This window comes from Salvelinus alpinus, chromosome 3, assembly GCF_045679555.1.
Source record: "Salvelinus alpinus chromosome 3, SLU_Salpinus.1, whole genome shotgun sequence".
In the NCBI taxonomy this organism is placed as follows: Eukaryota; Metazoa; Chordata; class Actinopteri; order Salmoniformes; family Salmonidae; genus Salvelinus; species Salvelinus alpinus.
This window is the reverse complement of record NC_092088.1, coordinates 32,840,279-32,967,761: the sequence shown is the minus strand read 5'-3', so window position 1 is coordinate 32,967,761 and position 127,483 is coordinate 32,840,279. Positions and strand designations below refer to the sequence as shown.

General features: G+C 43.5%; 1 protein-coding gene and 2 long non-coding RNA genes across 3 annotated transcripts; 2 read left to right on the top strand and 1 right to left on the bottom strand.

Moving 5' to 3' along the window:
- The first annotated feature begins 29,382 nt into the window (after positions 1 to 29,382).
- LOC139570575 (uncharacterized) lies at positions 29,383 to 32,665 on the top strand. The gene is made up of 4 exons (XR_011674110.1): positions 29,383 to 29,528; positions 29,910 to 30,593; positions 31,769 to 31,857; positions 32,560 to 32,665. It is a non-coding gene; the product is annotated as an uncharacterized lncRNA (long non-coding RNA).
- Positions 32,666 to 32,818: 153 nt separating this feature from the next.
- LOC139570574 (transient receptor potential cation channel subfamily M member 4-like) lies at positions 32,819 to 103,110 on the bottom strand. The gene is made up of 27 exons (XM_071392540.1): positions 102,889 to 103,110; positions 100,240 to 100,301; positions 99,826 to 100,003; positions 90,661 to 90,841; positions 85,442 to 85,611; positions 84,616 to 84,793; positions 82,231 to 82,295; positions 81,826 to 82,059; positions 81,438 to 81,540; positions 77,266 to 77,387; positions 75,212 to 75,508; positions 72,024 to 72,125; positions 71,532 to 71,790; positions 70,048 to 70,193; positions 69,661 to 69,773; positions 69,282 to 69,383; positions 66,875 to 66,921; positions 66,230 to 66,462; positions 62,834 to 62,949; positions 56,805 to 56,937; positions 50,588 to 50,762; positions 50,156 to 50,321; positions 49,743 to 49,924; positions 42,371 to 42,503; positions 39,662 to 39,734; positions 36,718 to 36,811; positions 32,819 to 35,947 (listed from the first exon to the last, which is right to left on the bottom strand). Exons 1-27 carry the CDS (start codon positions 102,943 to 102,945, stop codon positions 35,916 to 35,918), a joined length of 3,753 nt encoding a protein of 1,250 aa, XP_071248641.1. The 5' UTR covers positions 102,946 to 103,110; the 3' UTR covers positions 32,819 to 35,915.
- A 12,726-nt stretch (positions 103,111 to 115,836) lies between these two features.
- LOC139569720 (uncharacterized) lies at positions 115,837 to 125,808 on the top strand. Its single transcript, XR_011673937.1, has 3 exons — positions 115,837 to 115,996; positions 122,166 to 122,329; positions 125,568 to 125,808. It is a non-coding gene; the product is annotated as an uncharacterized lncRNA (long non-coding RNA).
- Positions 125,809 to 127,483: the final 1,675 nt, after the last annotated feature.

Sequence of the window (127,483 nt, the reverse complement as noted above, 5' to 3'; positions counted from 1 at the left end):
AACCCAACCTAAAACCCCAAACAGCAAGAAATGCAGGTGTAGAAGCACGGTGGCTAGGAAAAACAATACATTTCAATAGAAAACTTGTAAAAATAGACAAGATCCTGCAACCATGGAGAGGTAAATACCTGTCTATTTATGGAAAAATTGCCCTGATTAACTGCTTAGTCATATCTCAGTTTACTCACTTATGGCGCTGCCTACTCCTGATGATTCGAATCATATGAGCAAAAAATATTTCGCTTTATCTGGGACGCTAAACCAGACACAATAAAACGAGCCTATCTATATAATGAATATGAGTTGGATGGGTTGAGATTATTAAATATAAAAGCACTAAACCTCTCTCTAAAAGATTCACTCATTCAAAAGTTTTATTTGAACCCTAAATGGTTCTCAAGTAGATTAATAAGAAATGCTCATCCATTGTTTAAAAATTGCCTTTTTGCCTTTGTGCAGATTGCCATGTCTCATTTTCGATTAACTTCATCACCCTCCCGGATCCGGGATCCTCCTCATCAAAAAAGCTGACTAGCATAGCCTAGCCTAACGGGACAGGGATATCATATAATATAATTTTCATGAAATCACAAGTCCAATACAGCAAATGAAAGATAAACATATTGTGAATCGAGCCATCATTTCCGATTTTTAAAAGGTTTTACAGCGAAAACACAATATGTATTTCTATTAGCTAACCACAATAGCCAAACACACAACCACATATTTTCACCATGTTTCCACCGCATAGGTAGCTTTCACAAAACCGACAAAATAGAGATAAAATTAGTCACTAACCAAGAAACAACTTCATCAGATGACAGTCTTATAACATGTTATACAATACATTTATGTTTTGTTCGAAAATGTGCATATTTGAGGTATAAATCATAGTTTTACATTGCAGCCACCATCAAAAATAGCACCAAAGCAGCCAGAATAATTACAGAGAGCAACGTGAAATACCTAAATACTCATCATAAAACATTTATGAAAAATACATGGTGTACAGCAAATGAAAGATAAACATCTTGTGAATCCAGCCAATATTTCCGATTTTTTAAGTGTTTTACAGCGAAAACACAATATAGAATTATATTAGCTTACCACAATAGCCAAACACACAAACGCATTTATTCACCGCAAAGGTAGCTTTCGCAAAAACCAGCAAAAGATATAAAATTAATCACTAACCTTTGGACAACTTCATCAGATGATAGTCTTATAACATCATGTTATACAATACATTTATGTTTTGTTCGAAAATGTGCATATTTATAGCTACAAATCCTGGTTATACATTGTGAATACGTAGCAACGATTCACCAGAATCTCCGGAGATATTTTGGACACTCACCTAATCTGACCAAAGAACTCATCATAAACTTTACATAAAAATACTTGTTGTATGGCAAATGAAAGATACACTGGTTCTTAATGCAACCGCTGTGTTAGATTTTTAAAAATAACTTTACCACAACATACAGCTTGGGTTATTGTGAGACAGTGCTCACCAACACGGCGGAGAATAGACATCAACATATTACACAGAAATACGAAATAACATCATAAATGTTGTCTTACTTTTGCTGAGCTTCCATCAGAATGTTGTACAAGGAGTCCTATTTCCAGAATAAATCGTTGTTTGGTTTTAGAATGTCCATTTCTTCTGTCGAATTCGCGCCACAATGCTAGCCAAGGTTGCTAACATTCCCATCCTCTCTTGGCGCAAAGAACGGAAAACTCCAAAAGTCCCAATAAACGTTGAATAAACTGATAAAACTCGGTTGAAAAAACCTACTTTATGATGTTATTATCATATGTATCAAATAAAATCAGAGCCGGAGATATTCGCCGTGTATACCGAACGCTTTTCAGAAGACAATGTCGAGGTCCCTCGCACGCCGTCGAAGACAAAGAAAATACCGGACCTGTCACTCCAAAAGCTCTTGTTCGGCCTCAGATCAAGCTAGACACCCCATTCCACCTTCCACTGCCTGTTGACATCTAGTGGAAGGCGTATGAAGTGCATGCATATCGATAAATAAAAGCCAGTTGAATAGGCAGGCCCTGAAACAGAGCCTTGTTTTCAGATTTTTCACTTCCTGTATGGAAGTTTGCTGCCAAATGAGTTCTGTTTTACTCACAGATATAATTCAAACAGTTTTAGAAACTTGAGAGTGTTTTCTATCCAATAATAATAATAATATGCATATTGTATGATCTAGAACAGAGTACAAGGCCGTTTCATTTGTGCACGATTTTTCCAAAGTGAAAACAGCGCCCCCGTATTGACAAGAAGTGTTAATTGAAAATTATACTTTTTTTCAAAGTATCTGTCTTTTTCAAACAAGCATTGCAGAGCTGGCTACAGTTTCAATTTCATCCCCCTGAAAAGATATAACAAATATTACAACAAATATTATGGCTGAACTCAAATGTGCTGGTTGATAAAATACCTGTATTTATGGGAAAGATGTTTGAAAATTGTATTTTGTTCTTAAATTATATTGTTAATTGTAATGGTAGAGTTATGTCCTTCATGGAGTTATCAGAATTGTACAGGAAGGTCTGCTCAATCCAAGAGTACAACCAATTGATTACAGCATTGCCTCAAAAATGGAGGAGGCGGGTGGCAGCGGGAGGAGGTAGGGAACTGGTCTGTCTGCCCAATATAAAGGATCAAAACTGGCGTAGGAATAAAAATAGCATAAATCGGAAAGTATACCAGTTTCTTTTGAGGACCAGGATGTTGACAACTGTGCCATACAGATTGCAAAATAGTTGGGAAGAGATTTTTGATGTACCGATTCCATGGTACAGGGTGTATGAGTTGATATATAAAACAACGCAAAATTCAAGACTTCGTGCTTTTCAGCTAAAATTATTATATAGAATTCTTGCCACCAACAAAATGTTGAATATTTGGGGCATAAAATCATCGAAGCTCTGCAGATTTTGTTGTGAGGATACAGAATCAATAGACCATTTATTTTTTGGTATTGCCCTCGGGTAGCCTGTTTCTGGTCTCAGGTTCAGGAATGGCTGAAAATGCACAGCATTGATCTAAAATTGAACCTAGAAATAGTACTGTTATGAGATCTGGAGAGACCAGGTCAGTCAATTACTAATATACTAATACTCTTCGTAAAAGTATTTATCTTCAATACGCAATCTATAGATTCTATTCGATTAGATAGATTGAAATTGTACGTTAAACATCATAGCATTAGTTGAAAGATATGTGTTGCGTAGAAACACGAAGTGGGTGGCCAGCAGAGATAGATGGGATGGAACCTGAGGGTCGGTATGTGGAATTGGAGGCAAGTGGGAGTGGTGTTGCTGTGTGAGAGAGAGAATGATGGTCAAAAGATAAAGGGAAAAAAAGTCAAAATAAAACATAATAAAAGCACATTTGAATGACACTGAGGGGCAGTGTTTTTACAACTAATGCCGGTTTGCCTGAGGCTGATGCCGTGCAGGTGTTTGTACACATGCATATACACACACTCATTCAAATAAACACATACAAGAACACACACATACATGTAATAGTGGCAGACATGCACACAAACATATGAAGTAGGCATTGCTGTTATGACTTCAGTTGTCCTTGATGTCCTTTGTTGTCCTTCTGTCTTTTCCTTTTTTCTATTTAGTTAATTATCTTGGTTGTTGGTGCATTGGGGGGTTGTTGGGGGTGGGGAATGGAATTAATTCTATTTTTTATTTTATTTTCTTCTGGGGTGGCTGTGGGAGGGGTCTCAAATGGTTGAGGGACAGCTATTGGGGAACTGTGGGGGGATCTTGGAGGGTTCGGGATTCACAAGATTGTGAAAAAGGAAACGATGACATATATTTTTTATCACTATCATGCACACGCACCCTCACACATAAGGATGGCTCTGTTGCGGAAAAACTGATACATGTTTGATAGTGTCTTGATGCTGTATTGTTTGTCCTTTATGTTCTAATACTTTAATGTTACCCCTTCCTTGTGTTTTTTGTAATAAATAATTATAAAAAAAATATATAAATAAATACATTTTAAAAACTTTAAAAAAAGAGAAGGTGGCTTATAACACAGACTGTCACTGATAATGACTTTAATGAATCATCTGTTCGCTGACATTAGCCTGAATGTTCTCTTTATTTCTCCCTTTACTGTAGGACATGGGGGTCAGACTCTCTCCCAAGGACTAAGTCCTGCTCTTTTCTATCGGTAAGTTTATTTGCATTGTTTATTAGCATCTTTAAAGTTTTGTTTTAAAGTAAGGGACCGAGAACTTTCACATACAATAAGAGGGATTTAAATGTAACCTCTATTTAACTAGGCAAGTCAGTTAAGAACAAATTCTTATTTACAATGACAGCCTACCGGGGAACACTGCCTTGTTCAGTGGCAGAACATTAGATTTTTACCTTGTCAGCCAGGGGATTCGATCCAGCAACCTTTCGAAATACTGGCCTAACGCGCAAAACACTAGGCTACCTGCCGCCCCGATAGTAATTAGGATGATGAAAGTAATGATAGCTACAAGTTCGACTATGTCATTTCCTCAAACAGTCATACTTTAATATCGATTTAATTATTCCAATAATGAAGCTGATCAACAATCACATGTACGGTTGAAGTCGGACGTTTACATAGACTTAGGTTGGAGTTATTAAAACTCGTTTTTCAACCAATCCACAAATTTCTTGTTAACAAACTATAGTTTTGGCATCTACTTTGTGCATGACACAAGTAATTTTTCCAACAATTGTTTACAGACAGATTATTTCACTTATAATTCACTGTATCACAATTCCAGTGGGTCAGAAGTTTACATACACTAAGTTGACTGTGCCTTTATACAGCTTGGAAAATTCCACAAAATTATGTCATGGCTTTAGAAGCTTCTAATAGGCTAATTGATATCATTTCAGTCAATTAGAGGTGTACCTGAGGATGTATTTCAAGGCCTACCTTCAAACTCAGTGCCTCTTTGCTTGACATCATGGGACAATCAAAAGAAATCAGCCTAGACCTCAGAAAACAAATTGTAGACCTCCACAAGTCTGGTTCATCCTTGGGAGCACTTTCCGAACGCCTGAAGGTACCACGTTCATTTACACAAACAATAGTACGCAAGTATAAACACCATGGGAACACGCAGCCGTCATACCGCTCAGGAAGGAGACGTGTTCTGTCTCCTAGAGATGAACGTACTTTGGTGCGAAAAGTGCAAATCAATCCCAGAACAACAGCAAAGGACCTTGTGAAGATGTTGGAGGAAACAGGTACAAAAGTTTCTATATCCACAGTAAAATGAGTCCTATATCGACATAACCTGAAAGGCCGCTCAGCAAGGAAGAAGCCACTGCTCCAAAACCGCCATAAAAAGCCAGACTACGGTACATGGGGGAAAATATTGTACTTTTTGGAGAAATGATGAAACAAAAATAGAATTGTTTGGCCATAATAACCATCGTTATGTTTGGTGGAAAAGGGGGAGGCTTGCAAACCGAAGAACACCATCCCAACCGTGAAGCACGGGGGTGGCAGCATCATGTTGTGAGGGTGCTTTGCTGCAGGAGGGACTGCTGCACTTCACAAAATAGATGGCATCATGAGGGAGGAAAATTATGTGGATATATTGAAGCAACATCTCAAGACATCAGTCAGGAAGTTAAAGCTTAGTCGCAAATGGGTCTTCCAAATGGACAATGACCCCAAGCATACTTCCAAAGTTGTGGCAAAATGCCTTAAGGACAACAAAGTCAAGGTATTGGAGTGGCCATCACAAAGCCCTGACCTCAATACTATAGAAAATTTGTGGGCAGAACTGAAAAAGCGTGTGCGAACAAGGAGGCCTACAAACCTGACTCAGCTTCTCCAGCTTTGTCAGGAGGAATGGGCCAAAATTCACCCAACTTATTGTGGGAAGCTTGTGGAAGGCTAACCGTTTGACCCAAGTTAAACAATTTAAAGGCAATGCTACCAAATACTAATATAGTGTATGTATACTTCTGACCCACTGGGAATGTGATGAAATAAATAAAAGCTGAAATAAATCATTCTCTCTACTATTATTCTGACATTTCGCATTCTTAAAATAAAGTGGTGATCCTAACTTACCTAAAACAGGGAAATTTTACTAGGATTAAATGTCAGGAATTGTGAAATACTGAGTTTAAATATACTTGGCTTAGTTTTATGTAAACGTCCATCTTCAACTGTATGTGTCATAACACTGCATACATTTAAATAATGATTTCATTGAAATCACCAAACATTAGACATTTTTAAATGTTTTGAAGGCAAGCTAGCACAGTCAAGCTGTCATTTGGCATATATATTCATTGTACACTAACAAAAGGCCAGCAGCATACCACTCTGCATCTCACTGCTGACTTGCTTCTGAAGCTAAGCAGGGATGGTCCTGCTCAGTCCCTGGATTGGAGACCAGATGCTGCTGGAAGTGGTGTTGGAGGGCCAATAGGAAGCACCCTTTCCTTTGGGCTAAAAAAATATCCCAATGCCCCAGGGCAATGATAGGGGACATTGGCCTGTGTATGGTGCCGTCTTTCATATGGGACGTTTGTCAGGATTTGGCCAGGATTGTTCAGGTTTTGGTCACTAGATGCCCCCATTGTGCTTTTTTGACCCTTTTGTTTTTTCCCTTGTTCCAGTTATTATTTGCACCTGTGCCTCATTTCCCTTGAACGTATTTAAACCCTTAGTGTTCCTCAGTTCTTTGCTCTGTGTTTGTATGTTAGCACCCAGCCCCAGCCATGCTGTGAACATTTGTTTCTCTAGTTGGATTTTCTTGAGGTACTCTGGTTTTGTTCTTGTTTATTTTTGATTATTCTTTTGAGGTTTGTTTTTTCCCTGCTGTTCTTACCACTTTGTGGATTTTTCCTTGTGTCTTGGAGGATATACATTTTTTCTCTTGGAATTACTTTTGACGTTGTGGATTTATATTTTTTGCCTGAAGATCTTTTCCTTTTTACTTTATTAAACCACCGTCTCTAGTACTGCTGTGTCTGCCTCATCTTCTGAGTTCTGCCGACTATTAGTGGCTCAGTTTACTAAGTGACTGTTTCTCACACCGGAGACTCGAGTTCGTAACCGGGTCCTGACAACGTTCAACGGGTGTCCTGACTTTCTGTGGTCACTAAAGATCCCATGGCACTTATCGTAAGAGTAGGGGTGTTAATCCTGGTGTCGTGGCTAAATTGCCAACCTGGTCTTCATACCATCATGACCACTTAATCATCCCCAGTTTACATTTGGCTCATTTATCTCTTCCTCCTGTAACTATTCCCAAGGTTGTTGCTTTAAATGAGAATGTGTTCAGTCAACTTCCCTGGTAAATACATTTACATTTAAAGTTCTCTCAATACTACCATAGAGTAGAAATTCAACCATATTTGCCAACACCCATGGAAAATCCCAAGGTCACATCGGAAAGGACCGATGATTGTTAGGGGAACAAAAGCAGTCACTCAATGTCTCTCCTAGCAAAATGTTTACATTTTCTAACTAAGGTCTTACGTCTTTGACTTGCTGTCAGCTATTTCAACAAAAGTATATTATAATCTGCATGCATGTCAATACATACAGTACCTGCTGTTTATGTCAACACATATTCCTGTTTTACTAAAATTGACTAAAATCACTTTGAAGTGCAGCTAGCTCACTCCTGCATAGGCTAGCTGGCAAAGGGGCGTTAGATGGTAAACTTTGAGATAGCATGAGTTAGCCTTGTTCTTTCGTTGCTTGGGTTACCCTCCTGTAATAAAATAGTGCACTATGGGTAGAGCTCTGAAACAGATACAGTAGAAAAATGGGACAAACTAACCTTTACCTTTACAACTGTTACGTCCGTCGTTAAATGAAGACCAAGGTGCAGCGTAGTAGGCGTACATTTTCCTTTAATTTTAAATGTTCCACCAAAAAAACAATAAACAACTCAACGAACGTAAAGCTAGTAGTGCAAAGACATGCAACAAAAAAAGACAAGATCCCACAATAGAAAGTGGGAAAAAGGGCTGCCTAAGTATGATCCCCAATCAGAGACAACGATAGACAGCTGCCTCTGATTGGGAACCATACTCGGCCAAAAACAAAGAAATAGACAACATAGAATGCCCACCCCAAATCACACCCTGACCTAACCAAATAGAGAAATAAAATGGCTCTCTAAGGTCAGGGCGTAACAACAACACTAAAATAAATGTTTAATTTTGGAAAATTTCAATTGCTTAGGGGTTCTGTAAGTGACCTACATTGTTACTTTTGTGGATATTTCTTTATTAAGGGCAAGTTTTAGGCATAATGCACTTTGGCAGTTATCACTAAAGCTTGTTTGGGATAGGGGGCAGCATTTTCACCTTCGGATGAAAAGCGTGCCCAGAGTAAACTGCCTACAACTAAGTCCCAGTTGCTATTATATGCATATTATTAGTAGATTTGGATAGAAAACACTCTGAAGTTTTTAAAACTGTTTGAATGATGTCTGTGAGTATAACAGAACTCATATGGCAGGCGAAAACCTGAGAAAAATCCAACCAGGAAGTAGGAAATCTGAGGTTTGTAGTTTTCAAATCATTGCCTTTCCAAGATACAGTGTAAATGGGGTCATATTGCACTTCCTACGGCTTCCACTAGATGTCAATATTCTTTAGAACCTTGTTTCAGGCTTCTACTGTGAAGGGGGAGCGAATAAGAGCTGTTTGAGTCAGGGGTCTGGCAGAATGCCATGAGCTCAGTCATGCGCAAGGCCGTGAGAGCGAGCTCTGTTCCTTTTCCTTTCTAAAGACAAAGGAATTGTCCGGTTGGAACATTATTGAAGATTTATGTTAAAAACATCCTAAAGATTGATTCTATACATCGTTTGACATGTTTCTACGAACTGTAATATAACTTTTTTTACTTTTTGTCTGGACTAAGTGCCTGCGCCTCTTGAATTTGGATTTGTGAACTAAACGCGCAAACAAAAAGGAGGTATTTGGACATAAATTATGGACTTTATCGAACAAAACAAACATTTATTGTGGAACTGGGATTCCTGGGAGTGCATTCTGATGAAGATCATCAAAGGTAAGTGATTCATTTTATCTCTATTTCTGCTTTTTGTGACTCCTCTCTTTGGCTGGAAAATGGCTGTATGTTTTTAGTGACTAGGCTCTGACCTAACATAATGTGGTGTGCTTTCGCTGTAAAGCCTTTTTGAAATCGGACACGATGGGTAGATTAACGACATTACTAAAGCATTTAACTCTATCGATGTAAAACAATATTCGGGTCAGCACTACTTTATTTAGTCTTCTGGGGCAACAAATTATGACAGAAGAGAAGCTGAATGTATCTAACTAGTTGACAAACAAATGGCCTACCAAATGTCAGAAATTATTATTTGGCCAACCAAATATCAGAAATTATAAGCCGAAACATATCTAAATTAGGGTTGAAAGTAGCCTAAACCAGTAAGCTATATGGTCCAGTACAGATTATAATGGAATTATTATGGTGGATCTAACTGCATAGGTAGCCTACTTTTTGAAGTGATTTGTTTGACAATCCAATGAAAACATGATCACACAACACCCATGATATGCGAAACTGAGACTGCGTTTACGTGCACACCAATGTCTCATTAATATTCAGGATACTCAAGAATTCTATTTTTGAGTTGAAACATAAACAACATATCCTGTTTACAATAACCCTAATAAGCGCCTATCCCAGTTTTGAGAAAGCCGAAAAAGATCCCGGGATATGCTGATCTTAGATCTTACTATGGCATGTAAACTTCTTATCTCTTTTAATGTTGTTTTTTTCGCAGTCTGTGCAGGATAATTTTTGCATAGTATCACCTTTGAGTTTCAGCTGTGAACAGTAACAGCTGGAATAGGCTAACTGAAGTCTGGACACATGTAGCCTATTATAATATGAATTCCTGTAGAGTTAAGTGTATATTGTTATAAAATTATATAATTATAGACCTAGCTAATGCTCTAATGCACTCCCGTGTTGTGTAGCCAAGATGAACTGCAATATCAGAAACATGTTCGGATGTTTTCACACCTTTTTCTTTCATTAAAACTGGTCCCCTGGAGAAGCAGAAATTAAAGAGAAATTTACTGACGTCAACTAGATTGTTGATTATGCACTCATTTTATTGATGAATGACATTATTCTGGTGAGCAAGGCTTTATTTAGTATCAAGTAATGACAGAAGAGAGGCTGCATGTATCTAATTATAGACAAGTTGACTTACAAATAGCCTACCAAATATCCCCAAATTCTAAGTAGAAAATTTTGGGTGGCAGGTAGCCTAGCGGTTACATGGTAAATGACCTCCATACAAAAAACTCCTTGCTTGGTGAGTGGAAAAAAATTGCAATTTCTAGAGAAGACACATTTTTGGCCCAGTTATCCCTCTTGCTTCGCCTCTCTACTATTAATTATATTGATTACAAAATGCCAAAGATTAGGCTACCATATATCTCACATTTCTGGTTGACAACACAGGGAACCCAAACATGAGCATAAAACAGTAATATTAATTTTAAAAGTATGACCCTATTTTCACCGCAACTGTTTCCCTTATTCCTTGATGTTAGAGACAAACTAGGACCAACAATAGTAGCGTAGTGCTAAAAACTTGCCCATAATGGTATATAAATCCATCAATATAATATCAACCAAACTCTTTTGACCTTGGTGGGTTTCTTTATTTATTTATGCAGTATACTGCCATTGTACCATGGTAAGGCACAATTAATAAAGATGGTATCATATTATGATTTTTTTGTGTACCATTGGTCATAATTGTGCGTTACCATGATAGAATGTATAATGCAGGTTAAAACCATGGTATTTCTATGATCCACATCTATACCATGGTAAAAATGATGCAATACCATGGTTTTATTTAGGTGCATGGCAGTACCATCATACTTCAAAGCTAAAACCAGGTTATGACTAGAGCGAGTACAGCTATGACCAGAAGTGACTGTTCGTAGCAGGTTAGGAGAGCATTTTAGCTAATCCAAACCTTTTCCTAACCTTAATTTAAAGTCTCCTAATCTGCCAAGTTAATTATCCTAACATGCTGTGTAAATTCTCCTTACCTGATATGAAATGTCATAACTAATATTAGATAGAAAGAAGAGCCATCACATTGGGTGTCACGGTTCTCTAAAGTAGAACCCAGAAGCAGACCAGGACAAGGAGAGTAAGATGAAGGTGAGTATTTATTTACAAGTTTAAATGTAGTGATAGAAAAATCAAAGTAGCGGAGCGGGCAGCGGAGGTGAGTTGATGGAATTGAGTAAGCAGATCCAAGAAAGTAACTGAAGTCACCGACAACCAGGTAGGGATGGGATGAGTGTTCCAGGTGAATGACTGTAGACAGAAAAAACGGAGGTAAGTTCAAGGCAAGCAAGACGTACAAAACAACAAAACAAACTCTATCAAACTGGAGGCTGATACGCTGGCACAACATACTGTTCATGGCTAACGATCCGGCAGGGAATGGATGTCAGGTCAGCGCTTATGAAGTGGAGGGGTGATGATCAGGACCAGGTGTGCAGATAGCTGATGGGATACAGGTGCGGGTACTCAGAGATCCTCCAACTAGCTACGTCGCCCGGCAACCAGACAGGGTGCGTTCCAGGACACCGGAAAACACTCCAGGACAGAACACAGGCAAAAACAGACTCAGGAAGCGGGATTCGTGACAGTACCCCCCCTCCGACGAACGCCACCGGGCGTACTACCCGGAGCGCCAGGGTGAAGGCGGTAGAAGTCACGAAGCAGGTCAGCATCAAGGATCTGACGCCGAGGAATCCAACTCCTCTCCTCTGGACCATATCCTTCCCAATCCACAAGATACTGGAACCCTCGACCCCGCCGTCTGGAGTCCATGATGCGGCGCACCGTGTAGGCAGGACCACCTCCGATCATCCGAGGGGGAGGAGGACGAGGAGGAGGGGGCAACAGAGGACTGAGGAGAACTGGCTTGAGGCAGGAGACATGAAAGGTGGGGTGTACTCTAAGCGTTGCAGGCAACTTGAGTCGAACCACAACAGGATTAATGATTCTCTCTACCACAAACGGACCAATGAACTTCTGTGACAGTTTCTTCGACTCAGTCCGTAGAGGAAGATCCCGTGTAGCCAACCAAACCTTATCTCCGATGGTATAAGCGGGAGCAGGAATACGGCGACGATTCGCCTGGATCTGATACCGGTCCGAAACTCTAAGGAGGGCCTTCCTGGCCCGATGCCAGGTCCGGTGGCAACGACGAATGTGGGCCTGGACAGAGGGAACCGAGAGATCCCTCTCCTGAGAAGGAAACAAGGGAGGTTGGTAACCATACAGGCACTGGAAGGGAGACATCCCAGTTGCAGATGAAGGGAGAGTATTATGGGCATACTCGACCCAGGGTAACTGAGAGGACCAAGAGGTGGGATCAGAGGAGACAAGACAGCGCAGCGTGGACTCCATCTTCTGGTTGGCTCTCTCCGCCTGACCATTAGATTGGGGGTGAAAACCAGATGTGAGACTGACTGTAGCTCCAATGGCCAAACAGAAAGATCTCTAGACAGCAGAGGTAAACTGAGGACCACGGTCAGAAACAATGTCACTGGGCAATCCGTGGACCCTGAAAACCTCCCTAACAAGGATCTCGGACGTCTCAGTGGCAGATGGAAGCTTGGAGATGGGGACAAAGTGAGCGAACTTACTGAATCTGTCCACAATGGTCAGAATGACCGTGTTCCCAACAGAAGAGGGCAACCCCGTGACAAAGTCCAGGGCCAGATGCGACCAAGGTCGCCGGGGAATAGGTAGGGGGTGAAGAAGCCCAAAGCTGGGCCGATTGGTACTTTTATTCTGCGCACAAACAGGACAAGCGGCAACAAACCTCCGGCTATCTTCTCCCATGGCAGGCCACCAAAATCGTCTGCGCAGTAGCGCCATAGTCCGGGCAACGCCAGGGTGACAAGCTATCTTGCTGGCGTGGGACCACTGAAGGACATCAGAACGGACCGACTCAGGCACGAACAACCGACCGGGTGGACCGTTACCGGGGCCGGGCTGCGTCCGAAGGGCCGCCATCACATCCTCCTCAATCCTCCATGTAACGGCTCCCACGACAAGGTTCTGGGGAATAATCGTCTCAGTCTTGGCCCCACTCTCCTCCGTCTTGGAGAACATCCGGGACAAGGCGTCCGCCTTGCCGTTCTTCGACCCAGGTCGGAACGTCAGGGAAAAATTGAAGCGTCCAAAAAACAAAGCCCACCTGGCCTGACGGGAGTTGAGACGTTTAGCCGATTGCACGTAAGCCAGACTCTTGTGGTCAGTCCAGACCACAAACGGTTGCTCCGCTCCCTCCAACCAGTGACGCCACTCCTCCAAGGCAAGCTTCACAGCGAGAAGCTCCCGGTTACCCACATCGTAGTTTCTCTCAGCTGGTGAAAGATGACAAGAGTAGAAGGTGCAGGGATGGAGTTTACCGTCAGTGGAGCTACGCTGGGACAGGATGGCGCCCACCCCCACATCAGATGCGTCCACCTCAACAACAAACTGACAGGAAGTGTCAGGTTGAGAGAGAATCGGGGCGTTGGTGAATCGGCTCTTCAAGTTCAGAAATGCTCGGTCTGCCTCAGGAGTCCAACAGAAAATTCTGGTGCAAGACGTCAGAGCAGTTAAAGGGGCGGCCACCCGGCTGTAATCACGGATAAACCTCCGATAGAAGTTCGCAAATCCCAGGAATCTCTGGAGCTGCAATCTCGTACCGGGCCGGGCCCAATCCCGAACCGCCCAAACCTTCTCTTGGTCCATCTTGATCTCACCCCTGGAGATGATGTACCCGAGGAAGGATGTAGTGTGGGCGTGAAAATCACACTTCTCTGCCTTCACAAACAGACGGTTCTCCAATAACCGCTGCAGGACCTGCTTAACATGCTGGATGTGGCTGGAAAGCTCCTTGGAGAAAATCAGGATGTCATCCAGGTAAACGAACACAAACAGACCGATCATATCCCTCAGCACGTCATTCACCAAACTTTGGAACACTGCTGGAGCGTTGGAAAGTCCAAACGGCATCACCTGGTACTCGAAATGTCCCATAGGTGTATTGAACCCAGTCAACCACTCGTCCCCCTCTTTGATCCGAACCAGATGATACGCATTGCGTAGATCAAGCTTCGTAAACACAGTAGCACCCTGTAAAGAATCGAAAGCGGAGCTCATCAAGGGCAGGGGGTACTTGTTCTTGACCGTAATATCATTCAACCCCCGATAATCAATACACGGTCGAAGAGAGCCATCCTTCTTACTCACAAAAAAAAATCCAGCTCCCAGGGGTGATGACGAGGGACGAATGAGACCTGCAGCAAGAGACTCCTTTATGTAGGTCTCCAGGGCTTCCCGCTCAGGTCGAGAGATTCTGTATAATCGTCCCTTGGGAAAGGCAGCTCCAGGGAACAGATTAATCGTACAATCATAAGGTCGGTGGGGAGGAAGTGACTGAGCCTTCTGCTTACTGAACACCTCACCCAACTCGTGATATGTTTCAGGAACCAGGGACAAATCAGGAGGAGCAGACTCACTGACCCGACTGGGGACAGCATGAGAACAGGCAGTCCTGAGGCAGTTAGCATGGCACTCAATGCTCCAACTAGTTACCTTTCCAGTCACCCAATCGAACGAGGGTTGTGTTCTCTTAGCCAGGGGTATCCAAGAACCAGAGGAACATGGGGGGAAGGCAAAATGAAAAGAAATAACCTCTGAATGATTCCGACAACAACATCTTAACCGGTTCAGTCCTCATAGTGATCCGTGCCAGACTACTGCCGTTCAGAGTGGTTGCTTCAATGGCTTCCGGTAATTGCTCCTTGGAAAGCCCCAGCTGTTCCACTAAGTCGGCATCAATGAAGCTGTCATCGGCACCTGAATCGATGAAAGCGTTAATCGCTAAACTCTGATTCTTATTTATGAGGGTAGCAGGAAAACGAGGTCTGACAGGGCTCTTGAGAGGTTGAAACTGGCTCGCTAACAAACCTCCCAAACTTAACGAGACGAGCAGTTTAACGGGCGCTGAGGACAAACGGAGATGTAATGTCCCGAGCTACCACAGTAGAGGCAGCTGTTGGTCTCACGTCTACGTTGGCGCTCGTCCTTAGTTAACCCGTGCCGCCCCACTTGCATAGGTTCAGGATCTGGCGGCAGGACTCCTCCACTAATCCTGTGTGAGGAAACATGATTAACACCTTCTGGTCCACCTCCTGACCCGAATGGTAACCGAGTAGCTGATTGATTGGACCGGACCCACTGCTTCTCCCTCCTTCTCTCTCGAACTCTGTTATCCACCCTAATAGATAATGCGACCAAACTGTCCAGGTCACAAGGCTCCGGATAGGAGATCAGCTCATCCTTGAGTTGCTCCGACAACCCCTGGTAAAAAGCCGCTTGTAGTGCCTCCTCATTCCACCCTCTCTCCACAGCCAATGTCCGGAACTCAATCACAAAGTCTGCCACGTAACGAGCTCCTTGGCGAAGAGAGAAAAACCGCTTAGCTGCGTCCTTACCTCGGACTGGATGGTCAAAAAGCTTTCTCATCTCTGCCGTGAACTCCTGGTATGACGCCATGCAGGTGTCCTGTTGTTCCCAAACAGCTGAAGCCCATTCCAAAACTCTACCACGCAGCAGTTCAATAACAAAAGCTATCCTAGCCTTGTCTGTGGCGTAAGAGTGGGGCTGCAGATGAAACACTAAACCACACTGCATAAGAAATGAACGACATCTTCCCAAATCCCCTTCGTATTTATCAGGCGTCGGTACCTTGGGCTCACGGAAGGAAACCGCTCCAGAAGCGGCAGGTGAGAGGGGTGAAACAGGTGGTGGAGAATCCGCCGGCAAACTGAGCTGATCCTGGATACTCGCCAAGCTAGCAGAGAAGTTCTGGACTGAAATCGCTATCTCCTGTAGCGCCGTGCTGTGTTGTCCCAATATCTTCCCCTGATGGGTAATGGCATGTCGAACGGAGTCCAGGTCCGCTAGGTTCATTCCTGGCCGGATCGTTCTGTCACGGTTCTCTAAAGTAGAACCCAGAAGCAGACCAGGACAAGGAGAGTAAGACGAAGGTGAGTATTTATTTACAAGTTTAAATGTAGTGATAGAAAAATCAAAGTAGCGGAGCGGGCAGCGGAGGTGAGTTGATGAAATTGAGTAAGCAGATCCAAGAAAGTAACTGAAGTCACCGACGACCAGGTAGGGATGGGATGAGTGTTCCAGGTGAATGACTGTAGACAGAAAAAACTGAGGTAAGTTCAAGGCAAGCAAGACGTACAAAACAACAAAACAAACTCTATCAAACTGGAGGGGTGATGATCAGGACAGAGATGGCAGGAGAACATAGATATTCATTCAACAAGACTAGGTTGGATTTAGTCAAGGAGATAATTCAGACAGGAAGAATGGACAAGGAGAAGGGGATGAGGAAGAAGTGCCCTTGTATCAGACAATGTGATGGGGATGATGGTGTTGGAAGAAAAAGGAGGCACAGTTCCTGTTGGGAGTTTCCCTTGCCACCCCAACTCACTCCACAAAAAGGGACAGACTGGAAGACAAGACCCTAGATGGCTGCTCAAGTTGTTTCTACAGGCTCACCACAACCACAGCCTGCAGCTCCCCCACAGTCACACCTGTGAACCTGGTGCGTGAAGGGTATGTGCTTTTCACCACTCAACATTATGGTGACCCACAAACATGGACTGGAAGAGGACGTGGGCCCGCCAGAGCCCTTCGTGAATGGAACAACACTCAATGCTGGACCTGTGGGCAGTTGGGGCATGTGAGTTTGCAGTGGGGGAAATGGAAGAGGAAGAGGTTACAACAGGGGAAGAGGAAACTGTGTGTCTGCAAGAGGAAACTCAGCCACAGTACCACTCACCCAGAGCTGGAAATGTTCCCTGGGGCCACTTATGCCCTATGGACAAGGAGGACAAGTTAATGACAGAGGACAGCCATGGCCAATGGGAAATCAGAACACTAACAGTTATCATTTCCCTCAGAATCAACAATGAAGGTGCCCGAAACCCCTACTCCAGTATGAATTCAATAATGGAAGAGAAGAGCCAATGGATACTCTTAATGTTAAGGACATGAACTATCATTTATAATAGACACTAAAGCTCACTGTTCCTGTCTAGGCAAACCTGGACAAGTTGTTGGAGAGCTTCCCTGAGCAAATCATCAGTAACAATAACAGGGACATCGGGACAGCCTAGAAATGTGTACCGGACAAAGACTTTTTTGATGTACCTCTGCTTGACTTTGACATGGTGTTGTTCGTTGATGGATCTGCCTATATAGGTCAACGCACAGGGAAGACACATGTAAGATTAGCTGAAGTAGATGTGGAAGGTGATATTGAGGTTATACCAGACCATTTATCTGCGTAACAGACAGATTTATTAGCTGAACACAGCTTGTGAATTGGGGGAAGGGAAGGCCCTTACTTGCTAGTGGGGTTTAGAGAGCAAGAGGGTTTACTAATACCACAGGCACACCTATTAAAAACAGACCTTATGTTGAACAGTTGATTGAAGCTATTTGTAAACCTAACACATTGGCTATTGTTAAGGTTGAGGCACACGCGGGTTGGTGTGATAATGCTAGAATTAGTAACAGCATTGCTGATGAGGCGGCCAAATTGGCTGTTTCCAGTTGTCACACACATGCATTTTATTTTTTAGTTGGTGGTGTCATCTGAAACTACTGATCTTGAGAAACAGCAACAGGCTGATATTCTCAATCACCAGGTGTGGAGGGAGAGAGGGTGTTCTCTCTGTCCTAGGTCTGGCTTTTGGCTACATCTTTTGTCTGGCATGCCCTGTTTACCATCAACCATGATCTTTAATATTTGCCGATTGGCTCATGGATTGAGCCATTCGTCAAAGGGGGGATTTAGGAGGATGAGAAGATTTAGGAGAAGGAGAAGATTTAGGAGGAGGAGAAGATTTAGCAGGAGAAGATTTTGGCCCAATGGTTTTGCCAAAAGTTTAACCAACATGTTAAAAATAAATAAATATATGAATAAAAAATAAATAATAAACAGTTCATTTATTATTGCGCTGTCACGTAGCTAGGAGTGGTGGGTGCGGAGTCAGGCGCAGAGAGCAGAGGGTTCTTTGGGTTTGCCGTATTTATTCCGGTAAGAATAAGATCACGCCAACAACAACAGGCGAAAATAATGACCTCCCCAAAACAGGACACCAAACAGTCCAAAAACATAACCAAACACAATCATCCACAAACAGAACAGAAAACAAGCCCGCACAAAAGCAGGCGGGCCTAGAAGGCTTAAATAGCCCTGAACAAAACCCCAAATGAGAAACAGGTGAAACCAATACAGACATAACCAACAGAAAAGGAAAAGGGAATCGGCGGCAGCTAGTAGACGGGTGACAACGACCGCCGAGCGCCGCCCGAACAGGAAGAGGAGCCACCTTCGGTGGAAGTCGCTCGACATGTTTGTTATATAACATAGACAAGGGAATTCCACTGCAACCAGGAAAGTTCCCCACTCCAAAAGGACCTTTTGTCCACCTTGCTATGGATTTCATAGACATGGTAGAGCGAAAAGAAAGAAAGAAAGAGATACTGCCTGGTGATAATTGACAGGTTTACCAGGTGGGTGGAACCATCCCACTACCAACTGTGTTGCGTGAACAGTTGCAAAATTGCTAGTCAGGGAAATTATACTCAGGTTCGGAGTGCCTAAGTTTTGTCTACAGACAATGGGACCCATCTCATAGGAGATGTGGTTGCCCAAGTGGCCAAAATGATGGGTGTTGACCAGAAGTTTGTGTCCATCTATCACCCATGGAGTAACGGGATTACAGAGAGGGTTAATTAAATGATCAAAGGGGGGATTGCAAAAGCCTGTCATTAAAAAAAAATGAGCTGGGTGGAATGCTTGCCCCTTGTCCTCATGAAAATGCGCAGCAGCCTTAACAAAGGTATTGGGTGTTCACCTTATGAGATGTTAACAAGACGACCAATGAATACCCCAGGGGTGAGACCTATGACTGACCGACAGATAGACATAACTGAGACATAGTGTGACCATTTTGAGTACATGAAGGAACTAACTTCTGTTGTAAGTTTTCTCCACTTTCACACTAGGAAAGCAGCAGAACCGATCCCAGGTGAGGATCCAGATGCTCTAACCATCTGTATAGGAGACTGGGTGAAACTACGAGTCCATAAAAGAAAATGGAACCAACCAAGATGGAAACCATCCTGCTTGGAGGACACAGAGGAGGAAAGAGACTGAGACCCACCAATGAGGAGGGGCCAGAGGAGAAACGGGGAGACCATAGCCAGAGGGCCGAGACCAAAGGCCAGAAGAACCAACAGAGGGTTCAGCCACAGAACTTGAAAAGTCATCAGATGTTGAGGACACCATTATACACACACACTATGGTTGTGAAAGAAGAACATTTCAACCATGGAAACACACATGCAGGGTATTTATTGTTCTCCAAATCCTACCTGTTCCCTTCTCCAGAAACCCACCTCCACAGCCTTTCTGTGGGGAACCCAGGTAGTACCAATTGGAAAGAATGATTTTGGATGTTAATTAACAATACTAGTGTTCGACAAAGAAACAGCAATTGTACGATTCTGAGGACCATAGGACCTCCAAAAAGTACAATGGAGGGAGTATCTGACGCGTAGTAGATGATGTGTTGACAGGATTAAAACCCACGATAACTCCCCCTGTTTGTATCTGCAAACTCAGGGAATGTGGATGTAGGAAACACCACTAATTGCCTGTCTTACACAGGCCTAAAAACAGGTACCAGTAGTTTTGATGTACTGGATGGGCAACAATTGATAACTAGGGTAAATATGTCAAACATAGGCAAAGGCGTGGAGACACCTCCGGATCATCTCTGGATCTGTGAGGGTAATGGCTACATTTTCCTCCCCATGGGATGGAAAGGATGTTATCTGGGAAAAACTGAACTGACAGCAGCAACATTACCTGCTTCTGAGCTGCTGAACAGTTCTTTGCAAATTAGTATCAGATCGAATGGCAGAGCTAAAAGAGCAGTGACTCAAAATAATGAGGCTTATGGACATGTGCTGTCTCAGGTAGAGACAGCCCTGGTAATGTTTTCAGGTGCAGGAGTGGAACTAAAGGGTAAGGGGATTAACAATTTGAAATACTCCATGCAGGCCCTTACTAATTTGAAAGTACAGGGTTTTACTCAGTTGTCACTAAATGTGCAGAATTTGAAGGCAGTAGTGACCAGAGACGAAATGGCACATATTGCCTAAAGACAGAATAGACGATGAGGATTACTGTGTCATGTTGCTTCCTGACTCCCTTGACAACATGACAGCTATTATTAATGACCTGGCTAAATTAGGTTGTACTCTGGGAAAAGCTGACAAATTGGACACTGGTTTAAGGGTGTATTTTCCTAGGTGCCATGATTGTTACACTTCTGGTAGGGCTACTGTGCTTTGCTGTTGCTGTATAATAAAGTGCTTGGCTAAAAATACTGTTGAACATTTGGGGATGTCACAAGAAGGGAGCAAACTTACTTCATGTGGTAGAAGGAGGAATGGGAGTATAGACAGACTCACCCCACCCCCACCAGCATTCCAGGAACCTCAGGAGTTGTTTCTCCCTTTAGCAGGCCATCCCTGGGATCAAATGGATCGGGGGGATTGCCAAATCTGTTTGATTTCAGAGGAGAACATTATGATTGATGGTGTGAGACTCTGGGTGAGTCTCAAAGGGGGGAATGATGGGGTCAAATTGGGTTGCGTTTTGGATCGTGTTGCGTTTTGGGTTTACAACTAATTTGGACCTTGGCTGTGATGGAGTCAAATTGGGGTCACGATAGAGGCTGCACCAAATGTTTGATGTATTATAATAATTGATTATAATATGTTGTATTAATAGAAGGGGAGGGGCTATGGGACCCCTCCTCCTCTACATTTATAGGGTCCTAGACTACAGATTAACAATATATATATTCATTGTAAGGATTTAGAATTGTTCCACAGTCTTTAAGTCTGTGCCTCTTATAAAGAAATGGGGGGGGGGGGGGGGGGGGGGGTCTGTGAGAAAGCATTTAAAAGATAAACAAAGAGCCCTGTAGGGGAGTAGAAGAGATAAGAGGCTAGTCAGACATACCTCTATAAATCAACTTGGGGGAGTGGGCTTTTACTGCTGAGTCCTTAGAAAACCCTGGAACTATTGTATTTCTTGCAAGTTTGTATAGCTGTGTATGCATGGGCTTGGTCTGAGGAGTAGCAGGTAATGACATCACAGGGGTTTGACTACAAGCATGATAAAAGCTATAGTGCCACTAACAAAGATAACTACCCACAAACACCAAAGGAAAAAAGGCTGCCGAAGTATGATTCCCAATCAGAGACAGCAATAGACAGCTGGCCCTGATTGAGAACCATACCCGGCCAAAACATAGAAATACAAAACATAGAAATAAAGAAACTAGCATGCCCACCCTAGTCACACCCTGGCCTAACCAAAATAGAGAATAAAAGCCTCTCTATGGCCAGGGCGTGACAGTACCCCCCCCCCCCCCCAAAGGTGCGGACTCAGGCCGCAAAACCTGACTCTAAAGGGGAGGGTCCGGGTGGGCTTCCTTTACGGCGGCGGCTCTGGTGCGGGACGTAGACCCCCCCTCCGCCTCTGGCTCCCCCCACTTTGGTGGCGCCTCTGGTGTGGGGACCCTCGTTGCGGGCCCCGGACTGGGGACCCTCGCTGCGGGCCCTGGACTGGGGACCCTCGTTACGGGCCCTGGACTGGAGACCGTCACTGGGGGCTCCGGACTGGAGGCCGTCACTGGAGGCTCCGGACTGGAGACCGTCGCTGGAGGCCTGGTCCTTGGAGGAGGCACAGGATTCGCCAGGCTGGGGAGACCTCCTGGAGGCCTGGTCCTTGGAGGAGGCACAGGATGAACCAGGCTGGGGAGACCTACTGGAGTCCTGGTCCTTGGAGGAGGCACTGGATGGACCGGGCTGTGAGGGGGCACTGGAGATCTGGTGCTTGACATTTGCATTACGGGCCCCGGACTGGAGACTGTCGCTGGGGGTTCCGGAACTGGAGGCCGTCGCTGGAGGCTCCGGACTGGAGGCCGTCGCTGGAGGCTCCGGACTGGGGCCCGTCGCTGGAGGCCTGGTCCTTGGAGGAGGCACAGGATTCGCCAGGCTGGGGAGACCTCCTGGAGGCCTGTTCCTTGGAGGAGGCACAGGATGAACCAGGGTGGGGAGACCTACTGGAGGCCTGGTCCTTGGAGGAGGCACTGGATGGACCAGGCTGTGGGGGAGCACTGGAGATCTGGTGCTTAACATTTGCACCTCTCCTTTTGCCTGAATGCCCACTTTAGCCCGAATGGGTGGAGCGCAGGCATAGGACGGACTGAGCAATCACAGAGCCGACGCAGGATACACTGGGCCGAAATGGCGCACCGGAGACCAAGAGCGCTGAGCTGGCACAATCCGCCCTGGCTGGATGCCCACTCTAGTGTGGTACTTACGGAGAGCTGGCTCCGAGCTCACCGGGCTGTGCATGCGCACCGGAGACACCGTGCGCTTTACCGCATAACACGGTGCCTGCCCGGTCACTCGCTCCCCGTGGTAAGCACGGGGAGTTGGCTCAGGTCTATAGCCTGACTCCGCCAATCACCCCGTGTGCCCCCCCAAAGGAAAATTGGGGGCTGCCTCTCGTGCCTGCTTCGATGACTTGCCTTCTCATATCGACGCCGCTCCTCCTTCGCTGCCTTTATTTCCTCCTTTGGACGACGATATTCCCCAGCCTTTGCCCAGGGTCCTTTACCGTCCAGGATTTCCTCCCAAGTCCATTAGTCCAAAAACCGCTGCTCCTCCTGACCACGCTGCTTGGTCCATTTGTGGTGGGTAGTTCTGTCACGGCCGTCGTCGGAAGGAGACCAAGGTGCAGCGTGATGAGCGTACATTTCTTTTTATTTGAAATGAATATCGCCAACAAAACAAGGAAACGACCGTGAAGCTTAACAGGGCTATAGTGCCACTAACAAAGATAACTACCCACAAACACCAAAGGAAAAAAGGCTGCCTAAGTATGATTCCCAATCAATCAATGTTCATGATGTTACTGCGACAACTGTGATTACAGTACTCAATGCAAATAGTCTGGGTAGCCATTTGATTAAATGTTCAGGAGTCTTACGGATTGGGTGTAGAAGATGTTTAGAAGCCTCTTGGACCTAGACTTGGCGCTCCGTTACCGCTTGCCGTGCGGTAGCAGAGAGGACAGTCTATGACTAGGGTGGCTGGAGTCTTTGATAATTTTTAGGGCCTTGTTCTGACACCGCCTGGTATAGAGGTCCTGGATGGCAGGAAGCTTGGTCCGGTGATGTACTGGGCTATTCGCACTACCCTCTGTAGTTCCTTGCGGTCAGAGGACGAGCAGTTGCCATACCAGGCAGTGATGCAACCAGTCAAGATGCTCTCGCTGGTGCAGCTGTAGAACCTTTTGAGGATCTGAGGACCCATGTCAAATCCTTTCAGTCTCCTGAGGGGGAATAGGTTTTGTTGTGCCCTCTTCACGACTGTCTTGGTGTGCTTAGACCATGTTAGTTTGTTGGTGATGTGGACACCAAGGAACTTGAAGCTCTCAACCTGCTCCACTGCAGCCCCATCGATGAGAATGGGGGTGTGCTCGGTCCTCTTTTTCCTGTAGTCCACAATCATCTCTTTTGTCTTGATCACGTTGAGGGAGAGGTTGTTGTCCTTGCACCACACGGTCAGGTCTCTGACCTGCTCCCTATAGACTGTCTCATCGTTGTCAGTGATCAGGCCTACCACTGTTGTGTCATCTGCAAACTTGGTGTTGGAGTCATGCCTGGCCGTGCAGTCATGAGTGAACAGGGAGTACAGGAAGGGACTGAGCACGCACCCCTGAGGGGCACCAGTGTTGAGGATCAGCGTGGCGAATGTGTTGTTACCTAACCTTACCACCTGGGGGCGGCCCGTCAGGAAGTCCAGGATCCAGTTGCAGAGGGAGGTGTTTAGTCTCAGGGTCCTTAGCTTATTGATTAGCTTTGAGGGCACTATGGTGTTGAACGCTGAGCTGTAGTCAATGAATAGCATTCACAGCCAGCCATCTAACCTCTTCTAACGTTAGCTAGCTAACTTGGGGTATTTTGTTTAGACATGTAACGTTAAGGGTTAGCTAGCTAGCTAAAAAATTTACTAAAATCCCAATCCACAGAGTAACATTAGCAATCCAGCCTATGAACTCCAAATGGCTAGCTAACAGCAAGCTTTAACCAGCAAAACAAACCGATTGTCATAGCTAGCTAAAGTTAACCAAACAGGTTCAATGTTAGCTATCAAGCCAGCCATCTGACCTCCGCTAACATGAGCTAGGTATCAGCAAGCTTTAACTTGGGGTCTTTTGTTTAGACATGTACAATTAATGTTAGCTAGCTAGCTATGAAATGAACTAAAATCCCAATCCATAGAGTAACGTTAGCAAGCCAGCCATCGAACTCCAGCTGGCTAGCGAACAGAAAGCTTTAACTAGCAATACAAACCAATTGTCATAGCTAGCTAAAGTTAACCAAATAGGTTCAATGTTAGATTCTTACCCATATACATTGATGAAAGCTTTACGCCAGACTGATTCATTTTCAGAGTCAGAGAGATTCAGCATGGCACGATCGTCCTACAGAAAGTGGTCCATCACAACAAACTTAACTCTCGGCATGTCCAGCCCACTCATTACCTCAGCCAATCATAGCTAGCAGGAAGGTTGCTCCCTTTTTCTGTGGCTAAACCAACTAGGCTCCTAAATGAACAATTTTATTCATATTTACAGATGGCATACAAGTTTGATATTAAAGCACATGAAAGTTCACATGTTTGAGAAGAGATCTCTGCAAAAAAACGCATTTTGATAAAAATATATTTTTACGTTCAAACGGCTCTCCTGTGAAGTCGTGATTTGCGACATACACCTAGTTTCCTGAATCGGGTCACATATGCTGTAATAGAAATAAAACCATCCTTATAAAAAAAAATATTGTCCTCCCTCATCTTAAACGGCACCGACTGCCACTGACTGGAAGTAGATAAGATCAAACGTAAAGCCTTTATGCCATGGCATGAGTTATGACATTATGAACCAAGGAGTAAACAGACATTAATCCAGGAATAATTTCAGCTTTTTCTCAGCACTAGGACAAGCAGTAGTTCAAACCTGGGTAATGCTTGTTCTTTTGAGTAAGGCATAGCCGTTCTTGCTTGTTTGGTTTTTATGTGAGCTGCAGCTGGGCTGGCAGATCCCCCTCTCTGTCTCTTAAAATGGATGGAAAGACTCTTTCACAGCCAGCCATAAAACATTTTAAGGTTTCTCCCTCTCCCTGTTGACATACTCTGCTGCTATTTTTAGTGGTCCAACAATCAAAATTAAATTACGATGTCGCTTCTTTGTCAGGCATCAATATAACAGGTGGAAATGGCCTTGCTAGCAAATTATTATGTTCTTGTTTGTCCTCTTCTACAGCTTTGGATAGTGTTTTAGCTCCAAAAGTAACCATTTCGGATTTTGTTTTACTTCATTACTTACACAGTATTTATTTTCATGTGAAAGCATTATGGTCTGAAAAGATACATACACACTAAAGTCTTTAAAAAGCCTCTCAATATCCATCTTGTTCTCTGATTTACATTATTTGCCTGGTTGTATCTGTTTTCATCTGAGAGTTGGATGTCTGGTTCTCTGACTCATTTACCTTGGATGACTGGTTCTCTGACTCATTTGATACTTTGAAGAACCTCCCACATGAAGTACTGAGTCCCGAGCTAACTGAAATTCAAATTCAAATTATTAAAATCGTAATGAATCACATAAAATCCCACATAGAAAATCAGTTACACAGATTTGACTATTGAGCTAGAATCATGAACAGTTAACAGTTGTTCATTGACGTGTTGTCGTTCTTATCAATATTCAAATGTGTGTTTTGCCTAGTCATTGCTACAATGTGTACAAAGCCCTCTCACAGAACTCCTCACTGGCACTCAAACTCAGAAAGACATTTACTTATTGAACCTGTTTTTATACAGGGAAGTCCCGTTGAGACCAATGTCTCTTTCGCAAGGGAGCCCTGCTTCACAAGAATGCAGTAAAAAAATACAACGTACATAATACGGAATTAGTGCTAAAATTACAACAAACAAAGAAGAGAGCATGAGAAACACAAAAATACAATAAAAAATGATGCCCATTTCTCTGTGAACAGGTAATTTACCAATACCCTAAAATGCCAGAAAGGCACAAGTGCATCCAATTGTAGGGTATTTTGACATTTGTTCCATGTATGCAGCGCGTAAATATTAATTACAAAAGGAAGTTCAAGAATTAGCCATTCCTGTGAGCGAGTAAGGTATTTCATGCTTCTTCCAACCCCGGGGGTTGGTAACAGAGGGGAGGTACGTGCCACGACCTTGGCTCCCTCTGCTGGGAGTACACGGGCTGGGCACCCCGACACGGATGGCTCCAAATAGAGGTAATTAGGGGAGAGTGCCAACCAGCTGTGGAGAGAGAGAGAACAGAGGGACAGACACAGAGCAGAAGCTGAGAAGAAGGACCGAGCCAAACCTATGTGATTTCGTTGTTATGTTTATTTTATTGCCTAGTAGTGTTTTCTGACTAGAACCTCCCTGTCTCTATGTAAATCTCTGCACGCTCAACCCAACACCCCACGGTTTACCACATTCTGTACAGCCAGTCAAAAGTTTGGACACTCCTACTCATTCAAGGTTTTTCTGTATTTTTACTATTTTCTACATTGTAGAATAATAGTGAAGACATCAAAACTATGAAATAACACATATGGAATCATGTAGTAACCCACTTTTTTTTTTAATCAATATTTTATTTTTGAGATTCTTCAAAGTAGCCACTCTTTGCCTTGATGACAGCTTTGCACACTCCGTCAAGGCAATCAAACAGGAAAAACGGGCAAAGTGTCAGTACAGAGACAAAGTGGAGTTGCAATTCAACGGTTCAGACACGACACGTATGTGGCAGGGACTCCAGACAATCAAGGATTACAAAGGGAAAACCAGCCACGTCGCGGACACCGACATCTTGCTCCCGTACAAGCTAAACACCTTCTTCGCCCGTTTTGAGGAAAACACAATGCCACCGACGAGGGCTGCTCATGAGGACTATGGGCTCTCATTCTCCGTGGCAGACATGAGTAAGACACTACGCTGATCCTCAACACAAGGGCCCCACAAGGGTGTGTGCTCAATCCCCTCCTGTACTCCCTGTTCACACATGGCTGCGTGGCCATGCGCGCCTCCAACTCAATCATCAAGTTGGGAGACGACACAACAGTAGTAGGTCTGATTACCAACAATTACGAGACATCCTACAGGGAGGAGGTGAGGGTCCTGGCGGAGTGGTGCCAGGAAAATAACCTCTCCCTGAACGTCAACAAAATGAAGGAGCTGATCTTGGACTTCAGGAGACAGCAGAGGGAGCACGCCACCATCCCCATCCACAGGGTCACAGTGGAGAAGGTGAAAAGCTCCTTGGCGTACACGTCACTGATAATCTGAAATGGTCCACCCACAGAGACAGTGTGGTGAAGAAGAACAGAACCTGTTCAACCTCAGGAGACTGAATAAATTTGTCTTGACCTCTAAGACCCTCACAAACTTTTACAGATGCATCATTGAGAGCATTCTGTCGGGCTGTATCTCCACCTGGTACTGCAACTGCACCGCCAGCAACCACAGGGCTCTCCAGAGGGTGGTGCGGTCTGCCCAACGCATCAACGGGGGCACAGTGCCTGCCCACCAGGACACCTACAACACCCGATGTCACAGGAAGGCCAAAAAGATCATCAAGAACAACAACCATCCGAGCCACGGCCTTTTCACCCCGCATTCATCCAGAAGGAAGGTCAGTATAGGTGCATCAAAGCTGGGACCTAGAGACTGAAAAACAGCTTCTATCTCCTTTTAAATCAATGTGTCACTGATTAACTCTGCCTCAACTCTGCCTATTTCTACATATGGATTTGGGATGCTTTTGCCAGAGGGCAGCCTTAGTCGTTTGATGGGAAGACCATGATTGGATAGGTTTTACACTATATATACAAAAGTATGTGTACCAATGAATATTGGTATTTTATATCACTTGCACTTGTAGAGGCCTTATCAAAGGCTTCTAAACTGGCTGTGACTACAGGGCAAAACTAATCAAAAGGACATGGCTGACACCTCAAACGTTAAAGGTTTGAGACTTGCTTCCGCTCTATGTTTCCTACATACTTTTAGTTGTTGGGGAACTACTACCACATTTCAGTTAAACTCTTACTAACGGGTGCAAAAATATAGCCTCTTACAAGGAACGCCTCAAAATATGTTAAAAATCCAGAAACAGCAATACCATGCACCCACTAATGTGAATTATGGTGCATTGTGGTCAAATGTCAGCAGGGAAATAATCTCTGTCTCATTATCCTATTTTTAGGCGTGCCTTGTAGGAGGCTACGTTTGTTTCACCCGTTAATGAGAATGCTGTACTCCACAGAATACAGTACCATACCATATTTTTGGAATCTAAAAACCTTGTCTTGTAATTCTACAGTAATTTATTGGCTACTATATGCTAGTAATTTACTGTAATTCAGTACCAAACTACAGTACCATATTGTGTTTCTGGAATCTAAAAACCTGTTCCTGTAAGTTTACAGTCATTTTCTGGCTAAGGCCAGTAATTTTCAGTACCACCCCACTGAATACAGTGCCATACTGGATTTTTGGAGTGCCAAAAACATTTTTAACAGTATGCTGCTGTAAATATACAGCAAAACAGGTAACACAGCACTGTAAAAAAAAATTTTTTTAATTACCTCGCATAATGCATTGCTATTTCAGTACTCTACTGTAATATACCATTACAGTAGTTAACTGTATTTTTTTGCTATATATTTACAACAATTTGTCACTGTGTACACATAGAAGTGTGCTTCATTCTATAGCTAAAGGACTCCTGATATCTCCAGGAGTGATAAGTATAATTGTAACTGTTGTCTAGTACTGTCTTCTTGCTAGCTAGGGCCATCTACTTTAAGTGCTGCCTGTCTTCCCAGGGCCTACTTGGTATGTGAACTGCTGACAACTTTCAGATGATTGTTGACACATCAACCAGGGTCAAGGAGCCGGGCAATTTGTGACTTGTTTTGGTAATTAATCATTGGCTGTATTGGAGGGGTGTGGTTCTCCTCTCCTAGGCAATTAGTACAGGGAGATGTGCGCTTCACCTCTTCCAGGCAATTAGCAATTTGCAATACTTCAGGTTTCTCAGCGGCAGTCTCGTCTGCAAAACTAAGATGGTCGCCGAAAACAAAGACGGTTCTGCCGTGTTGTTCTGCTGAGCGCTTTGAGGAAGGCTCTGCACCACTATCTTACTTGAGTATGTTACCTAGATATTTTCTGATCTCATTTTGCAGCTTTGGCAACTATGTGTGTGTTTTCTGTACCTGTTCGCTCCTCTCCCTGTGGGCTTTACAGACGCTCCCCACCCCTTGGTTGCAACCCTTCCAATTTATATGTTGTCTAGTACTGGGTACACTAAAGACAACAATTATACTTATCACTCCTGGAGATATCAGGAGTCCTCTAGCTATAGAATGAAGCACACTTACCGTGGCTATGTGTACACCGTGACAAGAAAAATACAGTTAGCTACTGTAATGGTATATTAAAGTACAGTACTGAAAGATCAATTATGGGGGGTAATTTTACAATACAATTTTACGGTAAAGTACTGTATTACCTATATGTGGAATTCCAGGTCTCTGGCAGCATTTGGAACTGCCGATCTGCAGTCAAGAACGCAGAGTTCATCCCAGCCTATGCTGCCCTTCAGTCCCCTGACCTTTTGGCCCTGATGGAGACATGGATCACCCCAGAAAACACTGCAAGTACAGCTACTCTCTCTTCATCTGACTACATTTTCTCTCAAGGTCCAAGAGCATATGGTCGTCGAGGTGGTGACATAAGGCTATTTTGTATTGTCGACATTTGGAATGTTTACTGACAAATGTTCTGTTTCCATCAGGCCTGTGATGATATTTTTTGTCCAACGTGTACTTTATGGGCATACAAAGGTTGGATGGAAACCTGGTTAGAGATGTCTTATTCATTCAAATGTCAATTATTTGTCACTTGAATCCAATTGGTAAAATTATTTAACATCAATTTGACTAATTTAATGAGGGTGCTGTCTCAACCTGATGTGAAATTTACATGGCTAATCATATCTTTGAGTGTGGCTGCCTCCCATCTCTCTGTGTATGTGAGTAATTCGGAGCAGATCTCTTCTGTTTCACTGGGCCTCTCTTGGGAGCTGAATCCATTGAATAGTCGGAAAGAGAAGCGGTGTCATGAACATCTGAATCGTCAGCTGAGAGATCTGAAATATCCTCTTTGGATGGCTTTCCAAGGGTCTTCTGCTTCACATCTGCAGATTCAAAAGGTATACTGTATACCTTACAGATGAAGTCCTACTTCTTGGACAGTTCCCTCGGGAGAAAGACTGACATCTTTCAAGATTTGTATCGTCTTTCGGGATTTGTATCGTCTCATCATATATACAGTGGTTCTTCCTTTAAAAGTTTTGAAAAAGGCTTATGTGTGTGGTAGATGGTGCTAAATTGCGTCATTCTGGCAACAATGGCTGACACTTAAATAACTTGCCATAGAATTCTGCAGAACCCTGCAGGCTGTGCTGCAGTACTCCGCAACTTTTAAAGGAAGAACCACTGTATGGCTTCTTTTTCTGTCTCTAAGTCTATAAACTGCTTTAGCTCCCTCACCTCTTAAAACGGCAGTTGGTGCAGCAACTCTGGTTATTAACACCAACACGGGTTATTTTACACCATGGAGTGGTAATTTTACTATTAGTGTGAATTTAATAGTACAAAGCAGATAATTCAGTCTATGTTCTTACTGGTCTTAGACTATTGCGAAATCATCAAGATGAATGCAGCTGCCACTTCATTAAAGCCTTTAGATGCATTTGACCATAGAGCACTTTGTTTTATTATGGGTACAGGTTCAGTACACATCCCTGCATTCTCTATCATAAAGTAGTCTGACCCTCTTTGAGGTCAAGTAGGTCAATTCGTTGCTCTCTTTACCTTTATAAAGCTCTTTTACATACTGTAAACTCCCTCTGTAGCTAACATCTACAATAACCATTAGACGTACGAGTCAGAGTTATCATACACAGTCTCAGGGATTGCTAACTCTGGAAATTCCTTTGTTCTGCACCCCCAAGAATCCAACAACCAAAATAATGAACTAAAGAGAAAAAAGGAAAAGACAGACAAAAACAGCAAACAATGCAACAACAAAAAAATATAATAATATTAATACATTTAAAACAAAGGACAACTAAAATCATAACAGCAATGCCAACTGTGTATGTTTGTTCGCATGTCTGGCACTATTACATGTGTGTGTTCTTGTATGTGTTTATTTGAATGAGAGTGTGTGTGTATATGCATGTGTACAAACACGTGCACGGCATCAGCCTCAGGAAAACCGGCATTAGTTGTAAAAACACTGCCACTTAGTGTCATTCAAATGTACTTTTAATTGTTTTATTTAGACTTTTTAAAACGTAATTCTTTTTTTTTTTTACAACAGCTCGTAACCTGACACCTACCATGCAGCCTGCACACAAGCACGCACACACAGAAACATAGGGCCAGAGGAAGAGCTGTCATTCATTGAAGGTAAGCAAGACATGGAAGCAAGACATAGGTGGCGAGTTACCCGATGATATATGGCAACAAAGTATTGAGCATATCCACACAATTTTGCATAAGGCATGGACTTATTCAGGTTAAGGTTTTGCACCGACTCCATTACTCAAATAACAGATTGGCAAAAATATACCTAAATGTGGATCCCAAGTGTTTGAGATGCCACCAGAGTTCAGTGACTGTGGGACACATGTTTTGGTCATGCCAATCTTTTGAGTGGCCTCTGCCTCAAATGGGGTCCCATTCTCACATATGTGTAATACAACTGTTAGCCCCAACCCGGTCACTGCCATTTATCGGGTACATGCCCTAGACCAGAATGCTACCTCGTTGCTTTGCTTGCTCGCCGCCTTGTCCTCTTTCACTGGAAGTCTGCAAAGCCGGCCTCCTTTATGCAGCAGGTTAAGGAGTTGATGTCATCTCTGCCTCTGGAGAAGAAGTACACTGTGCATGGGCGCCGAAAAAGGTTTAACTTAACCTGGTCTCCCATTAATACAATAGGTGGAGAGCCTGTCTTTTACTTAGTGTAACTTGCATAGTTTGGTAAGCAGTGATGTCTGTTCTAGTGGCCATTTGTGCTGATAAGAATTTTTATGTAACTTTTTTTAACCATTGTTTTTGTTTCTAATACTGTTTGTTTCTGTTTCTTTCCTTTTTAACTTACTTTTATAGATTCCTTGGAGGGGATGGATGAAGGGAGGGGAGAATGAGGGGTTTGGGTTGTAGTATTTTTGTTATATCTGAAAATAAAAGTAAAAAAAAAAAAGTGAAGTAAAAATACATGTCCTGTATAGTTGGCTAGTATAGCACAGTCTGTAACCCTGTAGCACATGTATATGTTTTGGTCACATCACTGCAGTTAGGGGTTATACTAATACTAAATGGTACTTCCTTACGGATCAACCTTACAGTATCATCACAATTCTACAACTGAGTATGGCAATTATTTAATTGAAGTACAAGATCAGAAGCTGCATAACATGATACACACATGAGTCAGAGTATGCAAGATGGAAAGAGAGCGAGGCAACTTAATGCTCAGGAAATGTGACATGTTATACAGTATGTGTTGATCACGCAATTCCACATGACCCATTTCTGCTGAGAAGTTAAAAAGCCTTCTATCCTTCTAATGCAGAACATGGCGAAAATGACATGAATCGCCAATAGTGTAACAACGGCCCTGTACACACTTGGATTATACAACCGATTTGATGCAACTGTTGTTATACAACAGAGAGTTTTTCCGTAGTGGTGGTTGTGTCAAAATATTTATCCAGACAAACTCGGATGTATCACAAAAATATCCATTGTGTCAAATGCATTGTACATTAGTTACATTATAGGAGTGTATATGGGGCTAACTAGTGGTCGGTAGAGGCCTGCACGGGCAGGAATTTTAAGCCCAAATCCTACCCTTGCCCGCTACATTTAGGCCCTAACCTACCAAGACCCGATTGCTTCTGCCAAATTTAAAGCTCTACCCGAAACCCGAAATCAGAAATAACTTCCCCTGATAGTAAAAACATTAGCTGCTCTTCTGTCTAACTCGCTCCTTATGCACACGGCTCTGAGTCGGTGAATATCCATAACAACGGCTCCGCTTGGGCTGCTCTGCTCAAAACTCAAGGTACATTATTTTCTGTTAAATAATCTCTGACTTATATTTGACGAGGTTGAAGCAATTCTGACACCATGTTATCATATCAGTCAGAAATGACTCTACTGCGTAGCAGAGCACGAGCAAATGGCTCAGCTTCAAAAAGTTGGTGATCAATTTTGTGATACCCGAGCCCTACCCGTACCCTAGTTATTGATTTAAAAAAAACATACCCTACCCGGCCCTAACCCAATGTATAATGTCGGGCCCCGTCGGGCTCGGGTAGCAGAGCTCTAGTGGTTGGAAACAAAAGTAATACAGACGTGACAATTAATTCTGGACCTGACTGCAAGCTGAATGAATTAAGAATGAATACAGCAATCTACAGATGAAGTTGGAAGTTTACATACTTAGGTTGGAGTCATTAAAACTTGTTTTTCAACCAATCCACTAATTTCTTGTTAACAAACTATAGGTTTTAACAAGTCGGTTAGGACATCTATTTTGTGCATGATACAAGTAATTCTTCCAACAATTGTTTACAGACAGATTATTTCACTTATAATTCACTGTATCACAATTCCAGTGGGTCAGAAGTTTACATACACTAAGTTGACAATGCCTTTAAACAGCTTGGAAAATTCCAGAAAATTATGTCATGGCTTTAGAAGCTTCTGATAGGCTAATTGACATAAGTTGAGTCAATTGGAGGTCTATCTGTGGATGTATTTCAAGGCCTACCTTCAAACTCAGTGCCTCTTTGCTTGACATCATAGGAAAATCCAAAGAAAATCAGCCAAGACCTCAGAACCACGTTCATCTGTACAAACAATAGTACGCACGTATAAACACCATGGGACCACGCAGCCGTCATGTCTCCTAGAGATGAACGTACTTTGGTGGGAAAAGTGCAAATCAATCCCAGAACAACAGCAAAGGACCTTGTGAACATGCTGGAGGAAACAGGTACAAAAGTATCTATATCCACAGTAAAACGAGTCCTATGTCGACATAACCTGAAAGGCCGCTCAGCTAGGAAGAAGCCACTGCTCCAAAACCGCCATAAGAAATCCAGACTACGGTTTGCAACTGCACATGGGGAGAAAGATCATACTTTTGGAGAAATGTCCTCTGGTCTGATGAAACAAAAATAGAACTGTTTGGCCATAATGACCATTGTTATGTTTGGAGGAAAAAGGGGGAGCCTTGCAAGCCGAAAAACACCATCCCAACCGTGAAACACTGGGGTGGCAGCCTCGTGTTGTGGGGGTGCTTTGCTGCAGGAGGGACTGGTGCGCTTCACAAAATAGATGGCATCATGAGGTAGGAAAATTATGTGGATATATTGAAGCAACATCTCAAGACATCAGTCAGGAAGTTAAAGCCTGGTCGCAAATGGGTCTTCCAAATGGACAATGAACCCAAGCATACTTCCAAAGTTGCAAAATGGCTTAAGGACAACAAAGTCAAGGTATTGGAGTGGCCATCACAAAGCCCTGACCTCAATCCTATAGAAAATCTGTGGACAAAACTGAAAAAGCGTGTGCGAGCAAGGAGGCCTACAAACCTGACTCAGTTACACCAGCTCTGTCAGGAGGAATGTGCCAAAATTCACCCAACTTATTGTGGGAAGCTTGTGGAAGGCTACCCAAAACGTTTGACCCAAGTTAAACAATTTAAAGGCAATGCTACCAAATACTAATTGAGTGTATGTAAACTTCGGACCCACTGGGAATGTTATGAAAGAAATAAAAGCTGAAATAAATAATTCTCTACTATTATTCTGACATTTCACATTCTTAAAATAAAGTGGTGATCCTAACTGACCTAGACAGGGATTTTTACTAAAATTAAAATGTCAAGAATTGTGAAAAACTGAGTTTAAATTTATTTGGCTAAGGTGTATGTAAACTTCCGACTTCAACTGTATGTCCTAAAATATGTGAGATACCTCTAACACAAAATGTACATTATGAACCTATAACTGGTCTAGATGCAGTGACAAATACCCAATATAAAACATGTAAAACTTCAAAAAGTAGAAAAGAAATTGTGCAAAAGATTGTGTAAAATTCATAAGAGAGTCCTGCAAAAAAGTATATGACAAATACATAGTATATCACATTACACAACACACACACACACACCACACATTTTCCCTTTAAAAAAACATTGCCCTCGTAAAAAAAACAGTTCTTCGACAGTGTATTTTCCAGCCCTTTCCCCTGGTTCCAACTGTTGTCTTTCGGGAACCTTTTAAAAATGAAATACACAACCTCAACGAATACAGACAATTTAAAATGCCAACAAAAACAATTGGCAGTAGTGGAGACTTGTTGACAAAGAAGCAGCCGAAGTGGAAAGAAACAGCTTATCAACTTTTCCTTTCAGTGACCCTGAATGGCTTGGCATGTAAACAAAGACAGGATCAGATGGAAGAGGAGGAGGTAGGGAATGGCTCTGGAGAACGAGAGAAAAACAGAGAAGGGATAAGACATTTGACCTTTGGCTCAAATTGCTACAGACACTGACATTGTGCAAATCACAATCAGATAAAATACTTATTCTACTAGAGACACCTTAATTCATACTTTTAAATTATTATTATGTGAGCTAAACATAAAATATATACACTTCCGTTCAAAAGTTTGGGGTAATTTAGAAATTACCTTGTTTTTGAAAGATTATTATTTTTTTTGTCCATTAAAAGAACATCAAATTGATCAGAAATACAGTTCTAAGTGACCCCAAACCTTTGAATGGTAGTGTATCTTTTTTTAGAAAGTACTAATGTTACTGTCGCCACTACAACAAAAAAATAAATGCATGTAATTTTGTCCTTAACATTTAAATTAAATACTGTAGAATTCCATTCATTCCTATGGAGGACTGCTTTTCTGAGGAGTGCCAATATGGCCGACTGGTGGCTTCAAAACATCTCATTGGCCAATACAAAGCATCAGCAATCCAGGGTTTATATACAGATGTTCTTCCTTTAAAAGTTGTCATACTGCAGCACAGCTTGCGTGCTGCCACATAATTCTATGGCACGTTATTTAAGTGTCAGCCATTGTTGCCATTAATGCTAGTTAGTGCTAGTTTGACCACCAGATGGCATTTGACAGTATTTAATATTGGCTGCACTAGAGAATTGTTTTTTGTTGTTGTAAGAAAATAAAAAAGTCAAGAGGTCTGAATACTTTCCAAATGCACTGTATATTGGGAGGTACCTCTAAGTGTTGGCGGTGGCCGACTGGGTTTGACCATGTTGCTCTGTGAGAGGGTTTCCACTATCCAGCTGAGTGCACTCGAGCAATACTCCAACTAGGAAAGAATGGTTAAATTTTTTTTGTTTGAGAGTGAAGTTCAACTAAATATTCCAGTGCAAGCTTGTTCTCTCACAGCTAAATGTAGCTACCGTTAAGTTATAAACACCCTTCCAAGACATTCTAGATACATTTTCAAGAATCTAACATGGTGCATGGTTGGGCATGGGGCTAGCAACATCATACCGTAAAACCTTTGTGCTACATGAACAAATGACAATCCTACAACTGGATGCTAAGATCTCCCAGAGTCCCAGACTTTTGTGACCGCCATCAGTGAAAGCCTATGGGAAACTGGTTATGTGAAGATGGGAGCACTGAACACCAAAAACAAACTGCACATTGGCTTATGGAATGTTAAAACAATGTCTGAGTCCGGAAAGCTGGCACAGGTTACCAACGAAATAAGAAGATACAAGCTACAGATCCTGGGAGCGAGTAAAGCCAGGTGGACTTGCTCTGGTTCCACAATAACCAGCACTGGCGAAGCAGCACTACACTCTGGATTATTTATTGAATCCCCACCCATGTTGTTAACATCATAAAACAGTTCTACAGCAACTGTTCATGCACTGTGGGAATGAGCAACATGAGCTTTGCTGTGAAGTCTGGAGTTTGTCACGGTTGTGTGATGTCAGATTCACTCTTCAACCCGGGCAATAGACAGGGTCATGTGGCGAACAACAGAAGATCAGGCAAGAGGAATATGATGGACCTTGTACTCTTCTCTAGAAGACCTTGACTTCACCGATGACCTGGCTCTTTTTATCACACACACACCAACATCTACAAGATAAAACTGACAGAGTCCAGTCCTTTGGCCAGCAAGTCGGCCTGGTTATCAACTACAGCAAGACAAAGGTCATGCCCATCAACATCAACACAGCAAAAGCAGCCAAAATCAAGGAACAGGAGCAGGAGTTAACCCACAGTTTTACTTACCTTGGGAGCACCATATAAACTTCAGTTAGTGATAAATACAGCTGCTAGAATCTTGACTAGAACCAAAAAATGTGATTATACTACTCCAGTGCTTGCCTCTCTACACTGGCTTCCTGTTAAGGCTAGGGTTGATTTCAAGGTTTTACTGATAACCTACAAATCATTACATGGGTTTGCTCCGATTTGGTCCTGCCGTACATACCTACACGTACGCTACGGTCAGAAGACGCAGGTCTCCTTATTGTCCCCATTTTTAAGTAAACAGCTGGAGGCAGGGCTTTCTTCTATAGAGCTCAATTTCTATGGAATGGTCTACCTATCCATGCGAGAGACACAGACTCGGTATCAACCTTTAAGTCTTTACTGAAGTCGCTTCAGTGGGTACTGTGATTGATTGTAGTCTGGGCAAGGGGTGCGAAGGTGAACCGCAAGGTACTGGAGCGACGAACTACCCTTGCTGTCTCTGCCTGGTTGGCTCCCCTCTCTCCACTGGGATTCTCTGCCTCTGACCCTATTATGGGGGCTGAGTCTGGCTTACTAGTGCTCTTCCATGCCGTCCCTAGGAGGGGTGCGTCACTTGAGTGGGTTGAGTCACAGATCTTCCTGTCCTATTTTGCAACCCCCCCCTCAGGCTTGTGTGATGGAGGACATCTTTGTGGGCTATACTCAGCCTTGTCTCAAGGTAGTAAGTTGGTGGTCTGTTGATATCCCTCTAGTCGTGTGGAGGCTCTGCTTTGGAAAAGTGGGTGGGGATATATCGTGCCTGGTTGGCCCTGTCCGGGGGTATCGTCGGACAGGGCCACAGTGTTCCCTGACCTGAGTTTTAGGCTGTGTTTCTGTATAGCACTTTGTGACATCTGCTGATGTAAAAAGGGCTTTATAAATACCATTGATTGATTAACCATATGCCATGATGGAAGCACCAGCAAAGACATCTGCACCAGAATCAATAAAGCAAGAGCAATCTTTATGAAGTTCAATAAAGTCTGGAAATTGGGACAATATAGCACAAATACAAACTCAAAACATACCAGAGCTGTGTACTGCCAACTCTCCTTTATGGTTCAGAATGCTGGAAAATGACAGAAGCAGACCCGAAAAAACGATCTACCTTCCACACAACTTGTCTCCGGAGAATCATGCACATCTTCTGGCCAAACACAATATCAAAGACCAACCTCCTTCGACGAACTAAGCAGGAAGCCATCGATGCCATACTCAAGAGACGCTGCTGGAGCTGGATTGGACACGTCCTGAGCAAGAGTACAGACTCTATCCCAAGAATAGCTGTCTATTGGCTTTCAGAGGGCAGATGTAAGAGGGGGAGGCCCAAGACAACGTGGCGTAGAACAATGGAGACCAAGCTCCAACAAAATCAGCACAGCTGGGGCACGGTGGAGAAGACGGCCAGAGACAGACGGAAACGGAGTTCCTTTGTTGATGCCAGATGCGCCAGCCGGTGTGACGGGTATAAGTGAAGTGACACACACACACACAATCCCCCCCTTCCCTGTAAATATTGTCCTATAAATTGTGCCTTCCTGTACTATACTTACGCTAAACATTTTATTCTATTCTACTGAGCCATTTAATTGCATTGTCGGGAAGGAACCTGCAAGTAAGCATTTCGTTGGACGGTGTATCATGTGTATCCTGTACATTCGATGAATACAACTTGAAACACACACACTTCAATTTGATATAACGAATGACTCAATTGGCATCCCAAGCAACAATCACATGCCAAGGGAGCTGGAGCAACCCTGCCCCTTCTCAATCTTCGTCTGCTGGTGGAAACACTCAAGCACACAAACATGTAGGGACTGTGAGACATACAGTATGTACAAAATCTAAATCACACACACAGACACATAAATAGAATGTCGGAACAAAATGTAAGCCTGACCTCCGATTCCAGAGCCCTCAGTCTGCGATCATGATCCCTTGTCTCAGCCATCTGTTTCAGCACACTGTCCACCCTGTCACACAGTAAACACATGGTCAGGTCCAAGATTATTGGCACCCTTGATAAAGATGAGCAAAAAAGACTATAATATAAAGAACACAAATACAGAGCTATATTGTATGCAAAACATTTACAATAATACAATTACTCAGAGAAAGAGAATTGTTTAACAAATAATAATTTGTTTTGCTCTAAAATATATGGGTCAAAATTATGGAACCCCTGTTTTCAATACCTTTCAATACAGATGTAGGATCTTAATTTGATCACTTTTGTTGCTGTGAATTTTCCTGCACAGCGGGAAATGCAAACTTGTAATATATTTCAGGTTTAAAAAGGCTTCTGGGCCTCCCGGGTGGCGCAGTGTTCTAGGGCACTGCATCGCAGTGCTAGCTGCGCCACCAGAGTCTCTGGGTTCGCGCCCAAGCTCTGTCACAGCCGGCCGCGACCGGGGGGTCCGTGGGGCGACGCACAATTGGCCTAGCGTCGCCCGGGTTAGGGAGGGTTTGGCCGGTAGGGATATCCTTGTCTCATCGCGCTCCAGCGACTCCTGTGGCGGGCCGGGCGCAGTGCGCGCTAACCAAGGGGGCCAGGTGCACGGTGTTTCCTCCGACACATTAGTGCGGCTGGCTTCCGGGTTGGAGGCGCGCTGTGTTAAGAAGCAGTGCGGCTTGGTTGGGTTGTGCTTCGGGGGACGCACGGCTTTCGACCTTCGTCTCTCCCGAGCCCGTACGGGAGTTGTAGCGATGAGACAAGATTGTAATTACTAGCGATTGGATACCACGAAAATTGGGGAGAAAATGGGATACATTTTTTTTTTTTTTTTTTTAAAGGCTTCTAAAGTTTAATTTCTATGTAGAAATTTGATTTGATTTGTCCTAACGAAAAATGGATCCACCACTACAAAAATTTTCATTGATTATAATCCACATAATAATTCACATTTGCTGTTGCTGAAGGATTATTTTCCTTCTGTAGCAAACTGGCTTAAATTAAGATTCTACATCTGTACCTCACCTTGCAAGGCCCACATCAAGGCCAGCATGCCAGGCACACTGGACCCACTCCAAATTGCCTACCACTCCAACAGATCCACGGAAGATGCCATTTCCATAACACATCAGGACAAGAGGAATACCTATGTGAGAACGCTGTTCATTGACTACAGTTCAGCATTCAACACAATTTTTCCCTCCAAGCTCGACACCAAGCTCAGAGCCCTGGGTCTGGACACCACCCTCTGCAACTGGACTTCCTGACAGGCAGACCACAGGCTGTGAGGATTGGCAACAACACCTCCACACTGACTGTTAACACAGGGGCCCTCAAGGGGTGTGTCCTCAACCCTCTGCTGTACTCCCTATTCACACCCAACTGCGTGGCTTTGCATGACACCAAATCCATCATCAAGTTTGCTGATGACACCATGGTTAACCTGCAATGATGAGTCAGCCTATACGGAGGAGGTAAAATAATTGGCATTGTGGTGCCAGGACAACAACCTCTCCCTCACCATCAACAAAACAAAGGAGTTGATTGTTGAATTCAGCAAGCAGAGAAGGTAACATGCCCCGATTCACATCAACGGGACTCCAGAACTGCTGCAGCATCGAGAGCATCCTGAACGGTTGCATCACAGCCTGGTACGCCAATCTACAAGCCATCAGACTGCTGAACACTTGAACTGGACTGATCACCTGCTCTGATTCTCAACACCTTAGCACACATGCACTCGCACACACACAAATTCATGCTACACACACATCACAACTGCTGCTACCAGACTTGTATTATGATCGCTAAATAGTGCACAATTTAAACACCTGACCCACAATCCCCTCTTCCCCAAAACAAGTGTAAATATTGGACTACAAATCAAATATTATACCATCCTAAAAATGTTTATTCTACTGAGTCATTACATTTTTATTATTATATTTTATTATTTCTTATTGTTGTGGCATTGTCGAGAAGGAACCTGCAAGTAAGCATTTAGTTGGATGATGTATACCATGTGTATCCCGCACATACAAATAATAAAACTTGATAATGTCACTGAGCCTTTTTCTAAAATGTTTTATGAGATTGGAGAACACATTGGGAGGGATCTTAGACCATTCCTCCATACAGAAACTTTCCAGATCCTTGATCTGCAATTATCGACTGCCCTCTTCAATTCAAAACACTGATGGTCATTGCAAAATATTGATTTTGTGGTAAATTAACAATTTCTTTGTGGATTTTGATGTGTGCATTGGGGTTATTGTCTTGCTGGAAGATCTACTTGTGGCCAAGTTTCAGCCTCAGTACTTGTATTATCTATTTTATACAGTCTTTTTTGCTCATCTTTATCAAGGGTGCCAATCATTTTGGACCTGATCGTACAACATCATATAATACAAATATTACAGTACATAGTACTGTAGTATATTAAAGTATATAAAATATATTATTTTGACAAAAATATATAAATATTTAAACGTATACAATACATGCATGTGTAGGCTACTGTAACATGTAAATATAAATATATTCATAATATCCATAAATATCCACATTATCTAGAAAAGGCTGTAGTTAAATTGGTAGAGAAAAATGCTGAAAGAGAGATGGATCCAAACTGGAGGGCGGGTGTAAAGGTTTACTCACTTGACTGACATCCGTTTGAGCCTCTCTGAGTCGCTCCCTCTCTGGATCTTGCTCTGGGCTGTCAGGAAGTTCTCCTTCTGAATGGCCTCCCATGTCATTAACCTGTTAGCTGCTCTCCCCGTCAGCTCCAATACTAACAGAGGTGGAAAATGTATTAGTCGTGCTGATGCTTAGCGTGAGGTCGGAAACACAGGAGGCTGCTGAGAAGAGAATGGCTCATAATAATGGCTGGAACAGAGCGAATGAAAGGGCATCAAACACATGGTTTGATGTATTTGATACCATTCCACTGATTCGGCTTCAGCCATTACCACGAGTCCGTCCTCCCCATTTAAGGTGCCACCAACCTCCTGTGGTAGGAAACCAGTAGTTAGCATGTTAACCTCACTGTCAGACAGAGGTTGTGTCCCAATAATCTCGCCTTTCATATCTAAGGTTTATTTTGTGACTGGAATGGGTAGATATGCCACTGACATACATTTAACATTTAAGTCATTTAGCAGACGCTCTTATCCAGAGCGACTTACAAATTGGTGCATTCACCTTATGATATCCAGTGGAACAACCACTTTACAATAGTGCATCTAACTCTTTTAAGGGGGGGGGGGGTTAGAAGGATTACTTTATCCTATCCTAGGTATTCCTTAAAGAGGTGGGGTTTCAGGTGTCTCCGGAAGGTGGTGATTGACTCCGCTGACCTGGCGTCGTGAGGGAGTTTGTTCCACCATTGGGGTGCCAGAGCAGCGAACAGTTTTGACTGGGCTGAGCGGGAACTGTACTTCCTCAGAGGTAGGGAGGCGAGCAGGCCAGAGGTGGATGAACGCAGTGCCCTTGTTTGGGTGTAGGGCCTGATCAGAGCCTGAAGGTACGGAGGTGCCGTTCCCCTCACAGCTCCGTAGGCAAGCACCATGGTCTTGTAGCGGATGCGAGCTTCAACTGGAAGCCAGTGGAGAGAGCGGAGGAGCGGGGTGACGTGAGAGAACTTGGGAAAGTTGAACACCAGACGGGCTGCGGCGTTCTGGATGAGTTGTAGGGGTTTAATGGCACAGGCAGGGAGCCCAGCCAACAGCGAGTTGCAGTAATCCAGACGGGAGATGACAAGTGCCTGGATTAGGACCTGCGCCGCTTCCTGCGTGAGGCAGGGTCGTACTCTGCGAATGTTGTAGAGCATGAACCTACAGGAACGGGTCACCGCCTTGATGTTAGTTGAGAACGACAGGGTGTTGTCCAGGATCACGCCAAGGTTCTTAGCACTCTGGGAGGAGGACACAATGGAGTTGTCAACCGTGATGGCGAGATCGTGGAACGGGCAGTCCTTCCCCGGGAGGAAGAGCAGCTCCGTCTTGCCGAGGTTCAGCTTGAGGTGGTGATCCGTCATCCACACTGATATGTCTGCCAGACATGCAGAGATGCGATTCACCACCTGGTTATCAGAGGGGGGAAAGGAGAAGATTAATTGTGTGTCGTCTGCATAGCAATGATAGGAGAGACCATGTGAGGATATGACAGAGCCAAGTGACTTGGTGTATAGCGAGAATAGGAGAGGGCCTAGAACAGAACCCTGGGGGACACCAGTGGTGAGAGCACGTGGTGCGGAGACAGATTCTCGCCACGCCACCTGGTAGGAGCGACCTGTCAGGTAGGACGCAATCCAAGCGTGGACCTTGCCGGAGATGCCCAGCTCGGAGAGGGTGGAGAGGAGGATCTGATGGTTCACAGTATCAAAGGCAGCCGATAGGTCTAGAAGGATGAGAGCAGAGGAGAGAGAGTTAGCTTTAGCAGTGCGGAGCGCCTCCGTGACACAGAGAAGAGCAGTCTCAGTTGAATGACTAGTCTTGAAACCTGACTGATTTGGATCAAGAAGGTCATTCTGAGAGAGATAGCAGGAGAGCTGGCCAAGGACGGCACGTTCAAGAGTTTTGGAGAGAAAAGAAAGAAGGGATACTGGTCTGTAGTTATTGACATCGGAGGGATCGAGTGTAGGTTTTTTCAGAAGGGGTGCAACTCTCGCTCTCTTGAAGACGGAAGGGACGTAGCCAGCGGTCAAGGATGAGTTGATGAGCGAGGTGAGGTAAGGGAGAAGGTCTCCGGAAATGGTCTGGAGAAGAGAGGAGGGGATAGGGTCAAGCGGGCAGGTTGTTGGGCGGCCGGCCGTCACAAGACGCGAGATTTCATCTGGAGAGAGAGGGGAGAAAGAGGTCAAAGCACAGGGTAGGGCAGTGTGAGCAGAACCAGCGGTGTCGTTTGACTTAGCAAACGAGGATCGGATGTCGTCGACCTTCTTTTCAAAATGGTTGACGAAGTCATCCGCAGAGAGGGAGGAGGGGGGAGGAGGGGGAGGAGGATTCAGGAGGGAGGAGAAGGTGGCAAAGAGCTTCCTAGGGTTAGAGGCAGATGCTTGGAATTTAGAGTGGTAGAAATTGGCTTTAGCAGCAGAGACAGAAGAGGAGAATGTAGAGAGGAGGGAGTGAAAGGATGCCAGGTCCGCAGGGAGGCGAGTTTTCCTCCATTTCCGCTCGGCTGCCCGGAGCCCTGTTCTGTGAGCTCGCAATGAGTCGTCGAGCCACGGAGCAGGAGGGGAGGACCGAGCCGGCCTGGAGGATAGGGGACATAGAGAGTCAAAGGATGCAGAAAGGGAGGAGAGGAGGGTTGAGGAGGCAGAATCAGGAGATAGGTTGGAGAAGGTTTGAGCAGAGGGAAGAGATGATAGGATGGAAGAGGAGAGAGTAGCGGGGGAGAGAGAGCGAAGGTTGGGACGGCGCGATACCATCCGAGTAGGGGCAGTGTGGGAAGTGTTGGATGAGAGCGAGAGGGAAAAGGATACAAGGTAGTGGTCGGAGACTTGGAGGGGAGTTGCAATGAGATTAGTGGAAGAACAGCATCTAGTAAAGATGAGGTCAAGCGTATTGCCTGCCTTGTGAGTAGGGGGGGAAGGTGAGAGGGTGAGGTCAAAAGAGGAGAGGAGTGGAAAGAAGGAGGCAGAGAGGAATGAGTCAAAGGTAGACGTGGGGAGGTTAAAGTCACCCAGAACTGTGAGAGGTGAGCCATCCTCAGGAAAGGAACTTATCAGGGCGTCAAGCTCATTGATGAACTCTCCAAGGGAACCTGGAGGGCGATAAATGATAAGGATGTTAAGCTTGAAAGGGCTGGTAACTGTGACAGCATGGAATTCAAAGGAGGCGATAGACAGATGGGTCAGGGGAGAAAGAGAAAATGTCCACTTGGGAGAGATGAGGATCCCAGTGCCACCACCCCGCTGACCAGAAGCTCTCGGGGTGTGCGAGAACACGTGGGCAGACGAGGAGAGAGCAGTAGGAGTAGCAGTGTTATCATTGGTAATCCATGTTTCCGTCAGTGCCAAGAAGTCGAGGGACTGGAGGGAAGCATAGGCTGAGATGAACTCTGCCTTGTTGGCCGCAGATCGGCAGTTCCAGAGGCTGCCTGAGACCTGGAACTCCACGTGGGTCGTGCGCGCTGGTACCACCAGGTTAGAGTAGCAGCGGCCACGCGGTGTGAAGCGTTTGTATGGTCTGTGCAGAGAGGAGAGAACAGGGATAGACAGACACATAGTTGACAGGCTACAGAAGAGGCTACGCTAATGCAAAGGAGATTGGAATGACAAGTGGACTACACGTCTCGAATGTTCAGAAAGTTAAGCTTACGTTGCAAAAAATCTTATTGACTAAAATGATATAGTACTGCTGGCTGGTGAAATAGGCTAGCTAGCAGTGGCTGCGTTGTTGACTTTGTTTGAAAGTGTAGCTGGCTAGGTAACCTCGACAATTACTCTAGACTACACAATTATCTTGGATACAAAGACGGCTATGTAGCCAGCTAAGATCAAACAAATCAAACTGTTGTACTGTAATGAAATGAAATGTAATACTACCTGTGGAGCGAAGCGGAATGCAACTACTCGCTCCAACCCGGAAGTGCGTATCGTAGAGGGAGAGGCAATAGAAGTGTTGTTTCTTGTATTATTGTCTTTTGTGTCTTTAGAGGACTGCTTCACCTTAATGTCCCCTTTCCCTTTTCTTCTGTCCTTATTTTGTCCCACTTTGTCCCTTCTTTGTCCCTTCTGCCAACTAGACACTCCTTGTTAGCTAGCTAGCTTCTTCCAGGAATGTCCCTAGCAACTGCCTAGCAACAGGTAAACAACTTAGCTAGCTAAGAAAACGGTATAATTTTATGAAAAATTGTTACTTTTTCAAAAGCCTTTCTTCTTTGTTAGCTGCTTGTTTGGTCTCCTATTCAGTTTGCAGTTTTCTTTTGATTTTTTTCGATGTACTTTACTCTAAAAAAACATTTAAATTTCAATATTTGTAGGAGCTCATCTTTTCAGCTGCTGCTGCTTAATTTGGAACTCCGGAACACAAGTGGCCTCTCGTCTGAAGACATGGCCTCCCGAAGTGTGCGCTTGTTCACTTACCTTCACGGATTTTAAAGGAAATTACTGGCATATGGAAACTCCTTCTAGTCTTTGCCTAAATACTGTTGAAGTAATATGGCTACAGGTTCTTCTGCCTCACCTAAATCCCATTATTGTGGGAAGCTGCTATAGACTACCAAGCGCTAACAGTCATTATCTGGATAATGTGTGAAATACTTGATCATGTATGTGATATCAACAGAGAGGTATATTTTCTGAGTGATTTAAATATTGTCTGGCTTTCATCAAGCTGCCCACTCAAGAAGAAGCTTCAAACTGTAACCAGGTTGGAACCTGGTTCAGGTTATCAGTCAACCTACCAGGGTAGTTACAAACAGCACATCAACATGTATTGATCACAACTTTACTAATGCTGCAGAAATTTGCTTGAAAGCAGTATCCAGATCCATCAGATGTAGTGGTCACAGTATAGTAACCATATCTAGGAAAACCAAAGTTCCAAAGGCTGGGCCTAATATAGTGTATAAGAGGTCATACAATATGTTTTGTTGTGATTCCTATGTTGTTGATGTAAAGAATAGTTGCTGGTCCGTGGTGTGTAATGAGGAGCAAACAGATGCTGCACTTGACACATTTATGAATTTGTTTGCTCCAGTTACTAATAAGCATGCAACCATTAAGAAAAGTACTGTAAAAACTGTTAAATCCCTGTGGATTGCTGAGGAATTTAAAAATGGTATGTTTGAGAGGGATGAGGCAAAAGGAAGGGCAAAAAAGTCTGGCTGCACAACTGATTGGTGAATGTACTGCAAATTAAGAAATCATGTGACTAAACAGAATAAAATGAAGAAGAAACTATACTATGAAACAAAGGTTCAATGGATGACAGTAAAAAGCTTTGGAGCACCTTAAATTAAATTTAGGAAAAAAAGGCAAACTCAGCTCCATCATTCATTGAATCAGATGGCTCATTCATCACAAAACAGACTGATATTGCCAACTACTTTCAATTATTTTTTTCTTTGGAAAGATTAGCAAACTTAGGCATGACATGCCAGCAAGAAACGCTGATACTACACATCCAAGTATATCTGACCAAATTATGAAAGGCAAGCAGAGGTGAAAAAATATTGTTGTCTATCAACAATGACACGCCACCGGGGTCTGACAACTTGGATGGAAAATTACTGAGGATAATAGCGGACAATATTGCCACTCCTATTTGCCATATTCTCAATTTTAGCCTACTAGAAATTGTGTGCCCCTAGGCCTAGAGGAAAGCAAAAGTCATACCGCTACCTAAGAATAGTAAAGCTCCCTTTACTGGCTCAAATAGCCGACCAATCAGCCTGTTACCAACCCGTAGTAAACTTTTTGAAAAAATGGTGTTTGACCAGATACAATGCTATTTTACAGTAAACAGACTTTCAGCACACGTATAGGGAAGGACATTCAACAAGCACAGCACTTACAAAAATGACTGATGATTGGCTGAGAGAAATTGATGATAAAAAGATTGTGGGGGCTGTTTTGTTAGACTTCAGTGCGGCTTTTGTCATCATCGATCATAGTCTGCTGCTGGAAAAACGTATGTGTTAATGGCTTTACACCACCTGCTATACTGTGGATAAAGAGTTACTTGTCTAACAGAACACAGAGGGTGTTCTTTAATGGAAGCCTCTCAAACATAATCCAGGTAGAAGAAGGAATTCCCCAGGGTAGCTGTTTAGGCCCCTTGCTTGTTTACTAACAACATGCTACTGGCTTTGAGTAAAGCCAGTGTGTCTATGTATGCGGATGACACAACACTATACACGTCAGCTACTACAGCAACTGAAATGACTGCAACACTTAACAAAGAGCTGTAGTTAGTTTCGGAATGGCTAGCAAGGAATAAGTTAGTCCTAAATATTTCCAAAACTAAAAGCATTGTATTTGGAACAAATCATTTACTAAACCCTAAACCTCAACTACATCTCGTAATGAATAATGTGTAAATTGAGCAAGTTGAGGTGACTAAACTGCTTGGAATAACCCTGGATTGGAAACTGTTATGGTCAAAACATATTGATACAACAGTAGGTAAGATGGGGAGAAGTCTGTCCATAATAAAGTGCTGCTCTACCTTCTTAACAGCACTAAAACCAAGACAGGTCCTACAGGCCCTAGTTTTGTCACACCTGAATTACTGTTCAGTCGTGTGGTCAAGTGCCACAAAAAGGGATTTAGGCAAATTCAATTTGCTCAGAACGGGGCAGCACGGCTGGCCCTTGGATGTATACAGAGAGCTAACATTATTAATATGCATGTCAATCTCTCCTGGCTCAAAGTGGAGGAGAGAGTGACTTCATCACTGCTTGTATTTATGAGAGGTATTGACATGTTGAATGCACTGAACTGTCTAGTTGAACTACTGGCGCACAGCTCGGATACCCATGCATACCCCTCAAGACATGCCACAAGAGGTCTCTTCACAGTCCCCAAGTCCAGAACAGACTATGGAACTACATGGAACTCTATTCCACATCAAGTAACTGATTCAAGCAGTAAAATTAGATTGAAATAACAGATACAAATTACACCTTATGGAACAGAGGGGACTGTGAAGCAACACAAACATAGGCACAGACACATCCATACACAATCACATACTTTAAGGATTCAAGGACTGACCATCCATGATATCAAAATGATCGTTTTAACCATGTTTTAAAGCTATACAGTGTTTGTTTACATTTAACGTTGTTCATAAACGTTGCCGTAAAACAAACATATTTTTTGTTCTGATGGGGTACGACTGTTAAACTAAAGCTCGTGAGGCATTTATAAGTTATCTTCTTCAAGAATCAATGTATCATAAATGTTTAAGTCCAAAAATTGATGTAGCAATTGCTGATTGCCCCTTTAAGCAATATAGTTCCAATAGTGATTGTAAGGATCTAAAAATTCCTTTTTCAATGAATACCTGGGTTGAATTCTCACCAAAATGGAGGATCTTGACCGAGGGAACCTTGCGGATGTATCTCTTGATGAATAAGTGAACGTGGGAGAGGATAATGAAGGGGGGAGCAAGGGAGGGCCGGGAGTGGTACTCCACAATCAGGTTGTAACGCTGGAACTTCCAGTAGGTGTCGCTCTGGCCCTGCACCTTGGAGAATGTGTAACTGTGTGGAGAGGGGACGAAGAGAAAGGATTCATAATTAACATAATGTGGTACACAATTGACAAAAGACGAGGCATTGTATTTAGCTGAAAATGATAGTAAAAATGTCAGTAAAAAATGATATTGACAGAATAGATTTATAGGAGACCGAAGATTCAGGGAGGGAGAGAGAAAGAAAGGAGAGAAGAAAGAAAGATAGAGAAAGGGGGAAAAGAGAATGTCCATCCTTTACCTGAACATGGCGATGAGTAGGTTGATGAGCAGGATGTTGGTGACCAGTAGGTAGATGACCAGTAAGATGATCACTAGCCAGTTAGCATAATGGCTCCTGCAGGGCTCCGCGCCTCCCTCGATCAGCGTCACATTGTCAGTGCACTCCCTGTCCCACTCCTTCCTCACTACAGACAGACAGAAACAATACGGAGGACATGAGGAACAGAGGTTTGTACATTTTTCCACTCTTATCTTATACTGATCTTATCGAAAAGTTTGGCAGCTTTGAGTTGGAAAGCATCACATCATTTGTACAGGTCACACACACACACACACACACACACACACACACACACACACACACACACACACACACACACACACACACACACACACACACACACACACACACACACACACACACACACACACACACACACACACACAGTACCATCTATTTCCTCCACTGGGACCTGTCCAAATATGTGCAGGTACGGCCTGTAGAACACGCGCCGGAAGATCCAGGCGGGGCGGGGGTCATAGGAGTACAGCAGTGCTTGATTGGCCACCCCATATGCCATAAGCCACACCCCCAAGAAGAAGAGGAAGAAGAAGATATCCTTCATCTATAGGAGAGCACAACATATAACATTGATTACAGTGGAGGCTCCTCAGAGGAGGAAGGGGAGAACCATCCTCCTCAGTGAAATCTTAAGATAAAACTATACTAAATATATTCATATGTCACCAAATAATTGATTAAAAACAACTTCAACAGCACTCTCTGAGGTAGCACCATGGTATAGTCACAGGACAGCTAGATTCTGTCCTCCTCTGGGTACACTGACTTCAATACAAAATTTAGGAGGCTCGTAGGCCTCACACCCTTCCATAGACCTACATGGTAATTATGAACACTTCCGGAGGACGACCTCCAACCAATCAAAGCTTTTGCAGTATGAACTGACATGTTTCCCATCCAATCATAGGATTAGTCTCAGAGAATGAACCTAGTGTGTTGTATTGGGGTTGTGCTGCAGAGCATTATGGGGGCGTAATATGTGTTGAGAAGCTTGGTGAGTTGGTGACAGGATAGAGAATTGAAAAGTGATAGCATTTTGGGGATATTATTCAATTCAAATTAGTTTCTTCAAATTACAGGAGATGGAGGACGTAGATTATAAATAGTTTTCTTGTTTTAGAACTTTATTTTTGTGTTCAGTTAGTGCAATTTATAAAAAATTTGCCTTGCTAACTTCAGTAGCAAGTAGCAGTAGCTACCAGCTCGAGTGTGCAGTTCTCGCCGCCAACACTACCGCAAATTTTGTTGACATTTTGTTGAAGAACCCCTTTCATTTTCTGGGGTACACGGAAAAGGTGCGAATTAAAACCGAGGGTCGACCTCTACCTGAGATCCGTTTCATGAAGAAGGGTGAAAAGGTGCGGAAGTTCATTACCAATTTGTATCAAAAGTATAGTTGGTTAACAGGGAGCCTTTAATCATGCTGCCTGCATTGCTGGCCTTGCCTGCTTTTTAGAAAGTCTTGGGCGAAAGCTAAACGGAAAAACAAAAGCAGGGAGCATATAAATGCCGACATCAGATTCATGCTTCTGGGAAAAAGCTGCATCGACCATGACAATGGTCTGCGTTTTCAAACTGCGTAATACAACAAGAAAGTAAGAAGAAACAGGCGGCTTATCAAGCGGCTTATCAACACCACTGCATTTTTGGGCATGCAAGAATTGGCTTTTAGGAGGACACGACGAGAGGGACAGTTCCGCTAACAAGGGCAACTACAAGGAGCTTGCAGAGGTAATAGCAGGTTATGATGTGTTACTTGCTGAACATTAGACCCAAGTCACCCCCTGTACCTGGACTTTGAATTACTCCCCTCTGGGCGCAGGTATAGGGCACCCCTCAGCAGGAAAAATAGAACGAGACAATCATTTGTGCCAGGTGTGATATCCCTCTTAAATAGCTCGGGCAAATGTTCCCATTGACCCCGTAAGGCCAGCAGGCTAGTCTTTTCTTCTTTTTTAAATTTTAAATTTTAAATTTTATTTTATTTATTGGTGCGTGACTGTTATTGAAAGTTGTATTGTCAATCTTGTTTTGTATTTAACGCCACTTTAAATGTGTACATGACACTGCAACAAAATTTCCCCATGGGGACAATAAAGTAAGTAAGTAAGTATGGAACATTCGACTGTCTTTTCCCGGGATCTCGAAATCAATTCAAAACTATGATAGCTTCCATCCCATCATCCATTAAAAGTTAGATTAAAGAGAGAGGTTGACTCAGCGTATTTTTTCGCACAGGCTCAAGTAGGCTTTCCACTTTCCTCCGGTATTTATTTAGCAAAGATGATAACACATAATCACCCCGGACAGACAACAGCAAAAACTCATTACATACAGTTGAAGTCGGAAGTTTACATACACCTTAGCCAAATACATTTAAACTCAGTATTCACAAATCCTGACATTTAAACCGAGTAATAATTCCCCGTCTTAGGTCAGTTAGGATCACCACTTTATTTTAAGAATGTGAAATGTCAGAATAATAGTAGAGAGAATGATTTATTTCAGCTTTTATTTTTTTCATCACATTCCCAATGGGTGAGAAGTTTACATACACTCAATTAGTATTTGGTAGCATTGCCTTTAAATTGCTTAACTTGGGTCAAACGTTTTGGGTAGCCTTCCACAAGCTTCCCACAATAAGTTGGGTGAATTTTGGCCCATTCCTCCTGACAGAGCTAATGTGTAACTGAGTCAGGTTTGTAGGCCTCCTTGCTCGCACACGCTTTTTCAGTTTTGACGACAAATTTTCTATAGGATTGAGATCAGGGCTTTGTGATGGCCACTCCAATACCTTGACTTTGTTGTCCTTAAGCCATTTTGCCACAACTTTGGAAGTATGCTTGAGGTCATTGTCCATTTGGAAGACCCATTTGCGACCAAGCTTTAACTTCCTGACTGATGTCTGGAGATGTTGCTTCAATATATCCACATAATTCTCCTCCCTCATGATGCCATCTATTTTGTGAAAAGCATCAGTCCCTCCTGCAGCAAAGCACCCCAACAACATGAGGCTGCCAACCCCTGTGCTTCATGTTTGGGATGGTGTTCTTCGGCTTGCAAGCCTCCCCCTTTTTCCTCTAAACATAACGATGGTCATTATGACCAAACAGTTCTATTTTTGTTTCATCAGACCAGAGGACATTTCTCCAAAAAGTACGGTCTTTGTCCCCATGTGCAGTTGCAAACCGTAGTCTGGCTTTTTTATGGCGGTTTTGGAGCAGTGACTTCTTCCTTGCTGAGCGGCCTTTCAGGTTATGTCAATATAGGGCTCGTTTTACTGTGGATATAGATACTTTTGTACCTGTTTCCTCCAGCATCTTCACAAGGTTTTTTGCTGTTGTTCTGGGATTGCTTTGCACTTTTCCCACCAAAGTACGTTCATCTCTAGGAGACAGAGCGCGTCTCCTTTCCAAGCGGTATGGCGGCTGCGTTGTCCCATGGTGTTTATACTTGTGTACTAGTGTTTGTACAGATGAACGTGGTACCTTCAGGCGTTTGGAACCTGCTCCCAAGGATGAACCAGACTTGTGGAGGTTACAATTCTTTTCTGAGGTCTTGGCTGATTTTTTGGATTTTCCCATGATGTCAAGCAAAGAGGCACTGAGTTTGAAGGTAGGCCTTCAAATACATCCACAGGTACACCTCCAGTTGACTCAAATGATATCAATTAGCCTATCATAAGCTTTTAAAGCCATGACGGAATATTCTGGAATTTTCCAAGCTGTTTAAAGCCACAGTCAACTTTGTGTATGTAAACTTCTGACCCACTGGAATTGTGATATAGTGAATTATAAGTGAAATAACCTGTCTGTAAACAACTGTTGGAAAAATGACTTGTGTCATGCACAAAGTAGATGTCCTAACCGACTTGCCAAAACTATAGTTTGTTAACAAGAAATTTGTGGATTGGTTGAAAAACGAGTTTTAATGACTGCAACCTAAGTGTATGTAAATTTCCGACTTCAACTGTAAATGTTGCAGCAGCCTTGGCTACACCTAAACATTAGAGATCTGACATGCTGTATGGGATGAAAACAAGACAATTTTTCAGTCTGATCAACTGTAGGCGCCTAATAAGAACAGCTCCATACAGCCTAGGCACAACAAAGCCTATTCCCCCTCAGGAAACTAAAAAGATTTGGCATGGGTCCTCAGATCCTCAAAAGGTTCTACAGCTGCAACATCAAGAGCATCCTGACTGGTTGCATCACTGCCTGGTACGGCAACTGCTTGGCCTCCGACCGCAAGACACTACAGAGGGTAGTGCGTACGGCCCAGTACATCACTGGGGCTTAGCTGTCTGCCATCCAGGACCTCCACACCAGGCGTTGTCAGAGGAAGGCCCTAAAAATTGTCAAAGACCCCAGCCACCCCAGTCATAGACTGTTCTCTCTACTACCGCATAGCAAGCGGTACCAGAGTGCCAAGTCTAGGACAAATTTTTACCATTAAGCCATAAGACTCCTGAACAGGTAATCAAATGGCTACCCAGACTATTTGCATTGTTAATAATTCGTCTTTGATGATTTTTAAAACACACTTTGTCGTCTCCATGCATCCCGTGCCTATACCGTGGGTCTCCCATCCCCCTCGATTTTTCAAGTCACCAGCCTACACTGATAATTCGGAAAGTATTCAGACCCCATCCCCTTTTCACCATTTTGGTATGTTACAGTCTTATTCTAAAACTGATTAAATAAAAATGTCCTTGTTAATCTACACACAATACCCCATAATAACAAAGGGAAAACAGGTTTTTATATTATTTTGCAACTGTATTAAAAATTAAAAATAGAGATGCCTTACTTACATAAGTATTCAGACCCTTTGCTATGAGACTCGAAATTCAGCTTAGGTGCATCCTGTTTTTGAGATGTTTCTACAACTTGATGGAGCTGGTCGCCCGACCAAACTGAGCAATTGGGAGAGAAGGGCCTTGGTCAGGGAGGTGACCAAGAACCCGATGGTCACTCTGACAGAGCTCCAGAGTTCCTCTGTGGAGATGGTTGAACCTTCCAGAAGGACAACCATATCTGCAGCACTCCACCAATCAGGCATTTATGGTAGAGTGGCCAGACGGAAGCCACTCCTCAGTAAAAGGCACATGACAGCCCGCTTGGAATTTATCAAAAGGCACCTAAAGGACTCTCAGACCATGAGAAACAAGATTATCTGGTCGGTTGAAACCAAGATTGAACTCCTTGGCCTGAATGCCAAGCATCACATCTGGAGGAAACCTGGCACCATCCCTATGGTGAAGCATAGTGGCAGCAGTGTCATGCTGTGGGGATGTTTTTCAGCAGCAGGGACTGGGAGACTAGTCAGGATCGAGGAAAAGATGAACGGAGAAAAGTACAGAGAGATCCTTGATGAAAACCTGCTCCAGAGCACTCAGGACCTCAGACTGGGGCGAAGGTTCACCTTACAACAGGACAACGACCCTAAGCACACAACCAAGACAACGCAGGAGTGGCTTCGGGACAAGTCTCTGAATGTCCTTGAGTGGCCCAGCCAGGGCCCGGACTTGAACCCGATCGAACATCTATAGAGAGACTTGAAAATAGCTGTGCAGCGACGCTCCCCATCCAACCTGACAGAGCTTGAGAGGATCTGTAGAAAAGAATGGGAGAAACTCCCCAAATACAGGTGTGCCAAGCTTGTAGCGTCATACCCAAGAAGATTCGAGGCTGTAATCGCTGCCAAAGGTGCTTCAACAAAGTACTGAGTAAAGGGTCTGAATACTTATGTAAATGTTATATTTCAGTTTTTATTTTTTTATAAATGTACACAAAATTCTATAACCCTGTTTATGCTTCGTCATTAGGCGGTATTGTGTTTAGATTGATGAGAGAAAAAAACTATTTAATACATTTTAGAATAAGGCTGTAACAATTTGGGGGGGGGGGGGGGGGTCAATGGGTCTGAAAACTTACTGAATGCACTGTATATAGGCCTATGCTTATGCATAAACTCTAAATAAGCTTTGTTGGATTCTAGCTTGAAATATATTTATTCATGTTACCATGCTAGAACTTGTTGATTACTTTACATGTATAAGGAATGTATGTCGGGGTCAATGGACGGTGGATAAGAACTAGGTGTATGGAAAGTTACTGAGTGAGACAAGGGGGAGTGCAGAAAGTTTATATTCTGTCAAAACATGTGCACTACAAACATTACCAAAGCCTTTCTCTCAGATAACAAGAATATGTTCAAAAGGGCACGCAGTAGGTAAACGTTTTGCGACGGAAAATTTAAATCTGTGTTCCTATTGGACACGTTGGTATGATGGTCCCACGGTGTTAAATGAGAAAAGGGCAACGTTTCTAACCAACAAGGGTCTTCGCCAAGATTAAACACTTAGGGAGCATCATACCAGTGTGCAGATTTATATGTTTTGGTGCATGTTATCCTCTAGGATCAAGCACCTGAGATAGGTTTTTATGGATGTGCTTATCTTCACACCTCAAACCACTAATTGGACACGTTACCTTTCCATTCCAAAACGTTTTTTTCTTCTTCAAATAACTGAACACAACCCGGCCATAGTTATGTCTCATTTTGTTGCTTCAGTAAGTCTCACCATCTTGCCGACGATGATGATCTTTGGCCCCAGTTGTTTGTGAATGGCGAAGATGTGGATGAGATGAAGTGTGAAGACCATGTAGTCCACACACAGGACTGCTCGGCCAAAGTCATAGGACCACTGGAACATTCTGACCCATGCACGCACCCACATGCATACATGCACACAAACACACACAGACACATGCACACACACAGAAGAGCAAATGTAAGTATATTAGGGTCTTTCTATAAATAATGGGGCCAATGTGTGACATTGGGATCAACATTTCTAAATATTTTGAAAGATAAAATAAAAAGGATTTTCATGCAGTTCCACATGTGTACTTAGAGGAATAAAAGTGAATATATGCAAATTGACCCATAACTCCACCTATACAACAGCATAGGCCTAGGACTATACATCCGTTAAAGCAGGGTTCATACAGACATTGGCAAGTCAAATTCAAAGACTTTCAGGGACTTTTCCAAGTACTTAATTGTAATTTCAAGGTCCTCAATGTTATACATTTGTATAATTTATACACTTGTACAAATAGAACCTCTCCCCCCTCCCCCCCAAAAACATGCAAAAAGTGTAAAAAAAGAAAGAAAAAGAGTTGGCCATTACCACTAACAATTTGCCAATGTATTGATATTTCAATTGTTATTACATTCTAAAATATGTAAGAATAATGTGGACATTGCCTGACTAAATAGATTGGATGCATGCATGACGATTTTTCTGTAGCCTATGTGGCAGACGCAGGCACACATAATAGAGCCATGAATAGCGGTAGCATTAATCGCACCATTTGAATCTCACCTTCACTGTTTATTTAATAATAAAGTGACGAAAAACCAGGTTACTTTTTAAGCGGAAGGATTTGTATTGGAAAGCAAAGTTGAAGCCAACATTAGATGTTGTCGTCCTCATAATAACAGCACGTGGTTTTACGCAACAGAGTAGCATAACACCCTTCAATTGAAGCGGCGGGAATCAAGCGAAAGTGGCCAAATCACAGATAATTATAAGGGAGCAGCAGAATTTATAAACTGCCTACAATAATTACACAGTCTTTTCACACAGGTAGGCCTTTTCCAGTACTTGAATTTCTAAGCTCCAAATTCAAGTAGGCAACTTCAAGCCCCTTGTATTGTTTAAAATTGCATGCCCCTTGTATTGTTTAAATGTGTCATGTTATTTCATTACCAGGTGATATTGTGAATAAGGCCACTTGGCTATGAAATTTGTTGTCATTATATCCCCAAAAAATTTGTAGGAATAGCATTGGGTGTTGCGCAATTGTGCACACTAGACTTGGTGTCCAATCCGAGGCACAAAAACATATGAAAACATGAACACAATACCTTGATGCTTTCTTTCTCTGTTAAATCTAATGAGACCTTGCTGTAAATCAAGCAGACAACAACAGATGACCAACATCAATTCACTAGGGATATTAGTTCCAACAAATGAGACATCAAAATATTCTGAACATTCCTCATGAACAATCCTTTTTCCAGCACTCGGGCTGTTGCATTGCATGCTCTATCACAACATCTGTTCTTCACTTGACTGTCATTTGGAAAATGATTTACTGGATCAGATGATGTGTGAAAATGAGAGCATTTCGTATTATTCTGTACATAAACCGGACACTCCATTTACAATAGTATATGCTATGTTTAGTATGGTATGTATTAATTTGTGGATGTTCATCACCCATTTCATATATGTTACAAATTACAATTCATATTATATGTAACAAATTTGCTAAAAGTACAATATGTTACGAATTTGCCTAGTGTATTATGTGTTACGAATTCTAGCTAGTTAGCTAAGGTTAGCTACGCTAGGGGTTAGGATTAAGGTCAGGGTTAAGTTTAAGAGTTCGGTTAAAGGGTTAGGGTTTGGGGAAGGGTTAGCTAACATGCTAAGTAGTTGCAAAGTAGCTAAAAGGTAGTAAGTAGTTGCAAAGTTGTCTGTGAGGAGATTTGAATTTGCAACCTTTGGTTTGCTAGAAGTTCACGTTATACGCCCACCCATCCACCCTACTTCCTTTTTTTGCCTTAAGTAACTGTCTTGTGTAACCATAACAAACTTAACATATCCTACTAATTTGAGTGTCTCGTTTACTATGTTATGTCTAGTCTATGAGACCAGGCTGGACAGATGGTTACTTGTAGGGTGGTTGGTCGGGGTAGATGGGTGTGTGTATAACACGAACCCAAAAGGATGCAAGTTTGAATCTCAACACAGACAACTTAAATTTAGCTAATTAGAACTTTTTACTAATTACTACTTTTTAGCTACTTTGCAACTACTTAGCATGTTAGCTAACCCTAACTTTAAGCGTTTTAACTAACCCTTCCCCTAACCTTAACTCTTTAACCTAACTTCTAACCTTAACCCTAACCCTTATCCTAGCTAACCTTAGCCAGCTAGCTAGAATTCGTAACATATCATACGCTCTGCAAAATCATATCATATTTTATGTTTGGCAAATTCGTAACATATTTTACATTTTGCTAATTGATAACGAATTGGAATTCTTAATATAACATCCGAAAAGGGTGATGGAGATCCACAAATGAATACATACTATATGAAACGTATCATATCATACTAAACGTCTCGGATTTACATACAGAATAATATGAAATGGTCTGAGACCAGGTTGTCTTATGTAACCATACCAAATGTAATATATCAGCTGGATCCAACATGGATTATGCATAATTATTGAAGAACCATGGTAATGACAGTATCGATTTAGGCTTTCAGTATCAAGGTTGGTTGACTCTTTCTGTTAGAAGCATTCGATTTTGCAATCACATTTTTTTTTTTTGACTTGTGTGCCCGTTAAAACTGTTTTCACCCCGTAACATAAGGAGACACAACATGTTACGTAGTTACACTGCATTTCTGAGATCTCTATACAAAAAACTGTCCGACAGCTAGATCCAGGATTCTTACAGGGTTAAGTACAATGTATAATTTAACTAATTAATGCTTAATATATGATATAACGACAACTTACACTGCCATAAAAAAATTATCGATGACAGCTGTAACAAGTTGTCCAGTGTGGGAAATCTTCACTGGTACCATAGTTTATAAAAAGACCCATTACTGTCACACCCTGATCTGTTTCACCTGTCTTTGTGCTTGTCTCCACCCCCCTCCAAGTGTCACCCATCTTCCCAATTATCCCCAGTGTATTTATACCGGTGTTCTCTGTTTGTCTGTTGCCAGTTCATTTTGTTCGTCAAGCCTACCAATGTTTTTCCCCTTGATCCTGTCTGTTTCTAGTTCCTGTCTTCTAGTTTTCCCGGTTTTGAACATTCTGCCTGCCCCGACCCTGAGCCTGACTGCCGTTCTGTACCTTGTCACATCACACTGGATTATTGACTTCTGCCTGCCCTGACCCTGAGACTGCCTGCCGTTCTGTACCTTTTGGACTCTGATCTGGATTACCAACCTCTGCCTGCCCTTGACCTGTCGTTTTGTCTGTCCCCTGTTCTAGTAATACACTTCTGTTACTTCGACACTGTCTGCATCTTTGATACGTTGCTATAATATTAATTATACATCATATGCTTACATGTAAATCACACATGATAGTGCTGATAAAGAAATGAAGTCAAAGGCTAAAACTGGTCTTGCCACCTCATTATTAACATAAGAAAACAGTTTGACCCTTGGGTCGTATTCATTAGGCCCCAAACGGAAGAAACCTACCTGAACAAGTCAAATAAGTTATGTTTTCCTACGGTGTGAACAAATGAATATGTCCCTATTCAGACAAAAAGAGTGGTGCTTAATTCCAAATACACCAAGGCACTCCTGTAAAGCAGAAAATAATCGATAGGTGTAAGCAATATGGTGGAAATTCCACTTAGCCTATCAAAGGAGAAGGTGAAGCAATTATTATATTGCTTTAACCTAACCATTTCTCTAATATCTGTAGGAGTGTCTAGGGAGTGTTAGCTTGATTTGGAATTCAGCATTCATAGCACACTGAACCATGTGGGAGTATAATTTGGTGCCAAGGACAAAATAACCCTCTATTGTCCATCAATGTCCATATGAAGAAACGTTCCTGTTTTAGGGTAAAGAGTGCTGATCAAGGATCAGCACTCATTATGGTCTGAAAGGCAAAATTGATCCTATAATCAGCACATAATCAGCAACACTTGTGAATAAAGGCCTGTTTATGTGCATTATGAATAAAAGGGGAATAATTGTGTGGCTCCTTTTGTATTTTTTCCCCCCATGATTAGAGAATGATACCATGACAACAAACTGACAACTCCCAGTTTATATTGTTAGACATTGGCCCTGTTTGTATACCTTAAACATGAATTGTTCCTTCGTCTTTTCCTTTAGGTAACCTGACCTATAAGTGAGATGATAAGTTCAAATATGGTGTCCACCCCATTGCTTCTACCAAACTTACTGCATGAGATCAGCGATTTGCTCAAGGACAAAAGGGTGTATTTTTTAAGTATTCAAACAGGGCCTATACAGTTGAAGTCGGAAGTTTCCATACACCTTAGCCAAGTAAATATAGTAAATATTCCCTATCTTAGGTCAGTTAGGATCACCACTTTATTTTAAGAATGTGAAATAATAGTAGAGAATGATTTATTTGAGTTTTTATTTCTTTAATCACATTCCCAGGGGGTCAGAAGTTTACATACACTCAATTCGTATTTGGTAGCATTGCCTTTAAATTGCTTAACTTGGGTCAAACATTTTGGGTAGCCTTCCACAAGCTTCCCACAATAAGTTGGGTGATTTTTGGCCCATTCCTCCTGACAGAGCTGGTGTAACTGAGTCAGGTTTGTAGGCCTCCTTGCTCGCACACGCTTTTTCAGTTCTGCCCACAAATTTTCTATAGGATTGAGGTCAGGGCTTTGTGATGGCCACTCCAACACCTTGACTTTGTTGTCCTTAAGCCATTTTGCCACAACTTTGGAAGTATGCTTGGGGTCATTGTTCATTTGAAAGACCCATTTGCGACCAAGCTTTAACTTCCTGACTGATGTCTTGAGATGTTTCTTCAATATATCCACATAATTTTCCTCCCTCATGATGCCATCTATTTTGTGAAGTGCATCAGTCCCTCCTGCAGTAAAGCACCCCCACAACATGATGCTGCCACTCCCGTGCTTCACGGTTAGGATGGTGTTCTTCGGCTTGCAAGCCTCCCCCTTTTTCCTCCAAACATAACGATGGTCATTATGGCCAAACAGTTCTATTTTTGTTTCATCAGACCACTGGACATTTCTCCAAAAAGTACGATCTTTGTCCCCATGTGCAGTTGCAAGCCGCAGTCTGGATTTTTTATGGCGGTTTTGGAGCAGTGGCTTCTTCCTTGCTGAGCGGTCTTTCAGGTTATGTCTATAAAGGACTCGTTTTACTGTGGATATAGATACTTTTGTACCGGTTTCCTCCAGCATCTTCACAAGGTTTTTTGCTGTTGTTCTGGGATTGATTTGCACTTAACGCACCAAAGTACGTTCATCTCTAGGAGACAGAACCCACCTCCTTCCTAAGCGGTATGACGGCTGCGTTGTCACATGGTGTTTATACTTGCGTACTATTGTTTGTACAGATGAACGTGGTACCTTCAGGCATTTGGAAATTGCTCCCAAGGATAAACCAGACTTGTGGAGGTCTACAATTTTTTTCTGAGGTCCTGGCTGATTTCTTTTGATTTTCCCATGATGTCAAGCAAAGAGGCACTGAGTTTGAAGGTAGGCCTTGAAATACAACCACAGGTACACCTCAAATTGACTCAATTTGCCTATCAGAAGCTTCTAAAGCCATGACGTCATTTTCTGGAATTTTCCAAGCTGTTTAAAGGCACAGTCAACTTAGTGAAACCGGTAAACTTCTGACCCACTGGAATTTGTGGAGTGGTTGAAAAACTAGTTTTAATGACTCCAACCTAAGTGTATGTAAACTTCCGACTTCAACTGTATCTCTGGACCATGCAGTTATGACATAAGACGCTACTGTGAAATCTTGTTGCCCACCTGCAGGTGAGGCCTATGATGAAGAGTATGATGGCGGTGAGGTCACACTTGTTCCAAACGTCCTGGACGTACTTCCTCAACCTCTGACGCCACATCATGCTGCCCACTAAGAACGTCTGGGATAAGAGAAGACATGGGTCAATCAAACACTGTTACCTCCAGTCAGAACATATAGCTACTGTAAGTAAGTCCCAGTCATCCAGGGTGAGCGTAGATAGCTAATTGAAAAACAGAAAGGAAAACGCTGCACACTGCTACGCATGCTCCCAGGTGATATTTATTAACAACGTCTCGACCCTTAGCTCGTCATCAGGCATCCATATCCCAGGTGGGGGTGGAAGGTCCTATATATAGGGGCAGTACTCAGTGACATCACCTCCTGAAAAAGGAGGTCAAAACATTATAACATAGTTTCACAATATTAACATTTAATGTATCAAAATACATAGGATTTTTTTTTAAATTTAGACATATTGAAACTATAAAAACGGTTTCAAGTCAAACTCCTCATTATGGTAAAGAGGAGAATCCCGATGGACAACGTCATCGAATAGGCCATCATCACGACCACCGCCCTCCCTGCGTCCCCACGAGAAATGCAGAAATGACAGCCGAAATTCCTGCCCCACACACGGAGCAAGACACAGTAATAAACCTGTCCAACAGGTCTATGTCTGATACATGTTCATCTGCCCTAGGTAAGGGACTATAATTTGTCCCAACATCACATGCCAAGGACTTTGAAACAGTTATAGACTTTCAAAAGTATTTTTTTACAGTTTGAGATTGACTGAGTTTTTTGGTAATGGGATTGCTCCCTATGCACCTGCCAATGTTAATCTACTGAACGGTATTAGTCGCCAGACAGGAAATAGTGCTAATGTTTTTCCAATTGATAACCTGAAAAGACAATGAACCTGACTCTCGCCCTGAGGACAAGACAAGAGAGAATACATATTTTAAGAGGAAAAGCACATTTTTACCACCTAAAAGAAAACCCTCTTGAAACATATTGCCACCTAGTTGAGAAAGATGTAAATAATCTCCTGGATAAGAAAAAAAGAATACAAGGTATTCCACAATTTGTCCAAAGCAGAGAAATAATCTCTTTTGGAACTGAGAAATGACTCCAGTATCATCATAAAACCTGCCGACAAAGGAGGTGCAAATTGTGATACTAAATGCAGCTAACTATGATTAGGAAATTCCGAGACAACTTAGTGATTATTAATTTTACAAAAGTCTCCCAAAGGACCCTACTAATCAATTCAAGTCTCTGATCCATGATAAATTGTCAAAATGTTTGAATGAAGGAGAAATTACAAAGACCAAATATGAGTTTATGAAAGTTGACTGCCCAACCACACCTGTCATATTCACTTTACCCAAAATTCACAAGTGCATGACACCTATACCAGGCAGGCCCATTGTGACTAGTAATAGATCTCTGACAGAGAATATCTCTACCTTTGTAGACCATTTTGTGAAACCCTGGGTGATCTCCTCCTCACGTATACTAGAGACTCAATTGATTTTAGATTTTTTTTTAAATCTGTGGACCATATACCTGAAAATTCTATTCTGTGTACTTATGATGTTACCAGTCTATATACTAACATCCCCCATCAGGGCGGCCTAGAGGCCCTCAAGTTCTACCTCGACGAACGTTCCCCTAATGCTCTACCCAGCACCAATTGTACTGTGGACTTGGCTGAACTGGCACTAACCTCCAACTATTTTCTCTTCAGAGGAGACTTTTTCCTCCAGGCAAAAGGGACAGCGATGGGGAGCAGCACTATGGCTCCTAATTATGCTAATCTATATCTAGGAATGTATGAAAAACAGGTGGTGCTGAATCCAGACCTTAACCCTTTTCTCTCCAATATTCTCCTAATTCTGAGATATTTGGATGACATTATCGTGATCTATACAGGCACCCAGATTTCCATTCTTACCTATACTCTAAGAATGAACACCTTCACTTCACCATTAACTATGACCTATCACAAATCAGTTTTCTTGATGTGATGGTTATTAAGGACAAACCCTCCCTCTCTACAGATCTCTATAGGAAACCTACGGACAGAAATAGCCTCCCTAGAGGTAACAGCTTTCATCCACGTCCACTTATTAAAAGTCTCCCTATAAGTAAATTCAGTCGTATCAGAAGAACATGCAGCTCTGATGCTTCTTATCAGAAACAGACCACGGACATCACACAAAGATTTAAGGAAAGGGGATACAAAGACAATTGTGGAAAACATGCCAATGATCGTTTTGAAGGTTTAACACAGTTGGAAAGCCTTCAACCAAAAGTCAAAGAAAAAGCTGAACATGTCCCATCATGCTTTACCCAATAAGCACTGGTACATTATTGATACTGACCCACAATTGAAACCCATTTCTAAATATCCTCCATGTATGGTTTTTAAAAGACCCCCAAACGTGAGAGATATTGTGGTTTAATCTGATTACCCACCAGAGAAAAGGGAAACTTTTTTGGACAAGTTTCCGGAGGCTAATTACAAATGTGAACAATGTGCTCAATGCAGCTTTACCTACAAATGCAACTAATTTACCCACCCCCGCACAGGACAAAGATTTAAGATCAAGGGCCTGATTACCTGCATGTTCCCCAATGTTATTTACATGTTGAAATGTCCTTGTGGTCTGTCTTACAAAGGTAAAACCCTTAGAAGCCTTAAGACACGGATCAGTGAGCATGTGAAACTATGTTATTAATTATTTTTTTTTACCTCCTGTTTCAGGAGGTGATGTCACTGCCCCTATATATAGGACCTTCCACCCCCACCTGGGATATGGATGCCTGATGAAGACCCAAGGGTCGAAACGTTGTTAATACATTTTACCTGGGAGCATGAGCAGCAGTGTACGGCGTTTGCCTAGAACTCCAGCACCTGCGGAAAGTACCTGGATGTGCGTATGTTCTTCAGTTTTAGATAGCTAATTGCTAATCGATATTGCTAGTTAGGTAAATGAAGTCTTACAAGCATTAAAAGTGCCATAAAGAGTTAATAATGTATAAACATTACATATGTAGACCCTGTACACATTACACTACACCAGTATATCAGTTAGGGTTAGGGTTTTTGCCTTTGGCGCCAACTGCAGGCTATTTTCTTATGCAGGGGCAATAAGAATGCAGTATATCCTGGTACTAGGGACCAAATCTTGGTCCTGGAGACCGAAAGGGGTGCACATTTTAGTTTTTGCCCTAGCACTAAGACACCTGATTCAACTAAAGGCTTGATGATGAGTTGATTAGTTGAAACAAGTGTGATAGTGCTGCAAGGGCAAAAACTAAAATGTGCACCCCTTTGGGTCTCCAAGACCAGGATTGAGAAACACTTCCTTCAGTCATCTTTCTCTTCCCACCTCTCGGATCTCCTCACAGACGATGGTGAACACCCAGAAGTACAACACACACTCGGCGAAAGCGGGGCCTCGCGGGGGTGGCGGCTTAAAGTCCACCAATAGCACGTAGGCAAACAGCAGAAGGAACAGGAAGTACATCAGAACGTTGCCTAAAAAGGAAGTGACGGGTGCGAACCAAAACTGCCGCCATCGGGATAGCACAAAAGGCCGTTTAGGTGGGGTATTGGGCCTGCCTGAAGAAACAGAGAAAGATGTACATAGAAATACGAACTACTGCACACTAATTTACATAAAGTAATAATGTACACATACATTTATATCGAGTACTACTGTACCATTACAAAACCAATAGACCTGTTTCAGGCATATAACAGACTCTTTAAGACTAGAACATTAGATGAACTTGAAACATTCGTGAAGCACAAAATCGATAATAGCGTGATGCAGAATGTTGAAACCTGCTAGACCACATTCCGAACTGAAGTATGCTGATGAAATGTAGCAATTAAGAACCTATGACTTGATGGGTGTGTATGGCTTGGTAGATTTGCAGTGTATGGAGCTCTATCTTCAACTAAAAAGAAGTGAGGGACATTGGAGAAAATAGGGGAATGGAGATATGAGGGAATGTAATAGTTTACTCACTTTTTAGAGGATATCTGGGACTATTAGGACCCTGTGTATGATGTTCACTGAAGTAAAAATATGAAATTGCAATGAGGCATTACATTGACGTCCATTCACATACTCAGTGTTTTCCACAAGCACATGGAGTAGCCAGCCAAATAGAAAAATGTGCCCAATTGATTTTTTGCAGAACAAGCTGTATTTTGCTCTCCTTTGGTACATTCTAATGCCTTGATTCCATCCGAAACCCACAGCGAAAATATTGAATACTTTATTGAATTTGTTGTGGTACTATCTTTAAATTAATGAAACGATATTAGTACAGTGTATTGTTAGTTTTGGATAAAAAAAATTAACAATACACTGCCAATAACAGCTGTGGTGGCAGCATCATGTTATTGAGCATGCTTGTCACCGACAGGGACTGGGGAGTTTGTCAGGATAAAAATAAATATGAAAGGAGCAAAGCCCAGGTAAAATGTTAGAGGAAAACCCACCTCAATGTTCTGAAAACCTAACTCTCAGAAGGGTTTTATTTTTCTTCGGGACAATTACACAAGTTGTTACGTAAAATGCACACCAGATTGGCTTTCCAAGAGGTGTTGAGTGTTCCTGAGTGGTGTAGTCTCAGTCTACACATGTTGTGTTCGGCGCATGTGACAAATAAATCATGTTTGATTTGATGTCCAAACAAATTTACTGAGGCTGAGCAATTTTTTTGACAAAACCGTTGGATATATATTACCCTAAGACTTGTGTAAAGTTGGTAGAATCTTAACGAAAATTATTCACAGCTGTACTGGATGCCAAAGGTGCTTTCACCAAGTACTAACTCAGAGGGGTGGAGAATTATCCCATTATGATATTTCAGGGGGGCGGGGTTCTATAACCTTCTTTCAGGTTGTGTAGATTTGTAGAGAAAAAATATAAAAATTTTAGATTTAATTTTAAGGCAGCAAAATGTGAAAAAAGTTAAAGGGGTGTAGACTTTCTATAGGCACTGTATATCAAAAATACAAACTACATCTTCAGTTCACTTGTCCTGATGCGATACCATGGACATATAACTGCGTTTTATGATTTATGAATGGCAAGGATGAGATCGACTTTATTCAGTCAGTTCGACAACATTTAGAAGAAATTAGTCAAGCTTGCTGTTCGTCAATCAAAGCAGAGTAAAGAGCATATGTGCCACCCCTCCATGGCTGCATATGAAACATGCCAGGGTCCAATGTAAACTTTTTTTATCAATGGCCCGGTCGGCCCAAACTGGCCCAAACAGAATTTCTACTGTCCCAGACATGGTGTAGTTCTTAAATGTATTGGGATCATGCAAGGCCTATAGGTTGGACAGGTTTGTGACTCGCGCGAGCGTGGTGGTGCTTGAATGAACGGCCAATCATATTGCTCAAATACAAATAGCATGTCGGGCCAGTTGCTGACAAGATTCACAGGCCCAGCATGTTTTTACTGGCCCCAGAACAGTGTGATGGCACACTGCACGCAAAACAAAATACATGAATGTGCCAGAAAACAATAGCCTAAGTGGATTTCGACTCATCGTTACCACATTATATGGGACATACAGATTCACTCAAATTATATGGGACGTGCAAATTCATGCTCTCTCCCTCCATGTAAAGAATTTTGACTGCAACCACAGCACACACAACAGGTTACCAGGCACCGGGAGGCGGGACAGACAGCATACTGGGCACAGACGTCAATTCAATGTCTATTCCATGTTGGTTCAACGTAATTTCCTTGAAATTACGTGGGAACAAAGTTGATTAAATCAGTGTGTGCCCAGTGAGAGCAGACTGTCAAACCAGTAGTGTTTCCCTGTAATCGCTCACTTTGTGACTGACTGTCCTATCAATAGATCGCAACTAGGCAAGTCAGTTAAGAACAAATTCTTATTTACAATGACGGCCTACCCCGCCCAAACCCGGATGACGCTGGGCCAATTTGGCACCGTCCTATGGGACTCCCAATCACGTCCGGATGTGATACAGCCTGGATTCGAACCAGGGACTGTAGTGACACCTCTTGCACTAAGATGCAGTGCCTTAGACTGCTGCGCCACTCGGGAGCTAAAAGACGCATATCGTTCATTCTAGCGGAAGAGGGCTCCGCAGAGCTTTTTCTGACGAGTGAATTGAAAAATAGCCTAATTAATTTAAGTGGAAAAAGTAGCTGGCTGAAAATGAGTCTGTAATCAGCTGTATAGCCGACAACCGGCACTAGTGGAAAACACTGCATACTTGCATATTAACAAATGTTATAGTAGGTATATTTACATGCAAACACATAACAGGTGCACACAACACAGACAAGAAAGCAAACGTGGTGAGACATACAGTATGTACACAATTTAACACACACACACACTAGAATGTAATTGGGTTTTTAGAGGGAAAGTTACATGTGCTTGATGTCAGAGAAGGAGAAAATTGTTTCTCCATAAAGGCTGTCACTGTCTCTACCCTGTGCAACCTCATCAGGCTTCCCCGGCTCCTCCAATTCCCTGTGAAAGACAGAGTTTAAAGTATAAATAACTTTGAAACTAAGGTACTGAGGGCCAAATCCTAACCATTGACATCAATGCAGATTTACGTAATCAGCGACTTAATCCCACACATTGCTAGTGATAAGAGGGAGAAGCAGAAAGAAAAGCACACATAAAGAAAGGGTTTTCCAAACACAAATTGATATTCACTTTTAATCAAGGACTAGGCGTAATCTGGGTCAGACAAACAGACACTCCCAGACAGAGGTGGATGTGGAGGAGGTACTAAAGGTACCTGAAGGAGATGAGCTGGGTGTACATCAGAACGGGACAGAAGAAGGTGAGGAGGAGTTTCCACACCTCCGTGCTCCTCTTCATATCCCCCCACCAGATCTGAGACAGGAGAGACTGGAGGGGAGGCACATAGAGATGTCGAGTTTTGCAATTTATTCAATCTATTGTAGCCTATGATGTCACGTTATGCTCCTGTATACAACTTCAAATGTACATGGTTACATTCTATGCACTGGAGCATCCAAGACGCAGTGAAATATGATTACAGACGATGAAAAGAATGCGCAGGTTGAAATGTTTTGTTTAATTAGAAGGCAGAATAGCCCAGCCAAGTAGACAGACAGACAATACAGACAAGCCAGCCAGCCAGACAGACAGACAGACAGACCTGTACTCCATCGTGGCTGAAGAAGAGGCGGGCGTCGGCGGCCATGCCCATCTTTAGACAGGTGGTCCCTCCCCATACGGGAGACTTCCTGATCAGCAGGGTGAAGGAGCGACTCTCACTGCTCTGGTAACACTTACTGAATACATCTACAGAGACGGATTTAAAGGCCTGCATTATTTTAGTGATGCAGATCCAGTTTTGGACGTGTGTAAAATCCCCTCCATGATATGGGCTACATGTGTCCATGCCCATCATGAAACAAGAGATGAGAACCTCTGTGAATATCGGTGAACCTTGTCTTTAGAAGTTATTTTCTTGTAACAATTGTTTGTTTTCCATTTCACATGTTCAAAATCCAGGGCCTCTGTAGGCTATCTTTACCTTAGGCCTAGTATAACGAAGGCTGGTTCAACAGAAATTTTATGATATCATTACATTTGACATTTGTTGTTTTAAAATGTTATTAAAACCGAACATGATTTACCGTCCTGATTTTATGGTGAGAACGTCGGTGGCAAGCATTCGATGCAACTTTTGGAGAAGTGTGTATGCGATCTGTAAAATGGTTCCAATGTTTATAAAACATTATATTTGGGAGCAAGTTGCCTTGTCTGAATTATATGCCCATAGGGAACAATTATGGTGAGTGGACATTCCCCCTTTCTCTTTATATTGGATCTTTATCCAGCTCCTGTGAAAAGTTAGGATATACGTAAAACCCTCCATAGTCTAAGTTGCCTTGTCTGAATTATACGCCCACCGCGAACATTTATGGTGTCTGTAACTGTACTTAGCCTATTTAAAACAAGTTTTTGTTTTGTTTTTATTAGAATTTGATTCGAATTAGACATGGTCTTTTTAGGCCTTATCAATAGCCGAGTGAATTTAATCTTGCTCATTGACTACGTTTGGCATGTCCACAGACTGCAATTTACAGTAGGCCTAGCCCATATATCAGTGCGAATGCTATAGCATATGTTTAACAAACTAGGTTATAAGAGACTAACATTCGAATTGGAGTTGATGACAACGCAATACATGAAAGATCGTAAATACAAACTTCAAGCAACCACATTATTTAACCATGGAGCAGGTTCTGATTGGCCAGTGAGGGTCCAAGCCACAACACACCCACAAATTGTTTATTCATCAAAACCCAGCCCTTTCGCGCCACCTTCAGTAACTGCGTCCAGAATTATGATTGTGAAAATAGCAACAATATTTCTGGCACAGCCCCGAACCTACAGCATAACGCTACCAACAGCGCTTAGATTTACCATTGCGTTAGGGTTGTTAAAATAGAGCCCCTGGTCTCCGGCGGGGAGTCGCATGTGAGATGAGAGCGAGGAGTGTTACCACTACACCAGGCTCTGCACTGTTTTCCGCTTTTCAACCTTCACAATATTATGGACGAAATGACATAACACCCTCTCCATTATCACTTTTCATGTTTCTATAAAAAAAAAGGTATCCTCTCGTCTCACCGTGAGCCAGGTTCTCGAACCTCTGCGCTAGCTCCTTCATGGCCAGCTTGGTCTCCGTCTCGCTCTCCAGCTTGGACAGCTCCCGTAGGATCTTACAGCCGCTCAGAGCACTGAGGACCGACTCGCCTGCCATCTCCCAGAAGAAGACGGCCATGTCGTTGCGGTTCTGCAGCACAGCCCAGACGAAGAGACTAGCCCAGGGAAAGAGACAGCGCTTGTCCTGGTACACACAGTCGCCCCGCAACAACTTACTCACACGCTGAGAGAAAGGGTGAGAGGGACGGCGAGAGGGGGAGAGAGAGAGAGAGATGATTGGGGGGAGTTCCAATAACGAAATTAAGTATCTTAGACCAAATATGCAATTTAATTTACACGTATCAAAGTACAAAGCCCACAAAGAGTGAATACAAGGAGAAAATGGAGGGAAATGAAGAAAAATAAACTATGCAAAAGGAAAGAAGGAGATAGGAAAATCTATGTGATTGAGAGTACCTTGAGAGCCTTTCTCTGGGAGGAGATGTTCTCCAGCCCCAGTGGTGAGTGGTAAAATGGCTGACACACATCCCCCATCAAGTCCTCCAGGACTCTCGACACCTGAGAAGAAAGGGAGAGAGGACAGGGTGGTGGAGAAGATAGAGGGGGAAGATAATATGACAAGAAAAGGAGAATGAGGAATGATTGATAAACCATATTAAAAGCATAGGGATGTTTTGTCATGTCCATTTCAAATAACAGCAGGTGCTGTTTTCATACAGCCATAATCCACAACTAAACATTTCCAGATCTAACAGAAATAACTAACCCTCCAGAACTAGATTCAAATAGCATTCATGTTCATTCACCTGATTGAGCTTGCCTGGTGCAATGGAACCCAAAAGTGCAAACACAACCAAAGTACACTACATGACCAAAAGTATGTGGACACCTGCTCGTCGAACATCTCATTCCAAAATCATTGGCATTAATATGGAGTTGGCCCCCCCCTTTGCTTCTATAACAGCCTCCACTCTTCTGGGAAGGCTTTCCACTAGATGTTGGAATATTGATGCAGGGACTGGTTTCCATTCAACCAAGAGCATTAGTGAGGTCGGGGTACTGATGTTGGGCGATTAGCCCTGGCTCACAGTCAGCGTTCCAATTCATACCAAAGGTGTTTGATGGGGTTGAGGTCAGGGCTCTGTACAGGCCAGTCAAGTTCTTCCACATCGATCTTGACAAACCATTTCTGTATGGACCTAGCTTTGTGCACAAGGGCATTGTCATGCTGAAACAGGAAAGGGCCTTCCCCAAACTGTTGCCACAAAGTTGGAGGCACAGAATCGTCTAGAATGTCAATGTATGCTGTAGCGTTAAGATTTCCCTTCACTGGAACTAAGGGGCCTCGCCCGAACCATGAAAAACAGCCCCAGACCATTATTCCTCCTCCACCAAACTTTACATTTGGCACTATGCATTGGGGCAGGTAGTGTTCTCCTGGCATACGCCAAAACCAGATTTGTCTGTCAGACTGCCAGATGGTGAAGTGTGATTCATCACTCCAGAGCACGCGTTTCCACTGCTCCAGAGACCAATGGAGTCGAGCTTTACATCACTCCAGCGGACGCTTGGCATTGCACATGGTGATCTTAGGCATAAGTGCGGCTGCTCGGCCATGGAAACCCATTTCATTAAGCTCCCGGTGAGTTTGGAACTTGGTAGTGAGTGTTGCAACCGAGGACAGACAATTTTTAAGTGCAGCATGCTTCAGCACTCGGCGGTCCCATTCTGTGAGCTTGTGTAGCCTTCCACTTCGTGGCTGAGGCGTTGTTGCTCCTAGACGTTTCCACTTTACAATAACAGCACTTACAGTTGACCGGGGGAGCTCTAGTAGGGCAGAAATGTGACAATATGACTTGAAAGTCACTGAGCTCTTCAGTAAGGCCATTCTACTGCCAATATTTGTCTATGGAGATTTCATGGCTGTATGCTCAATTTTATACACCTGTCAGCAACAGGTGTGGCTGAAACAGCCGAATCCACTAATTTGAAGGGGTGTCCACATACTTTTGTATACAGAGCATTCGGGAATAACTTTTTTAGGTTACAGCCTTAATCTAAAATTGATTAAATAAAAATGTTTTTCTCATCAATCTGCACGCAACACCCCATAATGACAAAGTGAAACCAGGTTTTTAGACATTTTCTGCAAATTCATGAAATAAAATAACAGAAATATCTTATTTAAGTATTCAGACCCTTTGCTATGAGACTCAAAATTGAACTCATGTGCATCCTGTTTCCATTGATCATTGAGATGTTTCTACAACTTGATTGGAGTCCACCTGTGGTAAATTAAATTGATTGGACATGATTTGGAAGGGCACATTCCTGTCTATATAAGGTCCCACAGTTGACAGTGCATGTTAGAGAAAAAACCAAGCCATGAGGTTGAAGGAATTGTCCATAGAGCTCTGAGAGAGGATTGTGTCGAGGCACAGATCTGGGGAAGGGTACCAAAAAATGTCTGCAGCATTGAAGGTCCCCAAGAACACAGTGGGCTACATCCTTCTTAAATGACAGAAGTTTGGAACCACCAAGACTTTTCCTAGAGTTGGCCGCCCAGCCAAACTGAGAAAACTGTGGGAGAAGGCCCTTGGTTAGGGAGGTGACCAACAACCTGATGGTCACCCTGACAAAGCTACAGAGGTCCTCTGTGGAGATGGGAAAAACTTCCAGAAGGACAACCATCTCTGCAGCACTCAACCATTCAGGCCTTTATGGAAGAGTGGCCAGACGGAAGCCACTCCTCAAAAAAAGACACATGACAGCCTGCTTGGAGTTTGCCAAAAGGCACCTAAAAACTAACAGAATATGAGAAACAAGATTCTCTGGTCTGATGAAACCAAGATGGAACTCTTTGGCCTGAATGCCAAGCGTCACGTCTGGAGGAAACTTGGCACCATCCCTACCGGTGAAGCATGGTGGTGGCAGCATCATGCTGTGGGAATGTTTTTCAGCGGCAGGGACTGGGAGACAAGGCAGGATTGAGGGAAAGATGAACGGAGCAAAGTACAGAGAGATCCTTGATGAAAACCTGCTCCAGAGCGCTCAGGACCTCAGACTGGGGCGAAGGTTCACCTTCCAACAGGACAACGACTCTAAGCACACACCCAACACAATGCAGGAGTGGCTTCGGGACAAGTCTCTGAATGTACTTGAGGAGCACAGCCAGAGCCCGGACTTGAACCCGATCGAACATCTCTAGAGACCTGAAAATAGCTGTGCAGCGACGCTCCCCATCCAACCTAACAGGGCTTGAGAGGATCTGCAGAGAAGAACGGGAGAAACTCCCCAAATAAAGGTGTCTCAAGCTTGTAGCGACATACCCAAGAAGAATCGAGGCTGTAATCGCTGCTAAAGGTGCTTCAGCAAAGTACTGACTAAAGGGTCTGAATACTTGTCAATTTTATTGTTTTTCGTTTTTAATAAACTTGCAAAATGTCTTAATCTGTTTTTTCATTATAGGGTATTGTGTGTAGATTGATGAGGGGGGAAAAAACAATTGAATCCATTTTAGAATAAGGCTGTAACAAAATGTGTAAAAAGTCAAGGGGTCTGAATACTTTCTGAATGCACTGTATATGTAGTGTACTTGAAATGAGTACATTGAATAAAAATTTACTAAAAAACACATCTCTTACTTCAAATAAACTGAACTTATTCGCAGGCCGCCGCCCCCCTGGCGACCCACCAGACCCTTTGGCAGGAGAGACATCCAGCAGCATAGCCTGCGAGCTTGTCATACCCTGGCGCTCCCCGAGGCGGCGCTGCAGCAGGACGTAGGCTAGAGAGCTGTCGGCCACCGAACGGTAGAGGCTCTCCAGCCGCCCATAGGTCAGGTAGTCCAGGATGTTGAGTCCGTTCTCGGTGAAGAGGCGCACAAATTGTGGCTTGTCGTTGACCAACGCGTCCGTCATGGAGTCCTCCAAGTCCTGGTACTGCAAGGGGGGTTAGGGAGGTTGAGAGGTCAAAGGTGAGAGGTAACAGAACAAAAATGTGTGTTTCTTATTGTACAATTTCAGGTAGTCCATCCCTTGTTTTCTTCCACGTGATACCAATGGGCGGCAGGTAGCCTAGTGGTTAGAGCATTGGGCCAGTAATCGAAAAGTTGCTAGTTCGAATCACCAAGGTAAAGAATCTGTTGATGTACCCTTGAGCAAGGCCCTTAACCCTGTTTGCTCCAGGGTTGCCGTTGATAATGGCAGGCCCTGGCTGTAACCCCACTTTCCGAGAGTGTCTCAGGGGGATTTGGGATATGCAAAAAAAACTATTTTCAATACACGCTTGTACATGTGTGAAATGGGAAAAAATATAAACACTCTCCTATGTTGACTAATGAGCACTGCAGTCTACCAATACAGTGTCATGGGAGCTACCTTACTGTGCATGAGATGACCCCCCCCCCTCCCCTCCCCTCCCCCCTTCACTTAGAACAGCCTCAATTAATCCGGCATGTACTCTACAAGATGTCGAAAGAGTTCCACAGGGATGCTGGCCTATGTTGACTCCAATGCTTCCCACAGTTGTGTCAAGTTGGCTGGATATCCTTTGGGTGGTGGACCATTCTTGATACACACAGGAAACTGTTAAGCATGAAAAACCCAGCAGCGTTGCAGTTCTTGACAAAAACCGATGTGCCTGGCACCTACTATCAAACCCTGTTCAAAGACACTTAAATATTTTCTCTTGCCAATTCATCCTCTGAATGGCAAACATACACAATCCATGTCTCAATTGTCTTCCCTTCATCTACACTAACTGAAGTGGATTTAACAAGTGACAATAAGGGATCATAGCTTTTACCTTGATTTACCTGGACAGCCTATGTCATGGAAAGAGTAGGTGTTCTTAATGTTTTGTATACTCAGTGTATGTCCAAACCTACAATGAAATGGCACATAAACTTGAATCTGAATCTGATGGAACAGGTCTTTGACAGCTGCTGTATAGATGGAACAGGCTGGGTCTCCCAAAGCCTTTGTGGCTAAAGTAGTGTATTATTTCTCTCGGCGATCCACTCACGCCACTTGTGAAAACACTGCTCACGCACAGAAGTTCAGCATTCACACAACAATTTTATAGTTGTTAATCTCTCGTGGCTGTGTGGCTGGAAGAGAGAAATGACTTACTACTAAGTTCTCTGTGGAGAAAATAATTTCAAAAAAGTTAACGTATTGAGATACCCTGTCCCGATTTGATCCCCTCCATTTCCCAATCCTCCTAGACCTTAAGCATTTGAAGAGATGTGTACCCAATATTGTAAATAGTATACCTGCCTTCTGATAGGCTTGGTGGAATTTTCACAATAGTGCATAGGGCCTAAACCAGGGATCAACAACTAGATTCAGCCATTCAACAATTTTTTTCTTGAGCAGATGGTCAAGGGGCCAGAATATAATTACAAATAATTTGTAGATGGCAAATTGACCACAAGAAGCCCAAACAGATATAATGTTTGACGAAAACATAATTATATCAAACTTTGCTTACATTTGTATACAATCACGTTTCTCTCTATTATGCGTGGGAATACTTGGGAATACATTTCTTAAATGAATATCACTTGGAGCTGATTTCCTGGTGTTTTGAGTCTATTATGTCCCCCCAAAAAACTTTGGCGGCACGCGGTCCGAATTCCCAGTTGGGGAATCCTGGCCTAGGGTCTAGGGGTTGATTGGGCACATGAGTGTCTCACCCTCCAGTGGATGTCTCCATTGAAGAGCTCACTCTTGGCGATGTCCACTCTGTTCCAGGTAACCGCCAGCTTCAGCTCCTCAGTGTAGGGGCTGGCTTCACTTGACACACGCTGCTTACTCGCTGACACACACACACGTGCAAAGAGACACACATAGACACAGAGAGACAGAGAGACACACACAAACAAACACACGTCTTGACTTGAGGATACTGTACACATACAGTACCAGTCAAAAGTTTGGACACACCTACTCATTCAAGGGTTTTTCTTTATTTGTAGTATTTTCTACATTGTAGAATAATAGTGAAGACATCAAAACTATGAAATAGCACATATAGAATCATGTTAAACAAATATAATAATATATTTTATATTTGAGATTCTTCAAAGTAGCCACCCTTTGCCTTGATGACAGCTTTGCAGACTAGGCATTCTCTCAACCTGCTTCATGAGGTAGTCACCTGGAATGCATTTCAATTAACAGGTGTGCCTTGTTAAAAGTTATATAGTGGAATTTATTTCCTTCTTAATGCGTTTGAGCCATTCAGTTGTGTTGTGACAAGGTAGGAGTGGTATACAGAAGATGGTATTTTACCAAATAAGGTCCAAAGTCCATATTATGGCAAGAACAGCTCAAATAAAGAAAAACGACAGTCAATCATTACTTTAAGACAGGAAGGTCAGTCAATGCGGAAATTTCAAGTACTTTGAACGTTTCTTCAAGTGCAGTTGCAAAAACCATCAACCGCTATGATGAAACTGGCTCTCATGAGGACCGCCACAGGAAAGGAAGACCCAGAGTTACCTCTGCTGCAGAGGATAAGTTCAGAGGATAAGTGTACTTTGCTCCATTCATCTTTCCCTCGATCCTGACTAGTCTCCCAGTCCCTGCCACTGAAAAACATCCCAACAGCATGATGCTGCCACCACCATGCTTCACCGTAGTGATGGTGACAGATTTAATCCAGATGTGATGCTTGGCATTCAGGCCAAAGACTTCCATCCTGGTTTCATCAGACCAGAGCATCTTGTTTCTCATGGTCTGAGAGTCTTTAGGTGCCTTTTGGCAAACTCCAAGCGGGCTGTCGTGGGCCTTTTACTGCGGAGTGGCTTCCGTCTGGCCACTCTACCATAAAGGCCTGATTGGTGAGTGCTGCAGATTTGGTTGTCCTTCTGGAAGTTTCGCCCATCCCCACAGGGGAACTCTAGAGCTCTGTCAGAGTGACCATCGGGTTCTTGGTCACCTCCCTGACCAAGGCCCTTCTCCCCCGGGCAGTCAGCTCTAGGAAGAGTCTTGGTGGTTATAAACTTCTTCCATTTAAGAATGATGGAGGCCACTGTCTTCTTGGGGACCTTCAATGCTGCAGATATTTTTTCCCCCCAGATCTGTGCCTCAAAACAATCCTGTCTCGGAGCTCAACGGGCAATTCCTTCGACCTCATGGCTTGGTTGTTGCTCTGACATGCACTGTCAACTGTGGGACCTTATATAGACATGTGTGAGACTTTCCAAATCATGTCCAATCAATTGAATTGACCACAGGTGGACTCCAATCAAGATGTAGAAACATCTCAAGGATGATCAATGGAAGCAGGATGCACCTGAGCTCAATTTTGAGTCTCATAGCAAAGGTTCTGAATACTTGTGAAAATAAAATATAAATTATACATTTGCAAAAAAAAATGAAAAACCTGTTTTCGCTTTGTCATTATGGGGTATTGTGTGTAGATCGCTGAGGATTTGTATTTATTTAAGCGATTTTAGAATAAGGGTGTAACGTAAAAGTTTTGAGAAAAAGTCAAGGGGTCTGAGTACTTTTAAAAGGCACTGTATCTGGAGCCCTGTAGTTTGGTTTATAGGAGATGAGTGTGCAAATATACCATTGAAGGGGATTGACAAACCATAACCCACCAAGCATCTGGGTGTTGGCTGTTTGTACCATTGGAATTCAATACTTCTAATAATTTGTTTGGGTGGTGAGAGGGAGAGGGGTGGGAAAGGGATATACATCTTTATCATGGAAGAACAATTGTCAAAAAGATATCAGTAAAATGCAGAGACATTATTTTCTCATTCGCCTATTCTAGCTTGTTTTACTCTTGGAAGACATGGACATTGCTGTTTTTTTTGTTCGTTTTTTTGTCCCCCGTAATGAAATCGGGGAGGGGACTGTGCATTTGTCTCCGTCTTTTTGTTTTTATGTATTTTGTACATGTTCATTGCTTTGTGTTGTTGTTGGTTGTGTCTTTATGGAGAAGGCTAAATAAAATGTTTGAAAGAAAAAAATATATACAAATAGAGGACTGGTTCCCGACAACTGTGTGATCACGATCTCTCCACAGCCGATTTGAGTAAGACCTTTACAAAGGTCAACATTCACAAGGCCTCACGGCCAGACGGATTACCAGGACATGTACTACGACCATGCGCTGACTTACTGGCAAGTGTCTTCACTGACATTTTCAACCTCTCCCTGTCCAAGTCTGTAAAACCAACATGTTTCAAGCAGACCACCATAGTCCTTGTGCCCAAGAACACTAAGGTAACCTGCCTAAATGACTACCAACCCGTAGCACTCACGTCTGTAGCCATGAAGTGCATTGAAAGGCTGGTCATGGCTCACAACACCATTATCACAGAAACCCTAGACGCACTCAAATTTGCATACCGCACCAACAGATGATGCAATCTCTATTGCACTCCACACTGCCTTTTCACACCTGGACAAAAGGAACACCTATGTGAGAATATTATTCATTGACTACAGCTCAGCATTCCAACACCATAGTGCCCTCAAAGCTCATCACTAAGCTACGGACCCTGGGACTAAACACCTCCCTCTGCAACTGGATCCTGGACTTCCTAACAGTCCGCCCCCAGGTGGTAAGGGTAGGTAACAACACATCCGCCACGGTGATCGTCAACACGGGGGCCCCTCAGGGGTGCGTGCTCAGTCCCCTCCTGTACACCCTGTTCACTCATAACAGCACGGCCAGGCACGACTCCAACACCATCCTTAATTTTGCCGATGACACAACAGTGGTATGCCTGATCACCGACAACGACGAGACAGCCTATAGTGAGCAGGTCAGAGACCTGACCATGTGGTGCAAGGACAACAACCTCTCCCTCAACGTGATCAAGACAAAGGAGATGATTGTGGACTACAGGAAAAGGAGGACCGAGCACGCCCCCATTCTCATCGACAGGCTGTAGTAGAGCAGGTTGAGAGCTTCAAGTTCCTTGGCGTCCACATCACCAACAAACTAACATGGTTCAAGCACACCAAGACAGTCGTGAAGAGGGCACGACAACACCTATTCCCCCTCAGGAGACTGAAAAGATTTGGCATGGGTCCTCAGATCCTCAAAATATTCTACAGCTGCACCATCAAGAGCATCCTGATGGGATGCATCACTGCCTGGTATGGCAACTGCAATGGTATGGCAATGGCACTACAGAGGGTAATGCGTACGGCCCAGTACATCACCGGGGCCAAGCTTCCTGCCATCCCGGACCTCTATACCAGGCGGTGTCAGAGGAAGGCTCTAAAAATTGTCAAAGACTCCAGTCACCCTAGTCATACACTGTCCTCTCTGCTACTTCACGCAAGCGGTACCGGAGCACCAAGTCTAGGTCCAAGAGGCTTCTAAACAGCTTCTACCCCCAAGCCATAAGACTCCTGAACGTCTAATCAAATGGCTACCCAGACTATTTGCATTGCCCCCCCCCCCCCCCCCTCTTTTACGCTGCTGCTACTCTCTGTTATTATCTATGCATAGTCACTTTAATAATTCTACCTACATGTACATATTACCTCAATTACCTCGACTAACCGGTGCCCCCGCACATTGACTCTGTACCGGTACCCCCTGTATATAGCCTCGCTATTGTTGCTTTACTGCTGCACTTAAATAATTTGTTTCTTTTATTTCTTACTTTTTTTGTATTTTTCTTAAAACCGGATTGTTGGTTAAGGGCTTGGAAGCATTTCACCTGTTGTATTCGGCGCATGTGACAAATAACATTTGATTTGATATTATGCCCTGCATCAGCTTATACAGTATGGATCAGCGGTGTGAACTGTGGATACATATGGGCTGAAGGCAAATTATTCCACTCATGCAATGCTTGCATTCGCGAAACAGGGGTGATACAGTGTATCATACCTCTAACCAAGGCTTTGAGCAAGACCGTGTCAAAGTCATCTGGTCCCTCCTGCTCTCCGTGGTAGACAGTGATCAGATCCCTGTTCAGGTAGATGCTCAGAACCTGTGAACATGGGATAAGAGGAGAGATGCTGAGGTGTAGGTGAAAATAGTATGATGACCAGTTTGGCAAACACTGTTCAAGGGCAATATTTGAGAGGCTCTTTATTGTGGTCAGGCTTTTCAATGTCAATTCAAATAATTATGTTGAAAACCTATCCAATCCTTTCACCTGTTTGTGGTAATGAGGGAAAGGAGATGAAGAAAGGAAGCCGTGAAAGACAATGCTTAGCTGAGAAAATGACCCTTTTGTAGCAAAAGACTGCCCCACATTCTCCCCTGTTCTTACCCGTTCTACCAGTTTGTCCATCTCCGTTTCGGACGGAAAGTGCTTCCTAACCTTCTCGGCCACTCTGTCTTTAAGGTCCACACTGGGTCCCGCCTCCCCCTCCCCCTCAGTGGAGGACAGGACGGGGGGCGCAGACGATAGGCTCTCCAGGACGTCGCTGACGAGGTCGGCCACACCACCCGACCCCGCCAGCACCAGCCAGGGCATGGAGTTCCTCAGAGAGAGATCCAACCGCTGGGAGAGGGAAGAGGGGAGGGAGGATGGAGGGAGGGAGGGAGAAGGGAGGGTGATATACAAGCCTTGCAATATACACAGATAGCAATGAGCAACTAATAGATTGATTATCAAAAAGGGTTTGTAAATAAAACTACTCAGACTATAAGAAATTAAGTAATGTGTTTGTACCTCCAGCATGGTTGTCTCTCCTGATATCAGCATGCACAGGACGGGGATGTCAATGCTTCCACTGCCTGACAGACAGATGTTCAGAAATGATTACAACTTCCAACAAAAACAACTGAGTAACAGCTTGAAATGTCTCAACATTTTCTGTTAGCTATACATTACTATTTGCGGCAGGTAAACTAAGAAAGCACTAGTGTATTACAGGGTTCCTACTCAGATAAGAGAAACATAATGTTAAGAATCCCAAAGTTTTTAGCGCAATGCATTTCGTTAATGTGTGTCACTGCACTCAAAGAATAAATCGTCTAAGATGACCTTTTCAACTCTGTGTGCTTGCATTTACATTTTGATAAGCTCATTGAAAAGACATGATGTGACATGTAATGGCTTGCACGGCATGCTCTCCTACACTTGGCAGAAGAACTGGACTATGCCATGGCTGAGGTCCAACAGATGCCATAGCTGTAAAATCGTATTATCATGCATGCAGTGCTTTACTATCACCAAAGGGTGGCATAGTGCACTCTCACGATGTCAACCTGAAAATGCAATAGCTCCTCTAGGCATTTCAGCACACAACTAGGTGACTTCAGAGGTCATAGACTATAATAACAGCATTGAATGGTTATAATGCCATAGATTATTGAAAAAATTTAAGTTACTATATATATATATATTTTCAATACATTATTTTGGGGGGGAACTTTTTATTTATTTATTTTATTTTATCTTTATTTAACCCAGGTAGGCTAGTTGAGAATAAGTTCTCATTTACAACTGCGACCTGGCCAAGATAATGCAAAGCAGTGCGACACAAACAACAACACAGAGTTACACATAGAATGAACAAACATACAGTCAATAACACAATAGAAACAGTCTATATACAGCGTGTGCAAATGAGGTAAGATAAGGGAGGTAAGGCAGAAAATAGGACATAGTGGAAAAATAATTACAATTTAGCAATTGAGAGTGATAAGTGTGCAGAAGATGAATGTACAAGTAGAGATACTGGGGTGCAAAGGAGCAAAAGTAAATAAACAACAGTATGGGGATGAGGTAGTTGGATGGGCTCTTTACAGATGGGCTATGTACAGGTGCAGTGATCTGTGAGCTGCTCTGACAGCTGGTGCTTAAAGCTAGTGAGGGATATACGAGTCTCCAGCTTCAGTGATTTTTGCAATTCGTTCCAGTCATTGGCAGCAGAGAACTGGAAGGAAAGGCGGCCAAAAGTCGAATTAGCTTTGGGGGTGACCAGTGAAATATACCTGCTGGAGTGTGTGCTACGGGTGGCTGCTGCTATGGTGGCCAGAGAGCTGAGATAAGGCAGGGCTTTACCTAGCAAAGACTTATAGATGACCTGGAGCCAGTGGGTTTGGCGACGAATATGAAACGAGGGCAAGCCAACGAGAGCATACAGGTCGCAGTGGTGGGTAGTATATAGGGCTTTGGTGACAAAACGGATGGCACTGTGATAGACTGCATCCAATTTGCTGAGTAAAGTGTTGGAGGCTATTTTGTAAATAGCAACGCCGAAGTCAAGGATCGGTAGGATAGTCAGTTTTACGAGGGTATGTTTGGCAGCAGGAGTGAAGGATGCTTTGTTGTGAAATAGGAAGCCGATTCTAGATTTAATTTTGGATTGGAGATGCTTAATGTGAGTCTGGAAGGAGAGTTTACAGTCTAACCAGACACCTAGGTATTTGCAGTTGTCCACATATTCTAAGTCAGAAGCGTCCAGAGTAGTGATGCTGGACGGGCGGGCAGGTGCGGGCAGCGATCGGTTGAAGAGCATGCATTTAGTTTTACTTGCATTTAAGAGCAGTTGGAGGCCACGGAAGGAGTGTTGTATGGCATTGAAGCTCGTCTGGAGGTTAGTTAACACAGTGTCCAAAGAAGGGCCAGAACCTCTGTGGTAACGCAAGATTAATCATCCTCTAGAATTCAAATCAATACTAGTATAAGTAATATGGTAATAGCTTGGTGTTGCCACATGACAGCCTAGCTTTAACCTATCCAGTTCAACCAGAACCACGACAGCAGGGCAACAGAGACAAAAGGAGGCCCTGTTCAAATACTTTCAAATGCATCTTTCCTTTCTCCCTTCCTTGAGGTGATAACTGATCTAACATGATTGTCCAGTCATGCTGATGAGTGATTACTTCAAGGAGGGAGGAAAGGATACATTTTGGATAGGTTGAAGCCACGCAGTCAGGTGGCAACAACAAGCTAAAACCATATACTAGTATGGATTCAAATAAAAAGACGCCCTCCACCGGAAGTAGTGCCCTTATTTCTCACATAGTTTACCTGAGGCACGTGCTTTTGTCAAGCCTGAATTAGAACAGAGACTAAATTGACGTATTTGAATCCAACGTCTCTCACCCCAGATGCCTGTGCGCTGATGGGAAATATAGTCCTCCAGCCGGGCCCTGAAGCCTGCCTCGCCCCCTCTGCGGCCTACACTCCCATCATCCACCAGAAGGAAGGCCTGGTAGTTGTTGTCCAGGCAACATGAGTCACGGGACGTGTTCTGGAAGTAGTACCTAGCAGGAAAGCTACCCTGAAAGAGGGGGAAACAAGACATGGTCAGAACATGAGGGCTTTTCATACTACTGTGACTGGAACTAATTGCAAAAATCGCTGAAGTTGGAGACTTATATCTCCCTCACTAACTTTAAACATCAGCTATCTGAGCAGCTAACCCGATCGCTGCAGCTGTACACAGCCCATCTGTAAATAGCCCATCCAATCTACCTACCTCATCTCCATATTGTTTTTATTGACTTTTTTGCACACCAGTATTTCTACTTGCACATCATCATCTGCACATCTATCACTCCAGTCTTAATTTGCTGAATCGTAATTACTTGGCCTATATACTATGGCCTATTTATTGCCTTACCTCCTCATGCCATTTGCACACACTGTATATAGACCTTTTTCCTATTGTGTTATTGACTATACGTTTGTTTATTCCATGTGTAACTCTGTGTTGTTGTTTATGTCGCACTGCTTTGCTTTATCTTGGCCAGGTCGCAGTTGTACTGGCCTACCTGGTTAAATAGAGGTGAAATAAATAAAACTGAGCCAAACCGAGCCAAGCCAAAATATCTACCATCATTTCCACCATAGTTTCTTGAACTATGCTGAAAAAGACAATGTGAAAAGGAAGTTTGGTTCGGCACGATAGCGTGTGTGCGTGCATTACCTGCGGATTGACCAGCTGCTGGCGGTTGTGGACCAGGCCCCAGGGAGCGATACCCAGAGCCACCACCTTGTTCAGGGAGACAGAGGAGGCAGCGGTGGCATGGTCCCTTACCGCTTCCCCTACACACCTCCCGACACCCTCACGCAGGCCTCCAGTCAGTATCCACGCTCCTGTAGTAGTAGGTGTGTGTGTGTGTGTGTGTGTGTGTGTGTGTGTGTGTGTGTGTGTGTGTGTGTGTGTGTGTGTGTGTGTGTGTGTGTGTGTGTAAGAGAGAGAGAGGGGAGAATATCATGGGGTGTTATTACATGATCAAGTATATTTCCAGTTAAAAGTGGTAAGATGGTATTATATTGACAAGTAATGATGGTTACTTGGAGCAAATTTGATTCAAGAGAAATAGCTAATAAAGTTAGCAGACGATTCGGTCATTGTCAGTTGCTTGCTAGGAAAACAACTGAGTAGGCCTAATGTTGTAGATTTTGTAGAATGGTGAGGCCACTTTTATAGAGACCAAATGTTACAAAAAACAAAAGTCATGGCAACTCACTCACTCATTATCACTGGTTCTTTAGTCATAGTTTTCCAAATTTTAATTCAGGATTATTGATTGTCTAAATACATCTGTCCTCTCCTCGTACTTCTCCTTATTGAGCCAATTACTCTCTCTTTCCTCCCACTCTTAAGTTCAATGTTATTTGTGCTTGCATCAGCAGTAGCTTTTAACCTAGATAATGGTAGGTGTTGTATGTGAAGCTGGAGTGGGGGAGTGGGAGTAGAGCTTCTCAATGAAATGTTAAAAACCAGAGCATCTCATATAAAATGCTTGTGAGTGGCGCAGCAGTCTAAGGCACAGCATCTAAGCGCTTGAGGTGTCACTTCAGACACCCTGGTTCGAATCCAGGCTGTATCACAACTGGCCGTGATTGGGAGTCCCATAGAGCGGCGCACAAATCCCCAGCGTCGTCCGGGTTTGGCCGGTGTAGGCCATCATTGTAAATAAGTATTTGTTCTTAACTGACTTGCTTAGTTAAATAAAGGTTAAATGTAAAAAAATATATTAAAAGGAACGTTACATATTGCATAACATAGGAGGCTGAAACACAGCAAAGGTGATTTAAAAAATAATTATAAACCCACTTACTAATAAGCTAGATGGAGCAGAATACCTGGAGATACAGTGGGGAGAACAAGTATTTGATACACTGCCGATTTTGCAGGTTTTCCTACTTACAAAGCATGTAGAGGTCTGTCATTTTTATCATAGGTACACTTCAACTGTGAGAGACGGAATCTAAAACAAAAATCCAGAAAATCACATTGTATGATTTTTAAGTAATTAATTTGCATTTTATTGCATAACATAAGTATTTGATCACCTACCAACCAGTAAGAATTCCGGCTCTCACAGACCTGTTAGTTTTTCTTTAAGAAGCCCTCCTGTTCTCCACTCATTACCTGTATTAACTGCACCTGTTTGAACTCGTTACCTGTATAAAAGACACCTGTCCACACACTCAATCAAACAGACTCCAACCTCTCCACAATGGCCAAGACCAGAGAGCTGTGTAAGGACATCAGGGATAAATTGTAGACCTGTACAAGGCTGGGATGGGCTACAGGACAATAGCCAAGCAGCTTGGTGAGAAGGCAACAACTGTTGGCACAATTATTAGAAAATGGAAGAAGTTCAAGATGACGGTCAATCACCCTCGGTCTGGGGCTCCATGCAAGATCTCACCTCGTGGGGCATCAATGATCATGAGGAATGTGAGGGATCAGCCCAGAACTACACGGCAGGACCTGGTCAATGACCTGAAGAGAGCTGGGACCACAGTCTCAAAGAAAACCATTAGTAACACACTACGCCGTCATGGATTAAAATCCTGCAGCGCACGCAAGGTCCCCCTTCTCAAGCCAGCGCATGTCCAGGCCCGTCTGAAGTTTGCCAATGACCATCTGGATGATCCAGAGGAGGAATGGGAGAAGGTCATGTGGTCTGATGAGACAAAAATAGAGCTTTTTGGTCTAAACTCCACTCGCCGTGTTTGGAGGAAGAAGAAGGATGAGTACAACCCCAAGAACACCATCCCAACCGTGAAGCATGGAGGTGGAAACATCATTCTTTGGGGATGCTTTTCTGCAAAGGGGACAGGACGACTGCACCGTATTGAGGAGAGGATGGATGGGGCCATGTATCGCGAGATCTTGACCAACAACCTCCTTCCCTCAGTAAGAGCATTGAAGATGGGTCGTGGCTGGGTCTTCCAGCATGACAACGACCCGAAACACACAGCCAGGGCAACTAAGGAGTGGCTCCGTAAGAAGCATCTCAAGGTCCTGGAGTGGCCTAGCCAGTCTCCAGACCTGAACCCAATAGAAAATCTTTGGAGGGAGCCGAAAGTCCGTATTGCCCAGCGACAGCCCCGAAATCTGAAGGATCTGGAGAAGGTCTGTATGGAGGAGTGGGCCAAAATCCCTGCTGCAGTGTGTGCAAACCTGGTCAAGAACTACAGGAAACGTATGATCTCTGTAATTGCAAACTAAGGTTTCTGTACCAAATATTAAGTTCTGCTTTTCTGATGTATCAAATACTTATGTCATGCAATAAAATGCCAATTAATTACTTAAAAATCATACAATGTGATTTTCTGGATTTTTGTTTTAGATTCCTTCTCTCACAGTTGAAGTGTACCTATGATAAAAATTACAGACCTCTACATGCTTTGTAAGTAGGAAAACCTGCAAAATCGTCAGTGTATCAAATACTTGTTCTCCCCACTGTATGAGGGGAGACAATTCATGCGATTGTATTATCTCTTGAAAGACCCATCTACTTCTTATGAAAATGACAGGTTAGAGAGCAAGGTTTTCCAAATATCCTAGTATATTCAAAGGGTCATGGGAAAATTCATAAAGGATCAGAAAGGTGGGTCACAGCTTGTACAACTTTGGTAACCACTGGGTCAGAGAGTGTAGAGGGCGGGACAGCTGCGAACAGTAGTGGATTTCCACGATTCCCTATCACCCCTCGGGGTATGGGACTCATTTGGAGTACAATGACCATTTCCTCTCTCCTGAAGTGACGAGGCCAAGGGCCCGCACCAGCTACTTGTCGTTCTCCAGAAGTCCCTCTGAGGCCTAAGAGTTCAAGACAAAACAATAAATATGCTCACACTCACTGTGGTATTGCACGGCGAGAGAGTTGTATAGTGGTTGTGCAAGGCAGAGGTCATACAGTAGGGTGAGAATTGTCTTCAGTTCTTAGTGTCTTTCCTGTTGCTATAAGTACGCACTTACAGAAAAACTGTTGCAACCTTTTTTGTGTGGCTAAGTTTTCAAATCAGCAAATGTTGTGACTTAGTAAAACCTAGAGTTTCAGTATTTGCCTAAAATCCCAATGTATTGTCCTGGATGGTAACAATATATTACAGTTAGTGGATTTCATAACAATAAAAATAGTGAGACATTAAAAAAGTTATCCTTTTTAGATAAACCTATACTAAATATATTCACCTCACCAAACCACCTCACCTTGATCTAGCAGGCTCATGGTTCTCAGCCCCTTCCATAGATTTACACAGTAATTATGACAACATCCGGAGGACGTCCTACAACCTATCAGAGCTCTTGCAGCATGAACTGACATGTTGTCCACCCAATCAAAGGATCAGAGAATGAATCTAGTACTGAAAGCATAAGCTTCAGCTAGCTAGCGCTGCAATGCATAAAATGTGGTGAGTAGTTGACTCAAAGAGAGAGAAAGACAACACTTGAACTGTTTTGAACAAATCATTTTCTTCAAAAATGAATGAGAAGAAAGAGCTATATTTCGTTTTATTTTTTCCCACGGCTTAATTTAACTAGACAAGTCAGTTAAAAACAAATTCTTATTTACAATGACAGCCTACCAGGGAACAGTGGGTTAACTCTCTTGTTCAGGGGCAGAACGACATATTTTTACCTTGTCAGCTCGGGGATTCAATCCAGCAACCTTTCGGTTACTGGCCCAACACTCTAACCACTAGGCTACCTGCCACCCCAACTAGCTAGCTAGTTTTTACCTACTCAAACACGTGGCTCAAACAGAGAGGGGTGCTATGTTAGCTAGCTGGCTATGGCTATCCAACACTGGAACTCTTCCAAGTCAAGGTAAGCTTCTGGTTTTATTCATTTAATGCCACCGGGGCCCTCCGGTGTAACTACTAAACTGCTTGCTGACTGTACACTGAACTGCATGATTGTAGCGGCTATGACGTTAACTAATATGGTGACAACAATGTAGGCTATGTGTAGAGGTTAGCGGTTATGATATGAAGGTTTGGCTTGGGAAGGTTTTTTCACCTGGTCACAGGCAGCTAATGTGTTGTGCTCTTATGTCCACAAGTGAAGGGAAAATGTGAGAGGAGATCACGTAGATACGAGAAGGAATTATACAACGATAAAAATGATCATGCTGTTTGTATTTGGCTGCTATGAAAGTGAACTGTGTTTGCGTGTGATCAGGGCTGTATTCATTCTGCCGATTCTGTTGAAAAATGGGGGCAAACGGATCGAAACGGATATAAACATACCTGAATTTGTCCAACAGAAACTCTCGTTTGCAACTGTTGATTACACCCTAGATCAACTAGAAGCAGGCAAGAGTGTGGAAGGCGGTATTGAATGTGTCACTGTCTGTTATTTTGATGGCTAAAAATGTTCTCTCGACCTGTCTACATTGTAAACTTTCAGTTACAGGCTAGGTTGTAGCAACCTCATGATGGGTTTGGGAAAATTTAGAGTATCATGGAGTAGCTTAAACCTGTCAATGTTACATTGACATGACTGAATGGAATATGAATGACATGCTGTAATAATAAAAAATAATATAAATAATGCCATGCTCATAAAAAAATTATAATAACTGTCCTCCGTCATCTTAAAATGGCCGCTACTGATTACAGTATATCAAAAAACTCACCTACAAAGGTGGCGGCCTCCATGGACTTACCTCGTTTGATACGTTTTCTGTATTGTAGCTTTCTCACCGTTACTCTCTTTTTATATCTGTATTTAGCACAGTATGCATGATCCCAATTGAACAATGTTGGGCGCCATAGTTTAAAAACTCTGTAGATAGTGCCAAAACAATGACGTCATATCTGTATTCTGCCATCTTTATGCACATGCGTGTTCAGAAAGTGCCATTGAGTAAGGAGAGGAGGTGGTTCCATCAGTACCTGTGCTCTGGGAGGCTTTGACCAATCCCTGCCTCAGGACCTCCCGTACCCACGTCTTGACCTTTGCCCTCCCCTCCCCGCTCACCACTGACACCACCAGGTTGGGCGGAGGTAGCCCCCAGTGGGCCGTCATCAGGGTGTAGACGATGGAAGGAGGGGTGTCCCACGAGAGACGCAGGAACTAGGGGAGAGAGAAAGAATAGTACATGCCAATAGTAGACAGTCTATACAATAATATTGTATATAGTATAGGATACTCTCTTCGTCTCCTTCCCTTCATCTGCACTAATGTAAAAGATCTGTGTCTCTGCTCTATCATTATTACCAGAAAGCCATAGTAATGATGATTAATCAATTCAGGAACAAAATGAACGTTGACAGGGGAAAGAAAGCAGTATGAAAGATGGAAGCAGCAGAGAGAGAAACAGTCAGACAAGTACATACATAGTGAGAGAAAGCATATAGATCTACAGTGGTTCCTCCTTTAAAAGCTGTGTCATACTGCGGCACACCCTGGGGCTGCTGCAGCATTCTGTGGCACGTTATCTATGTCAGACATTTTTTCTGTTAATGCAACTTATTGCTAGTTTGACCACCAGAGGACATCTTTGAGAAGCATTTGATAGTCTTCTGCATTGGCGTTATCAGGGAATTTAAAACCTTTTTGTAATAACATAGTATATGGGATTGATTTTAAGAAATTTGTCTTAATTAATTTTATTAATATTATGGTGTTTCTATTCAGAGAAGAACAAAAAACGAAACCCTCATGGAATGGAAAATATGGCGCTGTACAACGTGACGGTCAGGAGCAGGCTACAGGATTGGAGGATTCTAAATTGTTTGCCTTCATTAGACAACTTTGTTCCAATATTTCTGTAAATCAGTGATATTTATTCCATAGTAATTCATTATGGATCCATAACTAAATCAACATATGCATTTTGAAAGAGTATTTTTATCATTATATTATTAACAAAATGTGTTTATTTGTTTATTAGGCTTCTGTGCAGTCTACAATACATACTGTAGTAAACATGGGAAAGTGATTCCTTACATAAGGGAGAGCAGGCCATGTCTGTACTACAGAATGCGGGGCACGCGGGAGACCGGGATTCAAATCCCCGATAGGGAGGAAGGAGTAGGCTGTCCTTGTAAATAAGATTTTGTTTTTAACATTTACATTTACATTTAAGTAATTTAGCAGACGCTCTTATCCAGAGCGACTTACAAATTGGTGCATTCACCTTATGATATCCAGTGGAACTGGTTCCATATGTATTATTTCATAGTTGTTATGTCTTCACTATTATTCTGCAATGTAGAAAATAGTAAAAATAAAGAAAAATCTTGGAATGAGTAGGTGTGTCCAAACTTTTGACTGGTACTTGCTTAATTAATTTGATTAATATGTTTTTTCTATTCCAAGAAAAACTAAAAACCCTCTGGGTTTCCATTAGGATGGAACGGAAAATATGGCGCTGTACAACGTGACGGTCGGCAGTACAGTACTGGGCTATTTAGCTGAAGAATCCCCACAGGGCACGTGCGTGACCGGGGTTCAATTGCCCGACAGGGAGGAAGGAGTAGGCTGTCCTTGTAAATAAGAATTGACTTGCCTAGTTAAATAAAGTTTGCACTAAGAGCATAACATTTCTGCACCTGAATTTTCTAATTCTTGTCTAACCAATACCCAAATAGAGATTAAGTGAAAATAAAAAAACTCAAAAAACAGTTTTGCTTCTAACTTCAATTTGCTCTTTAAATAAATAAGACCTACACCATTTTTAACAGAACATTACTCAACACTAGTGAGACTCATTTCGCCTATGGTAGGCCTACAGTATATCTAAAAATATTTTTTCAATGATGTAACTCTCCGCCGATAATTACATTTAGAGGATTGGAGGACTCTAAACTAATATCTCAGGGGCATTTTCCATTAGATAAGAGACTATTATATAATTCTAAAGGAATTCATAATAATCACTTTGTTTAAAAAGTATCGATATTTTGGAGATTTTGTTTTTATTTAACCTAGAGTGAGCGAGAAAAAGGCAATTCTTGAACATGGGGTGAGACATTCTCACTATTTGTAAATATAGCCAGTTTGTTTTTTTAGAATTATTTTTTAGCAGACATCACTAGCTTCAACACATATCTTAAGAATATCATGGAATATTTGACAAAATAATTTCTTATGGATCCATAACTAAATAAACATCAGCATTTTGAAAGAGTATTTTTAATCTATATTCTTCAGTTACACATCCTTGGAATAGCAGAACAGCATAACAAGAACAGCATAACGGTCCGGGCGGCCCATGCTGTGCCTGGTGAGCAGTTGGTCAAGTTCTGTTGTCAGAAGAGGAATGGAAATGTCAGGGTGAACCGATGACCTGACAAACCCGCCACGTATGTTGACTCTGCCTGTCAGAGGTGGAGTTCCAGAGCTCACAAGTGTGCCTGGCATGGATTGTGACTCCATCTCATTCCTCGCCCATGAGCACCTTCATCAGATGAGCAGAATGATACCGCCCTGAGCCCCTATAGATTACAGTGGCCTGTGATAGAAACGGTAGATCAATTAAGAATTAGAAGTGACTCCAACACACAAATGAGGCGTACACATTTTAAGAATCTAGCTTAATCTTAGGGCTAGGCGTCTTGTCAGCGGGACACCTGTCGACAATTTCTGGTGAAATTGGAGGGCGCGCAATTCAAATAAATAATCTTTAAAATTATGGATATTAAACATCTAGGTACATACAAGTGTCTTATATTATTTAAAAGATTAAATTCTTGTTAATCTAACTGCATTGTCCGATTTACAATATGCTTTACAGCGAAAGCATGCCATGCGATTGTTTGAGGACAGCGCCCCACATCATCATATTTTTCAACCAGCACAGGCTTCATAAAATCACAAATAGCGATTAAATAATCATTTACTTTTTGAAAATCTTCCTCTGATTTGCAATCCAAAGGGTACCAGCTACAACATGCATGGTCATTTTGTTCGCAAAACGTCAGTTTAGTTGACGCCATCGATTTGAGTTCTACATGCAGACAAACGAATCCATAAAGCTATCGCTAAACTTTGCTAAGCCAAACTACGTTTCTATTTAATCTCAGGTTCCCTAAAATGTGGTTCAACTATAATATTTCATCTGGAAAGAAGTATGTTCAATAGAAAGGTAAGATTAGCAAGTGTGCGTCCTCTTCGTCACGAATCCAGACACTGATTTCCAACTGTGACTCCTAGTACCAAAACTCAAAATTCTTCCTCGTTTTGGAAGAAACAAGCCTGAAACTTTGAACAAAGACTGTTGACATCTAGTGGAAGCCATAGGAATTGCAATATGGGAGCTGGAATTGCATAGGACCCATAGCTTTCCATTGTAAGAGCACGGGATCTCAACAACAAAAAAACACTTCTGGTTGGTTTTTCTCCTACCATATAAATTGTGTTATAGTCTGATATATTATTTTAACATTTCTACAAACTTCAAAGTGCTTTCTATCCAATGGTACCAATTATATGCATATCCTGGCTTCTGGGCCTGAGTAATAGGCAGTTTACTTTGGGCACGTCAGTCAGGCGGAAATTCTGAAAAAAGGACCCTAGCCCTAACCGCTTTCTTGGCAACCATGCGTTTTTTCCAGCCCTTTGTCCACTGATCTCCACGGATGGTTGTCGGCATGGTTGTAAGCTCTGCAAAAACACATTCGCGTTTTAAGTAAACAATTATTATACACAGTATGCCTACACATTGATAGGCTATATACCTTCTTTTTTTAGATGAAATGCTCTGAAACAAAAATACCTTTAGTTTTGGTGATCCTCTCAGCTTCGGTTCATTTTCAAGTCCTCTGGTGCTTACAGTCCTAACCCTGGAACGGATAGCACCATAGAAAGAAGCTGGCTTGTTGAAAACGATGAAGAAATCAGAGATATGCTGGACCCTGTCAGAGAGGTGTTTCTGGGTACACATAGTTTATTTCAAGGTCGGATTATAGCAATATTTTGTTACGTTTAGGCCTATTTACATGTATATTTCTATTATTGTACCTAAATGTATTTTTTTCATCTCCAAATGCAGACAATGACCCAAAACACACTGCCGCAAGGGTTTGCATTGTAAATTTTTATTTTATTTTATTTTACCGTTATTTTACCAGGTAAGTTGACTGAGAACACGTTCTCATTTGCAGCAACGACCTGGGGAATAGTTACAGGGGAGAGGAGGGGGATGAAAGAGCCAATTGTAAACTGGGGATTATTAGGTGACCGTGATGGTTGAGGGCCAGATTGGGAATTTAGCCAGGACACCGGGGTTAACACCCCTACTCTTACGATAAGTGCCATGGGATCTTTAATGACCTCAGAGAGTCAGGACACCCGTTTAACGTCCCATCCGAAAGACGGCACCCTACACAGAGCAGTGTCCCCAATCACTGCCCTGGGGCATTGGGATCTTTGTTTAGACCAGAGGAAAGAGTGCCTCCTACTGGCCCTCCAACACCACTTCCAGCAGCACCTGGTCTCCTCCTGGCCAGCTAAAGGGTGATCAAGCCTTAGCTTGTGTCCCATGCCCAATTAAGATTTCCCACGGGACTATGCAAGGCAGGGGCGTCCTCTTCCCTGAGCCAGCCCTGCAGCTGACCACATACCTCATATGCCCTCCTCAAGTTGGAGGGATCTGAATTGGGTTCTCAGGTGGGGGTGGGGGGGGTCATGAAGTTATAGCCCAGCAAGGGTCCTTCCGTTTGATCCAGATCCACTGGCTGCCTCTTTCAGCTGCTTGAGAAACTGCTCTGACGGTCTGCCGCAGAGCCTGTCCATGGATTCCAAGTTCTTTCAGCAACCTGATGGTGGAAGAAGCCACGAATCCTCTGCATCCCACTTCAACTGGCCAGACTTTTGCATTCCAGCCACGCTGAGTTGCGTCTGTTGCCAACTCTGTGTAACGCAGTTTCTTACGCTCGTAGGCCTCTTCAACAGAGTTTTCCCACGGGACTGTGAGCTCTATGATGTACACAGCCTTTCGTGAAGGGGACCAGAGTACCATGTCTGGCCTAAGGTTGGTAGAAGCAATCTCAGGTGGAAAAATCTCCCGGGTGGCGCAGTGGTCTAGGGCACTGCATCGCAGTGCTAGCTGCGCCACCAGAGTCTCTGGGTTCGCGCCCAGGCTGGGCTGGGTTCGCGCCCAGGCTCTGTCGCAGCCGGCCGCAACCGGGAGATCCGTGGGGCGACGCACAATTGGCATAGCGTCGTCCGGGTTAGGGAGGGTTTGGCCGGTAGGGAGGGTTTGGCCGGTAGGGATATCCTTGTCTCAGTATGTAAAAAAAAATAAAATAAAATAAATGTAATAAAATGTATGCACTCTACTGTAAGTCGCTCTGGATAAGAGCGTCTGCTAAATGACTAAAATGTAAAATGTAAATGTCTCCCATCCAGGGACTGACCAGGACCAACCCTGCTTAGCTTCAGAAGCAAGCCAGCAGTGGTATGCAGGGTGGTATGCTGCTGGCTATGAGGGCATGATGAGGGCATAAATGAGGGCATAAACTGGGTCAAGACGCCAGCAGAGTAAGTAGACCTTTATGTAGTAAAATAAAGGTTAAATACAAATAAGTAAAATACCTACAAAACCTTCGGTAGGCCTACAGTATGTTTAAAAATATATTTTTAATCTCTACATGTAGGTCTCCTGATTTAAACCCGATCGAACTTGTTTGGCATCAACTGAAAACATTCATCTGTAACACTCTGCCAAGCCGACAAGCAAAGATGAACTAGTCAAGGCCATCAAGATGTTTTGGCAAGAGAAATTGACGACACAACAATGCAACAAATACATTCATCTCAGCAAGGTTTTAACTGTGGTCGTGGAGCTGGGTGGAAGTGCGACTAAAATGAAGTTTATATAAACATCCCCATTTGAATGCATTTTTTCTCATTATTTTATTTTATTCACGAAAGCATAAAGATTTTGATGAAGAAAATCTGCACTGCTGTTTTGAGTTAGAAATGTAACACTTTAGGGTGCTTAAGCATCGAATACATTGCAAGTTGAGGGATTTTCACAACAGTAGCCGGGATATAAAAAGTCTATTGTCCTGCTAATAGGAAACATTTGCATGATGGGCTACACCTGCTACAGTTGTGAAAAACAAGTGTTTGAAAACCTGTTTTCAAAATGCCACCAGTTGTCCATCACTACTGTAAATAAAAACATAGCATCTTGTTTACATCTTGTTTACATTCTTTATTGTGTCATACATAATTTGTATCTAACTTTCCAATTACTTTTAGAGTTTGGGATTTACAAATGTGCGCTTTTCATTATTAGGTACATTGTTTTAGTTCGAACGTGCATACTTTTTTTCTTTAAATTATTGTTTTATGTAAGATGCTACATTTCTGACCAGTTGCAATTGTAAGTAGGGATAATAAAATAAATCCTACTTCTATTAGGCTGTCAAGCCTCATAGCCTACCTCATCCAGTTAAGTAATTTTATATTTAACTAGGCAAGTCAGGTAAGAACAAATTCTTATTTACAAATGGCGGCCTACTCCGACCAAACCCGGATGACGCTGGGCCAATTGTGCGCCGCCCTATGGCACTCCCAATCATGGTCATATGTGATACAGCCTGAATTCGAACAAGGGACTGTAGTGACGCCTCTTGCACCGAGATGCAGTGTCTTAGACTGCTGCGCCACTCGGGAGCCATGACAAATAAATATATATGTATGTTTTTTCAGAACACTAACTGTGTGTAGGTAGATACGTGTAGGTACATTGCCTTGCAAAAGTATTCATCCCTCTTGTTGTTTTTCCTATTTTGTTGCATTACAACCTGTAATTTAAATGGATTTTTATTTGGATTTCATGTAATAGACATACACAAAATAGTCCAAATTGGTGAAGTGAAATGAAAAAATGTACTTCTTTGAAAAAAATTCTAACGAAAAAGTGGTGCGTGCATATGTATTCACCCCCTTTGCTATGAAATATATTATAAAAAAATGGAAAGAATATGTCACCACAACAAACCTGCCAAGAGAGGGCCGCCCACCAAAACTCACAGACCAGGCAAGGAGGGCATTAATCAGAGAGGCAACAAAGAGACCAGAGATAACCCTGAAGGAGCTGCAAAGCTCCACAGCGGAGATTGGAGTATTTGTCCATAGGACCACTTTAGCCGTACACTCCACAGAGCTGGGCTTTACAGAAGAGTGGCCAGGAAAAAGCCATTGCTTAAAGTGTTCGCCAAATGGCATGTGGGAGACCCCAAACACATGGAAGAAGGTCCTCTGGTCAGATGAGACTAAAATTGAGCTTTTTGGCCATCAAGATAAACGCTATGTCTGGCGCAAACCCAACACCTCTCATCACCCCGAGAAGCATGGCGGTGGCAGCATCATGCTGTGGGGATGTTTTTCATTGGCAGCGACTGGGAAACTGGTCAGAATTGAAGGAATGATGGATGGTGCTAAATACAGGGAAATTCTTGAGGGAAACCTGTTTCAGTCTTCCAGAGATTTGAGACTGGGACCGAGGTTCACCTTCGAGCAGGACAATGATCCTAAGCATACTGCTAAAGCAACACTTGTGATGTTTATTGGGAAACATTTAAATGTCTTGGAATGGCCTAGTCAAAGACCAGACCTCAATCCAATTGAGAATCTGTGGTATGACTTAAAGATTGCTGTACACCAGTGGAACCCATCCAACTTGAAGGAGCTGGAGCAGTTTTGCCTTGAAGAATGGCAAAAATCCCAGTGGCTAGATGTGCCAAGCTTATAGAGACATACCCAAAGAGACTTGCAGCTGTAATTGCTGCAAAAGGTGGCTCTACAAAGTATTGACTGGGGGGTGAATAGTTTTCAGTTTTTGTCTTATTTCTTGCTTGTTTAACAATAAAAAAATATATTTGCATCTTGAAAGTGTTGGGTAAATCAAATGATGCAAACCCCCCAAAAAATCTATTTTAAATCCAGGTTGTAAGGTAACAAAATAGGAAAAATGCCAAGGGGGGTGAATACTTTCGGGAAGCCACTGTAGATGTGGAACGATAGATAAAAATGATTAGTTGGGAGAGGAGGGGGGAGAGATTTCACACCTAGCTCAAGTTGGACAGGGGGGTTCACAACTAGCTCGGCTATTAGACAATTCTTTAGTAAAGGTTGAATAGTCTATTGTTCAGCTAATAGCCCATCCTGCTACTACGCTTGTGAAAAACGAATAATACTTTCCCCCCTTTCCACATGATAAAGATTACAATTGATAAAGTGTTTTTAGCCACAATCGGCCCCAACCCCAATTAAGACATTTGGGCACAGTCGATAGCGTGCTGGACTTCGGGCCAAAATTTTGAGGGTTCAAAACCTGCTCCCTGCTCGTTTCATTACATTATTATGCCAGTCTCAGAGCAAAAAACTCCCATCTCGTTCCTCGCTCTCTTCCACGCGTCATTCTTCGCTTGTGGGCATGCTGGCAGGATGGGCTGTTTTTTATTCTATATATATATGAATTACAAATCAGCCTTTATTTAAACCAAGGGTTCTAGTTCTAGCATAGTTACAATGTGTAATCATTGATGTCCCAGGAGCAGGAGTGGTAAACACTGTTGAAGTGTATAATTGTAATACATACATGCAGACACAGCATCATTCAAAGAATGAGGTTTGATACACCTGGTATTGGATATGACTGAAAAAAAACGTCCTAAATAGCGATTTTCATAAATTAACTTTATGACAAACAAATATGCACAATCATTTGTCTCTACATTAACTAACATATTCCTCTCAATTGTACATTTTTTGCTTGACTCGTTATGACGTTATAATTACTTAAATTTGCTTCCACCATAATGTTTTGTCAGCCATCTTTGCTGAAGAAAGTCACCAGGGATGGGTGGCTCGCGTCAAATTCGTCATTGGAACCACTCGGTATGATTGGTCATATAAAAACCTTGGGACCCAAATGCATAATGAGTGCTTTAAAACTCCCCCTTGCGGTGGTCCGAGGGCAATGAAGCCGTGACGCTGGGTACCTCTAAGTCCAGCGGTGTAAGCTCGCAACTTTTAAAGGAGGAACCACTGTAGGGAGAGGGAGAAGCATACAGATAGACAGAAAGACAGACACCTACTTTGCTTTGTCTCTTGCTGGCGCCGGCGAACTCCAGCTCTCCGAAGGCGTCGGTGGGGTACTCGGAGGAATGCTGGGAGCTGTTCCAGTGGCTGACGATGGCTGTGCTGAAATAGTCCCCCAGAGCCACTGACTCATGGGTGTCCCGCGTACCCCCACACTGACACAGCCTGCCATTACTAAGGGAGAGGAAATGGGACAATCAGCAGCAGCATCGGAAAAGATTCATCATTACTTTGATCATTTACATTATAAGAATAACAATCCTAATTGTATTCATCATTACTATATTCAAGCTTTACACAGTTATTGGCCTCCTGAGCTTGCATTATTTTGAGCGATAGGTGAAAAAATTGAAATGTTAATAAAACAAGGGTAGAGAATGTGGGAAACTGGGAATGCGATTAGACTTTACCTGAAAGAATCCTCTACGAAAGTTGTGCACACTCGTTTCTTGATAATTTTGGGTATCCAGCTCTGAAATTATAATTAAGAGAAGGTTAGTTTATAACCATCAAGATTGATGATATTTGATTGATTCAAGAAGCAAAATACATATGATTTGGTGTGTTATTGCAGGTGTTGTTTCCACCCTGACACTTTCAGGGTGCCTCACTAAATTAAGAGTGGGCCTAACTGTTAGGCCTCCTGTAATATTAATTCCAAAATATGACACAGTTTTTTATATTTCAACCCTGTCAAACTGTGCTCATGCATTACATGTGAAAAATATTGATTTTGCTGCTGTTTTCTGTTTGCTAGTTTTTCTCCAGCTTTTTCTGGGACACCTTGAAACCTCACCGATGCCCCCAAAGGTTGAAAGTAATTGGTGCTTTGAAAAAAGTGCCTAACTACCAGTAATTTACCAAAGTTACCTGAATTTTCTGTAATTTCAGTAATTAACAGGTAATCAATTGAAAATGTGATAATTTATACTTCAATAATATAAATATATATATATATATATTCCTTTTTTTCTTAAAATGTACATCTGTGTCCATATTGTCCATGTCATGAGTTTCTAGTGGATAGACCATATTATTCAAGAGAAAATAGTTAATGAAAAAAGCATCTAATCAACAATGGCATAATTTTCAAGTAACTCTGCCACCGGTTTGCCACCAATTTGCCATATTATTAATCCTACATAGCAAATAGGCCAGTCTTACCTAGTGTTGATCTTCAGTGTCACATTTATTGTGTTGATTCATGTATTAAAAACCACACCCATCATTATCATATTTCCCAGCATGCTCTATTGCAGGTTGATTTTTAGAATTGTTTGTTTTAATATCTATGTTTTTGCATGTACATTAATTAATTAATCTTGTGCTAATCAAATTTAAATAACATACAATTTGTTAAACTAATTCAATCCGATTTATTGCACCGTTACTGAAATGGTTGTTCCAGTTTAGACGGTTTAGGTCAGGGGTGGGCAGACTTTTAGCTCGAGAGCCAAAACGGGATTTTGAAATTCAACAGAGGGTTGCATTTTTTGAAAACCAATAGTTTTTTTAAATCTGTTTGCAGGTGCCTCTTGAGTGGCGTAGCGATTTAAGGCACTGCAATGCAGTCCTTGAGGTGTCACTACAGACCGGGTTTGATCCCAGGCTGTGTCACAGCTGGCTGAGACTGGGAGACCTATGAGGCAGCGCACAATTGGCCCAGCGTCATCTGGGTTAGGAGAGGGTTTGGCAGGACGGGCGCATGCACGCTGACAAGGCTGCCAGGTGTTTCCTCCGACACATTGCTGCGGCTGGCTTCTGGGTTATAAGCGGGCATTGTGTCTAGAAGCAGTGCGGCTTGGCTGGGTCATGTTTCGGAGGACGCAAGGCTCTCGACCCTCGCCTCTCCTGCGTCCATACGCAAGTTGCTGCGATGGGACAAGACTGTAACTACCAATTGGATACCACGAAATTGGAGAGAAAAAAAGGACAATAAAAAAACAACTAAAAAAGTTTTTTTATTTTGTCTCGCGGGCCGGCTTGAAGTGCCCGGCGGGCCGTACTTCCCCCCCTTGGTTTAGGTAGTCTCATATTGTGGGTGAATAAAAATTCAAGATGTTGGATATCCCCACTCTTGCTGAATTCCAATAGAAATGACACATCACTTTGCAAGCATGCTTGCAGTCCTGCTGTTACCTGTAAAACCATGAGTTCAGGCCACTGTATTAGGGTAAAGCTAGGCCCTTTATAAAATATGTGTTGTATTGTGTTGAAGAATATACATCTAATAATATCCTCTTAGGATCTCACTTGGTGAAGGCCACAGGACTGAAATGGAAAATGTGTATTTTTCTCCCCTCTCTGCTGATGAGTATTTTTCTCAGCTCATTCAGGAGTAATACAGGCCTAGTGCACTAATTTGGTGCGGTGGAACTTTTATTTATATATTTTTTTTAAATTGTGATTTATCAGCGGGTGCTGCAGTGCTACTTCAAGCTGCTATGCTTGAAAGGCAAGGCACTAGGAAATATGTAAATAAGGCTTTACACTAAGCAGTGTGTTAATTTAACACTGAAAAGTGTGTACCCCAATACACTGGACCGGTGTTAAATCAGACCAGTGGTAGATGTAACACTGTGTTGATTTAACACAGGGGAATTTGCTGTGTATTTAAAAACTCATGTTCATGCAGCATACTTTTGGCGATGCTCGGAACATAGTGAAAGTGTGTGGAAAATCACAATGCGAAAAAAACACTCAGATTTACAATTGATCAATTGTAAAATAATGTGATACCAGGAAGAATAGCCAACATTTTTTTTTTTTACAAACGAATAATACCATAACTATGTTGTTATCCCACATTCTGCAGTAGTGCATAGCTAGGCTACCCGATAGACACGTTTCAAAATGTTGATTGCAGCCGTGTTGAAAGCGCGTTGCTGCCGCGCCACCTACGCATTCAAAGAGCCACGGTACGCTCAGCCTATTTCAATCGTAGTCTAGCCCCCACATAATAAATAGCCCCACATGCGGTAAATCAATACTGTATAGTACAGTCAACTTTAGGTTACAACGGAATACAATTTCTCACACTTGTTTTAAAGCATTCCCACCTGATCTTTCTCGGTCTTTGACATTTCGCCGCCGCCTTCTCCTTCCGCATCGCTCATCTCAAATACCTATCGTTTTATTCACGAAAAACTATGAACAGATAGGTTATCCATTGGACTTAACCTTTTCTAAATTAGTGGTCATACGGTGAGCGTTCAGAATTGAGTATGAAAATCCAGTTTCGTTGTGGTTACATTCCGCGACACGTCTGCTAGGTAGGTGTGGTTAGAATCATGAAAGGGTATATAGAAGGAAATCTGAAAAAAGTTTATTGCGAAAATGGGGTAAGACCAATGCAGCGTATGAATAACAAGTCCAGTCTAGACAGACAATTGAGGCATGGCAGGACTGAATAATGCGGCTAATAACGTTGAATATGCTCCAAACGATCCACCTTTAATATTTCATAATAACACAAACAAAAATAGAAATGCAACATGTAAAGTGTTGGTCCCATGTTTATTGAGCTGAAATAAAATATCCTAGAAATGTTCCATATACACAAAAAGCTTACTTCTCTAAAATGTTGTGCACACTTTTTTTTTTACATTCCTGTTGGTGAGCATTTCTCTGTTGCCAAGACAATCCATCCACTTGACAGGTGTGGCATATCAAGAAGCTGATTAAACAGCATGATCATTACACAGGTGCTACTGAAGGCTACTGAAGGCTATAGGCTACTGAAGCCAACGACTTACCACTGCGCCACGGAGTTCTGATAAAAACAGTGGATAAAAAAAAGTATTGCTGGCTGGCAGAGGTCCCTAATGTGCATTGTGAACAGATAATGAAGCGCAAAGTAATGAACCGTTTTTCAGTATAATTTGGTGAAAGCACCAACGCCTTCAGAAAGCCTCGGTTTCCCATCACTAGCAGAGTGATGTGTAATTCTTATTGGAATTTAGCCAGAATGTGCTTATCCAACAATTGGAACTATCAGTCACACACAAATTGCATTCAGAATGACTGCCTTCTCCCCTTCATCTACACTGATTGAGTGGATTTAACAAGTTACTTTAATATATGCGCAAATATTATAGGTACAGTTTAAAACATTCTCAAACATATCTTTTCAAACGTATCAGATTATACAAACTCCTGAAGTTAAAGAATAAACACTGCAGTAAACACTAATGCGCAGGCTCTATTTAAAAGAAAGAAGAAAATATACAGTAAAAAAAGCTTATTCAGATTCAGAGGGGTTCTTTGTAGAACTCTTCTTGCCTTCCAAGGTATCCTTCTTGCCTTCCAAACAATCAAAGAATGAAAAAGGTTTTAGGTAGAACTCTTTGCCTTACAAAAGACCCTTCTCTTCCAAAAAGGGTTCTTCAGATGAAAACGTTTCTTAGTATAACCCTATCCCGCTCTTTTTAAAAAAAGTGTAGCTCTGCCCGTGTTAAGTCTGAGGGGTATGGTCATAGATGCAGTCTATAAGGGATCAATAAGTCACCTGTGTGTTGATCTGAAAGGTAAGGCTACAGTCAGAGGCACAGTCAAAAGCAGCAGTATAGCCATCTCAATACTGCGGTGGCCTATAAGGAAGATGATATGATTATTACATAGAAATGACGATAACATTGCATTATATACTGTAATATTACACTGCATACATAGCATACCAATATAGAGTCATATATTGCAACTTTCGTGATATGATTATCCATGCTATCACTGGAATAACATGGAATAAATGTTTTATATTTTCATACATTTATAATTTCTCATGGGAGGGGATATAAAACTAATATTTTAAAAAGGTTTTTTAGTACTGATTCACCCTCATATTTATACATACAAATGCAACAGGCTTTAAATTAATTAATACAAGTGTATAAATTAATAAAAACTCACCACTAAGAAAACTGAAAATCGTGTTATGCCTTTTTAGGTAAATCATTAATTAAATTATTTTTGTTATATTCTTCTCCTTCTCTCTTCTTTTATAAGCTGGAGAGATGGGGTGAGGGGAGGTGTCCAAGGGTTACTATACTCACAAGCCAACTTCTCCTCCTATAATAAATCAATACTTTTGACAGTGTTATTGTACATTTAGTAATAGCTACACTTTAAATATAAACACTTCTTATAAAGTAGCCAAGTCAACATCATAAATGTTTATATTAGATAATATTTTGTTTATGTGTTTGTGCTATGATCACTCCTCTTCTTGTACACTTCCCTCCTCCCTTTCCTACTCCTCCACTCCCCCCGCTCGTTCGCAGTGGAGCGATTGTTCCCAAAAGCATTGTTTAATTTCTTCACCTGCAGGAAACCCAACGGCCCAAAATAACTCAAATCTCCTCTCTCTCTCTCTCTCTCTTTCTTTATCATCCCATTTTTCCTGCCATATTTCCCCTGAGTCACGATTTACATTACCATGTTTGTTTCTGAAATATCCTTCACACACATCTCCCCAGAAAACTCCCTCATAACCAGTTCCCCAAGATTTCCCCCTCAATACATCCCAAAGGAGAGAATTTATAATAATTATAAAGAGATGAATTTCAGTTTCAGAATTATTTTCATGTCATAGTATAACCCAGTCTTGCAGGAAATAATCTTATTGGAGGTTATCGTTTAATCTCTCCAATTACACAGGGAGGCAATATTGTAATTTAGTGTTTCTCACAATACCCCCATCCCTCCCCATTTCTCTCTCCCCTTCTCTGTCACTCACTGCTTCCCTCCTGATGTCATAGTTCCACCTGTCACCAGAGGGTGGCAGAGACCGTCCTAGAGACAATAATGACACTCAGGTGTGTCCTGTTACTCATTATGATTTCTGTTAAAAGAGGTGTGTGTTCTGGTTTCCTTTGCAGAAGCTTGAATTGTTTGCTGTGTGGGGTTGTCTCCTGAGTGAGGTTTTGAGACTGAGTATTTGTTGGTTTCCCAGTGTTACTGTGATCTTTTGTTCACTGTTTCTCAGTAAAGTATTATGTTTATCCTTAATCACTGATTTCTGGTCTGGTCTCTTCTCTGCGCCTGGGTCCAACCTCACCATGTCACAGCAAGCTTCTGCCAAAACATGGACCCAGCAGAGATCACCCAGATCAAGGAGCACTGCTGGGGCGACAGCAAGAACAACTCTCACAAATATGAGACCCTCCGGGCACTTACCTACTCCCTCCATCCCCAGTCCAACTTCAACCCAGGAGCTTCCAAGTCTCATCGCCCAGTGCTACAGGTGTTGCTGTAGTTCCTCCAGGGAACCCAAGATCTCAGCCCCCGAGCGGTATGACGGCCACCCGGGAGGATGCAAGGGGTTCCTCACTCGGTGTCCTCTGGTGTTCGAGCTACAGTCCTCCTCGTTCTACACAGATCGGGTCATGATCACCTACATCTCTCTACTCTCGAGCGAGGCCCTGGCGTGGGCAACGGCTGTGTGGACACAGCTGCTACCATCCTGCAGCTCCACATTAGCCTTCACTGCCGAGCTGCAACGAGTCTTCGACCACCCAGTCGGCAGACGAGAAGCCGAGTGTTCAACATCCACCAAGGGGTCAGACCAGTGGCTGACTTCGCTATTGAGTTCTGCACCCTCGCCTCCGAGAGTGGGTGTAATACGGAGGTCCTGGTCACCGCTTTCCACCAGGGTTTGTCTAACTCCATGGCTGAACTGGCCTCTCGGGAACTGGGAGAGGACCTCGAGTCCCTGATTAATGCTGGCAATCAGGATCGACAACCGCCTCAGAACGAGTGAGACGGTGCCTTTTTGACGCTGCTGTCTCTACTGCGGAGGTCTCGGCCATCTCCGAGCTACAGCATTTACTTTTGTATTTTTTGTCAAAAATAATTGCTTAATTTTTATCTTCCACCCCTAAGGACTTTCATGAATTAACAATTGTTAGTAGGCCAGGGATCTCCTCAATACGATGTAAGGGAATTTAGTATTTTTTTCACTTTGGCTATTTTCTATGATATTGAATGGACTTTAAATTAAAAACACTTTCATAAAACGTCAATAGCTTTCACCCCATATGACGTCCAAGTGTACTACCAACTGTTATTGGCTCATAGACCTAAACTGTACATTCTATGGCAATAACTTTTGTATTTTTGACTGGCTATTTGAAATGAAATAGCTCATATGTAAAAAAAATACTTGCTTAGCTTCAACCCTATATCACTTGTGTGAATACAAATGGCTATTTTGTTTGCTTTGACCAGGGGTGTCAAAGTCAAATGGACGGAGGGCCAAATAAAAAATTTAGCTACAAGCCGAGGGCCGGACTGTTCGAATGTTCATTGAAAAAATTTTAAATGACGCATATAGTCTAGTGAACCTAATTGAACCTACTGAAAACCTAACAAATATATTCCAATATGATCAGATAAATAAAGCAATATTTTCTTATGGCCATTTCACACAGAAACATTTCGTCTCGGAGTTGTGTTGTGTCTTTCCCTTTGCTGTCCAAGAACAGACAAATCTCCTCACGAAGCTCGAAACATCTTTGAAGCACCTTTCCCTGGCTTAGCCATCGCACCTCTGTGTGATAAGGCAAATCACCATGCTCCGTTTCTAACTCCGTCAGAAATGCCTTGAACTGGCGGTGATTCAAACCTTTGGCTCTGATAAAGTTAACTGTGCGCGTGATGATGCTCATTACATGCTCCATTTTCAAGGCTTTACCGCACAACGCTTCCTGGTGTATGATACAATGATAAGCTGTCAGCTCACCTGTCGCGTTTTCCTCTTGCATCTTTTCCCGTATCTTCGCCACCAGTCCGCTCCTGTGTCCACACATCGCAGGTGCTCCGTCGGTTGTCAAACCCACGAGTTTTTCCCAAGGCAGCTCCATCTCATTTACACATCTTGACACCTCTTCATACAAATCATGCCCCGTAGTTGTGCCATGCATAGGACGTAAAGCCAAAAACTCCTCTGTCACGCTTAGGCTGGAGTCCACTCCGCGGATGAAAATTGACAACTGGGCAATGTCAGAAATGTCGGTGCTCTCATCCACAGCCAAGGAATATGCAATGAAATCTTTTCCCTTTTTCACAAGCTGCTCTTTTAGATTGATGGACAACTGGTCTACTCTCTCGGCAATGGTGTTTCTGCTCAGACTCACATTTAAAAAGAGTTGCCTTTTTTCTGGGCAAACTTCGTCACAAACTTTAATCATGCAGTTTTTGATGAAATCCCCCTCCGTAAATGGCCGGGCTGATTTAGCGATCTCTTCTGCCAAAATAAAACTGGCCTTGACAGCAGCCTGGCCTTGTGATTTGGCTTTTTTGAACAGAGCCTGTCGAGATTTGAGGCCTCGTTTTAATTCCTCTGCCTTTTGTAGCCTTTGTTCCATGTCCATATTCTTGTTTTTGTCCGCGTGTTTCGTTTCATAATGTCGTCTCAGATTATACTCTTTCAGTACCGCCACACTTTCTCCACACAGAAGACACACAGGTTTTCCAGCTACCTCCGTGAACATATACTCCGACTCCCACCTTGTTTGAAACCCCCGGTTCTCAGTGTCCACCTTCCGTTTTGCCATTTTTGATGGGTATCTGAAAGTTAATTTTACTGTGATGCTGACGACTGCTGTGCCAATAAATATTGAAATGAAGCAGCCTACTGCTCGGTGCGTCACCGTTGCATTGTGGGAAATGTAGTATTGGTGCGTGTAAAAGATCTGCGGGCTGCCGGCTTGCTGCGGTCTGCGGGCCGGTTCTAATAATAAATCAAGATCATCCCAGGGGCCGTAAAAAACCTTCTCGCGGGCCGGATGTGGCCCGCGGGCCTTGACTCTGACACCCCTGGCTTTGACTCTTCAATGAATTTAATCTCTTAAATGTGAATCAAATGTATTTATAAAGCCCTTCTTACATCAGCTGATATCTCAGTGCTGTACAGAAACCCAGCCTAAAACCCCAAACAGCAAGCAATGCCGGTGTAGAAGCACGGTGGCTAGGAAAAACTCCCTAGAAAGGCCAGAACCTAGGAAGAAACCTAGAGAGGAACCAGGCTATGAGGGGTGGCCAGTCCTCTTCTGGCTGTGCAGGGTGGAGATTATAACAGAACATGGCCAAGATGTTCAAATGTTCATAGATGACCAGCAGGGTCAAATAATAGTCCGTGTTTGTCGAGGGTGCAACAGGTCAGCACCTCAGGAGTAAATGTCAGTTGGCTTTTCATAGCCGATCATTCAGAGTATCTCTACCACTCCTGCTATCTCTAGAGAGTTGAAAACAGCAGGTCTGGAACAGGTAGCATGTCTGGTGAACAGGTCAGGGTTCCATAGCCGCAGGCAGAACAGTTGAAACTGGAGCAGCAGCACGGCCAGGTGGATTGGGGACAGCAAAGAGTCATCAGGCCAGGTAGTCCTGAGGCATGGTCCTAGGGCTCAGGTCCTCCGAGAGAACGAAAGAATTACAGAGAGCATACTTAAATTCACAGAGGACACCGGATAAGACAGGAGAAATACTCCAGATATAACGAACTGACCCTAGCCCCCCGACACAAAATCTACTGCAGCATAAATACTGGAGGCTGAGACAGGAGGGGTTGGGAGACAGTGGCCCCGTCCGACGATACCCCCGGACAGGGCCAAACAGGCAGGATACAACCCCACCCACTTTGCCAAAGCACAGCCCCCACACCACTAGAGGGATATCTTCAACCACCAATTTACCATCCTGAGACAAGGCCGAGCATAGCCCACAAAGATCTCCGCCATGGCACAACCCAAGTCCCCTTTTTAGGAGACCTGTGTGGTTCTGGTACCGATTCCGACTGACATGTTTGTGTATAAATCACTGTGAATACCGTAGATCGGAATGGCTTGCATTGAGCAAAAGCCCTGGTTCCTATGGACACAGTATAATATTTTCTGAGCCTGTTTGATGTAGGATTTGAAATCTGTAACCACTTGAAGCCGGAATGTCCCTCCTACCACTTCATTCGCGCTTTCGACTGTCAAACTCCTGGCTGAACCCTATGTCAAAGCCACTGATAAAGCACATGCCGGCAATCCTTACATCGTAGCGCAGCAGGAGAATGGTTTTATCACTTTAGCACATTCAGATTTATACCCATTCGTCTAAAATAATTAAATTTAAATGAAAACTTTCTTTCTTTTGGTCATAGACGGACAACATTAATATGCGATGAAAGGCGAGTTCCTAAGGAGTTCAGGAAGCCAAGCTAGAGCTCTGTGACGTTCACAGCAATGGGGGCGGAGGATTATATAAAACAAAAAATCTCCACAATTTCTGTCTTGTCTCATCACTTCAACTCCCTGACGGGCTCGGGAAAGGCGACGGTGGAGTCATGCTTTCTCCGAAACATGACCCGCCTAACCACGCTCCTTAACACCCGCCAGCCTAACCCAGAAGCCAGCAGCACCAATGTGTAAGAGGAAACACCGTTCAACTGGTGACCGGGGTCAGCCTACAAGCAGCCGGGACCGCCACAAGGAGTCACTAAGGAACGATGAGCCAAGTAAAGCCCCCCTCCGGTCAAACCCTCCCCTAACCCGGACGACGCTGGTCCAGTTGGTCCGGGAATGAACCCGGGCCTGTAGTTACACTGTGATGCAGTGCCTTAGACCGCTGCGCCACTCAGGAGGGGGGTGGGAGGGACTACACCTCAGCAAATTATAAATATTTTTAGCAGAAAGGTGAGATTTTAACCTTTCTTGGAGTATGCATTACTAGTTATTGTTTATGGCCCACTTATGATAAATAATTACTTTTGGGTGTTATGTACATTACATTTTGGATTACATTTAGTTACATTTAACTGTAAAAAATACTTGCTTAAAACTTCAATAGCTTCCACCCCATATCACTTGCATGAATCCAACAAACCGTTATTGGTTCATGGACCTTGTCTGTACAATCTACGGCAATTACTTTGTATTTTTTTACTTTGGCTATTTTCTATGAATTTCAATTGATTATATGTCAAATACTTGCTTAAAACTTCAATAACTTCAACCCCATATGACTTTAATGAATACAATCAACTGTTATTGGTTCAGGGACCTTGTCTGTACAATCTACGGCAATTGCTTTTGTATTTTTGGACTGTCTATTTTTAATTAATTTTTATTGACTTTACATGAAAAATTATTCCTTAAATCTTCAATAGCTTCAACCCAATATGACTTCCATGAATACAACCAACTGTTATTGGTTGAGGGACCTCTTCCCTCCAATTTCTTTTTGGCTTTTTGACCTCTGAACTTTTTTTATCAATGGTAATTGTATTTACATGACAAATACTTCCTTAACTTGAATTACTTCCATATGAATAAAACAATTACAGAGTCCAGCTTTTGCTCCACTGGCCATTTTAGAGCTCTGTGTCATCATTTGGCTATCTATAGTTACTCCCTCCCTTTATCCGCACTTTATTGAATTGAATAAGAGAGCTCCGGAGGGCCAGTGAGGGCTGGGGTTCCAGGTGGCGCCACTGCATCCATTTATCCTATGGAGTCAGATAATTCATTTAATGGGCTAATTGCATAGTCTTATTATGAGATGTATATATCAAATAATACCCACTACATGGCTGCCAGGGACCGCCACTCAGTCTAGCCAGCTCTCTGCACCAGGGAAAGGGCCAGGGAGGAATGGGGCCACCCCAGGGACCCTGCTCTGCCCCCCAGAAGGACAGTCACTCACCCAGTCAACCGGTCCCCATCACCCAGCCTGCTTTGCACCCCTGAAGGACAGCATTCTGCCCCAGCTCTAAGCCTCAGCCAGCCCTCCACACAGTAGAAAACAACAATTGACACATCAATCCGTTCATTTCAATTTAAGCTATTATATCAAATACTTGCTTCAAAAAGAATGCTCAACATATGGGTCATTGAACAATCAGCCTTGTGCAGACTCTGCTACAAGGAAACAGAATCAATAGAACATATTTTCTGGTACTGTCAATCGGTGTCTCGGTTTTGGAGTCAAGTCCAGGAATGGTTGTTATGTCATAATATCAGAGTTCAGATGTACCTGCAAACTGTATTGTAGGGGATCTGAAAAAACCACGATCAGTCAATGGGAAATATCATTATAAAATGGCATTATACTGGGAAAGATGGGTTAATCTCTGGACGTCGGTGTCACGACTTCCACCGAAGCGTTCGGCGATCGACTTCACCGGCTTTCTAGCCATCGCCGCTCCATTTTTCATATTTCCATTTGTTTTGTCTTGTTCCATACACACCTGGTTTTCATTCCCTAATCACACTGCATGTATTCAGTCCTCTGAACCCCTCCATGTCTTTGTGTAAAATTGTATTTATGTTATGTGGGTATTGTTACGCGCCATACTTTTTGTCTATTGTTCCGTGTTTGGGCACTTTTATTTTACAACTGGACATCTACCTGGCCACCGTTCACCCAGCTCCCTCGGGAAGGGAGAGAGTGTCCGCCCTCGACACATGCCTCTCGGGGAGAGCTCTGGAGTGGGCAAACGCCGTGTGGGAGGAAGGATACGCGGCGTTGGACCACTTCGAGGAGTTCACCCGCCGCTTCCGGGCCGTCTTCGACCATCCGCCCGAAGGTAGAGCGGCAGGGGAACGGCTCTTCCATTTGAGGCAGGGGATGAGGAGCGCCCAGGAGTTCGCCCTGGAATTCCGTATCTTGGCCGCCGGAGCAGGCTGGAACGACAGGGCCCTCATCGACCACTACCGATGCAGCCTGCGCGAGGACGTCCGACGTGAGCTGGCCTGCAGGGATGCCACCATCACCTTTGACCAACTGGTGGATTTGTCCATCCGGTTGGATAACCTGCTGGTCACCCGCGGACGTCCAGAGGGGGCTCTGCCGGTTCCATCATCAGGCACCCCCGCTCCGGTGCCCATGGAGTTGGGAGGGGCTGCGCGTAGGGAGGCTGGAGGAGGGGCCATCACGTGCACCATCTGTGGCCACAGAGGGCACACTGCCGGTCGGTGCCGTGTCGGTCCCTCTGGGAGTCGAGGCAGCAGGCAAGGCCCTCTGGCGTCCCCCCAGGTGAGTTTGCACCACACTCATCCAGAGTCCTCTGTTGATCACCTGTTTGTACCTGTTTGTTTCCCTGAGTTTTCCCCGCATTCCCAGCATAAGGCGCTCGTTGATTCAGGCCCAGCTGGGAATTTTATCGACAGAGCGTTAGCCCTTAGTTTAGGGATCCCCATTATTCCTGTAGTTAGAACTTTCGCGGTACATGCTCTGGATAGTAGATCATTAGGGTTCGGGCTAATCAGGGAGGCCACCGTCTCCCTGGCCAAGGAGACGCAGAGGGGTCACGAGGAGAAAATCAGTCTCTTCCTCATTGACTGTCCTGCGTTTCCCGTGGTACTAGGCCTTCCCTGGTTGGCTCATCATAACCCCACTATCGGCTGAAGCGGACAGGGCTTTTGGGCACCTGAGAGCTCTGTTTACCTAGGTTCCCGTGCTGGCACATCCGGATCCCTCTTTGGCGTTCATAGTGGAGGTGGCCGCGTCCGAGGCTGGGATAGGAGCCGTGCTCTCACAGCGCTCGGGTACACCACCGAAACTCCAACCCTGTGCTTTCTTCTCGAAGAAGCTCAGCCCGGCGGAGTGTAACTATGATGTGGTGGACCGGGAGCTGTTGGCTGTGGTTAAAGCGTTGAAGGCGTGGAGACATTGGCTTGAGGGGGCTAAACACCCTTTTCTCATCTGGACTGACCACCACAACCTGGAGAACATCCGGGCAGCGAGGAGACCAAATACTCGTCAGGCAAGGTGGGCCATGTTCTTTACCCGTTTTGTGTTTACCCTGTCCTACATACCAGGTTCCCAGAATGTGAAGGCAGATGCACTGTCCCGGCTGTATGACACAGAGGAGCGGCCCATGGATCAGACTCCCATACTCCCGGCCTCCTGCCTGGTAGCGCCGGTCATGTGGGAGCTGGACGCGGACATTGAGCAGGCGTTACGAACAGAGCCCGCTCTCCTCCAGTGTCCCGTCGGGCGTATGTTTGTTCCGTCTGCTGTCCGTGACCAGTTGATCTATTGGGCCCACACGTCACCCTCCTCTGGTCATCCGGGGATCGGTCGGACGGTGCGCTGTCTGACTGGGAAGTACTGGTGGCCCACCTTGGCAAAGGACGTGAGGGTTTATGTTTCCTCCTGCTCGGTGTATGCCCAGTCTAAGGCTCCAAGACACCTGCCCAGAGGTAAGCTACATCCCTTGCCCGTTCCACAACGACCTTGGTCACACCTGTCGGTGGATTTTCTAACCAATCTTCCTCTTTCACAGGGAAACACTACGATCCTGGTCGTTGTGGATCGTTTCTCTAAGTCCTGTCATCTCCTCCCTCTGCCCGGTCTTCCTACGGCCCTACAGACTGCGGAAGCCCTGTTCACTCACGTCTTCCGGCACTACGGGGTGCCTGAGGATATAGTGTCTGATCGGGGTCCCCAGTTCACGTCGAGAGTCTGGAAGGCGTTCATGGAACGTCTGGGGGTCTCAATCAGCCTCACCTCGGGTTTTATTACCCCGAGAGTAACAGGCAGGTAGAGAGAGTCAACCAGGATGTGGGGAGGTTTCTGCGGTCCTATTTCCAGGACCGGTCGGGGAGAGGGCGGCGTTCGTGCCCTGGGCCGAGATGGAGCAGAACTCGCTTCGCCACTCCTCCACTAACCTCTCCCCCTTTCAGTGCGTATTGGTGTACCAGCCGGTTCTGGCGCCGTGGCATCAGGGTCAGACCGAGGCTCCTGCGGTGGACATCTGGTTCAGGCGCGCGGAGGAGACATGGGAGGCCGTTCTTCTCCAGCGAGCCGCGCTGCGCCAAAAGACCAGCGCGGACCGTCACCGCAGTGACGCCCCGGTGTTCGCACCTGGGGACCGGGTCTGGCTCTCAACCCGAAACCTGCCCCTCCGCCTGCCCTGCCGGAAGCTGGGTCCGCGGTTTGTGGTGCCATTCAAAGTCCTGAGGACGGTGAACGAGGTGTGTTACATGTTACAGCTTCCCTCCGATTACCGTATTAACCCCTCATTCCATGTGTCTCTCCTCAGGCCGGTGGTGGCTGGTCCGCTCCAGGAATCTGAGGTGCGGGAGGTTCCTCCGCCCCCTCTGGACATCGAGGGGGTCCCAGCATACTCCGTTCGTTCCATTCTGGATTCGAGGCGTCGGGCGGGGGGCCTTCAGTACCTTGTGGAGTGGGAGGGGTACGGTCCGGAGGAGAGGTGCTGGGTCCCGGTTGCGGATGTTTTGGACCCTGAACTGCTGCGGGAGTTTCACCGTCGCCGGCCGGATCACCCTGGACCCTGAACTGCTGGGTCGTCCCCGAGGCTGGTGTCGGCAAGGGGGGGGGGGGGTACTGTCATGACTTCCGCCGGCTCCTCTCCTTGTTCGTGCAGCGTTTGGCGATAAACGTCACCGGCTTTCTAGCCATCGCCGCTCCATTTTTCATATTTCCATTTGTTTTGCCTTGTTCCATACACACTTGGTTTTTATTCCCTAATCACACTGCATGTATTCAGTCCTCTGTTCCCCTCCATGTCTTTGTGTGAAATTGTATTTATGTTATGTGGGTATTGTTACGCGCCATACTTTTTGTCTATTGTTCCGTGTTTGGGCACATTTATGTACTTTGTGCTTTCGTTGGACCAGAATAAAAAGTGCGTCTGTTCACTACACTCTGCTATCCTGCACCTGACTTCGCCTCCAGTACACACGCTTAACAGTCGGAGGGTTGGAATTAAAATCAGAATGAATGGTGAATTGGTTGCTATGGGATAAAAAATCCAGTACTTGAAGAAAGAGGAAATTAGGAATATACAGAATCTCTAATTATTTAACTGTACCTAGCAGTAGAAGTATTATTTGTCCATTTAGTCCATTTAGGAGAAAAAAGTATAGAGATGCATTTTTATTTTTAGTAAGGGTGATTTGAAATGATGTAAACAATTAAATTGATAGAACCTACAATTTATCTGCAATATTAAAGCTGATTTAACCCCTATAAAAAATACTCTACAGTAGGGGAGAGCCGGGACGAAAGTAACACGGCCATTTTCTCAGATAAGACAAAAGCTAGAATGGCACAGCGAAGTCAGCATGTTCCTTTGCAGAGGACGAGCTCACTGCGGAAAAAAACGGCCCAATCTGACCATGTTTCGCGAGTTATCAACAAAAAGTGCTTTTGAGCGACGTAAGTAAAAAAACGGACCCAGAGGTGTTTTTTGGTTGTAGAGTTGTGTTTAGGTGTGGTTCCAAATATATGTAATTTTCTTAACCCATCTAGTGTCTAAATGACAGCATAGGTTTCAAGTATTATGCTAGCTAGTCTTGGGTGTTAGCCTGGGAGAAGTTACAGGAAAGACGGGTGGAACGAAAGTAACTTTAAGCACAGGCCATTGTGTCCTCTAATTCATATTGCTTTTATAATATTAGCAAAATATGTGAAAATGTCTGAAAATTATATATGACATCATTAGAATTATGCCTTAATCAACTGACTTGATGGATCAGGTTGTCACATAAGGTTTTATTGACAGGTTAGTGGTTAAAAATATATATCTTTATGAATCTGGGGGTAAATTACCTTGTGTCAAGCCATGGAAATGTGATAAGCATGATGAGTTTGCCGTTCGTGAAGAGAATAAAAATGTTTATTCTATCAAGACACGAGGAGTGTGCATGACAAGGACAGCTAGAGTTTACCTGATTGGTAGATCTAAGCATGAATAGTAATTGAAAATTGTGAAAAACATCTGACTAAATGCCAATTGAAATGAAATTAGAAAAATATGGTTATGTGATCCATTTTAGTCCGATGAATATTGTAAGGCAAAATGTTGTGTTTGCGTGATGTTGACACATAGTACATTTACAATTAGAACCTACAGCATGAATTATTCAAATCGACACGAACATGAAATGATGGCTGATGGTACATTCGTTGAAAGTAACAAGCATTACAAACCAGAAACATGGAAATAAGACAGATATTGTGATTTCTTGCCAGCTGTTACTTTCATCCAAGGCTGTATTATTCCCACCTCACCGGCAGGTACAAAAGTAACGTTACGGTAGTTCTGTTCTCTGTCTATTTAATTTGAGCTCATTTACCCTACACTGTAAAAATAGAAAGTCTCAGAACACCATGATTGTGAAATGAAACCATGAAAAGTAGTGCACTTAAGCTGAGATCTGGTGTTTGGATGGCGATTGAATGTAACCCAATGTAATTGTTTTACTACAAAGAATGTTTTTTAAAACAGAAATGAAGTACTCTGAAACACACAAAAGTGGTTCTTCAACCTGAATATTGGTGTTTTTGAGAGTGTTGTGAAAACACTTTTTGGGGTTTCAGTGCATAAAAAAGGGATCAAAACACAAAAACGTTTTTTCTCACACAATCAATGGTTTAGAAATGCAAATGGTTTATAGCCTAAATATTGATTGATGATAAGGTCATATGGAGAATATTTTTTTCTCTATGCTTTATTTAGACAGATTAGGAGGGGTAGTAAGATGGTACATTTCGTTGAAATTTGACCCACTCAACCACACTGCCACTGTCACACCCTGACCATAGAGATCCTTTTATGCTCTATGTTGGTTAGGTCGGGGTGTGAATAGGGTGGGTTATCTAGGTTATTATTTGTCTATGTTAGCCTGGTATGGTTCCCAATCAGAGGCAGCTGTTTATCGTTGTCTCTGATTGGGGATCATATTTAGGCAGCCTTTTCCACTGGGTTTTTGTGGGATCTTGTTTGTTTGTGTGTAGTTGCCAGTGTGCAATGCATTTGACTTCACGTTTCGTTTTTGTTCTGTATTGTTTTGGTGAGTTTCTTTAATTAAACATGTGGAACTCTATGCACGCTGTGCCTTGGTCCGTTAATTCTACAAACGACCGTGACAGAAGATCCCACCACACACGGACTAAGCAGCGTGCACAGGAGGAGAAGGTATCCTGGGCCTGGGAGGATATCCAGGAGGTAAAGACATCCTGGACTTGGGAGGAGATAATGGCAGGAGACGAAAGCCTTCCATGGAAGCAGACGCAAGCGGTGAAGGAAGGACAGCGACAACGCCGGGGTTTGCGGCCACAACGCAAGCACAAGAAGCAGCCTCCCCCCAAAAATGTTGGGGGGCACAAGGGGTGGTCGGCGAAGTTGAGGAGTTATTGGACAAATTGTAGGAGAGTGAACGGAGGGGAGAGTTAGAGACCTTAGAGGAATTGTTGGACAAATTGGAGGAGAGTGAAGCGAGAGAGCTATTGGTTTGGCGTAGTATGCATGGCATTCGCTCTGAGGAGCGTGTTAGCCATCCGATGCCACCTGTGCCAGCTCCCTATACTCGTCCTGAGGAGCGTGTCATTTGTCCGGTACCATGTGGGCCGGTTCTACGCACCAGGTCTCCAGCGCGCCTCCACATCCCAGTACGTCCTGTGCTAGCTCCCCACACTCACCGTGCGGAGTGTGTCATCGTTCCGGCACCATCTGTGACAGCTCTACGCACCAGGTCTCCAGTGTGCCTTCCCAGTCAGGTATGTCCTGTGCCTGCTCCTCGCACTCTCCCTCAAGTGCGCCGTCCCAGTCAGGTACGTCCTGTGCCTGCTCCTCGCACTTTCCCTCAAGTGCGCCTTCCCAGTCATGTACGTCCTGTGCCTGCTCCTCGCATTCTCCCTGAAGTGCGTGTCCCCAGTCAGGTACGTCCTGTGCCTAATTCTACAAATGACCGTGATAGCCACCCCGTAAGAAATTGTTCTGGGGTGAATTGAAATTGACAAAAAAATACAACCAACATATACTTATTTGTATTATTATTATGTATTTTATTAAAACAACAACAATTAAATAAGAATGGCCGCTTCCATCAGTGGGTGTTCCAGTCAGTGGGTGCACTCGCCCCCACCCGCATCGAGATGCCGGCCTGGAGAAGCCACCGGCCCAAAGGGATTTACCAAGGACGGGGCTCCCCACCAAGCGAGGGGTTAAATTCCCCACTCCAACCCTTCAATCTGTTTCTCCCATCTATCTGTGTCCCCTCTGTCGTTTCATAATTGTCTCAATAAAGTGTCAAAATACCCCAAAAATGTATTTTATGCAAGTCGTTTCAACAATTTGTTAATTTCATTTTTACCAAAATGTTTTATTTCACCTTTATTTAACCAGGTAGGCCAGTTGAGAACAAGTTCTCATTTACAACTGCGATCTGGCCAAGATTAAGCAAAGCAGTGCGACAAAAACAACAACACAGAGTAACACATAAACAAAATAATGAAAGAATAAATCCAATGTAATATGTTTTCTCAAAATGTAAGTATCTTTCATGAGTATAACCAAACAGAAGGAACATTTTGTGATTGATCTCATTGGAAGTCTTTTTAATCACCTTCATTTCCTATCTTGCCACTTGACAACCTCTCTCATTTCAAAGTCTTCTGTTTTTATTTATATAACTAATTTTGTCCTTGACCTTGACAGTAACGCTACATTCCACAGCTAGCATCTATTCCAGAGAAAAAGCTAACATTAGCATTGATTTACAACCCTGTTACTTGAAACCCTGTTACTATAATTCAAGTAACAGTGTTTTACTACAGTAACATGGTTGTATCTCCTTCAGTTCACTCAGAAGGGACAATCTATTATCTATAGTAAAATGAACACTAGAACTGCGATTTGCCACACAATTCAACAGAGTTCTGGCACACCATTAAGCACTGCTGAAAAGCAGCTACCGTACCAGGGATGATGCTGATGAACAGAGACAGCAGTACTTAGAGAAGTGGAGGAAAGACGTAGAAACAGGGAAGAAGAAAAGGCAAAAAGACAGCAGTGTTAGAGAGCAGCGTGCCCAGCGAAAAAAAAGAGGAGTAATGCCAGGAAAAAGATACCAGTGGAAGAAACACGAGGGGATTACCGCCACGCTGAGTTCAATGGTGAGATTCTTATTTTTACATGACGATGTCAGCAGGATCACAACTGGAAAAAAGCAAACGGTGACAAAAGAAAATGCAGAAAAGATTACTGGTGGATTCAATGAAGAACCCCCATTTGAAGTTCCTGGATGAGCATACCAACCTCCATCTATCATACACACTCTTCTGCACACTTCGCCCCTACTGGGTTTATTGCCAAAAAGCGTCACCACATCATCGACACATCCAATTTGGAGAGCCTGACACGTGCCACCATGTGTGACACCACAAGTAAACAATGTATGTATGGGGAATGTGAGCAATGCAGCAATAATACCTATACACTCAAAAGCCGCTACAGAGCCACCGATCGCGTCTCCTACCTTCAGTGGGCCCCTGTGGACAAAGAGCACAAAAATGATCCTGGAGCAGCCTCAAAGATCATTTTGAAAAAATCATTTGAATGTCTCCAAGAAGAGCTGGTGGAAACTTTTAACATTTTGGTCCAGAAGTTCAGGCGCCATCTCTATAACATTTGTACCTATTTTGTCCTGAAATTTTCAAGAAGGGGTTTACAAGAGGAACCTTGAACTACTTCGAAGCCAGTGATGGCAAAGGTGCCCCAGATGGTGTGGGTGGCACATTGAAGAGGAGGGCTGACAGGCTTGTCAGCCAAGGAGTTGATATCCCCACAGCATTGTCCCTGTACCAAACTCTGAGTGATGGACAATCGAAGGTGAAATTGTTTTACATTCAGGAGCAAACTGTGGAGGATACAGTGAGAAAAATGCTAGCTGACCTTCCAGCCGTACCGTCCACAATGAGGCTCCACCAGGTGGTCACTTTCACCTGGGAAAATTCTCTACCGCGACGTCAGCTGCATGTATTCTGCAACAGGGAATCTGAAGTGTGATTGTCAAAAAACAAAGTGCTCCAGCTTTAATCCCACAGATGACCTCACAGAAGACCCCATACACAGCACACCAGAAGAAGTGCAGTGGCACAGTACAGAGGTTGTGGGGAAATGGTGTGCCCTGGTGTACGACCACACCATTTACTCAGGGATCATCCAAGAGGTGAATAAGACCCACTGCCAGGTGAAATGTATGCATAGAGTGGGGGTAAACCGTTTTTTTCTGGCTGTAGAGGGACAATTTCCTTTGGTATCCCTTGAGGATGTGCTGACCCTCATTCCTCTCCCAGAGAACGTTACCTCACGCCACATGGCCATCGCAAGTGAGGTATGGGGTACTCTGGCCAGCCACTAAAATTTTATGTGATTTCATAAAGTTACATATTGGTCCCGAATCCCGATTTATACCTACGGAGAATGTCACAGTATGACTGACATGCGTTTTTTGAAGGATGCATTTGCCTTGCTGTACTTATAAAATAATTTGGTATTCCAATTGCTGTATGGCTCACACTCTATTTGAGATGTGGAGCATGCACCTTCAAATTTCTTTTGAATGCATAGATATACGGTTTCAGTCAATTAAATGTTTAGGTTGATAACACAAGTTCTCCCGCTGTTTTTAAAATCATGGAGAACAAAAGTCATATTTTTAGCTGTAGCGTCAAAATGTTGTTTTACCACTAGAGGGAGACATTCAGAGTGTTGTTACTGCCTGTGCGTGCTGTTCTTCTTCACATTGAGAGGAAGCAACAAGAAGCAAGCTAAGCCTTTTGGCTGACCCATATGTAGTTTAAGGCTGGGTAGAAAATAAATTGGCTACTGTTAAATCACTGAAGGTAGCTCCAAGTGGGCTTGTGATAATTTTCTGTGTTTCTTCTGCCCAGAGGGAGGAGGCACCTCCCGTCACAAGAATTGTTACTTTCGTCTCCGGAGCATGGTGCCTTTGAAACGAGTGACTACTGGGGTAGTGTTAAGTTTTGAGGTGGAGCAACTGAAATTAAGTTTCTCTGTGTCAGTGACGCCTGCAGTTTGGTGCGACACTGAAACTGAGCATGGTGAAACTGAGAAGACACTGTCTTGTCCTTTTTGAGTTTTGAAGCAGAGTCTTTACCTGACAAAGTCATGCTAGGATATGTCCATTATCCCGTGAGAGCTTTGGTGCCAAACGAACTAAGGTGTTTTAGATGTCAAGTTCATGGTGATGTAGCAGCAGCAGTGTGTAGGAGGGAGATTCTGAGATGTGAGAAGTGTGCAGGAGGGCATGGGACAAAGGAATGTCTACATAGGCAGCTCGTGAGTTTCAAGTTTGGGGAAGCTAATTTTCACCATAAAAATGTACCTTTATAATATTGCATTCCATGCATCATCACATTTGCAGATTTCTGTCAGATTGCCTACTATTCATACTGTGATGAGTAGATGGGATAGTCATAATTTAGGCTAATAATATAACTGTCACATCTGCTCCTGCAACGCCCTCTACTGCTCATCCCACTCGATTCACCACTCGACGCCAACGCTCTCAATGGACAGCTCCTCGCCCGTGTCTGTGAGAGAACCGTTCCTGTCATCCTGGGTCTCTTTGGAAATCACCAGGGAAAAGTTTCCACATAATCAACTGTCCTTACACTCCCCTGGTTCCTGGCCATCCATGGTTAAAGCTACACAACCCACAGATTGACTGGACCGCCGGAAAGGTAACCACTTAGGGTTCATTTTGTCACTCTAATTGTTTACATTCTGCCCTTCCCACTTCCTTATCTGTGCCCCAGTTCCATTCTGCCCTTCCCACTTCCTTATCTGTGCCCCAGTTCATTCCAGAACCTCCGGACCGGTCATCAGTCCCTCGCGAGTATCACAATCTAGCTCCTGTGTTCAGCAGGCACGACGCCCTGTCGCTGCCGCCTCATTGGCAATACGACTCCGCCATCGACATCTAGCCTGGAGCTCCTCTCCCCAGTAGCTGGTTGTTTAACCTCTCTCGTCCCAAGCAAGAGGCTATGGAGAGGTACATCCAGGCCATCTTCCTCCCTGGTGGGTGCTGGGTTTTTCTTTGTGAAGAAGGATGGGTCACTGAGGCCGTGCATAGACTTCTGTGGGCTGAATAATATCACTGTTAAGAACAAGTACCCCTTGCCACTCATCAGCTCTGCTTTTTCCCCCCTCCATGGTGCCATGGTGTTTACCAAACTCGACCTACGGAATGCCTACCACCTTGTCCGCATAAGAGAGGAGAACGAGTGGAAGTCTGCGTTCAACACACCACTTGGTCACTGAGTATTTGGACATGCCTTTTGGTCTTCCTAACGTCCCTGCTGTTTTCCAGAACCTAGTCAATGACGTGCTGAGGGATGTGATTGGACGCTTCATTTTTGTCTATTTAGATGACATCCTGATTTTTTCCCAAGGACCCTGAGGCTCACCAGCAACACGTTCTTCAACGGATGTTGGAGAATAAGCTTTTTATTAAAGCTGAAAAATGTGAGTTCCATACTGCCAAAGTGTCTTTCCTGGGTTATATTATTGCACAGGGACAGTTGCGTTTGGCCCCCTCCAAGGTCATGGCAGTCACAGCGTGGCCTGCGCCCTCCAACCTGAAGCAGCTACAGCGTTTCCTGGAGTTTGCTAATTTTTACAGACGTTTCATCCGCAACTACAGTCGTCTGGAAGCACCTCTCACTACTCTCACCTCCACCTCCATTCCACTGGACTCCTGAGGCAGAGGCAGCATTCCTGGAACTCAAGCGTCGCTTCACCTCCGCTCCGGTCCTTACTCAGCCCAACCCAGAACTCCAGTTCATCGTGGAGGTGGACGCCTCTGACACCGGGGTAGGTGCTGTTCTGTCTCAACATTTCCCCTCTGATCAGAAGGCCCACCCATGTGCTTTCTTTTCCCGTAAGCACTCACCTGCTGAGAGGAATTTTGACATCAGAAACCGGGAACTCCTGGCAGTTAAGCTGGCTCTGGAGGAATGGTATCACTGGCTGGAGGGCTCTGTAACCCCGTTCATCGTGTGGACTGACCATAAAAACCTGTCCTACATCCAGACCGCCAAACGTCTGAACTCCCGGCAAGCCAGGTGGGCCTTGTTCTTCGGTAGATTCAATTTCACACTCACTTATCGCCCCTGTTCGAAGAATACCAAGCCTGATGCCCTCTCTCGACAGTTCACCTCCGACAACACGGGTACCGAGCCAGAAGCCATTGTGCCATCCACCTGCATCTTTGCCGCCGTCACCTGGGAGATCGAGTCCAGTATCCGCCAGGCTCAGCAGAACCAGCCTGACCCGGGTAACGGTCCTAGTAATGCTCTGTTTGTTCCAGATTGTGTTCGCACTGATGTTCTTCAGTGGAGCCATTCTACCCACCTCACCTGTCACCCTGATATGAACCGGACCCTTGCCTTCCTGCATCAGCGCTTTTGGTGGCCCACCATGGAGAGAGATGTCCGGGAACCTGTTTGGTTTGTGCCCAGAACAAAACCTCTACTAAACCCACTTCTGGTCTGCTCCACCCTCTTCCCATACCCAGTCGCCCCTGGTCACACACAACTCTGGACTTCGTCACTGGCCTTCCCCCATCAAACGTTAACTCCGTCATCCTCACCATTGACACGTTTTTACAAAATGGCTCACTTCATTCCCCTCTCCAATCTCCCATCCTCCAGGGAGACTGCGCACCTGTTTAGTATCCCATGTGTTTCGTCTACATTGTTTTTGACAGAAGACCCCAGTTTTACTCCCAGGTATGGAGATCCTTCTGTTCAGCTCTTGGTATCAATGTTAGTTTTTCTTCTGGATATCACCCCCAGAACAACAGCCAAACCGAACGGGCCAACCAAGAGATGGAGACTGCCCTACGCTACGTGACTTCTGCTAACCCTTCCTCCTGGAGTGCTCAGCTACCATCGGTTGAATATGCCCACAACACCCTCACTAACGCCTCGTCAGATATGTCACCCTTCGAGTGAGCTCTGGGTTACCAACCCCCCTTGTTACCCGCCCAAAAGGGAGGTTGCGGTTCCCTCTGTCCAGGACCATCTGCGCCGTTGTCACCATACCTGGAGGAAGGCCAGGGCTGCCCTTCTTCGTTCCTCCGACAGGCCCCAGTCCCAAGCCATCCATCGCCAGGCCTCAGCTCCAGTCTACACCCCGGGTCAAAAGGTATAGCTCTCATTGAAGGACCTGCCATTGGAGATGGCATCGAAGAAACTTCCCACCCCGATTCATTGGTCCCTTTGAAATTGACCATGTCATTAACCCCTCTGCGGTGTGCCTGAAACTCCCAGCTTCTCTCAGGATCCATCCTACCTTCCATGTATCCCTGATTAAACCTGTCTACTCCAGTCCCCTGTCTCCTACTGCAGCAGCTCCTCCACCCCCTCAGCTCATCGATGACCATGCTGCCTATAACGTCCGGCGGCTTCTGGACGTACGCCGTCTTGGCTGGCTGTACCTGGTGGACTGGGAGGGATACAGGCCTGAGGAGCGCTGCTGGGTGCCCCGCTGTCACATTCTGGACCCCTCCCTTTTACGGGATTTCTATACCTCACACCCAGATAAGCCTGGTCTGGAAGGGGGGGGGGGGGTACTGTCACATCTGCTCCTGCAACGCCCTCTACTGCTCATCCTGTGTCTCCTTGACCTGCCACCACTTCCCCAGTACTCTGTGTGTGTGTGTGTGTGTGTGTGTGTGTGTGTGTGTGTGTGTGTGTGTGTGTGTGTGTGTGTGTGTGTGTGTGTGTGTGTGCGCAGAACCCCGCCAGCTGCAACCTGTTCCATAATCAAGACCTCTACAAATACTCAGCCCTGCCACTTCCACGCTGCCAGATCTTAATCTCTGCTCAGTCAGTCTACTTTTCTAGCCGTTAGTTACTATTCAGATCCTGCTGTGCCTGTTTTCCTTGCCTGACACTGTTTTCCTCTCCGCTACAGTTCTGCTCGCTCTGACTCTGGTCCCTGTCTCCAGTCCCACGTCTTGTCATCCTGCTACTCTATCCTGGATTCCCAACTCTACTACTCCCTTGGATTCCACTCCGGACCTGCTTACCCTGTCTCAACCTTTCTCGCTCCAGCCTCAGCCTCCGCACCTGGTTTCCAGCAACCCGCCCCGAGCTTCCCCTGACCTGCACTCCATCTTCCCCCTGTGTTTCAATAAATACCTTTGGTTACTTCATCCCAGTCTCCTCGTCTAAGTCTGCTCTTGGGTTCCCTTGTTCCACTCCGCGTAACAATAACTCAATCACTGTTTGCAAAAATGACCATTCAATGCATGGCTGAGCACGTATAGCATAGCTTAGCTATATGCTAAATTAGATTTCTTTCTTAACATGGGAAAAATGTGGCCTTTTTATAAACATATTTCATGCAATTCTTCTACACATATTATGACTGGAGACATTAGCAGAATCTTTTTTTGTTACTATGACAAATTGGGGTAACTTGGAGGAAATGCCCCCTTAAGGGAAATGTCTATTTCCTGACAGAAAAAAAGCTACATTTGGTAAGATATAGATATATGCATGCTGGCTATCCTTAGGCAAACACATTTTCAAGGGAAATAGAAAGCAGAATTATTTTTGATATTCAATAAAAATAAATGTTAAAAGGTGACTTTTTAAAAACCGATTACACTTTTTCTTTCTAACCAAGTGGATTATTTATCTTTAGGCTCCCCTACTGGTATACATAAAACAAGTTTAAAGATCTGACTTCATGCCTGGGCGGGTATGGAAGCAAGTGCACCCAAACCAACTATTTCTTCATAAAAATTAATACATGTCATGCAGAGCCCGTGGTCTAGCGATAACGCACCTGGCTTAGACATGTCACCCCTCTCCCCACCGAAGAGCGGGGTTAAATTCCCCACCTCGACCCTTCAATCTGTTTCTCCCACCTATCTGTATCCCCTCTGTCATTTCATAATTGTCTCAAAGTGTCAAAATACCCCCCAAAATATATTTTACGCAAGTCGTTTCAACGATTTGTTAATTTCATTTTTACCAAAATAATGTAAGAATAAATCCAACTTAATGTGTTTTCTCAAAATGTATCTTTCATGAGGATAGCCAAAGGGAAAGAACATTTTGTGATTGACCTCATTGGAAGTCAAGACCTAATTTCCTATCTTGCCATGTGACTGTTTTTAGAGGATTGTGGGTCATTCAACAGTTGTTGACTTCATGATTCCTTCACACCATGTTTGAAGAAAGAAGCATATATATTCTATATTGGTATTATTAAGCTTGTTGTGCCATTAAGTGTAATCAATCATGATGAACGGATATCAAAACCGTCAGGCAAAATTATGTTCAATGACAACAGCATTCATGGTTGTCAATGAAATAGTTTTTTTTTGTGTTACTTAAAAAGTTGAGATGAGACAGACTACATTTTTAGTTGAGCAAGACTAGTGGTATCCAGGGAAAGTGTTGCATTTTTTTGGGCTGACAGTAAGTGGTGTTTAACCCTGGGGGACATTTAACCCAACCCACTCTACAAAGTAGCCTACTCTGTTGACACTGACAAACAGCTCAATAAAAACGACATTGTCCATATGTTAGCGAAAAGGGGAGACACAAATACTGTAGAATTTGACATCCATCTAAACTGGAGGAGGAAGTTATTGTCCAAAAACAAACTGTCAAGTGGCACTGACCCAGCTGTGATAAAGAGTGAATGTGTGCAGTGCACACTCACTGGTGATATCCCGATGCCAATAAGATAGGCTATAGACTACTGTTGTTCGCTCAATTAAGTTGAACAGATTATTTTTTAAATTGTCTTCGCTTTACAGTGATATGCCTGGCTGGGCCTCTCTCCCTTTCACTGACAGTAGCAACTGAACAAGC

Excerpts from the sequence above, each read along its gene's own strand:
- LOC139570574 (XM_071392540.1), bottom strand. The coding sequence starts at position 102,945 with ATGAGCGATGCGGAAGGAGAAGGCGGCGGCGAAATGTCAAAGACCGAG. Across the intron at positions 56,938-62,833 it reads ATCATAGGCCTCACCTGCAG|AATGTTCCAGTGGTCCTATG; the intron begins GTGGGCAACAAG and ends TGCATGGGTCAG. Across the intron at positions 35,948-36,717 it reads GCCACCGCCAACACTTAGAG|AGCCATTCCCTACCTCCTCC; the intron begins GTACCTCCCAAT and ends CTCGTTCTCCAG.